At 48.5% G+C, this 144,179-nt stretch overlaps 1 long non-coding RNA gene across 1 annotated transcript; it reads left to right on the top strand.

Annotated features, from left to right (window-relative positions):
* The first annotated feature begins 29,540 nt into the window (after positions 1-29,540).
* Positions 29,541-121,403, top strand: LOC125119758 (uncharacterized). The gene is made up of 4 exons (XR_007133161.1): positions 29,541-29,737; positions 40,045-40,098; positions 94,814-94,951; positions 121,271-121,403. It is a non-coding gene; the product is annotated as an uncharacterized LOC125119758 (long non-coding RNA).
* Positions 121,404-144,179: the final 22,776 nt, after the last annotated feature.

The raw sequence follows: 144,179 nt of genomic DNA, 5'->3' as shown, positions 1-144,179 counted from the left end.
TAGTCCCATCTTAAGAACAATATTAATACCTATGCCCTTATCTCTGATTCCCATCACTTCCTTGGATGCCTCCCCCTCTCAGGTAAAAATTGTCTTGAATTTCTTTATGTGCAGAAATAGTTTAACCTGGAGTTGCCGCTGTGGCATGATGGATTAAGAATCTGACTGCAGTGGCTCAGGTCGTGTGGAGGCTTGAGGTTTGATCCCCAGCTCAGCTTAGGGGGTTAAAGATCCTAGGTTGCCACAGCTTTGGCTTGTATTCAATATCCCTGGCCCAGGAAATTCCATATGCCACGAGTGTGGTCACTGAAAAAAAATAGTAGTTTTACCACCTATGACATTCCTGAATAGTATGTTATTTAGATTTGCTTGAATATGGTCTTTATAAAAATGTTGTCATACTGTCACTATCTTCTAGGACACTGGATGGTCGGTTATGGTGTGTGTCTACAACAGGGTGTTATGCCCAGTGAGGTGAAAAATGAACACGTTCAGACCTCACATGGCCACTTGGATTAATCTGCATGAGGCAGGACTCCCACAGGCAGGCCAGTCCCGGCTTTCACCTTAGGTGGGATTTAGGGGCGGGTGGAATGAAAAGGACTCCCCTTCCTCCACTTGTCACACCCCTGTTACTTCTTACAGAGAAAAGAGTAGAGCTGCCTGAGGCTACTCTCCTTAGAGGGCCTCCTTTGGCTGGCACGTGGTAGCTTGGGTTTGGGAAGGGTCCCCCCCTTCCCTGGTAAGAGTGACTCACTCTGCCTAAACTGTCCAAACAGTGTGCTTCATGCTGACACCTGCTTTCCTCCTGGGAGTCAGAACTTTGGCACATGGCAGGCAGAGGTGCCCCCCTCACCTTCCCTGGGCACTGAGTCTCTGATGAGCTTCCCTGGGAGATGGCATTTCACGTGTTTTGTTACAATTCATTGTTGGGGAATGAAGTGCCTCCGGTGAGACTCCACTGTGCAGAGGTGCTTGGACGCTCTGCCTGCTTTCCTGGATGTTACCTCTTGCACCTTTGTCTTTGCTAATTTTTTGTTGTATCCTTTTGCAGTTATAAATCACTGCTTTGAAGATTACCGTGTGTTGAGTCCTGTGAATCTTCCTGGGGACTGGCCTTGCAGATCCCGACATTCCTCCAAACTTTCTTTTTGCTGGCACCACATTGAGACTCTGAATGGAGGGGCCTTGGCTCTGGGCCTTACACTTTGGAGGGCCCTGAATCTCCCCCCTGCCCCCCCCCACCTCTGGAGCTCAGAGCTGGTCTAGCACAATCTATAGCCTCAGAGACCAACTCTCATAAATATCATCATGTAGGTCCCAGAGACACCTTCTGTACACCTCTTGCCTTATGTGTTGGAAAACCGCATCAAACCCTGTGAAGGTGGTGTGCCGTACATGTCCAGCAATGTCAGAGTCAGTCACCACCTCAGAGAGCAGGAGGATCTGAGCCGGAGAAGTGCTTGGGTAAGAGAAAAGGCGAATTAATTAACTTGTCAAATCCTTCCTCTCAGCTTGAATGCAATAGATTCTTGTATAACAAATTATTGCTTCTCTTCTGTGCCAAACATTCATTTTCTAGCTTCTCTTCGTGTTCCAATTCCTGGTTCTGGAGATAAGAATTAAACTCTTGTAGGTGGATACAGAAGCATATTTTACTACAGTAAACAATTCATATTACTCTGAAATTTATACATATGCAGCTAAGAGCAAGTATGGGTGAAGTATGACATCAGTTCCTTAGGTTGGCAACTAGATGGACATCGAATCATAGAATTGCAAATTGTGTTATTTTTATACAAATATTTAATGTCCAAGAAATTTTAAAGTTTCAGCTTTAAGTATATTTGATTAAAGTAGTTTGTATTCATTAATTATGATTGTATTTTGCCTTTTAATTTTTAGCAATTTAAAATATTTTAGAAGAGAAATAACTTTTTTTTACTGAAATGATATTGAATTATAATTAAAAATTTTTCCAATTTCTACCTATATTTTTGGGTGTTTAAAAAGTGAAAGTACCTTCACAGTTATTCCCTTTGAATACAATTACATTTTATTTTTAATTATTAGATGATTGCTATCAATAGAATAAAATTTTGTGAAAATGAACATGGAGATTTTGCTGACATGAAGGCAAAAAAACACAAATGAACTAAATATAAAATAATACATGAATTAAGGTTCTTTTTATTTTAATAACTTATCCAGATATCAGCAGCCCATTAATGGAACACCATGACACACAATAATAATTAAATTCATTGGGCTTTAATGGAAGACTTTCAGTCTTATAAAAGCCACAATGTTATTAATTTTTTACATCTTGTTATTATGAAGATAATTTCATCAAGGCAGAGAGAGCAGAGAGCATCATATCTGATGTATCAGTTGGCTTGTGGTATAAATTTTGCTCAAGCAGACACGTGGTGTGTGGTTCGGGCAGGCCTGCTTCCCCTCTTTGCACACAGTTCTGGAAGGACCCGGGTCCTGGTGTGGCAGGAGCCCTTGCAGTGGAGGGTCAGGCATCCATGTGCACAGGGTCATAGCCGACTCAGTGTGAGTGTATCATCATCACCAAGACCACAGGAAAGAAGAGCCCTGGGAGCCTCCCCAGGCCCAGGAAAACATCCTTCATGCACACCCTCTGGCCTCTCTACACCCAGCTGGAAACGAGGGTGCTGGGAAAGTACTCAAGCTGTGGACTCGGCGAGGGGTTCCAGTTTTGGCTCTGCCATTTCTGGAGATGTAACTCTGGGCAAATTTCCTTAACCTCTTGGATCTTTTTTTGACCCAAGTGAAATGGGCACACTCATTCTCACTCTTCAGCCTTGTTGGGAAAACTGGAGATTTGTATTTAAAACTCATCCAACGGTCCCTGGAATGTGGCTTAATACATGTTAAGCCATGTTTCTGGACAGGGGAACTGAAGAAAGATGTGAATCAAGAGGCTGGAGACATCTTGATGTTTAGTAGAAGGAAGAACCCTGGTATTCTGATGTTTTTTCCATTTCCCGCTCCCTGGATACTGCAGTTCCTCTAAAACCTACCTGCTCTCCTGCCCACACCTGGGTTAGGAAGGATGCCTGTCACTGGTCTGAGTGCCAGTTCACCTTCCTTGGAATCTAGCTCTGAGGATTTATAGCCAGGGTGGGCACACAAAAGTTATTCCACCGGTGATTAGATTTCTTCCTATTGTGGGAAGCCAGTGTGTGTAAATTCACAGAGACCTGGGAACAGATGATATAAGGGTTACTAGAGCCTCTATGCTGCCTAAAATGCATCTTCCAGGAAAATGATTTCTCTGGGCACATAGCTTACTATGGTCCCAGCGTAGCAATAGCTCAGGCTCTGACCATTCCCTTAATGCTGTATTCAGTGATGGAGTGTTCATGGCCCCCATGACAGCCCACCCACCCACCTGACCCTACCCTCTGAGTGGAGGAGCCTCGCTGACACCTGCTGGGGCCGAGGCAGACGATACATGCAGGGGAGGGCGGGCAGAGGTGAGGGAAGACCACCCCCTTCCTGGCCCACTTTTCTTCCAGGCCAAACTGACTCAAGTTCAGAGACCCTTAGTCCTTTAGATGAGCCTCTTGGAGGTTAAAGACACTTTGAACCATAGCACAAACTGCTTGCCATTTGCAAGAGGATAATTAGTACTAATAAAAACAAAAACAAAAAACAAATAAAAAAACCAAACAACAACAACCACAGCAACAACACAAGTTAGAGTTCCCTTGTGGCACAGCAGGTTAAGGGGTTCCCTTGTCACTGCAGCAGCTCCGGTGGCTGCTGTGGAGTAGGTTTGATTCCTGGCCTGGGAACTTTAGCATGCCACGGGCATAGCCAAAAACAAACAAATAAACAAAAATTAGGTATCTGCTTCACACTGTGCACAGTAACAAATTCCAGATGGATTAAAGATTTGTGCATTAAATATAAAATATTAATGAATTAACAATGGAGGACTATATGTATGTAAGATTCTTTAGTTTTACATGTAATCTGAGCTGACATCCTTTTCCAATACAGTTTTATATATATTCTCTCAGATAGTCTTACAAGACCAGGTAAAGGGCATGTGTCATATATCTCAAGCTTGATCTTTATATCTCTATATTATAGCTTGGGGTAGGGAAGGTCTTTCTAAGTCTGGAACCAAACCCAGAAGCCAAAAATAAAAGTTTGGCAGAGTGGACCACCTGAAAAATTTAAAAAGCAAGACAAAACTGCATCATGAAAGGCACTATAAATAAACTAAAACGTAAATACATAAATGACAGCCTGGGAGAAAGCATTGCCAGAGATCTAGCATGGAAACCATAAATATTCATACTATAGCAAATATTCCTCCAAATCAATCAGAAACAACGCAAGTGAATGAAGAGTAATTCTTTCTCTCTCACACACACACACACACGTACACACACACTCTATAAATGGTCTGTTAAAAAGGAAAAAAATTAAAAATTACTTGACCTCTAAACTGAAAGAAAAATTGCACTAAAAACTAAAGAAATTTGAATGAAAACAACATTATAGAGTTGTTTTCATTTTTGCCTATTCAGTTAAAAGATTGATAACCTTCAGAATTGGTGAGAGCTAAGGAATGAGCTTGCACACACTGTTGGTAGGAATAAAAATCCCCGCAACATTTTGAGGGTAATTTGTCAATAGATATGTAAACTTAAAATGTGCTTACTGAGTAACCCAGCGATCTCTTCTCTAGGAATTTACCCTCCAAACTCATGGCATGAATGAGTAAAGATGTAAGTGTTGGGGCATTCATTGTACCATGGCTTACAAGAGCAAGCATTTATAAAAGTTTAAATTTCCATGGCAGAGTACGATATATCTGTCTAATGCAGTCCTCATCGATGCTTAACAAACAAGGTAGATCAGTGCAATAAGGGGTAACAATTTCTGAGCATTTGCCATGGGCTAGGCACTGTTCTGAGTTCTTCCCATACATGACCTTCTTTCACCTACTCAACAGTAAACAATGTTGTCTTCATCCACATGTTTCAGAAGAGGCACAGAGAGGTTATTAACTTTCACCAGGTCACACAGCTATGAGAAGTCAGAGCTGGTATTTGAAACAGGCAGTGAGTTTCCTGAGACCCCACCAAGGAAAGCAGGTCACTGATAAAAGTTTCTGGGGTTTTTTTAATGTACATTTTATAATATTTTAATTAATTAATTTTTTTTAACTGCAGCATGCAGCAACTTGATATGAGATCTCTGTTCCCAGACCAAGAACTGAACTTGGGCCACAACCACAAAAGCACAGAAACCTAACCACTAGACCACCAGGGAACTCCCAAAAGTTAAGTGATTTTTAAAAGAGCAAGTTGCAGAAAGATATAGCATAACTACATTTTGGTGAAGTACATGTGACCCTATATCTAATATGTACCATGTATGTTTGCACTGCAATAATTATAGAAAGATTAATTTGGTGGGAATGATGGAAGGGGCAGTGAGAGTAGGCTGATTTATTTTCTTCCAAAAAAGTGATGGGATTAAAACAATAAAACTAGCTGCTCAGTTCCCTTCTGTTTTTATTTTTATGTTATTACCCATGCCCACTTGACTTGAGTGAAATAAAAATTGCCCCATCTGGTAACAAAAATACATCTTGGAAAAATAACACATCCAGTTCAAACTAGAAAATTTTTTAAAAAAAATCCCAGTTTAGGAATTATAGCCTTTGATAGTTATTATTTAGCAGTAGATGTATTACTTTAAATAAAGGCTTTAAAAATGATTTAAAAGGTGGTATGTCATCACTGTAGAAAATGTGGAATTATAGAGCGGAGAGAGTGAACTGGTCACCTAATGGGTTCTGGAGAGCTGAGGCCTCCTGCACTGTGTGGTCCAGGTTACCTTTATTTCTCTCTTTGTTGTCTTCCCAGCATCCTGTTCCCATGACACCCTACTCCAATCCCCAAAGCCTGGTCAGGGGTGGGGCATCACCATGCAGTTAAAGAGTCCTGACCCAACCAAGTGACGTCACAGAGGCTAGTGCAGGACAGAGATCCGGGTGGCCAGAGTCACAGGCTCACAAGACCTCCAGCTGCTTGACTCAGAAGCGGGCCCTGGGCACCATGGCCACCTGGCTCTGTGGATTGTCCAGTGCAAGTGTGGAGTGGAGGCTTGTGCTGTGGATGGAGAGCAGTGGGTGGCTGGGCCATGGTGAAACTTGTGAAACACGGTGAGCAGCTTGGACAGCTCTTGACCAATGGTTCTCAGCTGGAGGCAATTTTGGCAATGTCTGGAGACTCTTTTCGTTCTTAGCACTGGGGAGTGGGCACTCCTGGCATCTGGGGAGGATGGACAAGGAGGGCTGCGAGGATCCTGCAGTGCACACCCCCAGTGGAAAACTCTCCAGCCCCAGGTCCCCATAGCGCTAAGATTTCCAAACCTGCCTGGAGTTAGAGCCCCTGGTCGGTGTTGCAGCAGGAGGGCTGGGGCCCCCAGGGTGCCAAATATGGAAATTCCTTGGTCACTATGCTCCTATTCTAGAGGAGAGGTAGATTTCTCCAAGGTCAGGTGGGGAGAAGCAGCCCAGTCCCCCCTGGAGTGGGGCACTGTGTTTACAAGGAGCTGGAGGAATTAAGTTACAGTATAATGGCTGACATTGATACAGTGCTTGACAGGTGACAAAGTGCTTCCTCTTTGCTGGGGTTCAGTACAGATTGGGGTCCTCTGCATATTGTTGGGATCACTGGCAGATTGAGAGGAGACGGGGAAGGCTACACCTGTTTCTCATTCTGTAAAATGAATTCTTTGTCATAAAACTCCCCATGTTCTCCCTTTGATCATAATGCCAACAGTTCAAATCCTGCATGTTATTCCGGGTCCCACCGATGGGTAGGAGGCCTTCCCCAGCAGATACAAAGGCAAACGTACTCTTTCTTCTAGCACCATGGTGTCCTGGGTAGGTAAGCTGGAGCCAGGATGCCAGGAAATCGGATGGGTTAAGTGTGGGATTCCTAGACTTGATAAATATAAGCTTGCAGGGAGGGTGAGTGGCAAGAGCTGGCCAGGGAGGCTGGACACTTGGGAGATGGCCTGCATTCTGTGTGTCAGACACTTTGAATATGTTATTTTATTTGCTTTTCATGACAACTCCTTAAAACGAGTTTTATCATCATATCTATTTTGCAGAAGAGGAGTTCAAGCCCAGAGTGGTTAAGTTGCTTGGCTAAACTCAAGTAACTAGAAAGTATAGCTCATAGAAAGGGTGTCAGGGGCTCTCTGGGGTATCATGGGTTCTGCAAGGGAAGATGAGAACTGGATGATGAGAGACTGACAGAGAACTGTGGACCTGGGATGGGCTTGTCCTAGGAGTGGGCACTATCACCATGCCATGGGGGCATGGCAGCTTCAGGTGGGGATGAAGGAGTAGGTCAAGAGTTGCTACTGGACAGGGCATCATTTTTCTGGGGATTGGAGGAGATAAGGTCAAGGGAAGTGGGGCTGAGCAAGAAGGGTAGAGGCCACCAGGATGGGGAATTAGAAGGGCATGCAGGTCAGAATAGGAGTGGACATAGCTCTGAGGGTCTGAGAGGTGCTTTTCACTGCATCACGTGTGTGCCCTGTGATGTCACACATTGAAGAGCATGTACTCCCTGGGGAGCATCTCCCCTCTGTTGATGTCTATGGTTTCACACGCTACCAGGGTGCCACTAGCTTCTTGGGTCCTGTGAGTGATTTAGAAAATGTGCCTCTCTGGGTGGGTGCATAGTTCAGAGCATGGGCTGGGTTTCTGCCCCCTTGGCCAGGTGCCAAGGTAGGACAGCTGAAAGAAGGCCCACAGCAGGCCTGGCAGGGTGTGCTTGACCAGAGAAGAGGAACCAAGGAGGGTGGGTTGCTGTGTGGAGGCTGGGGACTGATGTGTACCTGCATCTGCTTGTACAGCTCCTGGCCCTGGGCTGGTGCAGAGTGCGTCCAGGTTGTGCTTGCTGAAAGGATGAGTAGAAGAGGGTCACCTTCCTTTTGGTTCCTTGGCGTGAGTCTTTTCTTTGGAAGAAGATTTGGAAGTAAGGAAGAGAATGCTATGAGCCATGCAACGTGGAGGCGAAAAGTGGCAGAGCTTGACTCATTATGTCAACTCCACAGGAGATGCTTTAGAATCCTAAAAAATAACAGCAGAACTTTACTGAGTGATGAATTTCCAGGAGGCAGCCCTGGTGGTGACCCTTTTGTGATGGGGCAGTTTTATATGTCACTTTGCCTAGGCCTGAATTTTCAGCTCTTAATTAAGGTGTTGCTGTGAAGACAGATGTCCTTAAAGTCTCAAACCAGTGACGTTCGGTAAAGGGGATCCTAGGCAATCTGGGTGCGCCAGACTCAATCAGTTGGAAGGTCTTAAGAGCAGAGCTGAGGCTTCCCTGAAGGAGAGGAAACCCCACCTGGGGCTGGCAGCTTCAGCCTGTGTCTGAGTTCCAGCCTGCCTTTCCCAACAAGCTCCCCTGTGGATTTCAGATGCACCAGCCAGCCCCACCATCGCAAAAGCCAATTCCTTGCAACAAATCTCTTCGTATGTATATCCTGCCGGTTTTATTTCTTTGGCTGAAGCCGGACTGATACACCTTTATATGGATTAATTTATCTAATCCTCCCAAGAATACTGGTAGAGTTCCTGTTATTCTTTCCATTCTAAACCAGAGAGGGCAAGCAGTGCCCACAAGCAGTGAAGTCAGGACTCAAGCCTTCTCATTCCTGGGCCCAGGTTCTCCACTGCCACCCAGGAATCGCAGGGAGGGAGCCATGTCAATAGGAGCCAGCTCAGGGTAGCTGACCAGCTGTAAGATGGACCGGGCGGCTGTGGTTAGCTGGTCGGGACAATGTTGCAAGGGTTATGGTGGCACAGCTACCCAGAGCAAGTCACCATGGCCGTCAGACTAGGGGGACTCACCCATTTCAACATCACCTTCCAACAACAAACTGTTCTTTACTCTGAGTTCCCTGACATTCTGAGTGGACACAGAATGTTTCCTCAATTTTGCATTTGCTTTAGAGTCATCTCTGGTGGTTTGTTCTGTTTAAGTGTTTTCTCACAGGGTTGAGCTTATTAAAATTCACTGCAAGTTTCACTATCAATTTTTTAACTGAAACTCTTTCCTTTCATTCATTCATTCATTCATTCATTTATTCATTCAAAGTGGCATTGAGTTACCCTTCTTAACAAAGCAACACCTAGCTCATCCTGAAAGTTAGGTGGTGGATTAAAAGAAATTCAAATGGCGTGGCCATGCTCCCTGACTGTGTAAATACCACAGCTGGGTGGAGATCACCCCTCAAGTTAAAGTTAAAATAAGTTAAAGACAAATCTTTGCGGCCAGTGTTTGGGTGTCAATTTTGAAGAGTTTAAAATCATGGAGCAAACTTCTGTGGTATTTGATTTGTCTCCTTGTCACAGCTCAGACTCTGAATGCCGACCACCTCTGCTCCCGCCTGGTTCCCTGCCCGCAGCCCTGCTGTCTTGAGGAGGAATGAACACAAACAGACCAGGAGCTGGGGGATGGACTGTGCCCCTTCTAGCCAAGATTTTGGAAAATGCAGAGTGGAATGTGAGCAAAGTTAGTTGTGCATATGTATCTCCATGTCAGAGGAGGTGTGGGCAGCCAGAAATCTCAGTCTAGAGGAAGCAGGACAGACCAGTGCCCATGGCTTGATGACAGTTACAGGGATTAGAATATGTTCATTCTTTCTGTCTCTTTGTCTCTGTGTCACTAGCTTTGCGTCTCTCTTTATTGCTCTCTCTCTCATGTATGTGCCTGCAGGCTCTTTTTTCTTTTGAAGCAGAAAAGCTGTTGGGTGGCTCACAGAATTACCAGGAAGAGGAATATGCAGACCTTCCAAAGGCACAGGAACAAAAGGAAGAACCCCAGGCAAAATCACTCCCCAGAACCACTGCTGAGGCCCTGCTGGCTCCTGGGTGTTGCCCAATGGTACTGCGACCGTGCAGCTGCTGGACCCTGGCTGCTGCCCAGACCAGACCCAGGGAAGCTTTTCATAGACCTGGCAGGCCTCTGCTGGGAGACTTTGAGGTCACAGGAGTCCCCAAAGCACCCGCCAGCTGGCTAGGTGGGGCCAGCTAGAGATAGCCTTGGGATTCTGGTTTATTCTTGGAAATAAAAGAGACAATTATGGTTAATTCTTGTGCCAGTTGGGCACCCAATATAGGCAAAGAACTCTAATTTTGCCTTAGAACAGGAGCAGCCCCTTCTCTAAATTCCCATAGAGGTTTTAGGGGAATCTCTAACCCCTAGTGTGGTGGATGTGTTAGTGGGACATCTCCTTGGGTCTCTTGTTCCGTGGATGCAGAGTCCTCTGAAAAATGGGTCAGCCAAATGGTTCTGGAGTAGGAGAGAGAAGGAAAATCAAAGACTCAAGATAATGTGGAAAATGGAGATAGTGCAATCTTCCAGCTGTGGGTCCCTATTTGTTTCTTCGTTTTACTTCGGACCATGGGTTTTGGGGGTTTTAAAATTTTTTTTAATTTTAAATCTTTATTTTTATTTTTTGCTTTTTAGGGCCACACGCATGGCATATGTAAATTCCCAGGGTAGGGGTCAAATCACAGCAACAGCACTGTCAGATCCGAGCCCTGTCTGTGACCTACACCGCAGCTCACGGCAATGCTGGATCCTTACCCCAATGAGTGAGGCCAGGGATTGAACTTGCATCTTCATGGATACTAGTTGGGTTCATTTTCCACTAAGTCACAACAGGAACTCCTTGTTTTTTTTTTTTTGTTTTGTTTGTTTGTTTGTTTGTTTTTAAAGCTAAGACCTTGACTTAAAGGAGCAAGCTTTGATTCTAGAAAATTACCTGCCCATTCATCTGCTTCTCACATTCACAGCCTGGCTATGTCACTGTTATTTTTCACCTCCTGGCATTTCAGCCCTCAGCCTTTCTCTTCTGTCTCTCTCTGTCCAGGCTGCTCTGCACCTCTTTGTCTTTGCAGGGTCTGCATCCCTGTGTCTGCCTGCCCCTCCCTGCGCCTTGGCCGGCTTCTCTCTCATCTGTGGCTTTTCTCTTCTCTCCTACTGGCTAGCACTGAGCAAGTGGCTGTCGGCCGTCCCTCGCTAGAGCTGAATCCTAGAGAAAAGCAGTGTTGGAGCTGATGAGTGATTTTGGCTCCGTCTGATTTCCCTCCAACTTGGTTTGAAGCTCCCCTGCAGCCCTGGGACATCTGGAGGCTGGCTGGGCTGCACTGGGCTCATGGGCCCCCAGCCTCGGCATCACGCCCCCACCCCTTCTCCTGACTTGGAGTGATCTCTCCGTCCTGTCTTACAAATTGGGATGGCTCCCTGCATGTGGGCTTTGGTGACAGCCACCAGATGGCAGGGACTGGTTTTTATAGTAACTCATTAACCTCTTGCCATCCTACAATTAAGAAAGCATTTAATTGCTTTTTCCCGAGCCATCCTATGAGTGATTTGGGCAGCTTGTATTCATCACGGGAACCAATTTGCAGCTAGAGCCCAAGAGAGTGGGAACAGTGGGGTGTGGTGGGCTCAGATGTGGTGGTGAACATCCTGGGCAGCCCTGGATTGCCTTTTGGGGCCTTTGGAGGAAGGGAGCATGAGCCTCAGAAACTGCCCAACCCTGACTTGTTTCCTGATGGGTGGTGAGTCCTGTGGATTAGCTCTGAATGCACCCAAAAGACTAGCTAGGCTTTAACTTTTAACTCACTTAACTACAGAGGCAACTAAGACCAGAGAAGTCAAGGAACTTTTCCCAAGTCACACAACTAATCAGTGGCACAACCTGGGCTGTAGCCTGAGCATTCATTTGCCACCTGGGGTACTCTAGGTTACTCCTTGCTTTGCGGGCCTTCCCTGGGAGACGGTGAACAGGGGTCACTTGCATACCCTGAGTCTGCCTTTAGGTACCTAACTGCCCTCGAGGTCTTTACTCAGGGACAGCTCAGAGCTTCCCTGTATGGATTAACCTACTCCTCCCAGAGAGGCTGGACCCACTCGCCTGCCCCCTGACCCCCACCCCCCAACACTGCCAGCCAGCACACCAGCAGTCTCACTGCGTCACTAGGGGTCACTGAATGTACAACTGTGATGGGGAGCTCCAGCAGCACAACTCCCTTCAGCCTTCCTTAGGTGCCAACCTGCATCAGCTGACCAGGGTGAACACTGTGCCAGCTCACAGCAGAGGCCCCCTTGCCTCCCAGAGGTGGTTACAGCATGCCTCCCACCCCTTTGCCCTGGCACCACCTTCACAGGGCTGGTCTCCAGGCATCTGTCTTTGCCGTGTCCTTGTTGCCTTACTGTTCGTCCTTTCCCACCCTCATTCTTCTCCTACCTCCCAATCCCCCCACCCTCCTACTGGGTGGACCTTGGGTGCTTCTGCTCCATGCACAACAGATCCCTCCATACGCAGCAGGCTAGACAGGCAGACGTACCACCCAGACCCCCAATCAAGGAAGTCCTTGCCTCTGCTGCTGGGAGGGTGGTCAGCAGGCCACCCTTAGAGACTGTCCTAGCTTCAGAGTCTGCCTGGCCCACAGTCATGCCTTCCAGGGTCATGGCCCATCTGATGACTGACCCATGTGGGAGTATAAGGATGGGTTATTTTGGTCCCATGCAGGACAACTCTGGTGGATCATTTCAGCTCCAGAGCCCCCAGGGGCTTAGCATCCCAGCTTCACAACTTCCTCTGACTCTGCTTCTTCCCTATCACATCCCCGTGTCGATTATGAAGGAATGTTAATGTGATAACTCTGTATTTAACATTTTGAGGAAGCTCCAGACTATTCTCCTGTAGCGTAACATACCACTTTAAATTCCCACAAATAAGGCTTAAGCGTTCCAATTTCTCCACATCCTCATGTGCAGACTTCATCTTTTTGAATATGGCCATCCTTGTAGGTGTGAGGTAGTTTTAATTTACATTTCCCTAAGGACTAATGATATTGAGTGTCTTTTTCTGTGCTTACTAGTCATTTGTTTATCTTCTCTCGAGAAATGTCTATTCATATTCTTAACCCATTTTTAATTGGGTTGTCTCTTATTATTAAGTTATGAGGGCTCTTTGTATATTCTGGAGAGTAAACCTTATCAAGATATATGTAACAATAGATATAATTCGCAAATAATTCCTCCCATTCTGTGGATTGTCTTTTCACTTTTAATGTGTCTTTTTTTTTGTTTTTTTTTTCTTTTTTTTTTGATTTTTGTGGCCACACCCTTGGCAAATGGAAATTCCCAGGCTAGGGGTCTAATCGGAGCTACAGCTTCCAGCCACAGCCACAGCCACAGCAACTCGGGATCTGAGCCGTGTCTATGACCTACACCATAGCTCACGGCAATGCCGGATCCTTAACCCACTGAGTGAGGCCAGGGATGGAACCCACATCCTCATGGATCCTAGTCCACTGAACCACAAAGGGAACTCCATAATCGTGTCTTTTGACACACACACAGAAATGTTTTTAATTTGGAAGAAGTCCAATTTGTGTTTTTTATTTTGTTGTTTGTACTTCAGATAGCACATCTAAGAAACTGTCTCCTAATTCAAGATCACAAAGATGATACCTATGAATTTTATAGTGTTAGCTCTTGCACTTAGATCTTTGACTTAGTTTGAGTTAACTTTTCTATGGGGTATAAAGATCCAAACTCATTCCTGTACATGTGGGTACACAGCTCTTCCAGCACCCTGTGTGGAAATGACTTTTCTTTCTTCATTGAATCGTCTTGGAATCCTTGTTCAAATTAATGGACAGTAGATGACGTGTTATTTTTGGACTCTCAGTTCTGTTCCATTGATCTCTATGTTCATCCTTACGCTGGTACTCAGCTGTCCTTATTACTGTAGCTTTGTAATCAGTTTTTTAAAAATTAAAAAAGTTATTTCCAAGTTTATTGATATAGAGTTGACATATTGTGTAATTTAAAGGTGTGCAATGTAATGATTTGATACATGTATATATTGTGAAATGATTATCACAGCAGGTTAGTTAATACCTTCCTCACCTCACACCATTACCATTTGTGTGTGTGTGTCTGTGTGTGTCTGTGTGTGTCTGTGTGTGGTGAAAACATTTGAGATCTTTTAGCAACTTTCAAGTACACAATACAGTGCTGTTAACTATAGTCACCAGGTTGTAATTAGATCCCCAGAACTTGTTTATCTTATAACTAGAAGTTTGTCTTTGGCCATTATCTCCCTATTTTCCTCACCCTATGATAAGTTTTGAAACAAACTTCACTTTGTTTCTTCTTTTTTAAAATTGTCTTGCCTTTTCTGGGTCCCTTGCATTTGCATGTGAATTTTAGGAGCCAAGAGAACAGGACCAGCAGGAGGAGAGCTTTTAAAGTTGCTGGCACCTCCATATGTGCAGCAGCAGCCCTAGAAAAGGCAAAAAGACAAAGAAAATAAAAATAAGAAAATAAAGTTGCTGGCAGTCAGGCCTGTGATGTGGGACCCACCATGGTCTTCAGTGAATTCAGTCGTGCATGTGACTAATTGGACAAGTGTGTGTGCTTATGTATGTATTTATCTGCTTATGTGCTTATGTGTTTTGTGGAATGGGGAAAGGGGCCACTTCTGGTGTGCTTGTTGACTCAGTGTGAGGTAGCCACAGGGCCCTGGAGGCAGGTGGCCAAGGTAGAGAAGACCCTGAGGGCGAAGCTCTGAGACCTTCCCAAACCTGGGACAGCTCCTGGATGTTGGGCTGGGGGCTGGGGACTTGAGAAATCTGCCCCCAGTGTCCTTGGCATGGTGGCCCTGCAGGCCTGTCGGTACCACAGAGCTCACAGAAATGTGCAGGGGGATCAGGGAGGAGTGTGGCACTCTGGGGCACCCCAAAACGCCTCCTTGTGCCTCCCACCTCTGTGGAATAGTCTGGCCACAGGCCCCAGTGCGGCTTTAGAAGGGTTAGCTTTGTAACCCGTGCCTGGCTTGGGGAGGGTGGCTCTCCCCGACCCACCCAGGACAGATGGGGTTCACCAGCTCCCCAAGACTCCATCTGTTGCGTCTCTCAGCAGCACCCCGCCAACCCCCCCACCCCCATCTTCTCTGGAGCTGACAGCTGGCCTGGCTGCCTCTGCAGAGCGGCAGCCCCTCTGCTGCTAGAAGCCAAGTTCCTCTCAACACCATCTCTCTTTGAGCCACTCCTGTGGCTGCCGCTATGGGTGCTACGACCCCAGATGACTGTGTCCTCTGCACAGACTCCAGAGCCAGGCCCTGAGACCTGAGAGGCCAAGGTCCCAGCCAGAGGGTGCAGGTGCTGGCAGGTGAGTTTTGCAAGGGTCCCTCTTTCAGGAGTTCTCTTTACTTACCCTCTTCTTGGGGTCCTTCACAGAGAGAAAGAATATTCTGCCTTCTTTCCTGGGACTGGAATTCTCCTTCACTTGGGACTGCCCAGATCTTGTTCCCAGATGCCTCTTGGAATACTTAGTGGAGAAATGCTTGCTCACTGGTCCTCAGACCTGGAAGAATCCTGGAGCTTCAGAACCACAGGTGAAAGGCAGCCTGGTTTGGGAGAGAGGCATAGACCTCAGAAACATCTTGATGGAGATTCAGTCCAGCTCTAACACTCACTGGCTGCGGGTGGCAAGTCACTTACTTCCTCTCAGCTCCTGTTTCCTCCTCTGGGAAAGCCTCACAGGGCTGTTGTGATGATGAAATGCATGCACAATGGAATGCCCTGTGACTTGGTCCTGAAGTGCTGCATTTGGATCTGTTGAAGGTTGGGTTACCAGGGGAGCTCTAAGCCAGGGTTTAGCAGTCAGGATATTACTATGGAATGCCCTTGGGATAAGCAGCCTTGAAAGGAAGGGGGTAGAAAGAGCAGCAGGCAGAGGGAGTGTGTCCCTGGCCCTGGCATGGCTCCGAGGACAAATGGCCTTTTACACCCTGTGCTGGAGGCCCCCATGTTTGGTAACTCAGCATAGAGTGGTCCTCACAGTGATGACCTATTACAGAGAAAGGACGCAAAGCAAACGCAGCAGGGCAGGGCATGCAGAGCAAGGCCAGAGGAAACCAGGCACAGGCTTCCAAGAGCCTTCTCCTGCGGGAGTCACACGGGACATGCTAATTCCTCCAGCAACAGACTGTGACAACACGTGTGACATGGTGCCCACCAGGGAGGTGCATTAGAGACTCAGGGCCCAGGGCTTTTGTGGGAAGATGGCGGGAGGCCTGGCTATACAGGCCCCTCAGCCTGCCACCTACGTGCCACAGTGCCCCACTCCCAGGAGGAAAGCACATGTCGGTGTGAAGCATATTGTTTGGACAGTTGAGGCAAAGTGAGCCACTTTTACGGAGGAATGGCAGGGACCCTCCAAAACCCAAGTTCCCAGATGCCAGCCTTCCAAGCAGGACTTCGAAGGAGGGTGACCTCAGGTTTCATGATAACTCTTTGCTCCTTGTCTCTCCACCATTGGCCGGGGTCCTCAGGGGCAGAGGTGTGACCTTGGCACAGTTGCCCTCTGCAGCCAAGGCAGTCCCCGAAGGGGCTGACCTCCCCCAAAGTCTGCTTGCCACAGCCCCCACACACCCCAGCAAGACCTTCTTTAAGGGGGAATCTGTATCCAAGTGTCCACCATAGGCACAGAGGAGTAAGGCATGCTCTTGGCCCCTGTGGCTGTGGAACAATGAAGAGCTCAGTTGGAAGTCTGGCTACCTTGTCTCATGTGGACCCTGAAGACCTAAGCCTAGAGGGAGCCCCTGCATTGTCCATCCACGAATCATTTACAAAATGTGCACAGGTCAGACAGTGGGAGAAAGAGAGTGGAGCTTGGTGTTCAAGGAGGAAGTGAGATGGTTCTAGGGAGACGGCTTGTCTGTAAACACAGATAACCAGAGTAAAACATAATAGCCTGGCAGAAAAGACATGTTTGCTGAATTGAATTGATTGCACTGACCACCTTCCCCATGCTGAGAGCGGTGGACTTAGAGACATAATTAGGGCTTGGTGTCTGCCCTTGGGTGCTCACTGTCTAGTGGGGGAGACTTGTTATCAGAAAGATGTGGTAATTGAGAGAAGCAAGACAGGATGCAGAAAGTGGGGAGGGTCTGGGTGACCCCTGTGCCTAGAAGGACTGGAATCAGGAGGGAAGCCTTCTTGGCAGAGGTGTCATTCATGTCGGGCTCTGAAGAATGAATAAGAGTTAACCAAGTGGACAAGGAAAGAGAAAGGTGATTTCAGGAATGGTCAATGCAACAAACTTAGGGTAACTCAAAGGCTGTGGATTCTTGTGATCCCTGGTGTTGGATTTGAGTGATTTCTTCTAAGTCAGGAAATTTTCCCAGAGTCACAGAACATTGAGTTGGAGAGAACCATAACAACTCCGATGGCCAAGCATGCGTCTATACCAAGTTATTGGGAAATCTGCTTGCTTCCCTCTGGTGACAGACAGCTCACTACCTCTTGAGACCATGTGTTCATTTGGATGGCTCATCATCAGCAAAGTCTTGCTTCTTCTACTGAGCTACAGACTATGTCCTTGTTTCTTCCACTCATTGACCCTGATTTTGTCCTTTGGACTGATGACATCTTTAAATCTTTATGAAATCATGAGGGTCTGTGGGTTTTCCACTGTTACTCTCCAAATAGTCCCTCCATCCACTAACAAAGAAAGAGGCAGTAGCTGGAGTTGCAGGGAGCCAGTGTATTAAGTAATCAGGAGTGAGACTCTGGAGCCAGACGGCCAAGTGGGGAGTCTTGACTATGCCCCTTATTGCATAACCTCTGCAGGTAATGTAACCTCTCTGTGCCTCAGTTTCATCATCTGCACAGTGGAGACAAGCACAGTAACCTGTGCCATTGGGTGGTGGTGAGGATTAAGTGACTTGATACTTGAAGTGCTCAGAATAGTGCACCCAGGCCGTTGGCACCATTGATGTACAAACTTCAGCTGCTATTAAAAAGTGACTGTCACTGCTGCCAGGCCATGGGAATGCTGCCGCAGACCCACTGAATAAATTCAGATTAAAATTGCCAGCACAGCAGATGAGGGTAAGGCTTCTTCCCATGAAAGCCATCCACCTCCTTCATACACTTGGTTGCCACTATTCCCCCTGCTTTTGTGACCTATATGCCAGCCATTTGGCTCCCCAAACTCTCCCATGTATGTGGGCCCCTTTTGCTATTAAATAAAACTGTAACGTGTCCCCATTTCATGAATAATGGCAAACCTTCCACCACTGAACCCTACAGCAGCCCAACTTTAGACCTGTTCTGCCATGGTCATGAGTGGGTACTTGTGTCACAGCAAAGCAGTGAACTTCAAGTTGGATGTCACTCCTTCCCCAGGAAATTCTGCCCCTCTGCCCCTGGGTTTCTGTCTCCTCACTCCCTCAGGACTTCCCCACATCTCTGCCTCTCTGTGTCTTCTTCCCCTTCCACTCCTCTCCCTTGGGCTGCCCCCAGAAATTCAGGATTCCTTCCCTTTATTAAGAAGAGCAGTTTCTGGCCCTCTACCCTCTACTTGGGCTGGGACCTGTTTCTGCAAATCTAAAGCAGAGCAAAAACCAGCAGAGGCTCTCATGCGGCCGCTTTCCTTCACCATGATCAGTTTTTCCATGTGGCTCCCCCCGCATCAGTCTCTGTCAGTAAGGGGATCCAGGCCACCATGTAATCTTTCTCTGAGAGAAACTACTCTATACCCCAACCCTCTTTAAAGGGAGCTGGAGTTACTGTCTTTTACTTTTTAAACTGATTTGATTCTTTTTTTAAACTGATTCTGCCTGCTAAGGGCAGAATAGTCTTCCTTCCTTCTCCCTGGTTCTCCAGATTCTACCTGCTGGCCCTTTAGGAAGGAGCAGAGTCTGCCTCCTCTATGAAGCTTCCCCAAGCTTGGGGCTTTGAACCTTGCAACAAGGCCCCCAATTAGCCATTACTTACCTGCCACCTGGATATAGGTAATCCAAATCTCAAGCTTGTGTGACTTATTACCCCAGTTAGAACACTCTTTCCCAGAAGTCTCAGGACTCTCAAATCTACTGGAAACTCCCGGCCTGAGGACAGGAAGAGCAAGGAGTCAGAGAGGTATGGCTATAACCCTGGCTTCCCCATCTCTTGGCTGTGTGGCATTCCACAAATTACTTACTCCAATCTCTCATCTATAGAAGTGGGGAAGAATGCCTGTATCACATAGTTGCTCTGAGAATTAAAGGAGGTTGAGTGTGATCAAAAAGCCAGAAAGTGTTGGCAAGGATTTAGAGCAAAGGAAACCCTTTTACACTGTTGATAGAATTGTAAAATGGTACAGTCAGTGTGGAAAACAGTGTGGTGGTTCCTCAAAAAAAGTAAAAATAGAATTGCTGTATGATCCAGCAATTCTGCTTCTAGGTCTGTACCCAAAGGAGTTGAAAGCAGAGTCTTGAAGAGATACTCGTACACCCGTGTTCACAGTAGCATTATTCACATTTCACATTCCGCAAAAAATGGAAACAACCCCAGTGTCTATCAGTGGATGAGGGATAAACAAAATGCGATATATTCTCGCAATGGAATATTATTCAGTCTCAAAAAGGAAGATGCTTCTGCAAGAGGCTACGACATGGAAGAATGTTGAGGTTCATATGCTGCATGAATGAACACATGAATGAGGTTCATACACGTTGCGTGAAATAAGCAAGTCATAAAAGGACAAAAACCATATGATTCCATTTGCATGAGGTACCTGAAGTAGTTAAAATAAGAAAGACAGAAAGTGGAATGGTGGTTTCCAGGGGCTGAAGGGAGGAAAGAAAGGGGAGTTGTTCAGCAAGGAGTTACTCTTTAACATACGAGAGATTGCTCTGGGGAAGAGGCTACAAGGCTGATGCACACTGTGTGGACACCACTTTCTCTGATGGAACTCCCTATTAGAGTGGGGACTCCTGGGATGGTACCTCCCCCGAGTGTTAGGACTCCTCCCCATCATAGCAGAAACTGTCCTCCCCACCAGCCTGGAGGGTTCTCACCGGAAGTGCACTCTTCCTCCTTTCCTTCTGTCCCACACACGGGCTGGCCCTTCCCAAGGGTATGGTCCTTGTCTTCTCTACCCAACCAGGAGCTTCAGAGGTTCATATGTCTTCAATGAATTTGAGAGCTTCTCAAGGGTAGGGAAAGCTGTCTTCTCTGGGAGGTGTCAGCAAAGAGGGACAGTGTCTTCCAACCAAAGCAGGAGCTTCTTATTTTGTAACCTCTCATAGTAGGCAAGATGGAGCCTTGCCTATCTTGGATACGCAGAGCTTTTTATCCACTGCCTAGGCCCCAGCAGTGGTCCTGGGGATGATGGGGCTTACTCTGAGTTGGAGATGACGCTCGCCTTTTAGTCACCTGACTCAGGTGTTTTCCTCAGGTCAGCTTCCCCAGGTAACTTTGGCCTTCTGTCTTTTTTGGTTCTTCATAGAGGAAATGTTCTCTAAAAGGGCAGGGCTCACAGCTTGTCAAGGGCAACACACACATGGTTTTAATTCAATCTTCTTCAATGTGTGTTCAGGGAGCTTACCTTAGCCCTGGGAATTATTGTGCAGCCATTACAGAATTCATTAGCTTGCTAACAACCTTTCAAGAACTCCCCACCTGTGATGCTGTGCCTGATGCTATGACAAGTCACCCCAGAGTCTACTTAATTTGTTCTGAGAGGCTGTGAGTGTGTGTGCACACGTACGTGTGTGTGGTCTTGGAGGTAATGATGCAGGCAGTGGGAAGGAGGCAAGAATCGTTTACTGAGTGTCAGGCAGCAGGATTCTGCTCCAAAAGTTGTGTGACCTTGGACAAGTAACTTGACCTCTCTGGGCCCTGGTGAGTTTGTAGCCTGGAAACAAATCATCCTACCAATCAACCGACCTTTCTTGTAAACAGACTCCTCCCTCCCTCTTTCTCCATAATCAGAGAAAATGCAATAAAAAAGGATTAATTCTCTCCTAAAACTTTTTTTTTTTTTGAGATGGGATAGGAGAATCACATTTATACTCAAAATATCAGTTCTGAATTTCCCTCCAACAAAAAGCCAAGGGAAACAGATTTGAGAGAGCCCATGTGAGTCTCTAATGCTGGTCATCACCGTGGTGTTGACACTCAGTCCTGAATAAGGTTGACGATTTCATTTGGGCTGAGTGCCAGGCCCCGCTGCTGCATAGCCCAGTGTTGGCCACACACTGAATTTGAAAGACTTAGATGGCAAGTCCCAAGTATAAGACAGAAACATATTTCTACCCATTTAATCTCCTTACTTATTGAGCATCTTATATTAGACACATCAAGGTCATCTTCAACAACCCACAGGGAAGGCCAGATGTCCACTGGTTGAGAGAATGGGCAGACTTGGGTTTGAATCCCAGCCCTGCTTTTGGTGTTTGACCCTTTGCTGGCTATTCTTATTTTCTGAGCCTCTGAGCATCTTTACATACAAGGTGACCAGTGGGTGCTGCATGGAAACTCTTCTGAGCTAGAAGAATTACCATTTTAGAGACTCTAAGTATTTCTGTCTCCACAGCAGAGCCTGGGAGGGGCTGCTGAAACCCAAGGGCACAGGCGCTGCGTGTTTTCCTGGAAGCCCTGATTACAGGATGTTTTGAGCTGGTATTAAATATTATACTCTCCTTGGGTATAAGGGACCAAACTGCTTCCCCATGGAGTTAAAAATATTCCCTTTAAATTTGGAGGAGTTCCCGTCATGGCACAGTGGTTAACAAATCCGACTAGGAACCATGTGGTTGCAGGTTCGATCCCTGGCCTTGCTCAGTGGGTTAGAGATCCGGCGTTGCCATGAGCTGTAGTGTAGGTTGCAGACGCGGCTTGTATCCCTGCGTTGCTGTGGCTGTGGCGTAGGCCGGTGGCTACAGCTCTGATTGGACTCCTGGCCTGGGAACCTCCATGTGCCGTGGGAGTGGCCCAAGAAATGACAAAAATAAATAAATAAATAAATAAATAATAAATTTGGAGAAAGTGTGTTCCCCCCGGTCAGTTGGTTTATTATTATTATTATTATTATTTTAGGGCTGCAATCACAGCATATGGAGGTTCCCCAGCTAGGGGTTGAATTGGAGCTGCAGCTGCCAGCCTACACCACAGCCACAGCAATGCCAGATCTGAGCCGTATCTGAGCCAGCCTACACCACAGCTCATGGCAATGCTGGATCCTTAACCCACTGATCAAGGCCAGGGATCGAACCTGTGTCCTCATGGATGTTAGTCAGGTTTCTTTCTGCTTGAGCCAGGACGGGAACTCCCCCCACCTCCCCAGTCAATTATTATTTCTCCTAGGGATGTTTGGTGGTGGTGGTGGTGTGTGTATGTGTGTGTGTAGCGTGTGTGTGTCTGTCTGTTCTTATCTGAGCTTTTCCTCCCAGCAGACAGGAAGTAAAGACTGTGCCAAAGGGACACATGGGCCTGGCTTCAGCCCTTCACACTGGAGATGGTAAAGGGACAACCTGGTCTTAAAGCAGCTCAGCCTTGACTGGGTCGCTGGCCCCTTGTGAGGGATGTTATGTGGGCACGATTCGGGACACTGAACTGTGCACTCTTACGAATGTCTTATCTGGACATTCCTTGCCTGATGGTGTATATTTTGTTCTGCAGCAGATATAAGTAGCATTATCAGTTGTCTTGAGATGAAACTGATCCTGGGATAGGAGGTAGAGGCAGCCTAGAAGCCAGGCTAGGAACCACCCCAATGAAGGCCTTGGCTTGTGATTAGGTTTAAGAACCTCTTAAAAACTGTCCTTTTACATCTTAAGGGCTTAAGGTGTAGCCACTTCTAGTAACACTCATACATTTTCCTCTGGGTTGCTATTCCTTTTTCTTACCCCAAGACTTCAGACAAATAAACTGGCAGTGGGGGAACTGAGAGGCACAGGTTCCCCTTACAGCTGCTAAAGGGGAGATTCGGATGCATGGAGCACGTTTTGATAATCCCTGGTCTGAAGGAAGCAGGCCCAGTTCTTAGGCCTGATGTCACAGGACCTCTAGGACCTGGGCCTTCCGTCTTTTCCTTCACCACACTAATGCCTCCCCCTCCAGCCCAACCCACGCTGTGCACACAGCAGGTGCTCAGGAAATGTGTTTTTTGAATGGAACTGGGCAGGTATCTTGGCCCAAGCCCTGCAGGCCCACTTGGCTCACCCTCTCTTTCCACACCTTCCTACTCACCAGTGTCAGGCACTGCTCAACCCTTCCACTGTCAGGAGTTTTCATCTCTGTCTTCCCACTGTTAGCCTCAGGTGAAGGGACCTGTGTGGACTATTTACAGTAGTCTCAAAGGTTGAACCACACTCAGATTCTCCCATTTCCCCTCTGCTCAGCAGGTTGTTGCCAGGAGATTTTCTGTAGGTCGCTGCTTTGATCATAGCCCTCTCTGGATCCAAGCCCTTACTGGCTCCCTGGTGAGTATATATACCAGCCTGGCCTTCCACAATCTGATGTCAGCCTGCCTTCCCCATCCTGCCTGGTGGGACTTACGGTGTATCAGCCAAAGCAGCCCATTTGCACATTTCATGTGTGCCCCTGGGTCTGGAATTGCTCTTAGAGAGACCCACTCTCTCCTTCAAGGAGCAGCTGCAACTCCAGCTTCTCCCATGGACTTCCCTGCTCTTCTCCACACAAAGGGTCCCTCTCTTCTAAGCTCCGTGTGTACACTGGTCTCTTGGCACTTACTGTGCACTGTGTAGTGCAGTGTGCATGCTGTCCTATTCCTCAAGCTCATAAGCAGGGCTTGTGACTCAGTCACCTTGGTGTCCCCAGTGCCCAGAGCAGATATTTGCAAGACACAGGAGCTCAATAAATGTTTGTTTAATGAATAAATACATAATTCAAATCCAACACTCTTCTTTCTTCCAATGACTCTCAAATGACCTTAGGCAGAAAACATATTTACCTTTCTAACCTGACCTCCCACCATTGGTCAAAATTGGAATAAGCACTAGGTGAATTAAAAGCTGTCATATTATATTTGGCACCTTTAAGACCCAGGGTTGGGAGTGACTCAGAGTTTACCATGCAAAGGTCTAAGATGCTGGCAACAGTATCATCTTCCTGATAGAATGATGTCTGGGCTGGCAAGCATGCATTAACTTGTCCTTTGAGTACTCCCTCTGATTCATATGTCCTGAGCCCTGGACTGGTGTCTCCTTCTCTGATTTAACCCTTCCCCTGGACCGCTGGGCTTTGATCTTGGTATTTGTTCCTCTTTTGTTTTCATTTCCCAGTTCTTATCTGCCAGGGAGCATGGGGTTCAAGCAACAGAAAGCACTCTGTTTAAGATCAGCATAAAGAGTGTATTGGAAAGATGTGGCAGAGCTCATGGAATTGAAGGGAGGGCTAGAGAGCCAGCCCAGAGGTCCTGAAACCAGAACAATGTATGGGGTGGCTTACAGGTCTCAGAAACAGAAGGAACTGATAAAACGATAGTTCTTAAAACATGGCTGCTGCTACTGCCAGTGCAAATAAGTGCCAATTTTTGTTGCACTGTTCCAGTTGGACCTAGAAGGTGCTTCCATTTCACCATCCACTGCCTGCCTCCCAACTCTTTTCTGGTTACCAGCCTGCCACTCATTGTTCCACCCATCACTGTATCCCCACCCAGGCCAGCATCCTTACCCCACAAGGGGTTTCCGAGTTGCCCCCACCCCCGGGGTGCCAGATTTCTGCTTGGCCCGGGTGACACAGCCCTCTGAGCAGCAGCACAGCAGCAGCAGGACAATTAGACATCGATTGTCCTCCTGCTTAGAAAATAAAGTGTTTCCTTGTTTAGCCAAGAAGTCAGGTCATTAGTGGCCAATAACATAAAGCAAATTTAGATTCAGTGAGTCACTCTAAATTTCATAAACCCCTGTTTTCTTTCCTGTGGCATAAAATATGTAGGCCATTTCTGAAAACTCATAGGCGATTTGGTCTTACACTGTAAGTGCAAACCTGAGGACCATTTGCTAATTGGTTAATTGCTCCTCCTTCCTGGGCGTTAGCAAAGCGATCTTTAGGCACAACAGATAGATTCAAATGGCCAATCTCAGTTGTTCCAATACCACCATAAGCTTCCTGGGAAACAGGTTTGAGCAGACGTCATAAAGACAGTGTTCCTAATTTCTACCCATTGGACTTGTGGGTTTGCTTAATGCTAGCTTTCTCTCTAATGAAAGGCAAGGGAAATATCAGCTAGAAATTTCATAATCGGAGTGTTTGCCTAGTTTGCTATTTTTAAGTGCCACAGGCTTTGCTCAAAATGAAGGATGTGCATTAGGCTGGCCAATGAGGCTGGCGGATAGAGAGTGGGGCTCCTGTCTGCAAAGCTGTGCTGGAGAGGACAAAGAGCAGGCGTAAATAATGGATTAAGAGTGGCTCCAATGAGAGCCTATTCGTCCAGCAGCCTCAAAATGAAAACACGCCGCCGATGACTCATTGGATAATAGTAAATATGACGGGCTCATAAAACCACTGGTTCCCACAGGGGCTGTTCCGCAGCCTTTGTCTGGTCTTGAGCTTGTTATGTTCGGAAGCTACCAATTTAAACCTCCCTTCCCCCAGCAAGGACATGGTTCCTGGATCAAGAGAGTTATTTGGGTGATTTGCAAAGTCTGGATGGTGCAGGGGGAGGCATCTCACCCGCCACCTGAGATACTCCTCTGCTTCCTTGCCTGTGCCCTGGGCCTGAGGCCAGCTTTGCGCGGGACCCCATGGAGACCTGGATGCTATATGAACTTCATTAAGGGGAAGGCAGAGACCTTAGCCCCAGGGAACCCGAAACTGAAAAGAGACATGGCCTTGACATAAAGCGAGGGTTTTGAGCCCAACCTGGGAGACGAATAAAGAACATAAACATGTCTTCCCTCCACCATCCTAAACATTTCCAGCCCGAGTGCCCCTGGTAAGAACAGAAAGAACATGATATTCCGCAGGACTGTGGCTGCAGTGAAAGTGGTTGTCATCAAATGGGGGGTAGCCACGTGGGCAGAGGAACCACGTGGGTTCTCTGAGGTCGCAGAGGCTTCACCAGGACCCATGAGAGGAGGGGAGAAGCAGAACAAGGTGGAAAAGTGCCAACATCAGCATTATCTGAAAATGGAAGGGAATTTCCCACTGCTGGAAGTGTATGGGAATCTGCTCACGTGATCACTGATTTCCTTCAGCCACTGATGCCTTAGGCATCACGTGGATGGCTGCTTGTAATGACAACATAGAAGGCCTCTGTGCTGACTTCTATTTGCAGGTGGGGTGGATGCCTTAAGAGGCAAATTCTTCATTCAAATTCCTCAAGTGTAGGAATAAAAGTTAAAAAGGGAATCAGCCTCTATGCTGTTGCCAAACCCCACAGACCAGGGGCAGAGGTGGGGAGGTTAGAATGGGTTGACTTTATTCTGGTATTATTTTCGTTTGCAGACCATTATCTAAGTAATTGCAGATATCCATTCCACAAATACATTCCCATGACACCTTGATGTGTTAGGTGCTGGGGAAACAGAGACAGTTGGGACCAGGCCTGCCCTTGAGGGGCTTGTACCCTCATATGTGCACATACGATGATGTGGATGAGATGCTCACCGCAGTGCAATGAGTGAGGACTGGAGAATGTAGGGCCGGGAGTGGGGGCAGCGACAGGTGGAGATACATGGCCACTTTCCATGCCTGGGAGCAGCTGGAGAGGAGCATAAATACAAATGTATTAATACTGTCCTAAGCAAAGACTAGCAGAAGGCAGCAGACCCTGTCAGCAGGAGGCTGTGTCCTGACATCTGCATGAAGCTCAGAGTTATGAGTATCACCATAGCACAAGCTCTGGGCTTCCTTCCTGGGACATTTCCCAAAAGGAAGTAAACTCTCCATCATGTTCCAGGGGCCCTTGCACCTGAAGAGACAGGAACAAGGAACCGGAGCCAACAGGGGCCCCGAACCAGGCTCTTGTTCACACCCACTGAGTGGTCTCCCCCACCACTCCCAGGCCTTGAGGGGCCTGGGAGTTAAATGTGTGACTCAGCGAAACTGCCACTGATTGCAGACTTTGGGATTTAGGGGTTGCCAGCAAACAACCCAAACTGGCAAGAGTAAATCTGCAAATGACAAGGGTCAGTTATCTTAAGGATGCATCTGCTTGTGGGAGGCAGAGTGTTTGTGCTGAAAATTCCTTGAGGGTGGGGAGCAGAAGAGAGTTTTCTTTTTCATCTGGCTCCTGCCCTTTGCACCTCACACCCTGTGGATCCTTGGGAAATCCTGACAGTGTTTGCACTGAGCAATTGCTTTTTCTTTGCAGATACCTACCGGGATCACTTGATGGTCCATGGCACTATGGACTCTGGAGGGAGGCAGACCTTTGCAATAAATTCCAGCTCTGCAGCTGACTAGCTGTGCCACCTGGGGTAAGAAACATTATGTCTTCATGCCTTGGTTTGTTCATCTGTAGAAGGGGTGTAACAACAATGTTACCCTCATAGGTAAGGAATGAATGAGAAGTGCATGGATGCCACTTGGCAGACAGTTAAGTGCTCAATAGATGGGAAGCAGTAGCAGCAGCGACATCTTATTATTGTCTCCATCTGCATCTTTAGCACCACCATTATCATCACCATCATCATTCTTGACTCCTGAAGGCCAGGACCAGAAGGGAGGATGGCTGTCCCTTCCCGTAGGTCTCCTGAGTGCCTCCTGGACACCCCACCCCCAACCCCTCACAGACAAGGGCCAGTTAGAAGCATGCTTTTCTCTAATTCAGTGCTTCCCAAACTGGAGCATGCAGCAAAATCACCACCACACACCGCACACACTGCTGGGCTCCCCTCGCAGGCTTTCTGGTTCAGCAGGTCTGGGGCCGGGTCTGAGGATTCCATTTTGAAAACCACTGACCTAAGATAGCCCCCGTTGCCCTCTCCAGGTGTCTCCAACAATTAGCGCTCTGAAGGCCATTTGCCGTGGCGTTTAACTGGCTTTCAAAGACTGACTTGTGCTTAAGGACAGGCCAAGACCAATCAGCACCATGATTCAGTCACTTCTGATATTTTTCCTCTTTTCTACCTAAAATCATTCACCTAAATCTTGAGCTCCCCCCCCCCAAACAAACAAAAAAAACCCAACTGAGCACTGGGTTGTAAGCCCTATGAGGGAGGGTACTGGGGTGACTTGTTCCTCTCTCTTTCCAGAGCCCAGGACATTTTATCAGGGAAATGAATAAATCTGTGATGCCTGAGGAGGCCTAAAGCCCTTTGTGATGGGAATTACTATGCTTCCTTTACTTGGTCCCCTGTGGACAGTCTAGGACATGGAAGTGCTCTTCACGCCTAACAAAGTGGAAAATGCATCAGCAGCTATTTGGATCTGCAGCCTATGCGAGGTGCAGAGGATCCCACTGTGAGCCCTGCCGTAGACTTTATCCCAGCACTGCCTCCTTCAGGAAGCTTTCCTTGAAAGCCCCCCCCCCCCCAAGGGTTTGGTGCTCTTTCCTTGTGCCAGTGCACACCCCCTCCACTGTCTCACTTATCCCACCATTTTACACCATTTTATAAATATTACCCTTCCCTGCTTCAGAGTCTCCCTGCCCTTCTCTGTTGAGAGTTCTTGAGGATTAAAAACTGTGTTTTATTGACATTCAGGGACTTGTTGAATGAATGATTGAGTGTGGAATTATCTGAGGTCACATGCCCGATAAGCACGAATTGAGCAAACTCTGCTAAAATATCACCAGGGTCTGAGGCTTTCCTTCCTGCAGCTCTGGGGATCTTAGCGTCCTACCAGCCCATAGGTGGTTCCCATGAGTGGGTGAGCAGAGATCGAAGGAGGCTTAAGAGGGCACTGCATTGATAACTCACAAGACCTTCCCCCACACCCTCTGTCTCCACAAGGGAAGCCTGGCTCCACTCATTCCCCCCATGCCCCTGGTCCAGCACCTACCCTGTCCTTGGTCGGAAGGGTTGGGTAGGGTCTTGAAGGAACCCTGCATGGTAACTGGGGCTTGCCTTGACCTTGTGCCTGGGGCCTGGAGTGGGGAAAAGCAATGGCCCGGAATTCACACCTCACACCTCACTAGGTGGCTGTTCACTGCATTCTTCTTAGCCTCAGCTTCTCCTTTGTAAAATAGGAATAATTATAGTACCGGCCTCATAGGTGTGCTGTGATGAGTAAATAAGATATTTGTAAAGTGCCTGGCTTGGAATACTGCCTGGTACTGAAGCTGCACTTGGTAGTGTTAGCTACTCTGATAATGATATGATGATGGTAATGTTGATGATGAAAGAGAAGATGACAATGATGAAGGGCTCCATGTCACTCCCTGTGCCACCTGCTTGGTACCTGAGCTCCTCCGAGACCAGGGTCTGCCTGGCTCCTGGGAGCTCCCCTTGCAGAGACTGGCACTCTGCCTGGGGCCTCATCACCTGCTATTTCACTTCCTCTGTGTTGTCTCCTGGGATCTCAGCACCTACCTGCCCCTGGTGTTGCTGTCTGCTGGTGAAATGGAGTGGGGCCCATGGGCCTTCCCCCTAGTAAACAGTTTGGGTGCCCAACTGTGGGGCACTGGGTGGGGTGGGTGTGGTCTCGTGACACCTGGCACCCCTGGGTTTTCCTGAGTAGAGCCATCGGCCATGACAGAGTGCAGGGTGCTTGCAATGACCCAGCCGCTCGTGGCTGGTTGAACCCAAGAAGGAGATTTGGGGGCACATTCCTAGTAGCTACCAAAACTATTTGTTTCAGGGATCTTCCCTGTTTCTGCCTTGCTGCAACTTACAGTTTCCCTTGGTGGAGCAGAAAGATGCACCTGGAGGAGCTGATGAGCCCCGAGACCGAGTAAGTCCATCTGTGTGCACCTAAGCAAACTTCTCTTTTGAACATGAAGTGCTGTTTGGGCATTTTGCCACCTGGTTCTGCCGTGTGTCATTGTTGAGGACTGTTTATGTTGGGGAAGTGTTTGTTTGGGACTCTGTTTCTGTCGTCCTCTCAGAGGATTTGTGACAGTTCTGACTTCTGGTGTGTGAGTGTGTAATCAACTGGTGTGACTGGTGTTCTGTTGCCTTTTGTAAAATGCGAAATTAAAGTTCAATTCATTAGAAAAATTCCAGCTGTCGAACTATGACTGAAGAAAAAAAAGGTGATTTTTTTTCCCCCTTTTTAGGGCTGCACCCTCTGCATATGGAAGTTCCCGGGCTAGGGGTCAAATCAGAGCTATAGCTGCTGGCCTATGCCACAGCCACAGCAACACTAGATCCGAGCCGCTTCTGTGACCTACAGCTCACAGCAGCACAGGATCCTTAACCCACTGAGTGAGGCCAGGGATCAAACCCCATCCTCATAAATACTAGTCAGGTTTGCATCCATTAAATAGAACTCTGATTTTTTTTTTGTTTTAATACTGGCAAAAGTATTCTTTAGATGCTGGAAAAAATTGGTTAGGATGAAATTCTTTTGAAACTCCAGAACTGGTTCTTTTTGCATATGCAGTTAGAGAAATCTAGCTTGATAAAATACTTTATTCAGAATTCTGACTCTGAGAAAATAAAAATGTGCCTAAGAGAAAGCTGGAAGTTAATTCTTATCATGTCCTTGAAATACAGACACAGTCCACTTTGCCTGAAATTTGAGCCTTGGGTTAATTAGTAAAACTTCAAGGCAAGCAGGGGAAAGGAGGAAGGAGGGCTTGGGTTTATTTTGTACCACATTAAAGATAAATTATGCTATTAAAATGCATATTTTGTTCTTAAGTTTGGCAATCAGAAAATGCTGGTACAACAGTTCAGTTACTTGTTTCTTGGTCTTGTTAAGCTTTTCAAGGGTTAAAAATTATAATATGTAAAAATGATAAGGGAAGCATTTCAGTATGTAAAGCAAGTAGGATGCGTGTTATTGGTGGGAGAAAGTATAAAGAAAGTAGATATTTTTGCTGAGGAAAAAAATGATAATTTTGTCCTACAGTTGGTTGTTTCTGAATGGGAAAAATGGGACAAATTAATATAAGTACAGAAAATGAGAGATGGTTTGTAAAAAAAGAGCTTTGAGGAAAGAATTTGGGGGATTCCCTGGTAGCTCAGTGTGTTAAGGATCCAGCATTGTCATCAATGTGGCTCGGGTTTGATCCCTGGCCCAGGAACTTCTGCATGCTGCAGGTAAGGCCAAAAGAGAGAGAGAAAGAAAAGAATTTTGTATGTTGTCAGCACTAATTCAGATTAGATTGGATTTAATTAGGTAAATGAACTTTGTTATTAATAGTAAACTAATACAAGACTAAATTTTTTTTCTCTCTGTTAAGAGAACAAAGTTTTCCTGGAATATTGAGCTGCTTTTGATAACAGATTCTAAGTTTCTTTATCTAGCTAACTCTGAGTTTTCCAGAGGGCCCCTGAGGCATCTCAGAGAGAAATATTTGTAAGAAATTTAAAGAATTCTGATGGAAAGCTGTTGTTTTGCTTCTAACCATATATTTGCCTTTTGTCTGTGGAAAGACTTTAGTCAAAGAATAAGTTTAATCAGAGAAGTAAAAAAAATGCAAAAACAAACAAAAAAAGCAATGGAATAGGACAAAATAATAATAGTTTAGTCATTAAATAAAGTCAAGGACATTTAGTTCCTCCTCAAGGGCTATAGATAATATTCCGAGCCATATCCTTTGAGCTGTTTTGTAGTCACTGAAACCCCCACCAAATGGAAGAAGTTAACTACCTGATGGCTAGACTGTAGCCATGACCTAAGTGGCCACAGTTCTAAGAACTGGACTCCAAAAAAAAGGAAACAAATGGACCCTGGAGCTGAAGACTAATTGTACTTACAACAATCAAGATCAGATCACCCCATGGCCAATTTCAAGAGGACTGTCAGAACCGGTTGTGCTCTTTGCATATAGCCCCCTCCCTCTGCCTATAAAAACTCCTGCCTACTGATTATCAATCAGTGAAGGGAAATGGCCTTTGGACAGGAGTCTTTCCCGACCTCCCCCCACACCTCCGGTTGTCAGTCTTTGAAATAAAGCAAACTTTCCTTTCCACCACCCTTGCCTCTTTAACTGGCTTTAGAGCAGTGAAGCACCACTTTCAGTAACACTGGGACTCTGCTCTTGTGCCCCTCTGACACCACTGTATGTAAGGTCCAGCCTCTGCCTCCTGCCACCTCCCTGACCAAGGGCTCCAACTGCCGGTCCCACTGCCCTTGGTTACCGGCATGAGGCTCCAACCATAAACACCTGGTACTCCTGGTTGGCCTTTCCTCCATGCCCCTGCCTCTCCCTCCCAGGAAGAAAACACCTACCTAGTACACGCTGCTGCCTTGTACTTCTCAGACCATTCTGTCTAGGGAGAAACTGCCGGGAGACCATTCACGTCATCACTGCCCTTGCCTTCCCCCAGAAACCACCTTGCAGACTCCCTGACCATGTGATGCTGGAGGGCTGATTGCTTGGTTCTTGTTTCTTACATACATTTACACTGATATTCAGCAATGGAACCTGGATAAAAGATCATACTCAGGACTTTCTGGGTACGTCTGTGGTCGTTCTTCTTTCCATTATGTCAAGAGGAGAGTCCAGCTGAAAGTTGGACCCTTGAATTTAATCATTGGTTCTATAAAGCTCACCTTCACCCTCTCACGGTGCTCATTCAAAGACAGCTGGGGCAGCCAGATATACCATATGTTATGAGGCTGAGTTTGGGAGCAGAGAAGTAAATTGTTACTATTATGGATGAAGCAATTATCATAAATCTATTTTTAATCTCTTCTTCCTTTTAAAATAATTGAGGCTGTCTTTTCATAAGAGGAAGAATTCAAGCTTTGATATAAGGGAAGGTGCAAAAAGCTCTTCTTCTCCTAGCTGAAAATGCTAATTGAGCAGCACTTTTTTTTTTTAAAAACTTTCATTAACTGCATTAGCCTGCATTAACACCTTTTAAAACCTCTTTAAAATTGTGTTCAATTCACTTTCTTTAATCTCTTCTTTTCCAGGAGTGTGGAATCACTTTGATCCTCATCGTCATCTCTTCTTTGATGACAATTTTGGGTTTAACTTGTATTTGGGAATTGAAATGCAAATGTGCAATTACCCACAACCTTCTCCCACTCCCACTCTGCTGGGGTAGTGAGGACCCAGATGAAATTTTTTTTTTTTTTGGTCTTTTTGCTATTTCTTGGGCCGCTCCCGCGGCATATGGAGGTTCCCAGGCTAGGGGTCCAACCGGAGCTGTAGCCACCGGCCTACGCCAGAGCCACAGCAACGCAGGATCCGAGCCGCGTCTGCAACCTACAGCACAGCTCACGGCAATGCCAGATCGTTAACCCACTGAGCAAGGGCAGGGACCGAACCCGCAACCTCATGGTTCCTAGTCGGATTCGTTAACCACTGCGCCACGACGGGAACTCCCCAGATGAATTTTGATGCTGTGTGTTCCTGGCCAGAACACCCTCCCAGCCCCTCCCAGGTCCCAGGGTAGGGTGACACTGTTTTCTCTTCTCCTGTAGGTCCTGGGCACTTGAGAAATTTGCATAAAATGCTGAGTTGCGCCTGCCCGTGGTAAACCTTCGACCAGTTGTAGAAATGATTGTTTTTGAGAATTTTATAAGGAGTTTCTTTCTTGTCTCCGAACATTGCTTTTCTTTGTCCTTTGCGATGGTGTCTTGACGTTGGGAAGAAAGCTGTGGAAATTTTTAAGAGAAGAAAGACATAAAACTATATTGGTTTCTCATTAAGTTAAACATAGAATTGCCATGGGACCCAGCAATTCCACTCCTAGGATATACCCTAATGGAAAACAGATGTTCAAATAAAACCTATACATGAATTCAGAGAAGCATTATTCACAATAGCCAACAGGTGGAGACAGTCCAAATGTCCACCATCCAGTGAATAAATATACATGTGGTATATCTAGGCAATGAAATATTATTTAGCCATGGAAAGGAATGGAGTAATGAAATATGCCACAATGTGGATAAACCTCAAAAACATTATTCTTTGTGAAAGAGGCCAGATGCAAAAGGCCACATGTTGTATGATTCCATTTATATGAAAAGTCCAGAGTCAGCAATTCCATAGAGATGGCAAGTAGATGAGAGGTTACCAGGTTGCGGTCGGGGAAGGGGAAATGGAGAGTGACTGCTTAATGGGTACAGGGTTTCCTTTTGGGGTGATGAAAATATCCTGCAACTAGGTAGTGATGATGGTCGCACAACATTGTGAATGCGCTCCATACCAATAATGAGAAATTGTATGCGTATTTTACCCCCAAAATAATAATTAGAAAATGGTATTGGTTTCTTCAAAGGGAACTGGGTTTAACTTCAAGATAATATCATCTCAGGCCTGGGGTTATGCATGTGGGAGACACGGGGAAGAATGGAAGAATGGGAAGAGCCTTTGGAGTCAGACAAACCTGGTTGTCAACCCCACTCCTTCCTAGGCTGCACCTGGGCACGTTACGCCTGGCCTTGGGAGCTCAGCCTGTTTTTTCACCTGTAAAATAGGAATAATAATACCTACCCCACGTGCTCATTGGGAGGCTGAAGAGAGATGACATGGGAAATTTTCCTGACGCGCGTGGGTGCTCAATGAGAAAATTGCCCGCCTTCCCTTCTGTATCAACTGTGGTTATTTTTATTGCAAAGAACAGAAACCAATTTTAGTGGACTCAAGGAAAATGAGAAACTTCACTGGAAGACTGCTGGGGTATGCCAGAAGTCAAAGGCCAGTTGCTTTGAGGAGAGCAGGACCCAGGCTGCTCCTGTGCCCTGCAGCCTTCAGCTGGTCAGCCTTCCCTCTGTTCCTGACCATCCCCTGACCTCTTTGTATCTCCTTTTTAAATCTACTGGGGGTGGGGGGTAGAGCCTGATTGGCACAGCTTGGGGAAGCGGTGTCAACACTGGAGTACCCTTATGAGTCTGGGAGCCCTCTCCTGCATCTATCGACGACTGTTCCCAGGGAATGGGAGTTAAACGTAGAATTACCATACACCTCTGTCACACATCTCTACCTCTGCCATAAGGAAGAGGAAACAGTCACCTCTTCCTCAGTGGCTGGTGTCGGGCAGGAGGTGAGGAGAAGCAGGGCACACAGAGAAGTGGAACAGCAGCCCTGGGTGCCAGCCTGACCTCTCCTTGCCTGGCATCACCTTCTCTCCCCCTCCTCTAAGATGCAGCTTTTGGCATCTTCGTAACTCTGCACCTGGCTTGCCCTGTTACCCTTTGATTTTTCACTGCAATGTAAGACACGGAACTCCTCATGCTCAATTCTAATTTTGCCTCCTCCTGGTGGCCTTCCCTGATTAGCCTCCATCCTGAGTCTTCTGTCCCTCTTCTGTTTCTCTTTCCCTGTATCGTGCACATGGCTCTTAGCACAGAATGCCAATTGATACCCCTAGGGCTGATCAACTTCTCATAGTGTGTGTGCATGCATGCATGTGAGTGTGCATGTGCATGTGCGTGTGCGTGTGTGTGTGTGTGTGTTTCTCTGCAACCCTGCGGTGTAGGCTCTGTCACTTATCTGCAGTTTTTATAGCACCAGCTCAGTTTTCAGTGATGTAAAGGGGTTATTAGGAGTCCAGAATGATGGCAAGAGGACAGAGGAACCCCTACAGGGCACGGGCAAGAACTTACTCATGGGAAAGCACCCTGCTGCCCAGTGAGTCCCCATCCGTCCTGGGCCACGCCACAGAAAGAGGGTCAGCCTGCAGATTGGGGGTGTGTGGGGCGTCCAGGCCACTAGAAGTCTATTTGCATGAAGACCAGAGGTTCTCATGGCAAAAAACTGACCCTAAAGGAAAGGGGAGGGAGGTGCACACGTGTGACCCTTCTCAGAGCAGGAGTGCAGGGGGACTTTAGTGTACTTCACACTGCCCGCTGCCCAGAGCCCCAGGAGGTAAGGACCCACACCTCTGCACCTCAGGTGCAGGGTCCCCACTGGGGAGGGTCAGACTTCGTTTGAATCTCACTGCGTCCCTTACTGACTGTGCGGCTGAAAGCAAGGCTCTTCCCCTAAGTTTTCTACTAGCAAAATGGGCACAAGACCATGTATTTTGCAGGGTTGCTGAGATGAAAGGTAATGAATTCGAAGTACCTCACTTGGTGTAGCACATTACTGCAGTTCTGTAAATGGAAGTGACTTAAGGACTTAGGGCCGGAGGGTGTTGGGGGAACTCCTGGATTCTGGAGGGATTGGGGGCCAAATTATGCGTAACGGGGAAGACCCTGGGGGGGGGGTCCTGTGTCTGGGTCCCCTCACCCTGCCTAGCAGCTGGTTTTCATTGACTCCTTGGCGAACATCTCTCAGGAGTCAGGTGAAAACCCTGGTTGCTCTGAGGTGATGGAGGGAGATGCATTTAGAAAAGGCAGCCTCCCCTATCTGTCTGCTGGCTGGTGTGTCCAGGCAGTGGGCTGGGACTGATGAGACAAGAGAGGCAGATCTTTCAGGCAAGAGGCCCTCCCCTCTTCACTTCCATAAGTTGACTAAGACAGTTAGTTTTTCCTGTCTTGAATTGAGACTGTAAAGACCCATAGCTGCTGAGATGGTTGGGGAGGGGGACACTTATTCCTCCACTCCCCCCACCCCCATAAGAGGGAGAGTTCCAGGGCAGCAAACCACAGAACAAACAGAGCGTATTTTCCTGGAAGGTTAATTCTCCTGGAAGATTTTAATATAAAATCAAACATGCCAGAAAGCACGATTCCCAGGAATTTTTTAGATGAATATCGGGAAGGTTTTTACAGTTAGAAGGGCCCCTTCAGTTGAATTGCAGCCTGTGAAAGGAAGTGCTCGTTCCCACCCAAGACTCGTTTTCATGGAATAGTCTGGGTGACTCTGGGTTGATGTAGAGCCACTGGGGTTTAACTTCAGGTATAGACTTTTGGATTTCCAGTCTCTCTTCTAGATCTTGGAATTGCTCTCAGGTCAAAGCTGGGCTATCACTGTGCCTCTAAGCTTCCAAATTTCATCTGGAAAACTAAGAAGTAGGAGACACATTTACAGCCTGAAGCCAGGCATAATGCAATGACCCTCCAGCTACTGTATCCCAGGGGACATTCTAAAGTGACACAGGAAGTGTCAAGAAATCATAGGCTCTCCTGTCACTCAGGAAGAAGGTAGGGGTTATTTCAAGTTCTAATCAGCCTGCAGATTGTTCTTTTCTTTCCATAAAGCCCAGTCTAGCCACGATGTCTCTTGGCATCCCAGTGTAGGCATAGAGAGATCAAGATAAAGGTGTTTCTCTTCACCTCTCAGCTGGCTAATACCTAGTCCAGGCTTTCCCTACTAGTTGATGACTTTGGGGGAACTGTTTAAACTTTTAAAGTTTTCTCATCTTTACTAGTAATTAATAATCCTTTCCTTGGAGTTCCCGTTGTGGTGTAGCAGAAACGAATCTGACCAGGAAACATGAGGTGGCAGGTTCGATCCCTGGCCCCGCTCAGTGGGTTAAGGATCCGGCGTTGCCATGAACTGTGGTGTAGGTCGCAGATGCGGCTCAGATCCCAAGTTGCTGTGACTCTGGCATAGGCGATTCGACCCCTAGCCTGGGAACCTCCATTTGCCACAGGTGCGGCCCTAAAAAAAAGGCAAAATATAATAATGATAATAATAGTAGTAGTAGTAGTAGTAGTAGTAGTAGTAGTAGTAGTAGTAGTAGTAGTAATACTTTCCTTAAAGTACTATTGGGAGAATTTGGTGAGGCAGTGAATACCAAAGGGCTTGAACTAAGGTCTAGAACATGACAGACACTTAATGCGTGTTAATTATGATGATTATTATTAAAACTGAAAAAGCTACAAAAACCCTTAGAGGGATTGGGGAATATGTGAAATGGAAGCCAAACCTCAGAAGTTCCCTCCAGCAATGCTTAAAAAAATGAATTAAAAATTGTAAACTCCAGCAAGCAGGCAATCATTGACAGCAACCACAGGAGGAAAGGCATGCCCCAGTCCCGTGAATATTAACAGTGATGGCTAAGAAAAGAAAACAGGATTCTGGAGTGGGATGGAGAGAGACAGCACAGCAAGGCTCCTCTTTCAGTAGGTAAAAATCTAGGTTTGTTTTCAAAGAAGACCCCCCAACCTGGAGAGATGCAAAATGACTGAGTTTCCTTGTCTTTTTCCTCTTCCATCTTGTGAATAGTGGGAAGGCTTCAGGAGAGGTGAAACGGAGGATAGCAGAGAGGGAGCTGCCCCCCAGCAGAAATGAAGGCTTCAAGGGGAGACCCTCAGGTCAGGCTCTTCTCCACGGTGATGGAGTACATTTTTAAAGCAGGTGGAGAAAACCCTGGGCCAGGTCATGTAACAACTTTGGAAGAGAAAGCAGAATCCAATTGCTCTGAGTGTGTACTGCCTGAGTTCAACTCCTCCGCATCCCAATCCCTTCCCCATCTCTCAGGATGAAGAACAGGGCCCAGAAATGCTTTACCCAGGCCTCAGTCAGGAGACCAAACCAACTGTTTTCAGGCGTGGCAAAAAGTGCCGAGAAGCACCCTCACTACATTAGTGCAAACAAGAAGTCCAGAGCTATTCAAACAAAGGGAGATAAACAGAAGACACATGGCAACCACACAAACATGCTATAGCTGAGAGAGGAAAGTACCCAACCTAGAAGAAAAGATGTTCCTGAAATAGAAGGAGGCTCTCCACTGCTGCTGCATATATAGCTTCATAAATCCATACATTCTAAGTGACAAGAGAGAATAACAGAATGGAATAGAGATGCAAAGCTAAAAATGTAAACGGAGGACACAAATCTTCATGAACACTAAAGTTAGAAAGAGCCAGGAAGGAATCGACACAGCTGAACACAGATAAAACAGAAGTGACTGACACAGAGAACAGGCTTGGTGGGGGTAGAAGAAAAAGAGATTTCAGCAATTAGAGAGGAGTTACTAGATATCAGCTGAGATGGAGATGCTCCAATATGAGCATAACAGGTGTGGCCTGAATTCAAGAAGCCAACAAAGGATAAAGAGGATGTACCAGAGATGGACCAGACAATGTCCCAGAAATGAAGAAAGGAATGATCCTGTAGATCAAAAGACCATACGGTGTTCCAAGATGTGATTATAAATACTCATTTCTGAACACGGCTTGAGTAGGCTCTTGAACTTCCGGGATAAAGAGAACAGTATCTTTGGGTATCTGGAGAGCAAAATCAAATCACCTGTAAGGGTTGGCGAGGTGGTGAGGATGCGGGGGGGCCTTGGCAGAAGGATATAAGGCTGACCGTGGGCTTTCTCCATAGTAATTACCCATTCCCAGAAGACCAAAAAAATAATGTCTCCAAATCTCTGGGAGAGACTGTGTCACCTAAGGATATAATGCACAGGCATGCTCTTGTTTAAGTACAAAGACCAGGCAGACAGGCCTTCTCACATGTAAGAGAACGTCTGAGTACTTCCTCTGTGAGCCTTTAGTGAGGCTCCACTTGATAAGGAAATCCAGCCAATTAAGTTAAGAATAAAAGCAAAGAATTCAGGAATCAAGCGAGACTGATCGTTTAATAAAATGTATTTAAAAATAAAATTTCCAACAACTGTGGGAGTTATGGTTATCAAACACAAAATCATAAACCTTATGAAAATAACATAATAAAAATAGGAAAATACAAGGAGGTATGAAAGTACTAGTGTCTTTACACAGAGTGGGGGATCAGTTGATATTGTTTATAATACAAACATGAAATTTAAGAAAATATTTATTATAATATATAATGCTTTTTTTCCCTAATCTCTTTAGTTAACCTTACAGGAATCTTAAAAAAAAATTTTTTTGTGGTCAAGCACATTTGTTTGAAGTTCAACAATTCCTTCTGTTTCACTTCGGCTTCTTTTTCTGCTGATAAATTCATGTAAAATTAAATTTGGTACTTTTTATGAAAATAGCATGTGTGGTATTATCCCATTTTTATTAAAGTATTTCTGACTTTCTTTCTACATATGTATCCAATTAGTTGGCTTTCTCTTCATATGAATATAGAGAAAGTTACCGGCAATGATGTTTACCTAAAGTTAATAATGGTTATTTCTGGGTGATAGTTAACTTTGATTTTGAACCTTTCTGCCTTGCTTAAGTTCTTTAGAGTGAACATATGTATATTTTTAAAAATAAAAACTATACAAGTTTTTTTTTTTTTTTTCTGTTTGTTGTTGTAGAAAACCCTGAAAATAATTATGGCAAGGAGTTAAGAGTGATGTTTTTCTCTTCTGGTGAGTATTTAGTTTCCGTAATTTTCAAATTTTTAAAAATGAACAATTCTGAATTGAATAAAGCGATGTAAGTAAAGAGGAAGAAGCAGACATTTTGCCAAAGGTACACTTTGAAAGAAAGCAAATCATCCTAGTTCAGGGTGTTAGCTAAAGTCTGTGGAGGTGACAGGAAAAGAGCAGATGAGTGCTGTAGGAATCGGCAGGGTGAGACCTAGAATTTAAAGACTAACCCCTGAGCAAACGCACACCAGACTTGGGAATTCTTTAAGGCAAAACATGGCCATTTCAGCAAAGGCTGACCTGAGGTAATAGGTAAGTAAGTAGTTAGGTAGCTAGATAGATAGATAGACAGATAGGTGATAGATAAATAGATAGATAGATAGATAGATAGATAGATAGATAGATAGATAATAGATAGAATGGAATCCACAGGAGAATCTTGGATTGAAAGGAGCCAGATGATGATGAACAAAAGAATTTGCTCCCTCCCTACATTTGATGAAGGGCTTCTCTATTCTCCATGTATTTTGTGGGATACCTGGTAGAGCTTGGATATTAAAATAAAGTTGGAGCTGGAAAATTCCTCTGGGGGCCTGTAAGCGTTTGAAGCCATCAGGGTGGAGATGAGAATTCGTCCTCTTAGGCAGTTCTGGGAGTCACCTCTTTATTGGGGCCTTTCAGTCAGGGCAACAGGACCTGTCCATTTTTCTTGGGGAATCTATGAAACACAGATGAAGTGCACCAGAAGCAGAGTCTGCAGCCTGAGATGTTCAGGATTTTGTTTAAAATGTATCTGGTATGTTAGGAGAGTCTAGGACCATGGAGTTAGGATCCTAATCTATACCCCACTGCCCCGCCCAATACCTGGATTTACAATATTCTTGCACAAACAGTGTTGTTTGTATCCTTTTATCTTACATTTTTCTCCCAAGATATATGGAGCCAAACAAGGGGTGGAAGCTGCATTCCCCCTTCTCTGCAGATCAGGTTCAGGGAACTGGGCGTGAGCTGCTGCTATATGTTCCTCACCAAACAGGACACTAAAATCGGGAATCGTTTCGATTGTCACATCTGGGCCCTGCTGTTTAGACCATATCCGTGGGACATGGGATCTCCCCAGAAGGAAAGGGATGTCCTGGGGTGGAAAAGGACATGGGCCTTGCACTGAGGATCTTCCCCTCTCCCTGAGGCCGCAAGGAGTGGACTGCAAGGTGTACAGATTCCTGGAGATTTCCAGGGCTCCAGGAGACAGGGCTGTTCCCCTCCACGTGGAGTCCTGCTAGGAGCTGGGCAGTCAGTGTAGGTTTTTGACTGTGAGCTTTAAGACTAGCAACTTCTGGTAGCAGGCGTCATTAATCTCCATGTTGTACATATCTTACTCCTAAGCCTTCAGTAAAATTGTGTTAAAATACCAGCTCAGTCTTAGCTGAAATAAGGGGTGGAGACAGTGGCTTGTGTCCAGAACTGAGATGACACAGTGAGGGGGTGGTGGGTGCACTGGCCTGGAGAAACAAATCATCAGATGGTAGGCAGTGACCCTGTAGTGGAGCTGTGCCTGGAGCAGGGCGGTGGGGAAGTCAAGGCAGGAGCAACCATAGCGTCTTAGGAACATATTTGCATTAAATGCATGGAGAGGCTCAGAAATCCTTGGAGGGGGATCCCAGGAAACACTGTCCTCCCTCCATCAGCCACAGCAGATGGAAGCATGGGGTTATTTAAGGAAAGGGGACCCCAGAAATCTGGAGAATGGAGGTGTTTGGGTTAGTTGTCAGAATGCTTAGGCAGGGTTGCGTCTGTCTGTCCTCATTTCAGGAAACACTCAGTCTTTCTCACCTGAGCATTTGGGGGTTTCTCTAAAACCTTGAGTTTAAAGGCACTTGATGACATCACTAAAGGGAAGGCCCTGAGCCAGCTGCAGCCAAGTGACAAAGCCAGCCACTTGTCACTGGGGTGGTTGGCTGCCCACCCTGAGAGCAGGGGGCTGGATGAAGTATGTTCTTGTCTGAGATCCTCTCTGCTCACACACAGGCCCACCAGGCTGCTATCCCTCCATGGCTTGAAGTTCCCCTTCCCAGCTGGACTTTCTTCTGTCAACCCAGTTTTTAGACAAAGCCTAAATTTGTCTAAATTTCCCTGGTCTTCACTTCACTTAATCCCTGCAATGCAGCTTGTGGAAAACAGACCTTTTCTTCTTTTTCCACCCTAATTTTCCCCGCCCTCCATCCTTATTATGGTTTTCTTTAAAAAAAAAATCATTTATTTTGTTTCTTAATAGTTTCTAACATAACTGACATATGGTAATGGTAGAAACTTGATTTCTTTTAATTTTGGGGGGGGACTATACGCTTGAGGAGCTGAGAGATGTTGCAGTTGGGCTGCTGTGTCTTTCTGTGTCCAAAGGGCCACCTGCTGCTATGCAGGCAGTCTTCAGAGAGTTGTGGGTACTAGGCTGGGGTGCCAGGAGAGGAGAGGTGCAGGCACTAGAGGGTGCTCAAGTCTCTGGGCTGCGTGGCCCCGGTAGTGACCTCACTCGGCAGGAAGAGGGAGCTGTGGAGCCAAACACCTAGCAATGCAACTTTGGGCCCAGCCAGCCAGTAACACCTCAAAGGATTCATCTTGGTTTGCTGCAAAACCTCCACTTGGTCCAAGGGCACCCCACCAGCAAATTCTACCATCTGTTGAACCCTTGTGTTCAGGGCCTTAAGGCAGCTGGGTAGGGTACTTTAAAAACCTAGTTATATTTCATCTTCCCAATAACCCTAGAAGGGAGATATTATTCCCATTTTACGGGGGCGGGGGGGAGCAAATGGAGATTTAGAAAAGGTACAGAAGTCGTTAAAGGTCAAAATCATCCGGCTACCAAGGAATGGAGCTGAGAATCTCAACTCACACCACTGACCCCAAAGCCCAAGCCACAAGCCACTGCTTCTCCGTGTTGCCCCACCAGCTGAGCTGAAAAAGCATCAGACTTCTCATGGGGGAGGGGCGGGCTTTGTCCCAGCAGCAGGAGGCCCACTAGCCCTGTCCAGGTGTCAGCTGTCGGGGACTTACCATTTCATAGGCTTTGCTTTGGTTTTTGCAGAGGTTCTCACACTTGACTAGGGGATGGAGACTTATCTTTAGGTTCCATCTGACTGGGGATGCTGGTGTGCAGGGGGTAGGGTGGAGTGTGGGGCACAGCTGCTCATCCTGGGGGTTGCCGTGTCTGAGCCAGTGATACCAGGATGGTGAAGGGGTCACTCTAGACATGGGGGCTGCTGGCTTGTCTGCAGGGTGGAAGTGGGAGTTGTGCTAAGCCTGGTCTCCATTGAGGAGGAAGGTGTAGCATCGCTCTAGGAAGGCCCCATGAGAGTGTTTTGAAATAAGGGTGTGGGGTAGAGATGTGGGGGCCCTCTGGGGAAAGGGGAAGCCCTGGGCAAGTCTTGTCAATCTAAGCTTCCTGTGACGCCCCATGGTCAACAGAACAAGAAGTACAGACCAAATCAGCCACAAGAGGAACTCGTAGATCACTTTGTCTGAAATCCTCATTTTGCGGATGAGGAAACTGAGGCTTGAGGGGGGCTCTGACTCATCTAATGTGACAAAACCTGTGTGGGGCAGAGGTGAACAGGCTCCTGACACCTCACCACACTTTGGGACCTCTTCTGCCCTCCCACCCACTCCTGGGGTCTTTTGCTGTCTTAATGTAGACTAAATCCACGCCCAACCCCTCCCCACTCCCGGCACCAGATCCTCCTAGGCTAAATCAGACATCCTCTTCTGTTCATTCCTATCTTCAGGCTTTGCCCACACTGTCCCTTTGCCTGGCCCTGTGGTGGCTGCTTGGGTATCCCACTGGCTTGCCTAAAAAACTCCTCATTTACAGCCTGAATCAAATGTTACCTCCTCCAGTCTCCCCAGCTGGAAGCGGTCCCTTCTTCCTCTTTATTCCTGAATCCATTGTTTGGGCTTTTCTGTAGGATGAGTGATCTATCTGCTTTCTCTCTCTTTATTGCAACAGTTTACAGAGCGCACATCTTCCTCTGAACACTGGGAGATGAGAGGAGTGAGTACTGTAACCGCTTGTTTGGACATGAGAAATCTAAAGCTTGAGAATGTTAGATGACTAATGAGTGGCAGAGAAGAAGCCAGGCATCCTGACTCCCACACTCTGGATAGGAGCCAGCCTGCTTCCTCTGCAGAACCACTTCTGTTGTCTCTGGAGCTGTGCAGTGCACAGCCTGGGCGACTGTATCCCGCAGCCCCACCTTTGTGCCTGGTTCAGGGTCCCACTTGAGGCAGATGCTCAGTAAATATGGGTGGACTCAGTGGAACCACAACTCAGAGGTTGCTCTCTTTTCTTTTCCTTTCCTCCCTCTTCCCTTTCTGAACCTGTTTCCCTGTTAACACTCTGCATTTTCCACTGAATATTTCATTGGGAAGAAGCACATTTAGAGATGTGAAGCACACATTTTGCTGGGCCTCAGCTTTGATGAATCTTTGATGCTGAAGCTGGGAGGCAGAGGCTGCAGCAAATTGCGGGGGAGGTGAGGGAGGGGTTGGGGAGGGGGTCTCGAAGGGCCTGATTCCCCCTCCCTTGCCTCTGGGGGTGGGGGGCGGATGGAATTCAAACCTGCCAAGCGCCTTGCTATGTTCTGCACCCTGAAGTCATGTGGGGTGGGAGGGGTGAGACTATGTGCGAGCTCTGGGTGGGAGGGGTCAGCACAAGGCTGGGGGCGGGGCAAGCTGGAAGTCACTCTACCAGGCACCACCCACTCTAACCTCAGCTCTCCCTCCCTTCTCCAAGAGCTCTGAGGTCAAACCAATTTCTAGCTGTGTGGCTTTGGTGCGTCCTTTAACCTTTCTGAACCTTACTTCTTCAGTAGTAAATTGGAGATGCTAATACCTTCCTCCTCAGGCCATTGTGAGTAAATGAGATACCTGTTTACTGTGCCTGACTCATGCTCAGTAAATACCAGTCCTCCTGCCCCTCTGTTCACATCCACCTCCTAGAGCCTGCAGAGGCAGTTTTCTCAACGTGTGTATGCTGTGCCTGCGCCATGGGCGGGCCCTGCCTAGAGGCCTGACACTCAGCTTTGCTCTGTCTGCCCAAACAGCAGTGGATAACCTACCTCCAGAGCTCTGTCCTTGGCATCCCAAGGCAGTTAGAGTTCTGAACAGACTCAGGTTGTACATGTGGCTCCAACAGCCCCTTCTTGGGGAGAGACCCTGCCTGGGTCAGAGCTGGGGGCCCTGTGGGGCTTTGGGGGAGAATCTGGGAGCTGGAAAGTGAAGGGGCTGACATTTTACTAGGAATGGGATTGTTCTGCAGCCAGGTAGCAGAGAGCTTGAATTTGGTTCCCAAATCTGAGCCTTCCTAATGGAGACATGTTAATCCAGGAACTCCCAGAGTGGTGTTGCCTGTCTTTTCAGGCGGCTGTCCGGTGAGAACGCTGAACCCTAACCACTTGATGTAGGTCCCTAGCACTTTGTCCCTTTGGAGAAAGAATTCTGCAAAGAGACTAGGGTCGCGAGGCAATGAAGTGTTTGTTTAAAGAGAGAAGAGAGAGAAGACAGGTGTGGAGAAAACACAGGCACCGGCAGCAGTGGGAGGGAGGGGGAGAGAAACAGCAAGAGAGGAAAGGAGCAACAAGTCCTTTGGAGGTCCTTTAAATCGCTTTATGGGGCGGTCCTTCCGGGCTTCCTCTGACCAATCATCTTGCTTCGTCTGGCTTTGGCCTGACTCAGGGCGCTGCCCTCAGGATGGGTTTTAGCCCAAGAGTTTCTGGGAAGTTGACCGGAAATGCTATGGTCTGATGCCCCTCCCTTCTCTGACCCCGAGGAACCTTTCTGCACAGGGTAGTTCCAGAGGTCTCCTTGACCTCAGGAATGAGAAATAGATGGCTGCTATCTTTTATCCAAGCAAGATAAAGCTTTTACCTTGAAGTTATCTATCCACAGGGAACAGATTAGTTGCTCAGCCTGGGACCCACTATCTCCTGCTTTGCCAGGTCAAGTTCTCCACCCCAGCCCTCAGACGTCCCCATAGATGAACCCTGCCGGGCAGCTCACTTCTGCCACAGTCACAAGACCCACCACCGTGACCTGGGGAACAGCTGCTGAGTGCCTTATGTGCAGTTAAGAGTGGGGGCGCCTGGGGCTGACTCTTATCCACCCCCTCCACCAGGAGGTGCTGTCTGCAGAGAGGGGCAGATGAGAGGAGCCCTGAGAATGTTCTGGCATCTTAGCTCTGCTGTTTCTACCACCCAGGGCAGCCCCCACCCCACTAAGTTTCAAATGCTGGCATCTGAGGAGCTGCTCCCCTCCCCAAGTCCTCCTTCCCTTCCTGGTCTGCTGGAGCCGCTGCCTCCCCAGCGTCAGGTGCTGTTTGGGCCCAGACCTTTCTCAGGACTAGGCTGAGTGGGCAGCTGAATGAAGGTTTCTGAATGAATGGCTTCCTGTCCTGCCAGCTCCCTTCATTGCTGCAGGAAACTCCCCCTTACAGAGCCTGGATTTGGCTTTCAGAGCATTTCTCTCCATTGACACGCCAGGGAAAGAAGGAACATGGGAGCCACCGTCACTGACACCAGGATCGTTGGAAAAGATGGGGCTTCTAGGACACGGGGCATTTATGGGAGCAAGAGGGGCTGGGGCCGGGGAAGGGGAGGACAGCTCAAAGACAGCGTTCTCCTGGCTAACATCTGACCTTGCGGCCTAGAGCTTCACTGAGCCTAAGTTCTTGTGTAAACCTCATTCAGGGTTCTTGGGGGTGAGGGTGGGGGAAGGGAGGTGGGGCATAACTTCTGTCCTGAGTCATAGATAGGGACCCCCCGCCCCCCTTGACACCGATTACCGCTGAGGCTCACAGTGACTTGCCCAAAGTCCCAGAGCCAAGGTTCAGCACAGCCAGGCTTTGTGGCTGTAAGACACAGCTGGGCCTGGCAGCCCCAAGTGGGCTTGGGGTGATTTAGGGGAAAATCATAGGTTTCTGTAACCACATGGCCACTTCAGGGTCAGCCCCGGCAGGGATTCAGGGCTCCTGGGGGCCGGGGCTTTTGGTCTGAGGGAGGAAGTCCTGAGAGCTGCTGCTGGGCCTAGTCATAGGGTTTTGGAAACAGAAGCGACCTTGAACTTTGGTGAGGTGAATCCCACCCTCTTGGGCTACAGTAGAAACAGCTGAGGTCAGGGGGGTCAGGACCCTGAGCAAGGTTGTCAGCAAGTGGAAATTGACTCTGGTCGCCTGACTGTTCTTTCCATGTGGCCCCAGGCTTGTCTCTTTCCAGTAAACTGCTAGAGATACGGGCTGCCGCTTGGCTGGTTTCCCCCACCCACATATGTGGGGGGACTTTCTCTCTTACCCTTTGCCCCGGTTTCTGTGTTTGCACTACCCTCTCTCAGTTCTCTGACCTCCCACCTTACTGCCCGCTTATCTATCATCCACCCGTCCATCCATCCGTGCACTTGTCCACTGAGCAAAGTGTTTACGGGCATCTCTGTGTCCAGGAGGCCCTGGGCCCTGCACACTCTAGAAAAGGGACAGAGACTTCAAACAGAGAACCCCACTGACACCTCACGAGGCCTGTGATTCAGGCCATGAAGGGAAGGCATGAGGGACAAGGAGAGTGTGTAACTGTGTCCTAGCCTGGGCTAGGAGAGTCCGGGAACTTTCCTGCAGGAGGTGACATTGTTCTGATTTAGGAGAGACAGTAGTGAGTGATGGCTTGGAGCGAGAGCTAAATTTTCTCCTTAGGAATTGAACCTGGGCAGCCTGGTTGAAAACCAGGAGTCCTAGCCACTAGACTAACTAGAGGCTAAGAGTAGAATTGCCCTGGTTCTTGTCCCTTGTTGAAAGCAAGAATGTATCAAGGAGGCAAAGACTGTGAAAGCAGGTATAAAGTTTATTGTTGGAAGCACAGTACACCATGTGGGAGAGCACACAGAGAAGCAGTCTATCTAAGACAGAAGCAAAGAAGTAATACACACTCTAAAGAGGAGCGTGGGTGCGGGCATCCTCCTCAGTGAGGAGCCACCAGAGAGGTGATTTATGGCACTTATTTAGCACAGTTCTTCCTGGTCTTTGTTTTCCTTTGGCCAATTGTCTTGTTGTATTTCTCACACCTGAATGGCACAGGACCCTCCCCAATACGCATGCGCATATTTGGCAAAGATGGATTCCAGAGCAAAGGATGCTGGGATGGTATCAGGACTTATTAGGGCCTGGCACCCCCTCCCTTTCTGACCCCTAGGAGTCTTACTGCGCATGTGTAACTGGGGAGCTCTCCTTGACCCCAGGCGTGATTGAAGTGGTCATCTTTCTACTCCCGCAGAGCTCAGCACCTGCCATTAACTTTTCCCTTGACATATCAAAGAGAAACAAGGCCCAATTTACTCGGCTTAACAAGTCCCAGCTGTTCTCAGCCCAGGGGCCCATCTACCTCCTACTTCAGTCTACCCTCCCTCCTCAACGCTGCTGGCTCCTCAAGGTCTGTCCCTCTGGTGTCTTCTCAGCAAAGAGCACAGCAGCCGGGTCCCCGGCCATGCTGTGTGAAGCCCGGCGAGATGGGTAGGGAGGCGAATGAGTGTGTCTTCTGGATGCAGACAAGGCTGCTGTGATGAAACTTGGGGCAAATTCCTTAGCCTCTTTGAGCCTCATGCTCCTCACCTGTAAACTGAGGATGGAAGTAGCCCCACCCTGAAGGACAGAAAGTGCAGACAAATAAGTGGTCTCTTTTCTCCTTTGACTTGACACTGTGAGGATCGCTGTCTCAAGCCTTCCAGTTTGTTCCTTGCTCTGACTTTTTGTTCCTGGTTCATCTTGTGGTGCAAGCAAATGATGACTGATAGGACATGAATGATATGACATAAGCAGTTGTTATTGTTGGAAAGAGCCCTGGTTTTGGAATCGTGGGCTCAAGGACTGCTTCTTCCTCAAGTGGCTGTGTGGACTTGGGTAAGCTGCTTTCTCTGAACCTTATTTCCTCATCTGTAAAATGGGTCTGCCTGTCTCCCAGATGGTGGAGGTGGCCAATGCCAGCACCTGGCACTATTGAGCATTGAACCCTCTCCAGAAAGTTCTTCTGCCGAGAGAAAACCACTGGTTGAAGTTGGTAGTAGGCTGAGGGTCTGGGAGGAGCATAGGTAGATGGAGGCCAGGCCAGGTGCCTGTAGGAACCCACTGTGGTGCTAGCTCCGGACGTTAGCCATGTGAGACCTGGAGCTCTTATGATCTGGGCTTTGATTGGAATAGACAAGTGGCACTTGGATGGAAAGGGTGGTGTTGAGGCGGGAAGGCACAGCTGGTTCCCAGATGTAGGCATGGCTACTGCGTGAGAGGACCCAGGGGGTTTATTATTGCCTCTGCCTCCACCAGGAAGCTCTGTCCTTCCTGTGGGGCCATCAAATACTCAGAGCAGAGGAGCTCCCTGGTGGCCTAGTGGTTAAGGATCTGGCATTATCACTGCTGTGGTGCTGCTTCAGTTCCTGGACAGGGAACTTCTGCATGCCACAGGCATGGCAAAAAAAAAAAAAAAAAAATTGCAGCAAAAGATGGTGGGGCTGCAGGGCTCCAGGTTAGCCAGGCCTTCATGAGGCTGATGTGCAGGCAGCAAAGGGGGGGCCCTAGAAGCCTGTTTACCCCCTCCTTTGTCTTCTTTCCTGTTCTAGACCCACCCCTTTTTGCTTGCCAGTTCTTTCTCCTTTGACCTGCCCTTCCATCAGGCTTGCCCATCATATCTCTGAGGCCCTCTCGTTCCTTCATTCATTCAGCAGCTTAACTGGCCGCCTCCTCCTTACTCCACCCAGGGTCTAGGCAGATGCCCAGGATGGTTCATTTGTAAGACCGGTTTGCAAGAGTTGGTTTTTCTCAATTGAAACTGCCTGCAAACCCCCAATATATAAAACAGAGCACAGAAACCTGCACCATCTCAGCCTTGCCCTTCTGGGCCCATGAAGGGTGTGGACGTGTCCCCAGACTGTGCAGATGGAAGTTCACAGCTCTGGTCTAACCCCTTGTTTCATGCGAAGGGAGAACCAGGCCCAGAGGGGAGAGGGTTTTGCTTGGGGACACTTGGTGTGTTGTTGGTGGAGTTGGGACTGGATCCCTGACTTCTAAGGTCCCTCCTTCCCACATCCTGAGTCTCTTCCAGTTTAGCTGTAGTTTCTCCCAAAGCTGCCCATGGTCTCTGCACAGAGACCTGAGCTCCCCTCCTGCACCCCCCAGCTATTGCCAGGACATTTCACAAGCTCTCTGAAAGTGAGCTGAGGCTGAGGGATGACAGAGAATGCAGGTGGTATCTAGGCCGAGTGATTATTGAGGGTGGGACCCCTGGATGAGGCAGGAGACCCTGGAGGGGACACTGACCATAGCTGTGGATCTTGGGGAAGAAGTGGATGGGCAGCCCAAGGGAGTTTTATTGTCCTCAGTAGAAGGAAACTGAGGCTTAGAAAGATTAAGTGACTTGCTTGAGGTCACACAGCCCATGGCAGAGCTGGGATGTAAACCAGTCTGGCTCCATTAGGAGGGGTTGGGGTGACTCTGGGTTTCTGTGGGGGGGAAGCATCGAACTCTTAAAGTACCAGCAGGTGATAGGACTCCTTCTTGCCCACTTGCCCACATCCCCACCCCTAAAGTCACCTGGTCACCATGATGACTCTAATGGCTGGTCCAGGGGAGGGCTGGGGTTTTGGCAAAGAGGGCCTGAAATGCAGGACCTGGGCAGCCTCTCTGCTGGAGGCATCAAGTGCCTCTATTCATCTGCTGCCTCCAGACAAGGAACTGTTTTTTTGCAAGTTTTGTAAAAGGCAATTTGTTTGCTCTTGGAAACCCCTAGTCTACAGAGGCAGAGCCTGTGAGGTTCAAGACTCTGATGCACGTTGTCAAGACATTTGGCCAGCTGAATGGTCATAGGGATGTTTAAAGCATGCTGCCGGTGCTTCTGATTTTCAGGGAATCTCCAAGCATTTATACACATGCTCTTAGGGCCTCTGCCTTGAATTGCTGATACCTCTTCTTCTGATAGAATTGCTCTCTATATTTGGCATTTTAAACCCTGGGTGTTCCTAGAACCTAGAAGTATATTAACATGTGAGCCACTTTATAAGAAAATTCACAGTATTTTCACCTGTGACCTCTGGCATCATGGAGGAAAGGGGATGCTGCTTTTCTTCTCTGTGAGGCCTGGGGCAGGCAGACACCAGGGACTAGCTGCCTTTCCTGCCCATGTGCCCACCTGAGAGTAGCAGCCAATGTTTTCCTTCTGACTGGTCTCATTAAGCCCAGGAACTTGGAAGTGGGAGAGAGAAATTTCCTCATTTCATAAAAATTTCAACTACCGTGCAGAGGCAGCCAGGTCCTTCCTAGTTATTTTCTCTCTCCTGCCTGGAGATATTTAGTTATCTCTCTTCCTGGTGGGAGATAAGGTACTGGAAGAAAACAGAAACAGCTGACGGGGGAGCTGATTCATTCTGTTGAGGACGTGTTAGCTTGGGAGGAACGCATGTGAATAACCAGCTCTAACTGAGCCCTACCTGTGTGCCAGATACTTTGTGGAGTCTTTATTTGATTTAATTTGTACAACACCCCTCTGAACGGAAGATTCTTTTCCCAGTTTCACAAGTGGAGAAACTGATGCTCAGAGAGGCAAAGTAGCTTGCTTAAAGTCACGCAGCTGGAGGCCAAAGGGGGTAGGACTCAAACCTGAGTCCGCTTGCCACTAAGGCTGTGGCTGTGAGTACCATGTTACATGGCTTCCAGCCTGAGTGGCAATGGCTCACAGCCTTGGCTGACAGGGCCAGGTTTGGAAAGTGCAGTCTCCTGGCCTGCTAGCTTGGGGATTTTCCTCACTTGGATCTGGGTGGGACCCCCTCGGGGGAGGATGGGATGGAGCTTGTCTGGGAAGAGGCTGGATGACTACATTTCAACCCAAGAGAGCTGACACCCTTCGCTTGTACTTTGGGGAAGAAGGCTCTGAAATCAAAGTTGATGGGGCTTGGATCTTGGAAGTTTGCTAACTTATTCTGTGCCAGGTTCAAGCCACTTATGTTCTCTCAGTGTCTTTATTTGCAAAACAAGTCTGCCCTTGAGGATCAGCAGGAGAGTCAAGAAGACACTAGTGTCTGTGACCAGCCTTAGCCCCGTGCCTGGAACAGGGGAGGGACTTAGAACGTATTAGTTCCTCGCTACACATTCTCTCCAGATCGCTCCTCCTCTGCATTCAGTGCATCTCACTTTGCTGAATTATCTGCAATGCCTGCCACAGCTATGTGGAGGGAAGGGGATCATCTGTCCTTGCTGGTGCAGGACACGGCCTCCCTTTGTCTGGGAGGACCACGCCACTCATTAAATATGTGTGAGTCAGGAGTACAAGGTGCCTCCACACCCAGGGTGCTTGTTGGGAGCTCCCTAGCTTAAAGGCTCTGGCTGCTCCCTAGAAATACTAAGAAGAGGACACCCTTCTCCCGATGCCCATCAGGAGGGGATGAGACCAGGTTACAGGGGTGTCACTGAGCCAAGGGCCTGCTCTTCCAGCTCGGGGCCTCTCGGGGAATGGTGTTCTTTGCTGCCCACAACTTAGAAAAGAGCCTTCCCTTGAGGAAAGGATGATTCATCTCTGTAAGAACATGGACAGAAAATCTCTACCTTAACCAGGGCCTGGCAGGGGGAGGTTGGCCTCATCCAGGAAGACCCTGCCGGAAGAGGACATTTAGGCAGGCAGTTGGGACAAGAGGTGGGACTTGGTCTCGGTGGGGCAGGGGAGGAGGAGTCCCAGGCCCTTTGGAGTTGCTTCACCATTTATTTCTCCCTGCAGCCTTGTAAGGCATTAGTGTAGTTAGTTCCATCTTGCAGGAGTGAGCAGTGAGGCTCAGAGAGGCAGGTTATACATCCCAGGTCACTGTGCTAATAGCAAGACCCTAGAGGGGAACCCAGATCTAGCTGGTTTCAAGGCCTGTGTCATTGTCGCTGTTCCTCTGAGTTCTGGGCATAGTTGGCGGTGGGCATGCTTGCTAATTAAACCACCAGTCAGCATCATCTCTCAGTCCTAAGTGTGGAAACACCAGGGATGTGTGGGACAATATCAGTTAATAAGAATCTTTTCCCTCAAGGACCTCACAGTCTAGGGTGGGTATGAGACAAATAACCAGGCAGTCACAGTGGGACATGTCTGTGATTGGAGAAGTGAGGATGCATTGAACTCAGCTTGAGGAACCAGAGAGCTTCCCCCAGGGAAGAGGGGTTTAAATTGAGTTTGAAAGAGGAATCGCTGGAATTAGGAGCCTCGGTGCCTCTGTGGGCAGCGGTAGGACCACAACTCCCATTGCACCCCCTTCCCTGCACAACCAGACCTTCAGCTCATCACTGAGCTGTCTGCATTGCTGATGGCTAGAGTGGCAATGTGGGAATTTCTACAGCACAGTGGCTGCTGACGCCTTTGCATTAGAAATGTCTTGTCAAAGCTGGGCAGTGCAGAGCTTTGTCCTGGTCCTATAGAATCAGAATCTGGAGGGTGAGAAGAATCAGGGAATTTGTGTTTTAAACCAGTGGATTGTTCACAAAGCCCACCCTGATTATACTGCATGGGGAGGGGGTGTCCCTCGGACCCAGCCCAGGCTGGATGAAATGGAAGCACTCAATAAATAAGAAGCAAAAACAGGGAAGAAAACAAAAAGAAAAGGGAAGATGTATACATTATCTTCTAGCATGAGTTTACAATCTCTCTGGGGAGATAAATCTCCCACATTGAAAAGATTGCCCAACCTGGACTAGGCCACAGTGGAAACTCCCCAGTAGGCTCTGCTCAGCATTCGCTTCCCAGATCAGACATGCAGGGCTGAGGCAAGTCCTGGGAGGAAGATTGGGACAAACTTGAGGCAGGGGACGGGGCAAGTAGGCTCTCCCCACTCTATCAGATCCAGGTCAACCAGCATGTATTGAGTGTCTCCTGTGTGCTGGGCCCTGGGTTAGCTGCCAAGGATATGGGAGAGAGAAATGGCCTCTATCATTTAGGAAGGAACTATCAAGAAAGGAAGACAGACATGTGAATAAAAAATTACCCCTTGGTGTGATATAGTGAGAGAGGCAATAGCCAGGTCACAGTGTGATGACTAAAATCTGGGCTCTGCACCTGACTAAGCTGGGTTGAGATCTCATGGCCCAGCTGGGGGACCTAGGGAACGTTTCTATTTTTCTTTCTTTCTTTTTTTTTGTCTTTTTGCCTTTTCTAGGGCTGCTCCCGTGGCATATGGAGATTCCCAGGCTAGGGGTCTAATCAGAGCTATAGCTGCTGGCCCACGCCACAGCCACAGCCAACGCAGGATCTGAGCCACGTCTGCAACCCACACCACAGCTCATGGCAACGCCGGATCCTTAACCCACTGAGCAAGGGCAGGGATCGAACCCACAACCTCATGGTTCCTAGTCGGATTTGTTAACCCCTGCACCACGACAGGAACTCCCTAGGGAACGTTTCTAACATCATTCAGTGTCAGGTCCTCATCTGTAAAACAGGATGGTTTTAGAACATAGTGCATAGTGTCTGAAGAGTTGTGAGGATGATACATGGAGTGAATTTGGTCCCATGCTGGGCCCAGGAGTCACTCAGGAACATTAGCTCTGTTGATTTTGATGTTCAGAAGAGAAAGTGATGAACTCCATCAAGGTAGGGATTGTGGCAGTGATGCCAGGACAGAGTTATGAAGGATGAAAATGAGTTCACCAGGCAGGTGAGGACGGAGGCAGTGGGAACATGTACAAAGCCTGCCTAAAGCATATGATAACCCATTATTTTCAAGCATAGGGTAAGAGAACCTTAGCCACTTGGGAGTGGATAGAGGTGAGAAGCATAGGAGAGGAGTGGAAGATGAAGCTGTTGGGGAAGGTTCTGAGTGCCATGTGATGGAGCTAACAGGGATGGTTAATAAGCTGCCATCATGCTGCCACTCTCTGATGCTGCACCCATAGCAGCCATTGCTAATCAATCAGAGAACTCTTCCTGGCTGAGTCACTTTGGCATCCTAGGTGGATTGGCACTGACCTGTAAATTGAAGACTATTTGCCATCCCTGAGAGAGAACTAGATACAGCTCCTTCCAGAACCCACTCATATACCCTTGCCCTCAGCACAGAGTCTTATCAAGCCTTTCCTGTTTTCGCCACATTGTGGTTTGGGCTGCAGTGAGCTGGCAAGCCATAGTCTTTCCTTCTCTTAGACCAGCCCTCTCTGGGTCCACCTCCTAACCGCGGGCCTAGGAGGCAGCTGGAGCAGGCTGCCATTTGAGGTTTGGCTGACGCTGGGCTGTTCCACCCACCCTCTCCACAGCAAGGACGGCAGCACCACCCACCCCTGGCCAGGTTTGGCTCTGTGGGTGGGCAGATCCCTCTGCTGGATCTGGCTTGCTCTCCACCTGTAGCAGCTGCATCCCAGGGACACCACATCAGGCCCAGTGACAACCTTCAAAGCTTGCCCGATATGCTTCTAATTTGGCCAAGACCTCATGGTGCATGTGAGTGAGGGCTGTGGGCAGGGCAGGGCTCACTCTGAGACTGGCCACTGCGGCAGAGACCAGGAATAGCCCAGACAGCACCACGTAGCACAGGCACTCTCCATGTAAGCAAACCCTGTGTTTGGAAAGGCAAGAGTGAAGAGCACAGACTTGGTTTCCAGATGGCCTGAAGTCAAATCCTGGCTCTGCCACTTACCAGCATTACCACTTAACTTCTGTCTGCCTTGCCTTGGTTTTTTTATCTTTAAAATGGGGATTTTTTGTGTTTTTTTTTTTTTTTTTTTTTTTTTTTTTAGGGCTGCACCCACGGCATATGGACATTCCTAGGCTAAGGGTCAAATCAGAGCTGTAGTTGCCAGGCTACACTACAGTCACAGCAATGCGGGATCCAAACTGCGTCTGCAACCTATACCACAGCTCATGGCAATGCCAGATCTTTAACTGACTGAGCAAGGCCCGGGATCAAACCCACAACCTCATGGATACTAGTCAGATTCATTTCCACGGAGTAGCCCCTAAAATAGGGATATTAACAGTGACTCCTCTTGGGCTTTTTGCAAGGATAAATAGAAGGATTCTAAGGAAAGTGCTGGCACTTAGCTAACTATTTTACAAAGATTAATTATTGTAAGGAAGGAAGGACAGAATGTGTACACAGAGGGCCTGTGATAGGATGGAATGAACCGGAACATAACTTTGTAGGATCAGAAAGGTACATAGAGGAGTGATGGCTGTAGAGGCATCTGAAAGGTCAGAGCTTTATTCCCAGGTGTCAAGGGCCTGGGACCACACAGCCCATCCTGCTTCACCCCATAACCCCCAAGACAAACCTCGCCTCTTCTCCACTGAAACCGACCTCCCTGCTCCCCAGAGGCGGGGAGCTCCTGTGAATTCCCTCCAGGCTACTCTGCCCAGCCTGGTGAGATGGGAAATTAATCTCCCTTTAATCCTCTACTTAATGTACAAGATTCCACTCCCCAGTGAGACAATGAAATTAATCTGCCACTGATTTTCTGTTTGCCAACCCTGGGTTTCAGCATTTTTCAACCCTGCTTTTCCGACTACCTTTCTTCCCGGGGAACAAAGATCTAATCTCTTCTCTGGCTTGTTTATTCTGTGTCTTCAAAAAGTGAATCACACTGGCAGTTTGCTCTACTGGTTTGGGAAGGAGGGTGGAATGAGGATCCCCTGTCTCTCCCTCAGGGCACAGATTCCAGGCCCATCACCCCAACCTCTCCCCAGCTTTCTGGGTGTGAGGGATTAGGGCCCCATGATGTGTCTCCTTACTCAGAGTCTAAGTGTATCGGTCATAGATGGGATGACTAAGGGCTGCCTTCTTGGGAACTGCAGGAGTGGGGGAAGCCCCAAAGCTCAAACACGAAGTTCTAGTGTGAGGTGCAGACCTGGGTCCCCTCTTGCCCGTGTGTGTGTGTTGGGGAGGGGGCTCAGGACTTGGCCTCACCTACCCTGTCATACCATCTGGCCCATTCCCACACTTATGCATGAGAAAACTGAGGACTGGAGAGGTTGTCCAGCAGGCCTGAGGACACACAACAAATCAGAGGCTGCCCCTGGATTGGATTCAGTCTCTTTCCTCCCACTGGAGGGCTCTTTATGACACTGTGCCACCTGTCATCACTTCACCAAAACCACCATGGTGGTTTTGGAGCAAGGACACTAGTATTCATTGGCATCTGCCATGTGCCGGGTACTATGTAGGCTTTTGTGCATGTTAGCTCGGTTACTCCTCCTGACACACCTGGGAGAGGTGGTACTATGCTCTCCACTTTATAGGTGGGAAAACAGGCTGAGAAAGATGAGGCCACTGATCAAGTCACAGTAAGGCTACAATGAAGCTGGAATCCAAACTCAGATCTGTCCACTTTCAAAACCTCTGATCTTTCTGTTCTTTTGACAACCCCCCATGGAGAAATGGGCCCAGCTGAGCCCCAGCCCTGGGTGGTTAGGCAGGGGGATGCCAGCCTGGCATCTCCATTCCTCCCTCTGCTGTGGGAGGCATGGAGGACGCTTGGGCAAGCAAATTACAGATGGTGGCCGGGGACTCATGAGCAGCCAGGGCTAGATTATTCTGGTGGGACTTCCAACTGCCTCCGTGACCCAGCCTACAGCCCCTCCACCTGGACAGGTAGATTTCTGCCCCTGCCTGTTGGTGGGAGGGTGGGTTTGCAGTTAGCTGGGACCAGTGGAGTAGCAGAGACCGGGGCTGTGCAGCTGCCACGAGCCTCAGGCCAGCGGTGCCAGGAACTGGGCAGGAAGTGGTTTGTGGGGAGCGGTGACGAGGCTGAGGCTGTTCGATGTGGCTCTGCCTGAGGTTTCTGCCCTAGAAACCCGACCTGTGGATGAAGCCCAGGCTCCCTCCCCTAGGGCAGTGGAGGGGTGGCAGTTAGTGCAATTACAGGCCTTGGCCCTGCAGGGAAGGGAGGGTATGCTCCCAGGGGGAGCCCAAGGCTGCCCCAGGGGTTAGCGGTTTCACCACTGGTGGGCGGAGGGTGTGTGGGAATGAGTCCACGCAGGCTGAGATGCGGGGGAAACTGGTGGCATGCACTCTGCCTGCGGCGGGGGGGCTCCCCTGAGGAGGTTGGAGTCCTTGTCCGAGCCCCAGCATGGTTCTGACTCATCGCCTGAACTGGGGCAAGGCCTTTTCGTTCTCTGGGCCTCACTTTCTGTCTTTATCTCTAAAACGAGGTTTCCCCCAGCTCTAAGAATTAGATGAGTTTCCCCTGCCCCCACCCAATCAAAGGAGCGTAGAAACCACAAGGGAGCAAAATAACAACACGGAAAACCACAGCGGCAAGTAGTAACTGCTGGAGATGTGCTCGGCCCTGCTCTGAGCCCTTTGCGTGCCTTCTGTCATCTTCCTAACAACCCTGATGTGCCCATTTCTCAGATTAGGAAGCAGACCAAAATATTCATGGGGATCTACAGCTGGAATGCCCAAGTACTGCAGAGAAGGGGAATCTTCTGCAGTACTTGGGCAGTGAGCAGTTTTAGCTATTAAAACTCACGCCAAATGGATAAGCCCCTGACTGGTCAGGAGCCTATGTTCAGACACAGTCCCACCACTCCTGTCTCTCCCTCTCCCCCATCCCCATCAATCCCAGGATGACAGAACCTAAGGGGACCTTATCGGCCAAGCAGAGTGAAGCTTCAGGGAGTTCTGGGGAGCGTCCTCAGGGGGTGAATGGATGGGAGAGGGGCATGGGTCCAGCTCAGAGAGCCCTGCCGCTGCTTTTGGCAGATCTGTGATCATCTGTGGGTCCCACAGGCAGTTTGTTGCAAAGAAAGGTTTGTCTTGCACAAAGCAAATTTGAACGTCCTGGATGGAGTTCACCCTTCCCATTTCATGGATGGTGACACTGAGCCCCAGGGAAGGAGAATGACTTGCCCCTCAGGCACTGGAAGGCAGTACTGGGACTTGAACTCAGGTGTCCTGACTCTCAGTGCCATGTTCTGTCCTTCCAGCACTCTGGCCGGGCAGGGCTGGACTTGGAGTCGGACCAGGAGTTGCCTGCCCTGAGTATGGATTGAAGCTCTCTGCTGGTCAGACAGAAATTCCAAACCAGGACCTTTGGGATTTGTTAAGTGGGGCATGGCCACGAAAGCGGGGTGAACCCAGCTTGCGTTTGCCCCCCAGCTTTACTGAGATATAATATTGTCTAAGTTTTAAGGGCACCATATGATGATTTGCTCTATGTATAAGGTGTTTACCAAAATAAGGTTAGCTACATTCTTCACTTCGCATAACTACCATTTTGCTGTTGTTAAGATCTTTCTTAGCAACTTTCAGGTGTACAGGATTGTTAACTGCAGTCACCAGACTGTGCACTATGTCCCTGGAACTTACTCATCTTATAACTGAAAGTCTGTACCTGTTGACCAACTCTTCCTGTTTATCCCCACCTCTGCCCCCACCCCAGGCCCTGGGAACCATCAGTCTACTCTCTCTTTATATGAGTTTGATGTTTGTAGATTCTGCATATAAGTGAGATCATACAGAGTTTGTCTTTCTCCATCTAACTTAGCTCATTTAGAATAATGTCCTCAAGGTCTATTCATATTATTGCAAATGGCTGGATGTCCTTTATTTTATGGCTGGGTAGTATTCCATTGCACACAGAAACCACATTTTCTTTACCCATTCATTCAATGACGGACACCAGCTTGCATTTTTCTCTTGGGGAAAGGGGAGCAGTTGTGGCCAGAAACTGCTCACCTTCCAGCTGAGGATGCCAGCAAAGTATTAGCAAGAGTGTCTGCATACAGCAGGTGCTCAAAACTGCTACCTGAGGCTGAAATAATTGTATTTTTCCAACTCAGAATCACCTTCCCACTGTCTGACTCTTGGAAAAGAATCCAAGGGGGAAGACTTGGCACAAGGACCAGAAGGACGGCCAGAATCTCCTGCCAGGGGCGGGTACCAGGGTGGGCCTTCTGCCCATGTCACAACCCAAGCCTGAAGATTGTGGGATGCCCTGGTTTGGGGGGTGCAAAGACTTCTGGGTCCTAGTCCCAAGGTGTTACCAGCTCCTCCCTCTGGGCCTCAGTTTCCCGCTCCGTGGAAGGGAAAGTTTGGACTAGCTGGTGATTCTCAGCCCTGGCTGTCCAGAAGAAGTCACCTGGGCAGCTTTCAAACAGTCCCAAGGGCCATGGCTCACCCTGGGTCCTCTGAACTTTTGCGGGTACCATCTGAGCATCTGTGGTTTTGGTTCTGATGCCAGTGAAAGGTGGGACTTGTAGACTGGATAGTTCTGGGGGAGGGGGCAGTCCCTGGTGGTTGAAGCCCAGGACAGCTGTGTGGGTTCTCAATAGGCTGCTGTGAGTAAGGCTTTACATCCCCTCTTGGCATTGACTGGGCATCACTCTCAGCCAGAAGCTGTCACCCAGCACGTATCTCCTGCCCTGTAACAGGTGATAGGCAGTAGGTCCCTGGGTGCTTCAGGGAGGAGGCCACCTGGGGATTGGTCTCCAGAGTCAGGACCCCAGGAACTTCATTATTCTCCCCACAGGCCAGTCTGGGCTTCTTGATAGAGTATGGCCCCCAGGGAGCTCCCAGCTCTGCAATGAACTCTTCCAGTGGGAGTTCAGCCATCCAAAGATTTGGGACCCTTGTGTCCTGGATGGGGATCCTGGCAGGCAACTGGGGTTGGGGCCACAGTGTGAGCCCACAGTGTGAGGGCCAGCATCCTAAGTCAGACTCTCGGAGTTGTGCTGTGGCTCTGCAGCTAATGAACCTGACTAGTATCCATGACCACACAGGTTTGATCCTTGGCCTCGCTCAGTGGGTTAAGGATCTGGCGTTGCCGTGAGCTGTGGTGTAGGTCGCAGATGTGCCTCAGATCTGGTGTTTCTGTGGCTGTGGTGTAGGCTGGCAGCTGCAGTTCTGATTCGACCCCTAGCCTGGGAACTTCTGTATGTTGCAGGTGTGACCCTCAAAAGACAAAGATACATACATATATACATATATATACACATACATACATGTCAGATTCTCACATCCAGGTCAGGTTCTGCTATCTCCGGGCCTCAGTGGCCCCATCTGTAAAATGGGTCATGTAATCCACAGCCAAGGTGGTGTTAGGGGGCTGCTGTGGGGATTCTGATACGGAGACCTTCAGAGAGAGGGTCAGGCAGTACGAGGACTTAAAGTCTCAGGGAGAATGACAGGAGGGGGACAAAACCTCCTGAGGGAGCAGGGGTCAGACCCTGTGATGCCAGGAAAGCTAAACCCAGGGAGTCTATACAGGAGAACAAAGCCTCACCACATGGCCGTGTCCATGGGTCTCAAATGCATGTCAGTGAATATTTTCAGCAGGGGCTCCCCTAAAAAAGAATTTTACCAGGAGCCACAGTTCACAAAATATACATACATGGAGCTGGTGTGGCTGAAGTAGGGGAACAGGTTCTAGTTGCCCCAGGCCTCCCCTCCCTGTCCCCACAGTGGCCTAATTTGGGAATAAGTTTGAAAACCACTGACCTAGCACTGGAAGATGAGCTTTGCTATTTCCTTTTGAGGTTCATTTCAGGGGACAAGGTGTGCAGTGCAGCTGGGGTTGGATACCCAGGAGCATATTCCGGCAGTGGGCTTGGTAGGCACTGTACAGGCGGCCTGGGGTGCTGGTTTTTCGTTCCTCCTGAGGCATGAGGGGTGAACAACAGCCTCTTCATGGCCTGTGGGCCTCCTGCATCCAGAAAGTGGGGGGACTGGGAGGAGGCCTTTCCTGCTTTGGTTCTTGGTTCTGTTCAGAAGGACAGGCTTCTCCCAGGAAAGCTGGACATTGGCCACTTGGCTAAGTCCTCCGGGGGCAGTGGGGGCATGAAGGCCTTGAGGTGGGAAAGGAAAACAGAAAAGTGACTTCCATCCCTCTGCCCTCTGTGGCCCTGGCTGCCGAAGAGGAGCAGGGACAACCCAGTCAGTTGGCAGTTGGGGGAGGAGGACACAGAGAGGGGAGGAAAACAGCAGAAGTCAGGACTGAGAATGGAAAGCCAGGGAGGCATGGTGGAGGGGGCAGGACTGGGAAGAGCTAAGATGCCAAGAAACCAGATTCAAAGGGAGCAGAGTCTGAGGGTGGAATTCCAGCCAGCTCCATCCTCAGAATGTGTCCAGGATCTGCCACTTCCTGCCACCTTTGCCATGCAACCCTGTGTGAATCTACCTTTTTAGCATAAATATATCCCAAATAAGGCATTCATTATTTATGTGAAGTTAAAATGTGCCTGAGCTTCTATATTTTTATTTGCTAAAGCTGGCAAGCCTAGTCCTGTCTACCCCCTCTGGACCTGATGCTTATCAGATCAACTGTCCTAATGCTTATGGGCTATTAGCAGAAGGGAGAAGAAAGCTATCCTGCAGGTATTTATTTTACATAAATATATTTACGTACACTTATTTAAGGTAAATTCTTTTATTTCAAACAGATGAACTTATTTTTGAGACATTTATTTATTTATTTATTTGTTTATTTTGCTTCTTAGGGCCACACCCATGGCAAATGGAGGTTCCCAGGCTAGGGGTCTAATCAGAGCTACAGCTGCCGGCCTACACCACAGCCACAGCAATGCCAGATCTGAGCTGCATCTGCAACCTACACCACAGCTCATGGCAATGCTGGACCCTTAATCCACTGAGTGAGGCCAGGGATCGAACCCACAACCTCATGGTTCCTAGTCGGATTCATTTCTGCTGCGCCACAACGGGAACTCCCATTTATTTTATTTTAAAATAAATCTATTTGGTGTATGTGGGGGGTCCTAGAGGCCATGTTCCCTCACCTCTTTCCTGCCTTGAGTGACCCAGATGGTGGAAATTTTAGGAAAATTGGAGGGGGTGGCCTTTTAAATCAGAGAATTTGAGTTCAAGTGTAAGATCTGTTATTGGCCCCCTGACTGCAGTTAGGGAGTTTCTTCCACTGCTGTGGCCTCAGTTTATCCATCCATAGAAAGGAACTAAGACTACCTGCCTTCCAGCTTACTGTAAGATTCATGACTCATGAGCACACCTTGTGGCCACATGAGAGGTTTAGTTATTAAGGCCCTGCTGCCTGGGGTCCAGGGTCCCTGGATTGGAGAGCTGGGAGGTATGGCCAGAACCACAAGCACTCTGCTGCTTAGCAATTGGATGGTCTCATGCCAAGCCTCTTGACCTCTTGGGGCTGCTTGGCTGGCCATGCAGTTCAAGGTTATGTCCACCAGGGGTCAATCTTGTATGGTGCATGGGGCCCTCCAGCCTGAAAGGTACAGGCAACGAGGATGGGGCCGTGGCACTTATGTCACGGGGCACTTGTTTCACATGGCTCCTGGCGCTGCAGGTCTGGGACTTGCAGATCTGAATGGTGAACCAACCGTTCTTTCTTGTATTTACTTTCTCCTTGGCACTTCCTAGAGGGCTCCTCATCTCTTTGGCCCTCATCAGGAGACACCATGGAGGAACTGGGTTAGGTGGTTGGGGTCTGGAGAGAATTCTGGGCAGGGAGTTTGAAGACAGTTTGGGTTCCCCCATGTCATCTCTTGCTAATATCCTTGTGGGTTTTATCGCCCTCTGAGCCCTGGTTTCTTCTCCAATAGAGGAGGATAATAAGGCCTCTCTTGCAGGGGAGGTGTCAAGATCTAGGGCGTTGAGCTGCTGCTTTCCAGCAGGGCTGGCGTCTCTAGATGGAATGATTGGAATGGCTTGTGTTGAAGGTGGAGACATGATACAAATACAGGAAAAGGACCCAAAACGAGGGCTGTCACAGGACACTCTATGATCCCATGCCAAGTCCTGGAAGCAAGCATAAAGCTGTGAGGAGGTCTGGGTGCTGTAGCCCAGAGAGGGGAGGTCACTGGCTTGATCCATGATAGCCAGGGAGACAACCTCAGGGCTCACTGGCAGGTGTCTGATCCGGGCATTGTGGTCCCCGGAAATGGGCAGCAGATCAGGCACCCAAAGCAGGCGTGTGGAGGAGCCGGGTCATAGCGTGCGGGCGGTCAGGGCTCTGGGACTTCAGATTCAGTTCAGTATGTTTCCTGGGCACCTGCTCTGGCTGTGGGAGCTCATTCATTCGAGGAGACAGATGTTTCCAGAGCAGGGTGGTGAGCAGCAGGTGGTTCCGATTTTTGGTTCAGGCACCAGACCCAGGACTCAGAGACAGGCTTTTCCTATCACAGTCGCCTGGCCTCCTCCAGGAACCTCATACGTTCACCTTTTATTGTGCAGGGAGAAAGGCGGGTCATCCCAGGGTGCCCTGAAAGAGTTGGTGTCTTTGAACTGGGCCCAGTGGCCCTCCCTTCCCCCGCAGCCTCAGCCCCGCTGTGTCTCAGTAAGTGGGCAGCCATGTACCAACCGGGGTTCTGTTCTTTGGCCCCTAGCTGTGGTGTGGCTGGGGTGCTCTGGGGAGCCTGAGGGCTGTCCCATGGCTGTTCCCTTTCTGGGGGTGGGTCCCAGCGGCCCTGATGGATTGCCCTTTCACCCCCACTGGGTTGCTGTGGTTTCCTCATCAGCAGAAATGACTCCTTACCCACAATTGCATCAGACTTTCCACAGATGGAGTGAATCACGTTGCAAGATGTGGTTTCAGACTGTGCCCTGTATTCTGCTCAGGGCTGGCTGGGCCAACGGGGTGGGGGCTGGGGCTGACAGTGCTTTGACTTGGACTTGGGAGAAGGAAGCAAAAGCCAGGAGGGCGTTGCCGGGGTGGAGAGGGGTAGGCGTGAGAGGATGCGGAACTCATTCTCACAGGCTGGGGAGGGGGCTGAAGCAAGTGTCCAGCGATCTTGACCGCAACCACATGGGGAACCATATACCTTGCTCCCCCCCCAGTCCCACCACTACCTCTAAGAGGGAAAGAAATGAAGAGCATGAGCTGATTCATCCTCTAATGCACTGCAGCGGTGTGGGGGGAGCCAGGGAGCTGAGTTGGTTTCATTTCCTCCTCTTTCTCTATTTTGAACTCCATGGCTTGCTTCCCCCTCAGCTGACATGTCATGGCCATGGGCTGAGGGCTCACAACCTCAAGACCAGTTTCTTTCCTCTCTCTGCTTCATATCCTATAGCTATGGAGGTTTCGTTATTAAGGCCCTGTTGCCTGGGGTTCCAGAGTCCCTGGACTGGAGAGCTGGGAGGTACGGCCAGAACCACAAGCACTCTGCTGCTTAGCACTTGGATGGTCTCATGCCAAGCCTCTTGACCTCTTGGGGCTGCTTGGCTGGCCATGCAGTTCAAGGTTATGGCCAGTCTTGACCTTGTAGGTGTGTGGTACTTTACCAGAAATATGCACAGGGTTCAGGGTTCATGACCTGGGAAGAACCCTTGAACTGAAACTTAAGAGGTGTCCCCAGGAGGACAAGGTTGGGAGTGGGTGGAGAGTGGGGTGGGATGGACAATGCATCATGTGCAAGAGGAAAGAGGGATAAGATAACTTGGTCTGTTTAGGGAATGCTCACTAACTCAATATGACTGCAGTAGAAAATGAGCTTATAAGGCAGATTTCTGGGAGGTAAGGTAGGAACAACAGATAGACCTGCATTGTGACATTTGAGGACATTTAGAGGCCTAAAGGTAGCAAGAACATTTCATCTTGAAATCTAATTGTGATGAATTGGTGGTGGCTGCTTGGAGTACTGTGTTAAGAAGGATTCTGAGGCTGCATCTGGTTTATTAGGGAAGAGTGCTGGGTTTAGTTGGTGATGTCATCCATAGGCTGGGGAGCTGGGAGTGACAACCCACATGTCACATATTTTCCAGCTTCACTTAGGAGCTGTGGAACAATGGGAAGAGTCTGAGGAGGAAAGTGGTGGGACCAGGAGAGCAGGTGAGGTAGAGACATCGTTCATTGTTGTCTAACACCATAGAGGAAATAAACGAAAGAGATGAGATTGAACCCAGGTCTGGGTAACAATAAAGTCTTATCCTTAAAAATTCCCTGTCTTTTAAGAGAACGATTCCTTTCTCGACCAGAGAAAGCATATTTCAGTGTGAAAGCTCCCTGTTAGTTTGGTCAACAATCTTTCTTCTTGCTGCCTCTTGTTTTCATCTTGCTTCCTGTCTCTTATCCTCCCCCACCCTTGAGCACATCCTGGTCACCTTATGCCTAGTCCTGCTCCAGCAGGACTTCCCAATTCAAGGGCTGTGGCTTGCTGGGTGCCCTGAACTCTTCTTGGCTCTGAGGTCAAATCTCAATCAATGGGGAAAGCTTATTTATTTATTTTTCATACAACTGGTTGGGGAATATCAGCAGACGAGATTGAGCAGAATACAAGCCACCATAGCAGAGGATCCAGGTAATGCCAAGGGAAGATGGCAGGGAGGGTGCGCTCATCATGACACCACCTTGGGGCTCCAACTGAGAGAGCAGCCACCATCTTGAATCCTGCCAGTCTCACAGCAGAATGAAGAGAAAGCCCTGGAACATCTCCTACCTGCTCAGCCTGGAAGTGACTTCCATTCATTCTGCTCACAACCCCAATGTCCAGAACTAGTTCACATGGCTTCACCCACTAGCAGGAATCTATCATGTCCCTAGCAACTGGGGAGCCAGAAAGACGTGGTGAGCATCTCTACTGGGTGCCACCATGTACTGGTGTCTAGCGCAGAGCCTGGTAGGGAGTAGATGGTGAGCACATTTTTCTTGAAGCAGTTTCCAGCCCAACCAGTCTTCCCCGAATAGCTCTTACTAAGGCACCAATGATCTCCACGTTGCTATGGAGATCAGTCCTCATCTCCTTTGACCTTGCATGCGGCACTGCCCTTTCCTTCTTAATACGTGTCTCTTGGACACAATACTTACCTGATTTTCTTCCAGCCCCTGGGGTCACTGCTTCCCTGCTCTCTTGCAACCTTCGCCTCCCTTACCTGGCCTTACATTTTGGGTTTCTCAGGGCGTGGACCACTTTCTCCTCACTGAACTCTTTTCTCAGCACATCCCACCCACCTGCTTGGCTTGAATTACTTTGCAACTTTTGTCAGATTCCCCTTTCGAGTGCCACACTCATGTATCAATATTAGTCTACCGGACATCTTCTCAAGAGTATTCCAATGTCATTGCACCTTTAATATGTTGAATATCAAAACCATGACCCTCCTTCCTCCACTGCTGGTCCCTAAAACTGGTCCTATTTCTGGGGTTCCTCATCTCACAAAATGGCAACCCTGTCCACCTTCTTGTACAATCTAGAAACCCAAGAGTCATCCTTGGCTCTTTTCTCTCTCACCCTCACACTTTCATTTTAAATCCTTTACCAGGCCCCACCAATTTTACTTCTTCAACATCTTCTTCAACTTCCCCATCCACCCCTCTCCCATCTCCATCACTAGTCCATGTGGCCTCCATGTCCCATCTCAAGCTGTAAGGTCAGCTGTGTCCCATCTGATTGCCGTAAGGTCCCCCAGTGGCCTCCATGTCCATTCTAGCTCCACCTGTATGCTTGTCAGGCGGCATCCAGAGAGATTCTTTCAAAATGCAAATCTGATCACACATCCTTCTCCCCTAAAAACACTTTGGTCACCCACTCTTAGGATAAAGAGAAACCTCTTGTGCAAGACCTACAAGGTGTGCATGGTCAGGTGTCTGCTAGCTTCTCATCCTGTCTTACTCCCATGACAATGACCAGCACATAGTAGGTACTTCCTAAGTATTTTTTGAGTGGACAAACACATGGCATAAGGGAAATGGGCAATCAGTTTTGTAGCATTAGTCAGATTATTATTTTTTTTAACTACTAAAAGCAGCCTGGGATGGCTTTCCTGGATACCGAGGCTGGTTCAGTGGCCGTTGGCAGGGCTGATGGGTGCTAATGTGCCCACTGTTGAGTTCTGAGCCAGTGGTGTCTTCAGGCCCTAGGGAACAGTGTTGTGGGGCCTGGTGAGAACTGGATCCTGAAGGAGGTGCTGTGGTCATGGCAGATGCAGGGACTCCAATGACACACCCTGTCTCCTCCTCATCTCTGCATCTCCTCATGGCTGAACCCTGCCCCCCTGCACCACCAACAGAAACCAGTTGGAAAAGAGCCTGGAGAGGCCAGCCTGGGGATGGAGAGCAGTAGGGGAGGGGCACATAGAGACCCCAGGGGAGGTGGTGAGGTGTGGCAGGGGTCCACACGGGGCTCCCACTCAGGGAGGGGAGTGAGTTGGTGTGCACAGTGTCTCCTTTCATTCCTGCCCATCCCAAACAGGAGGGGCAGTCAGCTGGCCTGCCTCCTCCCCCAGGCATCAGCAGCGCCCTCCACCCATCACCTCATTCAAGTTTTTTCCGTCTATTCCTGGGCCCCCAGGTCAGGGTACAGATCCTGCAGCCCACTGGGCGAGCAGGGCCTCCCTGGGGACCAAATTCATACCTATTCTCACTCCCTCCTTCCCTCCCCCTTGCCCTCCCCAGCTCCCCTCAGACTGGGGTTCACAGCGTCTCCCCACCCTGGTTTCCTCTGGCCCCTCCCTCTCTCCTCCTCCAGGCCCCCTTCCCTCTGACCAGGGTTGTCTGGGAGTGCTGACGAAGGGGCCTGGAGGCAGCCATCCTGAGCGCAGCTCCTGGGTCAGAGACAGTGCCTGGGGTTCAGCCAGATGGGCAGGGCATCCTCTGCCAACAGCCAGGAAGTGAAAACACTGGCTCAGCACTTGGGCTGGGGTAGGGGTGGGGGTGGGAGGGGGGTTTCCGAGGAGCAGGGAGGAGGGGAAGCCTCTTGACCCGGATGAGAAACTGGCCTTCTTGTCCTGGAGGCAATTAACCACCTCGCAGGAACCCTGGCTGCCCCGTGGTGGGGGCATTAAATATTTATGAATTAGTGGCATTCACGATGTTTTCTGAGCAATAAGTTTTAATGATGTGTGTTTGGTGAGCGAGGCAGCTGCCCTGCCAGGGCCCACTGGTGCATTCATCCCACTTGTCATCCCTCCCATCATGCTCTTATAAATAAGTGTGCCCTGATGCTGGGAGGCAGAGGGAGGCCTGCTCGAGTGGCAGTGGGTTGCTGGGGTGGAGGGACACTGGAGGAGGGGTGACAGCGGGGAAGGGGACCAGGGGCAGTCCTGCCTGGAGCTGATAGGAAAGATTCCGAAAACTCTGCTGAGGAGAACTAATTCTAGTCACACATTTTCCATGCTGCTGCTCTCAGGGGTATTAGGGCCTAAGGACTCTGGGCAGTGGGGTGTGGCCCACCACTGGGGCTTGGCAGCGGATCTCTGTGGGACCTCAGTCCCCAGACTCTTGCCCCATGCTGGCTGTTAGGATGTGGTTCCATGCTTCTGCAGGGCTGGTGTGTGCTGAGTCCTGGGGGTGTTACCACAGGCTGGCTGATGGGGACAGAGCCCCTTAGAGGTCCTCTCTCCCTCCTCCCCACCCAGCCAGGAAGCATGTAAGGAACAGTCTTGGCTTCATCCACAGATTCCCACATAGTGGCAAATGAGTTACTTAGGCCCTCGGAACCTCCACTCTGTCATCTGTAAAATGGGTGTTCGAAGTTGTAGTGAGATCATGGTGCTCTGAGGATGATGTTAGGTCAAGATGCTGCCCTCCCGTCAAGGGCCCTGAGGGCTCTTCATGGCAGAGGGGCACAGCAGTCAAAGGGATATGTTACAGAGCTGACACCTTGGTGCCCTGGCACCGTACACTGGGAATCCCCGCCCTTTAACCTACACCAAGGGGAGATCTGAGTCTTGCTCGGTCCTATAAGGGGGGTGGGAACAGTCGAGGGAGGGCCAGACTGAGGCAGGAGAGGACACCTGCCCCCATACCTAGTGCCCCAGGCAGCCCGATGAGGGACTGGCCCAGCTGCCATGGGAGGGGCAGAGGGAGCAGCTCTTTTCTTGCCCTTGACCTCTGCCCCCACCCCCTGTCTTTAGGAAGGAGGGAGGGGTGGCCAAGTCAGGGAGGGGGCAGGAGTTTGGAATGGATTCCCGAGCTCTGCTCAACACTGGGTCCCCACAACAAATTGGGGAGGGGGGCACTCCTCAGGGAGGCACAATCTTTCTTCAGGTCTGGGTTGTGACATGTGCTGAGGAGAAGGCCCGCCCTGGTTCCCACCCCTGGCAGGAGATTCTGGCCGTCCCTCCTGTCCTTGTGCCAAGTCTTCCCCCTTGGATTTGTCTGCAGGAGTCACACAGTGGGGAGCTGACTCTGAGTTGGCAAAACACAGTTGTTTCAGCCTCAGGTAGCAGTTTTGAGCACCTGCTGTATGCAGACACTCTTGCTAATACTTTGCTGGCATCCTCAGCTAGAAGGTGAACAGTTTCTGGCCATAACTGCTCCCCTTTCCCCAAGAGAAAAATGCAAGCTGGTGTCCATCGTTGGATGAATCAGTGAAGAAACTGTGGTTTCTGTGTGCAATGGAATACTACTCAGCCAGGGTAAAGCAGGGGGCCATGAATGATGTCACTTTTTCAATATTGATGAAAACCAGTTTAAGCAGGTTTCAAAGCTGATTGAAGGGGACAAAAGGGACTGCTCAAAAGAACGACTTAGAGCAGTGTGAAGAGAGGAGGGGGAAGAGGAAAGGGGTGCAGCTTTGCAGTCAGTCAAGCCCTGGCTTCAGCTGGAGCTGACTTTTCCCAGGCCAGATAGGTGCTGGTGACAGGGAAGAGCACAGGAGTGAGAGAACCAAGGCCACCCCTTTGCTGCCAGGTGGAGGGCTGGTCACTCTGCCCCTTTGAGCACTACCTCCACATCTATAAATTTACTCCCCCATCATGAGACTACTCTGACTACATGATGGAGCCTTAGGAGCATATTTGAGGCTTGGCGAGGTGGAGTGAGAAGGACTCCGTGGCCCGTACCCTTGGCTAGACTCTAAACTGTGAACCACCAGCATCTCTAGTCTCTGTAACTCTTCCCCCACCCACTCCTGCCCCTCTGCTCTATTGATTATAAAGCAACCAAGGGTGGAGTTCCCATCATGGCTCAGTGGAAGCAAATCTGATTAGCATCCATGAGGATGCAGGTTCGATCCCTGGCCTTGCTCAGTTGGTTAAGAACCTGGTGTTGCCATGAGCTGTGGTGTAGGTCGAAGATGCAGCTCAGATCCCGTGTTGCTGTGGCTGTGGTGTAGGCTGGCAGCTACAGCTCTGATTTGCCTGCTAGCCTGGGAACCTCCATATGCCGCTAGTGTGGCCCTAAAAAGACCAAAAAAAAAAAAAAAAGGCAACCAAGGGGATCCTTTAAAAAACTCATACCTCTATATGCCACTGCTTAAAACCCATCAATGGCTGCCCCTTGCTGTTAGGATAAAGCCCTCCACTGTTCCCTTGGCCTTTGAGGCCCCTGCCAAGTTCTCTACCCTTAAGGTCTGCTCACTCCATGTGCTCCAGGCTCCCTGGGCATCCGTCAGCACCCAGCACACCATCTTCTTGGCCTCAGGGCCTTTGGTCCTGCCATTCCCTCTGCCTGGAATGCTTTGCCCACTTAATTCCTACTCATCCCTCAGGCCTCCCAGGCCAGGCCAGGCAGGGCCCTCCATCCCATGCTATAACAGCCTGTACTTCTCCTTGAGGTGTTAACCACAATGGCAGAGAAACCATCAATTGTCTAATTTAGCCTTGACTGTGTGCCTCCCCAGCTTAAATGTCAGCCTGGTGGGGGCCAAGGACCATGTCATCCTATAAACAAGCCCATGGACCTCACTCCAAATGTTTAGTCTTCATAGAACGGTGAGTCCAGGAAGGAGAAGTGCACTGGAATCTGACAAATCTGGGTTCAAACCCCAACTCGGCCACTTACTAAGCGTGGGCCCAGAGCATGAATGTTACACGGAGAAGCTTTTATTTCTTTGCTATCTTCCTCATAAATCTGTTGAGAGGATAAAGCCAGCCATACCTGGGTGGGTTCTGGGCCACAAGCTGAGGTCACCCCACATCAGCCCCCTCCCTGCACAGGGCCTGGGTTCCAGCCTGGTGTATGGAAGCAGGAACACTGCTAGGGGTGATGTTAATGCCCTGCCCCCCCATCTCCAGCCACCGTGGGAATGGAGCGGCTCGCAGAGGGGAGGTGTGCGGTTTCACTTTCATAGTTTTCAAACAAGAAGACAAAAAGAGGAAAAATGAAACCACCCGGGAAAGCAGCAGGGGCCCATTTTGTCTGCAGCCTGACGTGTTTAGCTCGGCAGGCACAGCCGGCCCCAAGTATTTATTTATTTTTTAAGTAACTGATGCATGAGTCAGTCGGTTGGCTTGGTGGTAAAACGCAACCCACGATCAAGGAAATAACTGATGAACGGCATGGAGTGGATGCCGTGCCAACACACCACTCTTGACTTCTGCAAATCCCTTGTTCTCAGGGCCAGCATGGGCCAACTGGAGCTGCGGTTCCTCGCGCTGCTCTCCAGGACCCGCCGCCAGCGCATCTGAGATCCTTCAACAGTTGCCTCATGCTCGCTGCTCACCGCCAATGCATGTTTGCTGTAATTATACCGTGTCTAAAGGAGAAGCACAAAAGACTTGTTGATTTTGGATGGGGGCTGACCTGGGCTGCTGGCAGAGTCTGGGCCGCCCTGGTGAGGACGTGACCAGCTGAGGCGAGCGTTGAACTCAGGCCATCGCAGCCCTGCTGCTGCCTCCTCCTGGCTCCGCTGCCAGCTGACTCGAGCCGGCTTTCTTTGGAGAATCACCCGAGGGGAACGAAACGAGGAACTGGAGTTCCTATAAAAAGCAGCTCGCTCCTTCCTCCCGCCAAGTCCCCGAATGATAATCATCTCTGAAGTGGGCTGCCCCTCCCTCCCCACCGCTAACCATGCTCATTGTCTGTCTCTTGTTTCTGCGAGGAAACGTCTTGGCTTCCCAGAGAGGCCCGTCCATGGTGGCTGGGGAGATGTGGCCACCCCGTCTGAGCTGGGCTTCCTGCTTGCCCCACACAGACTGCACTGGACAGTCAAGGGGTTGGCTAGAAAGTGCTGGAAAGGTGAGAGCACTGGCTTGGTGCTGGGGGCCCTGGCCACAATTCAGGTGCCGTGGCTCATGTTCTCTGTGACAGGGACAAACGACTTATCCTTGAGGGGGTTCAGTTTCTCCATCAGTTATTTGAGGGGGGTGGGCCAAAGGGTGGTTTCCCAACCCCTTTTTAATTTCTTCCCAGGGAGCAATTACATGGAACCTCAGTGCAGAAAGCGGAACGGCTTGATGAAGTGAGGGCATGTTCCACAGCCCCATCCACCCAGTCTTTCCAGTCCAGCCCCTCCAGTGAACCCCTGGGGGAACCCTAGAGTACCGGGGAACACAATTTGAAAATCATGGCTCTGATCGCAAAGGCGCCTGGTAGCCTTTGGGTTAGAAGGATCTAGGCCTATGGAGGTAAATCCCAGGAGTTGCCTGTGACTGTGTCTCGTGAACCTGACTCTGTCCTGGGATGGGGAGGGGGCATAAATTCAGCAGGAAGACGACACCCCGTAGTAATAACAACAACAACAAAAACGATTTTGCTCCCGCTGAAGTTTCTTGAGCAACTGGCAGGCTGCCACGAATGTACTTAGGCGGAAAATCACCAGAAAAAAATGATATAATCTGACAGATTTTTCACAGGCTTAAATATTCATGAATTAAAGGAATTGGCAGAATTTTCTACATTATTAGCTTTCATCATGGCTGCAGGAGCAGTTGGTATACTGGCTGCTCTTCAAGATCCATTAATCTCGTCCATCATAAGAGCAGCCATTTTAAAATTAGCTATTTTTACTGAGTGATGGTGTACGGGGGAGACGGGGAAGTGGAAATGCGATTCCAGTTGAAAGGTCCTCCCACTTCTCACTTTAAAATCAGCAGGACAAGCCAAACAGCATCTCCACAGGAAGGGGGTCAGCAGGACTCCAGGCTGTGAAAATCCAGGCATGCAGTGCGGTGCAGGGCCCTCTAGTTCTTTTGCACAGCACAGCAAGCCTTCTGCCTGCTGAACCCAACCTCGGGGCCAGGGGTTGGGCAGGGGGGTCAGGACACCTTTCTGGGAGGCTGAGGCCAAGAGACACCCAATAGGGTCTTCTGGGTGAAGAAGACATTTAGCTCACAGTCTTTCTACCAGATGGCACTCGGGGTGCAGGACTGCAGAATAGCCAAGGAATGATATTCCTTATTTACGGAATGCATGCTCTGAGCTGGGTACTGCACTACGCATGCATCAACTCATACCAGTACCGGAAGCTACCTATCTTCCAAGTTCTTTGATGCTAGAGTGAGATGATGCATATTATAATATTTATATCTTTTATGTACATGTAATAGTTGAGGAAATGAGTCAAGAGTGGTTAAGCCAGTTATCTGAGGTCTCACAGCCAGTGAAAGGAAGGGTCATACTTCAAACCCAAGCCTGTGTGTCCCCAAAGGTAGAGTGTCAACTGCTGGCCGGCACTGTGAAGGGGACATTCTCTGCAAAGCATCCAGAACCTGCCAGGAGGTTTCAAAGCATAGAGCAGAGTTGTGGGTCAGATCATTCCTACAGAAACTTGAGGCCCAGCTTACTTCTGCCCTTCTATCTTTCCTTCTGTCCTTCCTTCTATCCTTCCCCATCTCTGTTTTAAAATGTAGGTTTTTATTATTATTCAGATATAGTAAGGCCCACAGACCAGAAGATGACTTCCATTGAAGAGACAGTGTATTACTCACAGTTTCCTGGAGGAGGGGCTTGTGGTGCCTTTGTGGGGAAGGACCAGTGTTGGTCAGGAGGCAGGAGAGAGGGAAAAGGTGAGCGAGTCTTTGTTGTGGTTTCCAAGGGAAGGAACAGATGAGGCCAGGAAAGCAGGTTTGGGATCGGCTAGTTTGAATGATTTTCACAGCCCTCTGGGGCATAGAGGCTGTTCCTCATAATCTGGTACCTGGCCCTGGGGTGAGGAGGGAAGGTAGATAGTGGCCCAGAATGTGAGGGCCTGATAAAGGGTAGTTGGGGGTGGGGGGCAGGGTAAGGAAGGGGTGGGTGGGATAAGGGCTCTGAATTGGCTAGTTTGCATGTTTACCATCTCTAAGAACTGACTAGGGTGGGAGTTGTCGACTCTCCTGGGTGAGCAAAGCCTCAGATGTCAAAGCATCAGAAAGAAAGAAAACAAAAAGACATGATTAATATCCTGCCTCCCACCATCCATCCATCCATCCAGCATCCAGCCAGCCATGTATTTATTGAATTCCCGCTCTGCCAGGTGCTGACTTAGGCCCCGGGTACCTCTGAGGGCCATACTCTGATTCATTTTTCAGGGGGGTGGTGAGATTTGCACGCTCAGGTGAGCCTGCTCCTTGCTTACCTTCCTCATCCTGGGAACTGGACCAGGATTTCCTTGGGTCACTTTCTGCGTGCTGGTCTGCCTTGTTGCACAGGAGCGGGGACTCAAGGAATCACAAAGGGGTGCTCTGTTTGGTTGATATTCAAAATATTTAACAACTCAGAGGCAGAGGAGCTAAGTAGATGCAGAGCATAAGCAACCTGAACTGCCAGATGGGGATGAACGTTTGGATGAACATCACCTGCCTGGGTGAGACCAGCCCCTGTGGCGCTGCTCAGGAGCTTGGGGGGGAGGGTGGGGGTGGGGGTCGCTGCTCCCTATCTGCCTGCTTGGGACTGGCTCTGGGTCCCAGAGCATTTCTTTTCTGTCAAGGCGTAAAAACCCTTTGCAAACAGATTGAGTGAGGGAGCTGGCATTTGGGTAGCAGTTCTCACGTTTATCATCAACAATAATGATGATTAGTCATCATAATAATTAATAATTATTTACACTTGTATGGTGCTTATTTGTGGAGTATTTACTCCATGCCAAGTGCTTTATAACAGCTTATGACTGTAGCCAAAGTTTACTGAGCTCCACTGGGGGCCAGTCACCACTGTGCTTAGGACTGTTCGAACATGACTGTGCTTCATCCACACATCCTCCCTCTGAAAGCAAGGAAGGATGTCATCTCCCTTTCACAGGTGAGGAAAGAGGTTAAGGCTCAGAGAGGTTAAGTAACCCATCCATGGCCACATGGTGAGTAAATAGAAGGGATGGGTCTCAAAATTCAGTCTACCTGACTCCTACCTCTGGTCTCTCCTATGCCCAGCCTGATCCTTGGCCTGTAGATGCCAGTTCCTAGAAATCAGAGAGAAAGGTTAGGGTCTGGGGTAGTAGGCCCAGGTGTTCAGGCATGGGAGGGTTCCTGGACCAGCTCCTAGGTCCTGGCTAAGGAGTAGAAGCCATGTCTTGAACCTGATACTGGCTGAGTCTGTGTCCCAGGCCAGGTGGAAACATTGAAGGGTCGAGATTTCTGACTGCAAGCTTGTGGGAAATCTTGCATGAGGTCCTGGGGTCTAGTCTGACATGGGCCTGAAAGCCCTGCACCAGCTCAGTGGCCCCTAACAAAGCCACCATGATGAAAAACCATCCCCTCAAGCTTGGTTCTTATGTACTTGAACTTCTACCCTGGACTCACAGCTGGAGTCGAGATTCCCCAGCCTGTCCCCTCCATCCTCACCACATTCACTGCTGGCACTTAGGTCATCCCTCTAGGAGACCCTGGGGTTTGCTCTGTGGGTGCTGGGGAAACCCACTGGGTCAGTTTTTATTGGGCATTTCATTACTGTTGAAGCATCAGTCGGTAGGGATGCCAAGGATTTTCCTGTAGCCACAGAATGTTTGATTTCTATAGGAAGCATCCCTAGAAGTAAAAGCTCTGCCTGTGATGTCATTTCCTAACTTGGCTAAACCCAAAAGGGTGGCAGGTGGTGTGGGACGATGTCCATGGGAGTGAGGGCTGGGTCTTCCCTTTTCCAGCCAGCTCAGGGGCAGGGAGGATGGCTAGGCAGGAGCCCATGGGTCAACAGGGGCTGGCTGAGCACCTGCCCAGGAACAGAGCTCTGAGCTTGTGCTAGGGGAAAGTGCTGGCCCCTCTGCCTCTGCTCAGGCCGTCTAGGAATGAGCACAGACTTTGTGGGGGTGGGGTGGAGGATGGGGCCAGATAGTTCATAAACTTGCCCCAGGTCTTCGCTGGCCCTGTCCCTAGGACTGGGTCTAGGTGGGCCCCTGGCGCCCTGCAGCCCACCTACATATGCATCCTGTACTCTAGCACTAACTCAGACCACCCGTTCCTCTCCCCTTTGTGCCCCACACCCAGCTGGAATGTTCTTCCTCTCTCTGTCCTCCAGAGCCCGGTTCTTCCCCAGCCCCTCCCGACAGCCACATGAGCAGGAGCCTCTCCCATCCTCCCCTGGCGACGTCCACACGCCTCTCTCAGCACTGACCACGTGTATTGGGTGAACTGTTACCCGTGCTTGTCCCCCTGTTGGCTGGCGAGCCATGAGGGCAGGGCCACTGCTGAGTCACTTGTGAATAGATGACCAGGGACCAAGTCTGATGCAGAGGAGTGCCTGGCCCCCCTCCCACAATGGCCCAAGCCCTCAGCCCTGATCTGTGGGGAGGAGGCAGGGCCTGTGGGGGGCTGGGGTGAGAGCCCAGTGGACCCCCGGGAATACTGTCGGTTCACGGAGAGTGACTGCCATTGAAAATGATCTGATGCCTGGACTCTGGTGGCTCATTTTTTCTGAACTCTGGGCTGGGCTGCCAGAGGCAGGTGGGAAAGACATCTATACCCTGGGGCCTCCGACCCTTGACTCACCTCCAAGAGCCAACAGCTCCCCTGCCCATGTGAGGGAACCCCCCTGGGAACCCCTCCAGTCTCCATGAGGCACCAACTTGCAGTTGATCAAGTTGGGGACAGTCCCCGAGATGAGTCTGCATGTCCCCTGACCAGAACAGCCTTTCTGCTCCTCTCCTAGGACCAGTGGGGCTGAGGCTCCCCCAGTCCACCCCCTTGCCTTCCAGTAACATTGTCAGGGGTTTCTCCCATCATCGCTGGTTTTCTCTCTTCCCTCTCACTGTCTCTCTGCTTTGGTTTCTCTCTCTCTCTCTCTCTCTCTGTTTTTTTCTCTCTCTCTAATTCTTTTTGCCTGTCTGCCTGTATCTCTCTGTCTCTCCCTCCTTCTCCAACCCTTCTATTCTTTTTTTTCTCCTCTTTTTTTTTTTTTAAGGATTGCACCAGCGGCATATGGAGGTTCCCAGGCAAGGGGTCTAATCAGAGCTGTTGCTGCCGGCCTACGCCAGAGCCACAGCAACGCCAGATCCGAGCCATGTTTGGGACCTATGCGACAGCTCACAGCAACACTGGATCGTTAACCCACTGAGCGAGGCCAGGGATTGAACCCGGAACCTCATGGTTCCTAGTCGGATTCATTTCTGCTGCGCCACAAAGGGAACTCCCAACCCTTCTATTCTTAACTGTCCATGTCAGATTTATTCTCCCCCTCACCTATTCATTCCCCATTCATGGCTAAACCAGTCCTTCCCCCTTCTTCTAGGATTTTTCCCAGCTGTGCTGTGCACCTCTGAAACCACCCATTCTAGCTTTCTGGGGTTAAGTGACTATGCTGCTGGAGAGGAACCCTTTCCAGGAAGGTAGCACAGGCAGGCCCAGGGGCCACTTTCTTCTGGAGAAACATGTTCTCTGTTCCCCAGGACCCGGGTCCTCATGACAGTTCTGGGACACGAGAGCAAAGACGGTGAGGCTCCTGGCACTAGATGATAGTTACAGATCTCTGCTCTGTTTCGTCACCTGTACAATGAGGATAATAATACCTACCGAGGAGTTTTTAGTAAGGTTTAAAGCCAATACGTTGCCCAGAACACAGCATACACTCCATAGGCATTGACTCCTGTTGTCACATTGGTGTTATCCTTACCATTGTCACTGCTTTGCACTCCAGCTGTGTGAAATTGGGTTTACCTTTCTGAGTCCACTTCTGCCTTTTTAAAATAGGGCTATGCTGGAGTTCCCACTGTGGCTCAGTGGGTTAAGAACCTGACTAGTATCCACGAGGCTATGTGTGCAATCCCTGGCCTCGCTCAGTGGGTTAAGGACCTGGCATTCTCACAAGTTGAGGCATAGGTCACAAATGTGGCTTGGGTCTGCTGTTGCTGTGGGTGTGGCATAGGCTGGCAGCAGCAGCTCTGATTAGATCCTTGGCCTAGGAATTTCCACATGCTGCAGGTGTGGCCCCCCCCAAAAAAAGGATAAAATAGGGCTATACTCTTTGCCACCTGGGAGCTTGGCAGGCATTTGACCTAAAGCACCTGGCATTATCCTACCTCTCTGCCGGTGCAAAGGTGACTACCATTCTCTCTCTTCTCCCCCCCACCCCTCCCTTGCAGTCATCATCATCACCGAGGCCCAAGGAGGTGGCTCCTGTGGCTGGCAGAGTGAGCCAGCGGCATGTCTAGAAATAAAGCCTCTTGGATGAGACCCGTCCCTTAGCCAACAGTGCTTAACTTTGCTGCTCAGTCTGAATTTGGTCTGCAGATTCTAAATCTGTTTGTCCCCAAAGGTCTTGGCTCTCTTGATCCCTCCCTGATCTGTGTAGACCCTGCCAATTACTTGGAGGAGAAGAGCCTGTCATCTTTTGCAAGCATGGGGACTTTCACGGCTTCGTGGATTTCCTCCGGCTGGATTATGGAGCAGTCATTAAAGTCTTTAGCAAGCTAGAAAAGGAAGGTAGTACGGAAGTAGGGAATACTCTTTCTGAGCACAATTAATTCTTGTCTTTAGGCAGGACTGAGCCAGGAGGCCGACTCCCAAATGCTAAGGCTTCTCTGGGCTCACCTCCCACCACTGTGGATGCCTCCCTGGAGAGGCCACCACTTCTTTTTTTTTTCCTTGTGGGGTCTAGATTGTCATTGCAGAAGGGCCCAGATGCAGAAATCTCCAGAACAAAACCTCCCAGTCCTGTGTCATCACTTAGCTACGTGGTAGAGCACAGCTGGTGCTGGGTCCCCAGGCTACCCTTCTACCCCAGGATCCTATTAGAGCTCAGGTGTCTTTGCACATAAGGCCTATAGGTGGCAGCAGCTCCCGGCTCCAGGAAGCTCAGTGTTGGGGAGAGTGGGTAGCAGTGGGGTAACCAAGTCTGGGAGCAGTCATGGCTTGGAAGCCCCTGGGGGTTAAAGGTGAGGTCAAGAATCAGGCATCAGGTGAGCTGTCTGGAAGGCTGACCACGACAGTTTAGCTACCAGAGAGGGCTAGAGTGGGAGGAAAGTGTAAGAGGGTGGTTCTAAAGCCAGCTGACCTATGTCAAATCCTTGTTCTGTTGCTTACTCATTGTGTGATCAAGGGAAGTCGCTACCCCTCCCTGTGCCTCAGTTGCTCCATCTGTAAAATGGTAATCATGTGGTAAGCAACTCAAATGATGATCCGAAGATTGGATTAGAAATTACATGCTAAAGTAAGGACTTAATAAAGATTAAATCTATGCTGAAAGTCCCCTTTGTCAAACAATGAATGCTGCAGAAAAAAAAAAAAAAAAAGGAGTTCCTGTTGTGGCACAGCGAAAACAAGTCCTACTGGTAAATACGAGGTTGCAGGTTTGATCTCTGGTCTCGTTCAGTGGGTTAAGGATCTGGTGTTGCCATGAGCTAAGGTGTAGGTCATAGACTTGGCTCGGAGTCTGTGTTGCTGTGGCTGTAGCGTAGCTCCAATTGGACCCCTAGCTTGGGAGCCTCCATATGCTGTAGGTGTGGGCCTAAAAAGCAAAAAAAGCAAAAAAAAAATCACCAATGAATGATGCTTTTGAAAAACACTGTGGCTAGGAGTTCCCTGGTGGCTCAGGGGGTTAAGGATCTGGCATTGTCACTGCTGTGGCTCTGGTTACTGCTGTGGTGAGGGTTCGACCCCTGGCTCTATAAGTTCTGGATGCCACAGGTGCAGCCAAAAAGAAAGAAAGAAAGAGAAAGAAAAGAAAAGAAAAATACCATGACTGCATTGTCTTCTTCAAGCATGGGCTGTCAGTCAGTATGAGAGTGTGGGGGTGGCACATGAACAGGGACTATAGGCCCAGAACCCTGGGTCACAGGCTGGGTAAGGAGACAGACTTCAGGCAACAAGCAGAGCCTGCAGGAAGCTGGCCTGTGCACCTGGCCCTGCAGTTCCTTCCTTCCCACCCCTGCAGGGGTTAATCCTCAGGCCCTGGGCCCTGCAGTGCTGGCTCTTGAGTAGGAGGGGAGGGCGAGGACAGAGAGAAAAGCAGCTGAGGACAGGCCGCCCTGTTCACGGTTAGCTCTTGACAGCACCTTTTCATTAAACCATCTCTTTTCAAAAGCTTCTGTCCCCAGCGTAATTGAGGCTTTGGTTCCCTTCACTGCTGTCTGCTTGTTTTCCAAAGAGCTGCCTCGGTGCCCCTCCAAGCCTCTGACAGATTTTTCAGAGCAACAATTATGGAATCCAAAGAGTGAGAGTGATCTAGCCCTCTGCCCTGTGCCTGGTGTGCCTCGCGCCTCTCTCAGGAGGGGGCTGGAGGTGATCAGAGCCCAGCCTGCTCGGGAGGGAGGCTGGGTTTCAGGGATCCCAGGAAGTGAGGAGGCTCTTTTGGTGGAAAGGTCTGCTGAGCTCAGGGGGTCCCCAGCTCGCACCCTGTCTCCCCATTCTTTTCTGCCTTCTGCCTGCCAGTATTGTGGTTGGCTTTGAACTTGAATGCCCTAGAAATACATTCATTAGGTAGATAGCACTTTTCATTAAGGAAGCTCTGGGCTCTGCCTATAAAATAGCCACGAAGTCCAACAACACAGAATCAGAGGCTCTGGCTGGTCCTCAAGGGTTTCAAAGGCTGCAGAGTCTGGCTCCTATTCACTGACTGAATCCCCTTGGCAACCTCCTCTCCCAGTGGTGCTGGCCTCTCTAACCACTGGTGGGGCAGAACCCAATGCCTTTAGAGGCAGTCAGTGATTTTGTGTCCGGAGAGCTCAGACTGTTCATTGGTTCCAGGGATGTGGGGACAGGGCCAGTGGCTGCACCTGTCCAGGGATGTTTGAGTTGCACTATTACTCTCCATCAGGTGTGGGCCAGCAGGCAGTGCTAGGGAGAGGGGTGGGGACACGCTAAATGGGAAAAGGCAGAGTTCTGCCTCCAGGAACCTTGGTCTGAGAAGTTCAGTATAAACTCACTTTGAGTCCAGCTCTCTGAGCAGGAGCATCAGGGGTGCAGTGGGGAATAGGGGGTCATGAGCCCTGTACTGGGGAAGGGCGCTCGCACTGCCTCCCACCCAGTCAGCTAACCTCAGTCCTTGGAACTGCCCTGGGAGCTGCGTCTGATCACCTGTACTTCATGACTGGATAAACAGGTGTATCTTCCCCCAGGCTCCAGAGGCCCGGCCCACTCTGAGGCTGGGTGTGGGCTGCCTGAGAAAGGATGCTCCACCCAAAGGGGCTTCTGTCCCTTTGATGTTGGGCTGGACTGTGATGCTTTGGTACCACTATTCATGGGTGGGGGCTACTTGTGCATCTGTGCTTCTGTCCGTATTGGGCAACAGGACTTCCTGTTTATCTGTTGTCAGGGGCTCTTTCACCACCACTGGAGGCTGAGCTCTCTTTCCGACTCCTTTCTGCATAATCATTGGCTGGTCTTCAGGGATAGGGAGGCTCCTATCATCCAGAGCCGATACCCTGCCTGGCTTCCCTTCAGGCTGCGGGGGTGCTGAGAAGCCCTGAGCCCCTCCTATGGGACCTCGTCCATGATCTCGTGAGAGGACAGTCCCCTTCCTAAGGACAGTCACACACTCTGGCAGCTACCTTTGCTGTGACCTTGCCCTGGGGCTCAAGGACACCCAAGTTTCTCTTTCTGTCTCAACTCTTGTGGACTCAGAATCTTCAAATGGGGGTTAATGGCATCAGATAGACTTGGAGGTGAACCCCAGCATTTGTCATTCTCTAGCTGTGTGAACTTGGGCAGATCACTGCTCCTCTCTGAGCCTTAATTTCCTGAACAGTAAAATAAGGATAATGCTTTTATTTAAAAAAAAAAACTATTTTACTTTCTATGTATTAGGCATTATTCTAAACCTTTGTATATATTATCTCAATGAATCACACTAACAACCATGTTAAATGATTCATATTTGTTAACCCCTATGTTTAAGGTGAGTAAACTGAGATCACACAGGCAGTTAGTGGCAGAGCTGGGATCCAGGGGAAGCTAGCTCCACAGTCTTTAATGCTTATTCTATGCTCTGTCTCAGGGATGCATGTGTATAGTCTAATAAATCATGTCTGTTTCACTGGGGAAGGAATAAACATGACGATGTTTGTACATGCCTGGTGCTGAGCCTGGCATCTAATAGATACCTGTTAAATCTCATCTTCCTTGTCCTCTCCTGGCTCTGCTCATCCCTTTTCTTCTAGTCCCCCTTGTGAGCACATGTTGTGGCTACGGCAGAGGAGCCAGCAGGCTATGTTTGAGGAAGGCTGGCGGGATAAGCCTGGGCTGGTGTCTCTCACTTCCTGCTCTCTCTCTGCCTCTGGGACAGCTGGCAGTTCAGCACACAAGCAGGTGTGGGTCCAGGGTCCCTGGAGCTGACATACCTCCCTGTTTCCCAAGGCAGGCGAGTAGGAGGGTGTTGTAACCGTCCATTGGAGGCTGTCAGTAGGCCTGGGGTCACAGGGCTCCTCTCACCTGCTCTGGGGAGGTTGTCTGCCTGTGTTTACACACATTTCCTCATGGACACACCAGGGGGTTAGAGATGATGTGGCATGGCCTCTGGCTGAGGGGGAGCTGACAAGAAACAGACCTACCCACTGGGATCCAGTGGGGGACTTCCATTATGTCTCACAACTATTTAGATAACCAAGGCTCTAGGTAGAGTTCACACTTTCCTCTTTCTCTTGGCTTCTCAAGCCCTCAACCAGCTCAACCCCAAGGGGCAGCCATTTATGGTTCCCCACAGACACTCAACCCTGCTGGAACTCTGGGGTAGCGTCAAGAACCAGTTTGACCGCAAAACACAGAAGCAGGTCTGTGAGGCCCTATCTGGGCAGAGTGGTCATGGTAGCTGTCAGATGAGGATCCAAATTAGTCATGGGAGGAACAGGAGCCAGGCTGGGGGGTGGAAGCAAGCCCTGATGGGCTTGGCTCCAGGGCCTGGGATCTAGCCGGGGCAGGAGCAGAAGCTGTGTTGCAATTTCACTGCAAATCAACTGGGCCATCTCTCGTGGGTGGCACTGTGCAGAGCTGCCAACCCTCAGGTTTGGTTCCTAGATATGGAGATGGTATCATACCTCCCAACTGCCTCTGGCGTCGTGCTGAGAGATGAGGCTGGAAGGAAGTTGTAAGATAGACACTCTTGGCCGGACTGGTGGCTCTGGAGGTGTGGGATGGAGGGGGTCCATGGGGAGTCAATGTTTGGGCAGGTTGGGAACCATTTTTGGAGGAGCCTTGGGCCAGAGGTCCTGCTCCGGGTCAGAAGGGGCCCCTGGATCTGTTTGCAAGAGCGGAGAGGAATATTTCCCACCACACCCTAATTCCAACCATCTCTGGCCATGACACACAGTAGCTAGTTCCTTTGCCTGAGGCTATCCCCTCATGTCTGGGATACACAGTGCCTGGAAAGGCAGTGAGGTGTGGTAGAAAGAACATCAGCTTTGGAATCCAACCAACTTGAAACAAAATCTCAGCTCTGCCCGGAACACTGGCTGACCTTGGGTAAATTACTTCACCTCTCTGGACCCCGTTTTCCTCATCTCTTAAAAAAAAAAAAAGTAACAACTTCTAGGCAGGGTGGTTTTGAGAAGTTATAATCATAATGCAGGAAGAGGGATGGTATACAATGGGAATGCCATAAAGGTTACACACCTTTCTTCCTCCTCTTACAAAACACACAGTCCTTCAGCCACTTCCAGGTTTATCCTCGTAGTCTTGGCAATTGGCTGAAAGGCCTCGCTGGCTGGCTGCCCTGCCTAGATCAGGGATTGACAACCATTTTCTGTTAAGCGCCAGAGAGTAAATATTTTAGCTCTTGCAGGCCATAGGGTATGGACTCTACTCTTCTCTGCTGTTGTGCAAAACCAGCCATAGATGATATGGAAATGAATGGGTGTGCTTATGTTCCAATAAAACTTTATTTACAAAAACAGGCAGTGGGCCAGACTTGGCCTCCAGGCTGTAGTTTACCAAACCCTGGCCTATGATCTCAAGTCTAAACACACCTGCTTATCTCTCAAGGGTCTTCTTCAGGCTGTTTTCACTTTGTCCATCCAATCAGTTTTGTAATTGTTCCCTTAAATATTTCCCAATCCATCAAACAGGACTCCTGTTGGTCTTTTGCTCATGAGGTATTTAGTCTTGTTTCTATGCCTTTGCTTGTGTACTTTCCCCTGCTTAGAGCCTCATCCCATTTCCTCTCTGCCCTTTTCACATTCGCCTCCAGTTAATCTCCTAGGTTGTTCTGTAAAATAAAGGGCTCAGATCAAGGTCTCTTGATGCAACACTGTATGAACATCCTTCAAGGCCAAGCTCAGGTCCCTGTCCACAGGATTGTCCACATGGATTAGTCCCTTTGCAAGACTCCCATGTCCGTGCCATTGATGCCACCATAGCCCTCCTGTGGACCCCTGGTTTGAGTTGGTGCACCGATTTCAATGATGAACCTTTGAGGCTCAATTCTTAGCTTTTCTACATCCAACTCACCACAACTTGTGCATTCACACAGCTTGGTATCTTTGGGACTTCCTGTATATATGGATCCAGAAGAGTGTCAAGCATTTTTTCTGCAAATACTGCCTGTCTCTCATTCTCTTTATTCTTTCCTTCTAGAGCTCCAGTTAGTTATAGTTTAAACTCTGAACTATATTTTCCTTGTCTTTTATCCTATCACCTCCCCCACCCCCCCTTTTTTATTTTGCTCTTCTAATGCAGTTGGGGTAATTTTTTAAAATCTGTCTTCTAATTCATTAATTATTATTATTTTTTGTCTTTTTAGGGCTGTACCTGCAGCATATGGAGGCTAGGGGGCAAATCAGAGCTGTAGCTGTTTGTGTATGCTAAATCAAAGCCTGCAGCATATGGAGGCTAGGGGGCAAATCAGAGCTGTAGCTGTTTGTGTATGCTAAATCAAAGCCGCATCTGCGACCTACACAATAGCTCATGGCAACACTGGATCCTTAACCCACTAAGCGAGGCCTGGGATTGAACCTGCATCCTCATGGATGCTAGTCAGATTCATTTCTGCTGAGATACAACAAGAGCTCCCTAATTCATTAATTATCTGTGTCTGATACATCCATTGAATTTTTAAGTTCAAAGTTATATTTTTTTTATTCCCAGAAATTCTATTTGAGCCTTTATAAACATCTTTTGAGTCTTTAAGTAGTTCATATACAGTTCTTTTATGGCCTATCTTATTATTCTAATATTTTAAGTCTTTGAGGATCCAAATCAGACATGCTACTAAACGTTTAACACACAGAGCAACCCCCATGGAAAAGAGTTATCTGGTACAAAATGTCAGTAGCTCTGAGGTTGAGAAACCCTGGTTGAAATCTGTTGCTTGTCTCTGCTGACTCTTGCTCATGGTGATTCATTGCTTTGAATGTGGGGTGTTTTGGTTTTTTGTAGTTTGGCGAATCAGAATGAGAACCCTTTACTCCTGGAGGATTTGTATTTGCTTCCTTCATCCACCAGGGGGCAGCACCAACCTGAGACCGGTTCACTTTTCCCTCTCGGGGGTTCCACATCCCATGGGTAGCAGAGATTCAAGCCCCAGACTCCCATGAGAACAGGTAGTACTGAAATTCTATGTGTTATACCCAGATGAGCTGGAGCTGACATTCATGTGCAGACTTTGGATTTCCCCACATCCATTAAAGAATGAAGATCTCAGCCTAGACTTGAAAGAGTGTGGTTTCAGCAATGCTTTCATTCAGCCCACCCTGCATCATGCGTATGTGTTATGTGACTATGTATTTTGTCCTATATCATTTCGTAAAAGTAAGTAGAAAATGAACAGTTGCAAAAGCTAGTGTAGGAACAGTAGGTCTCCTAATCTCAATACACTTGGGCCAAACTGGGTAATTTTTTGGCCTGACTAAAGCCAGCTTCAGGGGCACTAACACTCCCTTAATGCGATGGCATCCATGTGTGCTCATACACAAGAGGGCAAATGATGCTATAATACAGGCATGTCATGCTGACGTTATGTTATCAGAAGTCACTTTTATTATTTATTTAGTCTTTTTAGGGCCACACCCATGGCACATGGAGGTTCCCAGGCTAGGGGTCAAATCAGAGCTATAGTTGCCGGCCTACACCACAGCCACAGCAACTTTGGATCTGAGCCATGTCTGTGACCTACACCACAGCTCAGGGCAATGCTGGATCCTTAACCCACTGAGTGAGGCCAGGGATCAAACCCCCGTCCCCATGGATACCAGTTGGGTTTGTTAACTGCTGAGCCGTGGCAGGACCTCCATGTTATCAGAAGTCACTTTTAAAAGTTAAGACTTAGTTAGAGATCACCTTCTGGTATAGCCCCTTACCCCCAATTCCAAAGTCCAGACAGATTTCAAATGCCAAAAGTTGATTTTTTCAGGTTGGCATGAGCTCATTTCACAGCAGAACCTGACTTGGGCTAACCTATGGCTACCTAGTCTTCATCTTCAGCATGAACATTCATGCATTTTGCTGCAGAAATATGTGTTTGACCATAAGGTGCTGCTCCAAACTCTGCTAGCACAACTATACAACAGGCAGACTGTCACTGATGAAAATTATAACATTTCTGATCTTCAAAACACACCTGGCTGCCAGGGTCCTTGGTAAGGGCTTGGTAACACATGTGATTATGTTTCCAGGAAAGGATTCACCCACCCTTACCCTCACACCCACCGCACATGTAAGCATACATTTGAACACTCATACTCTTCAGTTGTCAGATGTTTTCCAGTGCATGTCAGGTGACAGTAGGGACTGCAATTACATGATTAGCATCTCATGGTCATCAGGAAGGTGAATGCACATGGATCTGAATGGGACATGTTTCTGTGGGATCCTTTCATTCCTCACATGATGTTGGATATCTATAGAGTTCTAAGTGCATGTTTCCAGTGATTCCTTCATTCATCCTTATTTAGCATCCAAGAGTTTGTCAAAGATCTTTTATATTTGCTTCTGCAATGACACTAGGAGTACAGGAATACAATCTCATTATAAAAATAATAATATCCAGGACCCAAGCATCCCTGTCTTCCACCTGCCAGCCCCCATCCCCCCGCCCTTCCCTCCTCCTCCCACCAGGCTGCCCTGCTGCACTTTGACCTCTGGACACCTCTAGAGCCCAACGTGATCAAGATGGCAGAGGAGTAAGACGTGGCAGTCACCTTCACCCACAAACACATAACAAAAACATCTACATATACAACGATTCACACAAACATCTACTGAATGCTAGTAGAAGACCTTGAACATCCAAAAAAGGGCAAGAAACCCTCCACATAACTGGGTTGAACAAAAGGAAAAAAAAAGAGAAAAAGGAATCAGGATGGGACTAAAACTCATGAGAGGGAGCTGTGAAAGGGGAAAGGAAAAAACCACACACTGGAAATCCACATAACTGATGAGGATTTCAGCTGAGATGGAGGGACCTCAAACCTTCTGAGAAAAGTGCAGAAGTTGGAATGATGAGGGCAAAGCAGAGAGAGAGCCACACAGACCATCAGTACCACTGCCCTGGGCACCATAGCCTGAGACTCATGGGCAGGGGCTGGGCTGGGTGCTGAGACTCAGGCTCTGGGGGTCAGTTCTGGGGAGAGGACTAGGGTTTATTTGTGTGGAGACAGCTTGAAGGGCTAGAGAGCGGTGCTCTAAGGGCTGGGAAGTGAGCGCCACAGCCTAGGGAACCCCAGAGGAGCCCTGGGCCCACTGGAGAAGCAATTGCCATTGATGCAGAAGGCGAGAGGAGAAGGGGTAGACCGCCATAGGAATATCTTTCTCTGTGCAGGTGTGGACTCTTGGAGGGTGGGGCTATGGCTGTGAGGCACTTCTTGTGCAGGCTACAGGAAAAGGGCCCCTTATGGGTGGCAGTACCTCTTACATGGGCTAAGTGCATGGGGGTGGGCTTGCATGGTCTACAGGTAGCAGGGGCAAACTTTCAGTCATCTCAGACTCCAGAGGTGGTCATGGCCCACCACCACTAGGGGTCCCTGAAAAAGCAGCCCCTGAAGCCCCAGTCACCTCAGATGTCAGCCTAGAGGAGGTCACTGCAACCAAGAACCACCTGCTGTTGCTCTCACTCCCCAGGAAAGCACATGACCTGTTGCTGCCACTGACAAACACTCCAAGTGCCGTCTAAAGCTGCCTGAGAATCACTGCCACTTCCTAGGGCCCTGCAACTAGAAGCAGCCTGAGCCATCTTTGCATAGTTCCTTTCCACTGTCAAGGGCCCAGCAACCAGGCACCGGGTACTAGCCCTGCCCATTGCCTCCATCTCCCTGGAAGCATGTGTAAGCACCCTAAAAATAAATAGTAAGCCCTCACAAAATACCCAGGGGAGCTTGTGCATATGAATAGCCCTTTAAGACTACAGTAGTTGTTTTCCCTAAACTCACAGAATAATAAAAATATAAACAAAATGAAGAAGCCCAGGAACCATTCCCAGTTGAAAGAACAGGAGAATTCACCTGAAAGAGCAAACAGTGAAACAGACCTCTGTGGTCTAACAGATACTGAGTTCAAGAAGGAAATAGTGAAATTTCTGAAGGAATTAAGAGTGAATATGAAGGAATTAAGAGCGGATATGAACAGTAATGCAGATTTCTTTGGAAAGGAATTAGAAAATATCAGGAGGAGCCAAGAAAAGTTAGAAAATTCATTTGCAGAGATGCAAGCTAAGTTAAAGTCACTGAAGAGAAGAATGAATAATGCAGAGGAACGAATTAGTGACTTGGAAGATAGAATTATGGAAATCACCATTCAGGACAGCAGACAGAAAACCAAATGAAAAAAACATGAAAGCAATAAAAGAGACCTATGGGATAATATAAAGCGGGACACTCTCTACATAATAGGGATTACAGGAGAAGAAGAAGAAAAGGGGATTGAAAATGTATTTGAAGAAATTATGGCTGAAAACTTTCCAAATATAAAGGAAACAGATATCAAAATACAGGAAGCACATAGGCCCCAAACAATTTGAACCCAAACAGGCCCACACCAGGACATGTTATAATAAAAAAGGCAAAAGTTAAAGATAGAGAGGGTTCTAAAGGCAGCAAGAGAAAAACAACAAGTTAATAACAAGGGAACCCCCATAAGGCTATCAGCTGATTTCTCTACAGAAACACTACAGGCCAGAAGAGAGTGGCAAAATATATTCAAAGTTCTTAAAGGGAAAAATTTGCAGCTAGAATACTCTATCCAGCAAGAATATCATTTAAAATAGAAAGAGACATAAAGAATTTTTCCAACAAACAAAAACTAAATGAGTACAGCAATCCTAAGCCCATTCTAAAAAAAAAAAATAATAATAATGGAAGGGCTCCTCTAAATAAAGAAGAAGAAATAGGATGGAGGAAATCGCAATTGGAAGGTAATCACTTAAATAAGCCCTATACCACAGATCTTGAAGGGGGGAAAAAAAAAACCCTATTGTAAAAGTGACAGTCAACACAAGGAACAGCAAAAGATAAACATAAGATATTTAAAAAGGATATGAAAATCATAAATGTGGGGAAGGAAAGTAAGAAAATCCAGACTGGTTTTTTGTTTTTGTTTTTGTTTTAGAATGTGTTTGAGCCTATGTGACTGTGAGGCTAAAGCAAGCAGATATAGGGAGGAGTTAACATATTTGAAAAACAGGGCAACCACAAGTCAAAACCAAATAATACATTCACAAAAACTGAAAAGAAGAGGACACAAGCATAAAATAAAAGGAAATCATCTAAGCAAAAATAAAATAAAATGACAAAGGAGAAACATAGAAACAATTGGAAAACAAAGTTTAAAATGGCAATAAATATGTGTTGATCAGTAATTACCTTAAATGTCAATGCACTGAATGCTCCAATCAAAAGACATAGAGTGGCAGACTGGATAAAAAGACAAGACCCTACAATATGCTACCTGTAAGAAACTCATCTCAGGGAAAAGGACACATATGAATTAGAAGTGAGGAGATGGAAAAGATATTTCATGCGAATGGAAAAGACAGGAAAGCAGGAGTTGCAATATTCATATTAGACAGATAGACTTTAAAATGAAGGCCATAAAGAAAGATGAAGAAGGACACTACTTAATGATAAAAGGAACAATTCAAGAAGAGGATATTACACTCATCTATGTGTGTATATATATATATATATATATACATACCCCCCTAATATAGGAGCACCCAAATACATACAACAAATACAAACAGACATAAAGGGAGAAATTGACAGGAATACAATAACAGTAGGAGATTTTAACATGCCACTCACATCAATGGACAGATCCTCTAGACAGAAAATCAATAAAGCAGGAGAGATCCTAAAATGAAAAAATAGAAAAGTTAGACTTAATTGATATTTTCAGGTCATTACATCAAAAAAAATCTGAATATACATTCTTTTCAAGTGCACGTGAAACATTCTCAAGGATTGACCACATATTGGGGCACAAAACCAATAAATTTGAGGGTAAGAATCATTTCAAGTATCTTCTCTGAGCACAATGGCATTAAACTAGAAATCAACCACAGGAAAAGAAATTAGAAAAAACTGACTACATGGAGACTAAACAACATGCTACTAAAAAACAATGGGTCAATGAGGAAATCAAAAGGAAAATTAAAAAATAACTCGAGGCAATTGATAATGAAAACGTACTCAAAATCAATGGGATGCCACAAAAGCAGTTCTTAAAGGGAAGTTCATAGCAATACAGGCTTTCCTCAAAAAAGAAGAAAAATCTCAAATCAACCACTTAACCTACCACCTAAAAGAATTAGAAGAACAAATAAAACCTAAAGTCAGCAGAAGGAAAGAAAACATAAAGATCAGAGAGGAAAGACAAATACCATATGATGTTACTTATATCTGGAATCTAATACATGGTACAAATGAACCTATCTACAGGAAAGAAACAAACTCATGGATGTGGAAAACAGATTTGTGGTGTCCAAGCGGGGAGGGAGTGGGATGGACTGGGAGTTTGGGATTGGTAGATGCAAACTCTTGCGTTTGGTGTGGATAAGCAATGAGATCCTGCTGTATAGCACAGGGAACTGTATGTAATCACTTGTGATGGAACATGATGGAGAATACTGTGAGAAAAACTATATACATACATACATACATATATATATATATGTCTACACACACACATATATATATACATACATACATATATATATACACACACATGTATATATATACATATATATATATATATAAATAACTGGGTCACTTTGCTGTACAGCAGAAATTGACAGAACATTGTAAATTAAGTATAATAAAATTTTTTAAAATGCTTTTTTAAAAAATACTAAAAACATGCAGTACAATATAGGGAACTTCTTTACCAAACACCCCTGATTCCTACTCCACTTCCCCAGAAATAACCCTGTCAGCACTTAAAGCAAATTTTTCCTATCTCCTCTCTGGATATTTGCTTTGTGCGCGTGTAATTACACACTTAGGTTTTTTTTTTTTTTTAATAAAAATGCGACTGCTCTACTATATGTTGTTCTGCATTTTGCTTTTGTCCACCTAGTTATGTGAACTTTCATATTGATACACTTAGAACTACTTCACTGCATGATACAGAAATATTATTATTTAAAATATTTCCTCATTGGGATAGATTTTGAGAGGTCAAAGTCATGTATGTTCTAAACTTTTATGGGTGAGCCCAAATAGTCTTTTAATAACTTCCATCAATGTATAGTTCATAAGAGTGATTGTTTCCCTGATTTCTTTTCTTGCCAACACTTGAGATTATTGACTTTTTAACTTTGCCAACCTGATGGGCAGAAGTTAAAATCTTGTTGTAATTTGTTTCCTACTTTCCTTGAGAGGCTGGGTATCTCTTCTTTCCTCATTAATTGGATGAATTTGAATATTTCTTTAGTAATGAACTGTTTGTTTATAGTGTTTGCCCATTTTTTTCTATGATACTTAAACTTCTCTTAGTGATTTTTAGGAGCTCTTTATATATCTTGTATTTAATCTAGTCTTTTTTTTTTTTTTTGTGCCACGATTGTGGCATGTGGAAATTCCCAGGCCAGGGATCAGACGTGCACCACAGCAATGACCCAAGCCACAGCAGTGACAATCTTGGACCCTTAACCTTCTGAGCAACCAGGCAATTCCAATCCACTGTCTTTTTAACTGAGGTGTATTTTACACACAGTTAAATCTGTAGATCCTAAGAGTGAAGTTTGAAGAGTTCTGACAAAGGTACACATTCATGTAATCATTACCCAAATCATGATACAGAACATTCCCATACTCCTACAATTTCCTCAGGCCCCCTTTCTTTTCAACACCCCCAAAGGCAACAGTTGTTCTGATTTTTATCAAATTAATTTGGTCTCTTCCTGAACTTCTTATAATAGGATCATACAAATAGATGTCTGGCTTGCTTCTTTTGCTTAGCATGCTGTTTTTTAGATTCAACCATGTTGTTGAAAGTATCTAGTTGGTTCTTGTTCATTACTGAGTGGTGTCCCATTGGCCACCCATTGTCTTAGTGATAGACACAAGGGTGGTTTCCAGTTTGGGGCAATTGCAAATAAGGATGCTGTGAACATTTTTACATAGGTCTCTGTGTGGACATAAGTTCTTACTTCTGTTGGGTAAATACCTACAAGTGGAAAAACTGGGTCACAGGGTGAGTGTATGTTTAAGCTCTATTAGAAACTGCCAAGCAGTTTCTCAAAGTGATTGCACCTGATGTGTTTTAAATATATTACAAACTCTCGCACCTTGTCTGTTACTTGGACTTTCCCATTGGCTAGGATGTCCTTTGTTTTTAATGCATCTTTGTAAAGCAAACTCAGTCTTGTGTCTTGCACAGGAAAGTGTAATATTTAAAAATATGTATTTTAAAAGAGTTTTTAAGTTTGCTTTTTACATTTTACATCTTTCTATTTCGAATTTAATTTCATAATGTGATATGAGAAAGATCTTAATCCTAGTCCAAACCATACAAGATAGGAGTTATTATCCCATTTCACAGATAAGGAGACAGACTCAGACAGGTTATAAAAGTAGCTCAAGCTGCCCAGCTAGCACGGAGTGGATCTAAGACTCAAAAGCAAATTTGTCTCCTTTAAAATTGTTTTCTATCCCAGAACTCTGGACTCCCATCTGCACCCTAACATAAATCTCACAGGAAAGAAGGGGAAATAACAATATATATGTATGAACAAATATGCATACACATATATTAAAAAACCAATAATAAACCAGAAACTAATAGGGGGGTGTTAGAGTGTTGACCTGGGAGTAAAACTGTTCCCAAGTATGGTTTTTACTATAGTTTCGTGTTTTTAACCATGTACATGATTTATATGTTCAAAAAATTAAATAAAAAAAATTAAAAGAAAACTCCCAAGTGGTTCACAAACATAAACAAATAAACCTGACTAAACTAATTTGAGAGCCTAACCATACAACAACCAAAAATATTTCAAGTAACTCGAAAAAAGTACCCTGACCATACATCTGTGGTGTGATGTATTCCAAGGACAAATAAAACTACAAAGAGGTTTTAAGTTTACTTAGTATGTTTATTGTTATTAATAATGATGATATGGTAATTTGAAAAATACAATATGTGTCTCATAAAATAAAGCAAACATGCATATGTTAATGCTATTAGAAATGAAGATTCTCTGTGTCAGAGAAGAGACACTCAAATATTAAATTAACAGCAACAAAAAGAATTAAGGGGAAAAAAAACACAGAATGTTTAAGTTGAACCGATGATACTATGAAGTGATTTCAGTTTTCCCATCTCTGTCCATTGAAAGAGTGTAGAAGCAAGACCCTCAGGAGCAATGAGACCACCCGATGTCTAGTTTTGATTTCTAAGACCACCGCCCACCAAAAGGAACGAAACCTTTCTGGAGAAATGGCTGATTCCAGGTCTGGGGAAAGCAAAGTACATGGTAAGTCAGGGACATCTTACTGTCCCAAGAAAGAGTGATGTGCTGAAAAATGAGTGAGATCATATCAAAAAGATTCAGAAGTGGATTTGAAGGGATCCTGCTGGCTGAATTTGGGACGACTGAGCATCAAAAAGAATAAGTAAACAAGTAAAAAATTGCTTAAAATTTCACATGAAACAAAGAGAAAATCCATGAATTCAGTGTGTGTGGCGGGGGGGTGGGCTGGAGAGAGGGAAGTCTTTACAAAAGACTGACAGCAGAAGACTGTGGAAGGAACGAGAAGTCTAGAAAGTCGCCGTTTCGCAGCCTCCAGGGTAATTCTTGATTTGGGCAGGGGTCGTTAATGGATGCCAAAAAACCTGTGGGTTAAGGCTTGTTGGGGAATGGGACATTTGTGCAGCTGCAAAGAGTCCTCCCAGCTTACTTGCTAATTAAAAAGGGGAAATATACCCTTACAACAGAGAGTGATGCTGTCTACATGGGAATCCAATCAATCAAACTTAGCATCATCCATTGTTAGGAGGACAACCTGACGTCCCAGACCTCCTGATGTGAGCTGACATATAGAACACACCTCGTTTAAGGAATGTCCTTGCTGAAATGCTTAACATTTAGCCCCAGCTTGCAGGATTTCCAGGGGACAGAGGAACATGTTAAATGATCACAAGAGAAACCAGCTCACAATGTTGGCCATCCTAAAAGGCTATAAGGTTTAGACTCCTCAAAAGGCCTATGTTATGGGATGGAGGGGGAAACCCAGGCCATTTTAGCATGAAAGAGACCCAGTATCCACATGTGATGTGGGAAACTTCATCAGATCCTGCTAAAAACAAATGGAACAACAAACCAAACAAAAAGTCAGTGAAAGATGTACTTGGGGCCCTTGGGAAATGTGACTATGGATGGGAGATGGAGGCTTTGTGGCATCACAGTGTGGGAATGGATATTACCATGCAGAACATCCTTAGGGGCTGATGTGAGCTGAGCAGCTGAGCAGCCAGGTGTCTGTGGTCCATAACCCATCTTCAAACTTTTCAGCAAAACCCACTGTTTCTAGCCTGGGATAAAGCAAGTCTGGCCACAGATTAGAATGGTCCAACAGGGCCAGGTTGAGACTGAGGCTGCCAAAGTGCCTAGGGGTATCCTTAAGGGAAATAACCCTCTTAGGGTCCACCCTGCACCTGCGGACCCCAGAAGCATGGCCAGCCTTCAATGTGGCACCCAAGCACCTCACTGGCCTTGCTCTAGTCCAAACTGGTTGCTGAGTCAGGGGAGTGGGAAAATGAGTGCTGATCACGTTATTCTTGCAACATTTCTGTATGTTTAGGAATGAGGAAACCATCCAAATGCCCATCAATGGATGAATATTATATCTATAGAGTGGAGAATATGATTCGGGAAGGAAGGTGGAGGAACCTGGGAAGATGAACCTGGGATACATAGTAAGTGCCAGAAGTCAGATACCACAGGCCATATTCCTTTTGTAGGATGTATCCAGAATAGCAGATCCATAGTGACAGAAAGCAGATTCGAGGTTACCAGGGGATCAGAGGAGGGGGCGGGAGTGGGGAGTTTGATGGGGACAGGGTGTTTTTATGGGGTGATGAAAAGTTTTGAAAACAGAGAGCTGGTGGTTGCACAGCATTGCAAATGCACTTGACGTCACTGAACTGGACCCTTCAAATTGGTTCACGGTATGTTATATGACTTTCACCTCAAAAGAGTTGACCACAGCCAGAAGGGGAAAAACAAAAGGGTCACAAGTTGAGGATAAAAATGATGCCTTTCAAAAGTGATCACAATTGTGCGGGGTATGTGTATGAAGGAAGACTTGGAGTCCTGGCCCGTGGGAAAGTGGCAGAAGCAGTGACAAGAGTCTGATGATATGAGCCAGCCCCAGGTGTGCTCACTTCCCCTCTTGAACCTGGGCTCCTCTGCTGTGAAAGAGTGTCTGGGTTTCCCCCGCCCCGCTGCTGCCGCTCCAAGCCCTTGCTTTCCCACCAGGTACCTTGGCCACAGGCTGGTGACACAGAGCGGACTTGCCTCTCCACACACCTGCCAGTGAGCTTGCAGGGAAATATGTTCTGCTTTCTGGGAACTCACTGGCACCTTTCATGACCTGACCCCAGGAGCAGGGCTCCTTGTGGGTGACACAGTGGTGCTGAGTGTCCCACAGGTGATGTTGATTCAGTGGGGAGATGTGGTTGATGAGCAGCTTCTGAAGCCTCCGGCTGGGGCAGCACCTCCATCCGGCTCTTCCTGGGCCCCAGGGGCCACGGTGTCTGTGATGCTAGCATTAGGGAGGAGAGCTGTGTGCTTCTGTTTGGGTGTGTGGGATGAAAACAACCACAGAGCCACCAACATTCGCTGAGCCCTTACCAGACGCTAAACCCTGCACCAAGCGCTCGGCTTGGGTCCTGTCATGCAGCCCCTCTGATGTGGCAGCCATCACGGGGTCCATGTCACTGAAAGGAGAGGGCAGGTCACACAGGCTGGGTTAGTTCCCAAGGCGCACCCAGCTGGGATTCAGACCCACTGGGGTGGCTCCCAGGGCCTGAGCGCTCCGGATGGGGACCCTAAACCCACTTGGGCAGTGAAAGGGCAGGAAGGGGATGGTTGTCTCTTTACCACCCACTATGTGCCTTGCCTGCTACACTCAGAATCCGAATCTCACCAAACGCTTCCAGGTGACCTGGTGCACAGCATCCTGGGCTCATGACCATCTTACAGAGGAGGGACCTGAGGCTTGGAGAAGGGATTTGTCCCAACGAGGCACAGCTGGCACACAAGGGGTCAGGACTCAGGTGAAGTTTGCTGTGGTCCCCATGCTGGGCCCTTTCTTCCCAGAGCTGAGAGTCCCTGTAAGTGTCTTCAGCTGGGGTTTCCCCTTTCATCTGCTGTTCTGAGGAGCAAGCATTTCATTTTCACGGGGTGAGAGGAATAGGAAAGACCTGTTTTTGTCTAGAGCAATTAGCAGTGAGCCAAGCAGAGGGCTGGCTGCACGAGCCTCCGAAGGCAAAGCAGACAGGCCTTCAGACCCCAGGCCACCACGGGCGGCTCCTCCACGGAGGCGTGGCAGCCTGGCTTTGATGCTCCATGGAGGTTGGGAAAACGGGAGTTTCCAGGAGGGAAGACACCCACAGCAGGCCACGCTGCCCACAAGCCAGGAGCGTGAAGAGTGCTCCAAGGGACTCAGGAGAAAGGACCCCAAGGTGGACAGAGTTCTCTGGGAACCATTGCTTGTCTCTAGAGCTCTCTGCAGGTCCCCCTCCAGGCGGGTTGGGCTGGGTCTGGGCTGAGGAGACAGGAAGTCATAGCCCCATCATCTGTCTGTCTGGGAGTATCTTGCTAGCCTGTGTTGGGTCCTGTCCCATGAGGAGCCTCAGGGCGGGGTGGTGTCTCCTGGGTGCACAGCAATGGATCCAGCTGTAGAAAACGCTTCTTGATACCCCTGGCCGCTCCAGTTCACCAGGTGTGAAATACTCACTTCCTCTACCGTCCAGACAGAGCCAAACCAGCAAAGTTTGGTTGAAGCCATTTTGGTCGGCCTTTGCTCCCACCTCCTTGCCCTGCCCATTTGCTCTGGGCATGACTGGGGTTGGTACTGAGAGGCTGGTGCCAGTGCCCCTGGGGGTGAAACCTCTTCCTGGGTCTGGACACTGAGGTCACCCCAAGGCATGGGAAGGGTCCCGAGGGTTTCATACCTGAGCGGGAGGACTCTAAGTGGGCGTGGGAGTCAGTGGTGCGTAGCCAGGTCTGGGTGGGGAGTGGGTAATGATGCTGACCTGCAGCTCATCATCAACCCTCCCGTCTTCCTGCTCTGTGCAGAGCAGCCTGAGGTTTGCCGAGGGGATGCATTACCCTCCTCTGGGGGCTGTCTAAGGGGAAAGCTGGGTTCCCAAGACCCCCTTGAGGCTTTGGGGTCCAAGCCACTTTGCAGGGATCAAGCGCTTATTTGGGATCCAAGGTTGAAAGTGTGAGGGTGGAGGAGGAGAGAGCCTAGGCAGGGCCTCTGACATGAGAGGTGATGCAGAGGGCCTTCTACAGATGGTAGGACCCCAGGCCCCCAGCCCAGGAGGAAGCACCAGTCCTAGGATCACCCTCCATTGGAGGTGGTGGGCTGTGAAGTACTGCCCAACAAGGTTCACCTTCCTTCCTTCCCATCCAAGTATACATCCATCCATCCATCCACACTGAGGGTATGCTACATGCCAGACTCTGACCTAGACTTTGGGAGTGATAGATAAATGAAGACATGGTCCCTCTCCTCACAGACTAGAAGAGAGACTGACAAGGAAAGAAGTGGTTTTGATGGAGGGGGTGCAAAGTGGTTGGGCCCAGGCAAACTTGGTGGGAAGCCTGGGTGAGCCCTTCCCTGGGGGCCAAGGGAAGACTTCACAGCAGAGAGGTTATTTGAGCAGGTTCCTGAAGGATCAGCCAGGCAGGAAGGAGAGGGAGGAACATTACAGGCAAAGGAACTGGCTTGTGCAAAGGCACTGGGGCATCTGCGAGCTGGATATGTGGTGTGTCTGGCAAACCGTCGAGGGGGATATCCATGTCAGTGGGGCAAGGAGGAGGAGATGGTGCTGGAAAGGTAGTCTGGTCCAGAAGGAGGCAGCCTTGAACGCCGTGCTAAGGAATGAGGACATGTCCCGTGGCCGTGGAGCATCGGTGCGTGCCTGCCTCCATGGCTGACTGTCCTTTGAGGGTGTCTGAACCACCTGGCCTTGCCCCTTGCTGGGGTCTCCATCCCTGTGCTGTCCCCCTGTCCTGCTACTGCCCAGGCTAGGGTGATGGCCACGCTGAGATGACAAGCATGTGAGGAGACCTATATGGCCGGGGGGCCTGAAGCCCTGAGACTTGGGTGGACTCCCAGCTTCTCAGGAAGGGCCGGCCTGAGCTCATCTCTACTCCGGTTGCACCTCCACCCCAGCTGAGAACAAGGGAGCTCTTCCAAGTGGATTCCTTGTCTCTGCTTCCAAGCAACACAACTGGCACTTCCTTTGCCAGAGGGGAGCAGGTTTCAGGCCCGCCCTCCATCGTCACTGCTGCCCAACTTCTTGGCATGGTGCTGTGGCGCCTTGTTATCTCCTGCTTTGTGCTGTCACCTTTTATTACAAAACCTTCAGAAGTTCTTCGAATCGGCTTGCCGGTTATCGCGCTCCCCACAACCGCTTGCATGAGCCTCTGAGCCTCAACCGCAAGGCGACCACAGCACATCAGTGACTTCTGCTCTGAGCTGAGCCTGGGGCCCCTTCCCCTTGGCACCCCCAGCCCTGAGCTGGGCTCCCCATGCTTCCCTTTCTGTCTTTTTCTTCTGCTAAATCTTAGAAACTGAAGAGAAGCAGAGCAAGGCTTGAGTGAACCACTGAGGTCAGTCCAGCAGGGAGATAAGCCCTGAGCAGGCCCCAGGGGCTTGGCTTAGAGGAAGGCCAGATGGGGGAGGGGAGGAAAGGGGGGCAGGGGGAGGGGCAGGATGTTCTGTCTGCTGAATCCACTTATTCTTCCCACAGAGCTCTCTCTGGCTTCCAGAAAGCAGCCTCAGCCAAGGAGCCTCTCAGGAGAGCAGGGAGTGAGGGTGTGTGTGTGTGTGTGTGTGTGTGTGTGTGTGTGTGTGTGTGTGTATGTATGTCTGTCTGTCTGTGGAGAGAATGCGTGTGTGTCGGGGAGAGACAGAAACCCAGTATGACACAGAGGAGAATTTATGTGAGAGAGAAAATGAGACCATTACTCTATATTTTCCTTCTCTTCCTCCTCTCACCCCTCTATTCCCAGTGACTGTCATAGGAGCTGCTTTATAGTAACTGCTTAGGACATGTTTTATTGAACAAATAGATAAATCAGGGCTGACATTCTACTACTTAGAGTAGGCCTGGCAAGGAGCATGTTAGGGGTTGAGGAACCCCTTGCCCCCTCTTTCCTCCAGGGTTTGCCCTATGAGGCTTATACACCTGGGCCATGGTTCTAAGCAGGCCCAGTCTCAGCCCCTTGTGGGCCGGGTGAGCACCTGTTTCCCCCCACCACCACCACCTCTGAGCCACAGGAGTGAAGGACAGGGAGTTACACGGGGTAGCTCTGCCCCTGTTCCCCGGAGACCAAGCCCAGGACTGGTGGGCTCACCCTCAGATCATTAACTCCTCAGCTTGCTTCTCAGCTCCTTTCTAAGTGGGGAAGGAGGGGAAGCCTCCAGGAGCAGGTGGGGGAGGGGCAGGAGGGGAGACCTTCCTTCTCACGTAACTTTGTCTTTTGAACCCCAAGTATTCCTCCTTCCATGTGGACCTCTGCTATTTTAGGAGAAATGAGTCCAATTAGATGAGTGTCTGTGATCCCCTCGTGGAGATAGAACAATGATGCTAACTGACAGCACTTTACAGTTGGCAAATCACTGTCATGGCCAGGATCCTGTGGGGGTGTCCCATCCAACTTGTGGAGTAGGTATCTCTTTCCTGTCCTACAGATGAGCAAAGGAGGGGACTTGCTTAGGGCACCCCTATGCAAGCTGGGGAGCTGGGGACGAGGGAGCCGGGGAGCTGCGCCCAGATTCCCAACCCAACCATGAACCGAGCCCTTGGGCCAAGAGGAGGAGGGGCCAGGAGGTTGAGGGCAGGACCAGGACCCGGGACTTTGGGGTTGAGCACAGCCACAGCCAGTTCCAGCAGGAGTCTGGTTTTTGTTATTTTATATGTGCGCAGAAAAAGACATATGATGGTTCACATACAATGTCAGGGGGCTCAGAGGTGCTCACCTGGGGTCAGAGAGGGAACCCAGAAAGGAAGAGGGGATAGTACTGAAGCCAGTGGGTAGCTCAGCCCTTCCCGGCCTCCAAGTAGAATTCTTGACTCGCTGGGGGTGAAAACAATTTCTAAAAAAAAGGGATTCCCCACCCTATCCCAAGCCCAGCACATAACGCGTGGCGTTCAGGAATGCCTGCTCTTTTAACAATTTGTTCTTAGCAACTGGAATGTGTCGTGCAGTTTCTGACGATGAAGTCCCCAACAAATGTCTCAATGACGACTAGATCAAAGCAGCCACCAACAGTGTGTGTGAGAGAGGTAATAGCTATAAACTTCTAGTGTGCTATAAAATATAAAACTATACTTCAAGTCCTATAAAATGGACATAAATGTTGACTTCATACTATGATTACAAGAGGAGACGCTGTTCGCTAGGAAAATCTAAAGATAATGTCCGCTTCTGCTGTATCATAAATGCAACCTAAAGTAATACACTGCCTTTAATAAGCATTCATTCCATTTTTATTTAAGAATTTTTTTTTTGCTGTGTTGCTATTTGAAAGTGTTTTCAAAGGCAGTTAGGAAAGCTAATATCTGAGAAACAAAATCTACTAAAAAAAAGTTGGAGCCAGCATCTCCTTTGTTAAAGACAGAGTCTCCCAGCAAACAGGACCCCCTGTGGTGCCTTCAAGGCTGCTTCCAAGGCAGTGGTGGAAAAAGCAGAGATGCCTTGGCAGTAAGTCATAGCCCTGACCCACACCCGGCCATAACCTTGGGTGGGGAGCCCTACCATCTGCCTCACCCAGCAGGAACCTGGCATGTCCAGAGGTGCAGTAACCTGCCCAAGGCCCCCTGGGGTTCGAACACAGGCCCGTGTCGTGCTACAGCCATGAGTCTTTCAAGTAAGCCATGTCCTTTTTGACACCGGTAGGAATAGTAAAATTTTTTTAGCTGTGTTTTTCAGCCCTTGCTAGGCAGAGAGGTCCAAGGCCGGGCTGAGGCAGATGCCCAGGTCTGGGACAGGCTCCAGACTGTGAGCCAGTACTGGTTCCATGGAGGGTGGGGGGCGGAGGATTCTTTGCTCAGCCACCCCTCTCGGCCTTTTCATTTCCATCCTCCAGGCCCAGTGTGGGCCTGGGAAGCCATGTGGCCTGGGAAAGAAATATGTCCATTGAGCGCCCACTCTGTGCTAGGGTGCTCTGGTCCCTTTTGGCCTGAACACCAGCTCTACTCGTTCAGGGTCATCAGGTCTGTTCGATGGGTGGGGAAGGGGAGTTTGCTAAGTGGGAGGCAGTGGGACTCATAGTTAGAGGCTTGGCCTCTGGCCTGAGCTGCTGGAATCCTGACTTTCTACTCACTAGACTAGAGGAAAGGGAACTTAGCTTATGGTGCTCTTCCTATGCTTGGGAATGACAGGAGTGCCTCCATGATGGGGCTTTTGTGAAGATGTGCAGGTGATGCTTGCCAAGCGTTTGGCACAGTGCCTGGCATACAGGAAGGGCTTCCCCCCATGCCAGCAATGGCCACTGCTAAGAGGGAGGGCTGGGATTTAGCCCCGGCTCAGCCCCACCCTCCACGCTATCGGATCACATGTGCTAAACCCCTGCTCTGCAGTTTGCTTAAAAGCCGGGTGATCTTAGACAAGTCACTTTCCTTGGGCCTCAGTTTCCTTCACTCTAAAGCGGGGATGTTATTTGACAAGGTGGTCGACAAGGCTCAAGTGAATTAGAAGTGAAAACATTGACTCAACTACTAAGGGTCCTGTGTAAAGTGTTAGCTGGTGTTTTAGTAAGTGCTGGTTGGTGTGTTAGGATTAGTCCTTGTTCTCTCAAGGGTTTAAAGGACAGAACCCTAACCTCTGACTCTCCTGGAGACAAGATAAAGGAAAAGATCAACGCCTAGTCAATGCACAAGGCAGGAACGAAGGGGAGTGGGAAGGGAGCTGACTTGTCCTGGCACCTACTCCATACCTGGCCTGGTGGCAGGCATTTCAGAGATGTACTTCCAGGTCCCAGCCCCCAGCCCCCAGCCTGTAGCTAGGAAATCTTGGCCCATGTGCTTTCATTGGCCCCCACCTCTAGATAAGAGTGTTCCCTGGGTATTTGGTGGCCTTGTCACTCGTGGCAACCATGCCACCTCTCCTCTCCTGCTTGAATCCTCATGTCTGTGCCCACTGCCCCTACCCAGCAGGGGCACTGCTGCATGAGGGGTCCGTGCTCCTTAGCCAGGGCCCTGAATGCCGGCACACAGAACATTCCAGGCCGAGGAGGGGAGGGTGCCCCTCTCCACCCCCATGGGCCCCAGGGCAGCTCTGCTTCTGCCCACAGTCTGACAGAACTTTCGGACTCTCAAGCTTCTAGATCTCAAGAGTTCAACCAAGTCCCAGGGGCCAAATGAGAAGAGGCCCCATATCATCTCTTTCTCAGACCAAGCCCCCAATCCAACATCTTTAATCTTTCTTCTATGAAACGAAAGTATCTGGGCATTACCAAGGGATATCAAGAATATTGGAGAACATGGGTGGGAGTATCACTTGCCCCAGTAGTGTCTGGATCTGGGGTTTGACAATCCCCACATGCCATGCTGCATCCTTACAAAGATGCTGTGAGACAGACACTATTAACCCATTTTGCAGATGAAGACACTGAGGCTCAGAGAGGAGAAATTGGGCCAAGGATATTCAACTAAGAAGTGGACAAGCTGGGATTCAGATGCAGAGCTGTTTGACACCACCCTCACCCTGCTTCTGGAAGCCGAAGGGCTGAAGCTCTGACAGTGTCAGGATGGGCTGTGGGCAGGTGGTGGGGGTCTCTGGGTCCCTTCGCCCAAGCCATGTAGGCATTAGCTGATGCTTCCCAGCCGGCCGTTCAGGTTCATCTGACGCGCTCACCCCAACCTCAGTTTTCAGGATGCCTGCCCTTGAGAAAGCCAAGAAATTCATCCTTCCCCAGAACCCAGGCTCCCTCAGAGTCTCTCAGTGCATATGTACACACAGAAGCCTGAGGAAAGGTGGCCTCTGTGTTCCTGCTTCTCATCAATACGTCGCCTTCATCTGGGTCTGCAGGAGAGCTTCCTTTCACCCCTTCCTTCCCTTCATTCCTCCTTATTATTTTTCCAGGGTCATAAATGCAAAATGCCCAAGATAACATGGCTCCCATCATTTTCCTCCCTGCCCTTTGTGTCTCTGAATCTTCAAATCACATGCCATGCCAGCCAGTTTAGCATAAGAAATTAAATTAATTTTCATGCTTCAGATGTAAATGCCTTTATTAATAATTTAAAGCACATTTATTTATGCAGTTTGATATTTTTTCAGGTTCAGGGAAGCAATTAAGTTTTACCCAAGTTGCTGATCACCAGACAGTATCTTCCGTGCCTCCTGCCCCTCAGAGCGGCTGCAGGAGAGAGAATCGTGTGGGCAGAGCCGTGCCCCTCCGGCCTGCCCCTGGCCTCTGTGAGACTTGGGCTTTTGACATGAAGAGAGCACATTCATTTTCTGGGGCCCATCTCAAGAAAGGCTGATTTCTTTCTCAGAATCGCCCCGGGTTATTAAACTAGAAGACCTTCAGAAGTCCTGGCCACTAAAAGTTCTTCCCCTCCACTGGCTTCTGGGGCAGCTGTCACCCTCTAAAAGCCACTTTTAACTTCTACCCAGGAAGCAATTTCTCAGCTATTAGGGGCTTGGTGGCTTGGCAGTGAGAAGAGCTGTCCTGGCTACTTAGGAACTGGTGAGTATGGAGAACTTGCCCTGCGTGTTCACCTGTCTCCTTATCTGAAAAATGGGGAAATGATATTTACCTTCGCAGGGATGCTGGGAAGATTGAGCCGCAAGATGTCGTGCCTGAAAGCACTCTGCTGGTCTAGTCACCTCCCCCTTTGATCGCCTAGTCCCATCCCCTCCCCAGGCCTGTGCTTGGGCTGTGCCCCTGCCTGTGAGGCCCTTCCTTCTCCTCTTCATATCTCAACCCCACCCCAAGCTTTGTCATAAGAATATTTTCCATTCACTTATGCTTGCTTCTATCCAAAGAGCTTCTGCATGCCTGCTATCATTTCATCGCCAGTAAGAATGTTTTAAACAGAGATGGAAAGCAAGTTCCCAGGATCTGTAATCCCAGAGACGGATTAGAATTCAGATGTGTTCTTGGGATCCCTGGCTGACCATCCAAGCCCTGTGTACCATGGACTGTGGGAGGTGCTCTGGGATGGGAGTGGGGCATGCAGTGATGACTGATCTATCTCTAGGCTCTCATGGTCTAGGGTAACCAGGAGAAAGCAGCTCCCCTACCCCATCCCAGGACTTGGCTCTGCTCAGCCTGAGCTGCCTGCTGAGAAACTGACCAGGAGTCTGGGGTCAAGGCTGGCTGGGAGGTGCTGGGTACATCTGCTCTGTCTTATTAGTCAGATTCCAAGATCAGATCTTCTCTATCCATGTTCATCCATGGAGTGGCACCCAGAACCACCCTCGACTTCCCTCTCCCTCATCCCCACCTGTAATGCAATGCCCAGCCCTGGTGATTTCCTATCTCGGGAGCACACCCATCTCTTGTCCTCATGCTGTTATCACCTACCTCCAAAGCATTATCATCTCTCCTGTGGACACACTGAAGCCTCCAGTGGGTCCCCCACCACCACCTCTGCCCCATCCAGCCTCACCTACCAGCTCCCTCCTCACCATAGAGACACATTTGAAAGCTCCAAGGCTCTTCATGGCCTTGAATCGAGGCCAAATGCTTTTTCACATCCCATAACTCATGGCATGTGGTGGCCCTGCCAGCAATCCTGGCACACCCGCTGTTTCTGCTTCAAAGCCATACTGGCCAGTCTCTAGGGCTCACCATGCATGCTCCTCTGGGCTGTTCCTTCCATGATGTTTCCTCCCACACCCCAAGCCCTCCCCTCCACCCCTTGTCTGTCTAAGGCCAATTCATTGCTCCTTCCTCAGGGATCTGCTGGAATAAATCATTCTCCTCCCTTACCAGGTGCTCTCACGGTGCTTTCTTGCCATTCGCGGCCCTTATCACAGCTGTGATTCTGCAATGACGTCTGTGATCGTGGATCTCTGCCCGAGTCCTCTGCTAGCGTGCGAACTTCACGAGGTCAGGTGTCTCCTCTGTCTCACTCTCCATCATATGTGCAGCGCCTCGCTTGGTAAACGGCACAAATCAGCACTTGGTGCATTTCTGTGAATAGAGAGAGAGCAAGGAGTAGAGAGATGCCTGAGTCAAATGAGGCAGCTGGATTAGCTGCATTCTACGGCCACTTCCGGCTATACGGCTCTCCTCTGAAATCAGTTCGGCAACCAATCTGCGTCATAAATGAATGGAAACTCTTGGACACCTTCCGGTGGGATTGCTCTCTTGGTTGGTATTGTCTCTGGAACTTTTGGATCCCTGCTTTCAGCAGGGGCTAAGGGGGGGGGTGGTGGAGGGGAGGTGGTGCCAGGTTAGGGAGATGTAATGAGGAGGGCAATGAGGGGAAAGCAGCTGTCTCATACTTGGCTTGGGAGGCAGCGTGATTTGGGAAGACTGCTGGGCTGGAGGGCAAGAGAACTGGGTTCTAGCACAGGTCTCCAGGGCTCCTATGTCTTTGAGCAGCCTCTTGGAGCCTCAGTTTTGTCATCTGTGCCTGGAGGTAACCTCGACCTTCCATGGCGAGTGAGAAAGCCTAAAATGATGTCACACTCGAAGGAGCCTGCCTTGCTCTTTTCCTGTAGGTCTTCCTGCCCCCTGACTGCTCCCCAAGTCAAGTGAGGGGACCAGTTAGGGCAGATGCAGTGCAGGACCATGGAGGCGAGCACCATGGAGGTGGCCGGCTGAGCCTGCTTTGCTTCTGTACCCTTCTTAGCACTGATCACTTATCAGGGATTCATCTCCTTGCCTCCCCCAAGAGGAATGTCAGCTCTGAGGACAGGGAGTGGGAGCTCTCACCTTGTCCTGCGTACTCACCTCTAACTCTCCAGCACCAAGCAGGTTGTCATAGACTCTCAATAAATACGTGCTGGAAATGGAAATGGAGGGAGAGGCAGCCAGGAGCACTGGGAAAGAAGCGGGGGGATAAGGAGAGGAGGATGTGACTGAGGGCTGCTCCTGGGTTGAGGGAGCTCCTAGGCTTGTGCCCCAGACAGGTGCTAACTATGGAAAAGGATGGGGTCACTGGAGGCTGGGAGAGGAGATGACCCATGGAGATACACCAGGGGTCTGTCCGGACAGGAGCAGCAGGAGTGCAGGATCTTGTGCCAACAACAGCTTAGGTGCTGACCTGGCTCCTGCAATTCCACCCCACCCCCCGCCCCAGGTGCCTTTGGGTGAATCAACCAGCTTCTTTGAGTTCCTGTTTCTGCGGATGAGGTATAAGAAAACTGAAACTGTGTTAGTTCATTTGTGGTCCCTGTTCCCTTCCCTTCTAGAAAAGTCCTCTGAGGGAAGGGCCATGTGCAGGGTCGGTGGGCGGAGCATCTAGGCTCTGGTTTCTTAGGATGCAAAGCATGTCTTTGCTGATACTGTGGCTACAGTTTATCATGCCCTTATAGCCATTTCTTATGGACCTTTGGATCTTAATGGGGGGAAAGGAGATTAGAGCCTTTGTCTGTAGGAGAGTTAAAGCGGGTGAGAGCGGGGACCTGGAGAGAGACCAGCGGAGGGATGTGGAGACCATGCAGAGGGGGGAGAGTCAGAAAGCCCCAGCTCGTCCCTTAGGCTGGCTTCCTAGTGGGGCTGTGGCCCCCAGAAATGCTGGCTTAAGCCTGGGTCCCTGTGGGCTTTTCCCCGGGGGTAGTCACGTCATCCTTCCCCCAACCCCACATCCTCGTCCTCCCATGTGGAAACCCCCCCATGCCCCTTCAAGGCTCCCTGGACTACAGTGCTCAGCTGCGCCAAGTGGACCACTCCCTGCACGATGCTCTAGACACGGGCCAGCCAGGGAACACCAGGCCCCAGTGCACCCATGTTGGGGTCAGAGGAGTGGCCGTCACTGTTCACATGTGAAAATCAGGGTGGTGAGCAAGTGCCCAAGGGGTTATCTCCTTCCTAGGTTTGTTCAAGGCATGGTGCTCGATCCCATTCAACTGTCATCCAAAAAGGTCTCAGCCTCAGAGGCCAGAGTGACCTTGGGCAAGACAAACCACCTCACTGAGTTTCATCTGAAAAATGGGGGTAAGAGCATTTGACCTGTGGAGTTCTGATAAGGAGGAAAGGAGGCAAATGATGAAGCATGGGGATGGCAGGAAATACAAGAAAAAAAGATTTCTCTGTCTCCCCTTCTCCCCCATCCCCTGAAGGCCGTGGGTGGGGTGCAGACCAGCTTGCGCCCCTTTCATGATTCAACTCGCATCCACTGGAGGCTGGCTTTGTGGGGTCCAGGTTCCCCTGAGCCTTCTTCCTGCTTTGTCCACCTGGAATAGCAGCCTCTGAGGGGCTGACGTGCCTCTGACATCCTTCCACTCAGGGAAGCCTAGGGATGGTGGTGTGGGAGGTGTGCTGAGCTTCCCTCTCATCTCGTGGCTGTCACTCTGTCACTCCCAGCCAGCTCCAGGTGCCAGAAACTGGTTTGCACAGGGGCTGAGACAGGGTGGGGTGAGGGGGGGAAGGGGTGAAGACCTGGGTCTCTGTCTGGACAGTTAGCCCCCTGTGCACCCAGGTTTTCCTGAACTCAAGGCTGGCTCAAACCTAGAAGCAGAAGGTGACAAAGTTGGTGAGGTGGGAGGGACATCGTGGAGCCCAGGAAATGCAGGCACCTCATTATCATTGTGGGGAAACAGGTTGCACAGTGCAAAGAACTAGAATTCAAGTTTATTTCTCAACAAACATGATTCAGAATGACCTGCAGACTGGACACTGTGATGGGGAACAGAGGGGATGGGGATCCAGCCCCTGCCTCTTGTCCCAGATCTCCTCTAGTTGGGGCCTCAGGGGCACAGGCAGGTGTGAGTCCAGGTGAGTGTACAGTCTTGCGGTGTGAGTGGCTTGGTCTCACAGCTGAGCCTGTCAGTTCTCTGGGGACCCCCACCCACCCCGGGCATGCTTGGGTCACAGCGGCACTCCTGGGAGTATAGGGATCCCTGGGAGCATCACCCAGGCCTGCCTCTTGCTTTCCTCTCTGTCACTTGCAATCTCCCTTGAAAAGCACAGACAACGCTTTAGGAAACTGGAGCAACCCCTCTGACCCCACTAGTAAACTGACAAACGATGCTACTTGGGCCGGTTTAACCATCCACCATTTTCCAAGACCTGAACTGCCTGGCTCATCTCCTGAGTCACTTAAGCCTCTCCGTTGTGTAAGATCTGGGGATCTGGGGAGGCCTGGGGCAATTTGACATCACCAGTTCCGTGAAGCCCTGCCTGTTCTTTCTGAGCAGGTGGGGCCAGATTTGTCCAGGAAGAATGCAGGAACCTGCATGGCACAGCCCACAGCCTGGGCGGGCCAAGGGCAGGCTGCGCCCACAGTGATTCCTGGATGGCCTTTCCGCTTACACGGCATTTTCAGAAGCTGATCATCTAGGAGCGAGCTCCTGCCCTGAGCAAAGCACCATGCTCAGTACTTGGGGGAGGGAGTAAGACTGACATCAGTGCATTGATTTAGGGCGTGGAAGGGAAGGTTACCTATCAAGCTGGGGTATGTGGGTGAGTGCTTAACAACCAGCTTTCCACAGGGAAAAATGCAACCCCTGCATTTGTCATACAGCATTAGCCAGTTCCCATGGTATGAATATTCCCACCATGGTGGATTTCAAGGTACCAATGTGACATCTCGGGAAGCATGCAGAGAATCAGGTCCTGAAAGCAAGTGGAAGCCGCTTCCAGCACACCACTGTTCCAAATGAAGCACTGGGCAAGGCAGTTTGTACAATGTACCAACATAGGATAAATACAATTTTTTGGCCCCTGGACCAGGGAGCAACACCTTCTGATGGAGCTCCCTGGGATTTTTTTTAACTTTAGGTGGATGTCTTTCCAACATGTCTCTATACATATATACAGATAAAAGGCTAGACAGATGTAGTAGAAACAACATAAAATAAGTGAGAAAAAGAAAAGGAAAAAGAGAGAACATAGGAATTAACGGGTCAGAGGAACCAGTGCTTCCACTGCATGTTGTCAAGACTGTGTATAATGTTTGGAGCTGTGGCAGCTATCTTGTGACCATGAGGAAATCTAGCCCACCCAGTCCACTGAAGGTGACAGAGTGGGAAGATGGAGAGAACAGGGGTTTTGATGATGATGTAGGGTAGCTACTGTCTTTTACATATAGATCATCGTGAGACAACTCTAGTTTTCTTATATTTATGGTTTTCCTATGTACTTAGATTCTGAGTTCTCAAGGCTCAAAACTGGATCATCATGAGGTATATCAGGGCAATGCAGTGTCAAAGACTTGGGCCTTGCAGTCAAGCAAGCCTGTTTTTGAAATTTAGCTCCTTATAGAGAAATTACCTAATCTCTCAATGCCTCAGTTTTCTCATCTCTGAAATTGGAATGGTAAACTTTCTTACAGAAATGTTGTGATCATGGTATTAGTTAACACATATAAAGTTTCTACCACAATGCCCTAGAGAGAAGGCACTCAGAAATTGCTTGTGAAATGTGAAAATAGATATGAGAAAATATTTAGATGCCACTGCATGGGAGAAAACATTGTATCTTGATTTCTTCAGTACTTACAGCAAAGATTTGGCCAACTATGAGTTGTGGAGTAACAGCTCTGACAAAGGCAGAGTGATTTTGAGTAAGTTTCTTTACTTCTCCGAGTATTAGTTTCCTTAGCTGTAAAATGGGTACATTAAAGGGAGATTAAATAGTTAATGCCCAAAGCACTTGGAACATGGCAGACTTTTAATTAATACTGCTTTCCTTCTTTCTTGCTCCTCTAACACACAGACAAGGGCTCACATATACATACGTACAGATGTACCTAGACACGCATGCATGCATGTGTGCCCACGTGCGTGCACACACACACTCACACACACACCTTTCTTAGCTCCAGAATCTTTCAGGAGATTTTTCTGAGCATGTGGCTTTAAGGAAGCTGTCCCCTTGTCTGTCTGCAAGGCCAACCCACTCCGAGTCATGGATTCTTTATGTTTCTCTCCATCTATTTTCCAAGTGTAGGATCTTCAAACAATGGGCATTAGTGCCTAAAGAAAAACTATTTTCTGGGAAGAAGATACTTTATTTATTTATTTTTTAATAGTTTCAGAAAAAATGTAATAGTGTCAAGCTACTGCATTCATTCATTTAATGTATTAATTAATTCAATCAATAAATGACTGTGCTCCTGGCATTGCTCTAGGTATAGTGTTACAGCATATTTACAACATGGTTTCTGTGCTCCTGGAGCTTATATTCTATGTATTTCCTAGTAGTAATCTTTTTTTAATTTTTATTTATTTTTATTTTTTTCCCCACTGTACAGCAAGGGGATCAAGTTATCCTTACATGTATACATTTTTTTTTTTCCTGGGGAGAAGATACTTTAAAATGTAATTATATATTAAGATGCATATCTAGTAAATAATCTAGTAAACAATTAGACATGTAATGCTTTGAAGATAAAACACATATTTGCAGATGAGACAGATTTGGCAGTCAGAGGGAATCAAGAGAGAGAAATGAAAGAAGAAACTCAGTACAACCTTTCCCTTTACTGAGTGGAACTCGGTCTGGCCCTGGGGTGTGTGGCGGGGTGGGAACTGTGGGATGGGCTGTGTCTGAGATCACCCATCATATCCAAGCTTTAACCATCACAGCGGAGATCTCTGGGGAGTCTTCCTTGGAAGGTTGCTTGAGCTTTTTGCTCATGTCTCAATTCCATTCTTTCTTCCTCTGCCCTGTTCTATGTAACATTTGTCCCTTGAAATGTCACTTTTTTCTTAAATCGCCCTCCTGCCGTGAGACCTCCCCCGGCTTGCCCTTTCCTGCCTTACCCTGCCTGCTTTGCTTCCCAAGGGAATGAGACACCCTTTTGGGCAGTACTCCGAGGCACGCATTTGGCAGCACCATCTCCATCCTTGCCAGAGTTGCTGCATCCTAGAAACCATCAGGTTCAGCCCTAAGCCACAGAGATGGAGTCACATCTTTCTAAAGGCCGAGTCTGTTCATGACCTCGGTCCTAAGCCACTCTCTCTGACCCACCTTGTACTCTTCTTCCCCACCTGTCCCTTCTCTTCCTCATTTTTCTTTCTCTTCCACTTTTCTTGGCTTCTTGGGCTGCCTCCTGAGCCTTACCTGTTCATCTTTGACCTTGACTTTCCTCTAGCAGGTGGCTTGGACTTTCTCTCTGGCCAGGCACTCATTCCTTTCTTTACCAAACCTGTCTGGTGCACTCACCAGGGGCATGTGCCAGGCTGTGCTCCTGGAGGTGTGCCTGGGACCCGAAGTGTTGCAGGGAAGGGAGGTGGGGGTGGTCAGACAATCACTGAGAACTCACTCTCTGTGTGTGTTGGGGCGGGAAGTGTTGAGTGGATGGGGAGAGCAAAGTTGCCCCGAAGAGTAAAATGCTGTCCTTGAACTCTGGCAACTCACCAGAGCCTGGTCAATAGAATTTTGCCTTAATTGATTTATCAGATTAGCTTTAATGGAACCCAGAGGAAGCTGGAGCAAGCTGGGAAGTGATGACAATAGAGGAGATTGGACTCGAGGATTCCCTTTGATCTTCAAACAACCCTGAGAGGGAGGGGGTCGTCCCCACTTTCGAGCCTGGGAAGTAGGCGCTCAGAGAGGCTGACTGAGTTTGCAGAGGTTGAGCGGTGGAGAAGCCACAGACATGAGTTCTGGCAGGCCTGCTGGGTGTGGGTGTTGGTTGATCCCCCCGCATCTGCCATCAACACGCTTCCTGAGCCTTCTGGGGACTGATGCTCCGGTCCCTTCCATGGGGGAGGTTGGAGGTGCACTTTTGCTCCGGCACTGCTTCCTCCCCTCCCTGTATCATCTTCTTGGCTCCTTTGCCTTGTCCCTGGGCAGAAGGGGAGCCTACTGAGCTGTCATCCAGAGGCACATATGACCCAAAAAGGCAAAGGGTTATGCCAGGGAAGAAGCAGAGTAGTGGGGCTGGGTGGGTGTTAGGGATAGAACCAAAGAGAATAAAAAGCCTTACAGGAGAGCCTGCCTTATGATTCCTGGGTAGGCGTGGGTGGAGAAGCTTCTGTGTAAAACTGAAATGGAATCACAGATGAAGAGAAATCATCTTGGGTCCTGGGTGTGTCTTACAGGGCTGAATTAAATTAAAAACCTATTGATTTTCCCTGCTGATTAACAGGCCTGGCATGCGAGGAAGGGCGGCAGCTCCATAAGCAGCTCAAAACACGGCCCCCACTCTCAAGCGTCCCTCAGCCGCACTCCGCGCCACCTCTGAGTCTCGGCAATTTTATAATTGGCCCGATGGGTTATGATTTGAAAGCAGAAGCGCCAATTAGCAGGAGGCTCCTTTGACCTCCGTTTGGGGTGGTAGGCGACGAGGTAATGACTTAAGACAGAGGGAAGAAAAAAAAAAAAAAAACCTAAAAATAAAAATAGAAAATATCAAGAGCAAAGACTTAAATCTTTTTGGCTCTCTGATTAATAACCCTGTCATGCCGATCACAAGCTCTAAACAGCAATGCTGGTTGCAGCTGAATTTTTTATACTTTCTATTAATCTTTAATGATAGCTTGGTCACCTAGTCTCTTTTATCTTGTCAGATAAATGTATGGTTAACAGGATAATGAGATTTCTGAAGCCCCATTCCAGCTCCCAGCTATCTAGTGCATGTGGTGACCTCTGACCCCCGGCAGACAGCGGCACCAGGGTGCTCGTAATTGGTAGGTGTGCTGGGAATGTATTGGAAGCTGACGGATGGTTTAAACTTTGATTTGAGGTCGGCGAGGTCACAGAGCTCTGGAAGACCAGCCCGGTTTTATTACCAACTGCCTCTGATGGGGATATAATTAGATTTAGCTATTGCTTTATTAATAAGTAATCGCTTCCCCCATCGCTGTGGGTGGGCAAATGTATTCCTTGGATAATCTGAGGACACTAGTCTGGCTTTATTAATAAGAATATATCATGCGTATTTGACCAGGCGCAGACACCCATCTGGTTGGCTGGACTCTGGGGGAACTCTATCATTTTTAGTCATTTGCAGTATTGAATAAATCGGCTGTGCCTTGTGAAATCTATCCTCACCTCAGTGACCTCGAACTCTCTGTTGTTGTAGGGAATTTCTGTTTTGGCCTGTTTCTCAATGACTTAAGAATAAAAAATATGTAAATAATTGTATTCAGTTGTCCGTCCGTCCATCCATCCATTCATCCACCCATCCCCTCATCTATTCATTCACATGAGTACTTGCTCAACGTGAGTTCCAGGCCTAGGTGAGGCGGAAAGGGTTCACAATGAGTTAAAAACTTAATCCCCATCTTAAGAGATTTACAAGCATGCAAACAACTAAATTTCAAAGAAGGGCAAGATAAAAGCCATAAGAAGATATTAACAAAATGCAAGACAGTGTGTGGAAAGTGTTGAGGGTCGGGCCTGACACACTACAGATGTTCATACTTTTTAGTAACAGTTATTAACATTACTTGCATTTTGTAGAGAAAGGCTGGGGCATAGGAAGGAGGCAGATGTGAAGGAAGAACTGAGGAGTTTCTGTAAATATTTAAAAATTTTGAGAATTTCTTCCATGCCTTTGTATAACAGAAAATAGAAAGGAATGGGGAAGCAAGGGAGAAAAACAAAATATAAGAGAAAGAGAATTCAAGAAAGATCACTCCTTAGTTCTAGACTCTAGTTAATTCAACAACTGTTTTTGGAGTGTCTCCTGTGTGAAAGCCCTGTCACATAGCCTGGCTAGGACAGGTTTCCTCTTTGCCCAAGATGACCCCCGTAAAAACACTGCAGTTTTAATGTTTAGTACTTCAGTATTGCATATGTCCTTCTATTCTGAAATCCTGTAATCTTGGTATTTTTTTGTTGGTTAAATACCATCCTGTAGGTATTTTTTAAAAAATCTGATATTTGCTATGCTGGGCACTTCTTCTTCAACTGGTGACTCAGGGATTTATCTCCTGCTATCTTAACACATACCTAGAGACTTAAATGCTGCACTAAAATTTCTAGTGGAACAAAGGAGTGTGCTTTTAGTGAGTGATCTGACTACATCTCTAGGACATTTTGTCTAATCTAAGACACACCATTATGTACCATAAAAAAGGAAAAGTACTGTTCATATATGTTCCTAATTACACTGTGATAGGCGATGGGCTGTAAGATGCATTCTGATTTCCAAAATATTAAAATGTGAAATGAAACGTTTTATAATTGACAAAAGATAGGAGTTTAAACCTTCCCCCAATATATTGTTGTTCTAATTCTCATTTCTCAGGTTTCTTGGGAGGGTGGACACATTTATCCAAAGGAGGGAGAGTCTGCAGAAGGGGACAAAGGATTCATCTGGAAACCAAGGTCACGGGTTCAAGTGCCACTTTCACCCTTGTTAGCTTATGATTTTAAACAAATTATTTCCCTTCTCTGAATTTCAGGATGTTCCTCAGTGGTGAAACTACATAAAGAGCGATAAGAGTTTTCTGATCTTAAATTAGGACACTGATAAATTCTGGTATATTTGTGGAGTCCACAGGACAGCGGTTTTGAAATCAGCATCAAACTAGGAGACTAAATAGAACTGAATAGGACTAAACTAGTTTCCTGTTGCTGCTGTAACAAAATGCCATTACTTTGGTGGTTTAAAACAACACACATGCATTCTCTTGCAGTTCAGGAGGTCAGAACTCCAAAAGGAGTCTCGGGAAGCTAAAATAAAAATGTCAGCCTGTCCAGTTCCTTCTGAGGCTCCCTTGCCTCTTCCAGCATCTAAGGCTGCCACATTCCTTGGCTCACCTCTTCTCCATGTATTCTTCCCACCTTTTAGAACTTTCTTAGGCTGCAAACAAATCTTGGCATGGTAGCTAAGAGTATGGGCTCTGGAGTCTGCTTGCATTTAATTCCACTTGACACCATTTAATACTGGCTCTGTGACCTGGGAAAGCTGCTGAGATTCTCTGTGCCTCACTTTCCCCACCTGTGAATTGGAGATAATACTGGCAGCCACCTAAGGGGGTGCTGTGAGGACTCAGTGAGTTGACACTGTCAATAGAAAGGACATTTCAGGGCCCTGAGCTTCCCCAGACCACTGGCTCCATGCACCCTGTTATCCCCCTACCCACGCCAACCTCAGTGGAGACAATCAAGTCCAATGTGAGCCACCGCCTCAATGAACCAACTTCCAGATCAGTTTATTATCAAAACACAGTATAAATGTTGTTTTTATGCTCAATAAACAGTTCCTCAGCTCTGCAAAATGAAATATTCCTTTCATTATGAAACTGAGAAGCCATTTATCCTGTGTCTTAAGTGGTATAAATAGACTGTGTGGCAGTCAGCAGAGGGATAATGACACTGTTTATTTTCACTAGCTCGGGATGGGCTGACACAGCGTGTACCGGGGGAGTGAGTGCAGCTCCTGGAAGGGGACCCACAAATCTGTCATTCTCGCCAAGAACAAGGTGCCGGGCATCTGTTCCTGGGCTCCACTTGCCAGGCCCAGGCAGGCAGGGGAAATGTTGGGATTCCACCTGGCACCTTGAGGAGCCAGCTTGGAGCTTCAGCTGAAGGGTCCCCCCAGGTGGAGGGAGCCGATGGCCCCAGGAGGCCCTATGATACTGCTGTGCGATCGAATGAGATAGCACGTGTGTAGGTGTTTGGCTTTGCACAAACATATGCCCTGATTTTTCTGGAGAGGAAGAAGAATTCTGTAGAGAGTGGGTCAGAGGCTTGTGGGCGATTCTGGCTCAGATCCAGGTCTCCTGACTCTTGGTCTTTCTACCAGTGTGTTCCTCGGATTAAACACTGTCTCTGCAAAGGCACAACCATTGTCTACATGTGCATCCCACAACTCCAGGAGGAGGCAGCTGTTCACATGGATGCCACCTGCTAGGGTGCTGAGCACACACCTACCACAGTTGGAGGTGATCGTCTCTACAGTCTGAAGGCTTCAGATTAGAACAAACGTGTTTCTAAGGTATAGAGGACACCTCGGCCCACTGACCCTTTTTTAATTCTCTTCCTGGAAGAAAAGGGCAGTCAACAGAGAGCGAGCCCAAGGCATTGTATTGGAGGTCACAGGATTGGAAAGTCCAGGACTTGGGACTCAGCCTGAGTTGAAGGCTCTGTGTAATAGGGGTGGAGGTAGGGTGTTGACCCCATGAGCACCTAAGATGAGGAAGGGGAGATGGAATCTATAGGAAGGTTTGACTGTGGATGTCAGACAGGGGCCTTTCCCAGAAAACCATGAGTTACTGCATCTCTTTGAGACACATTGTTTTCATCTGTACAATGGGCATAACAATATCTTGCTATTCAGAAGAGCAGAGGCTAGACTGGAAGAAGCTGACAGGGCTGCTCCAGGCTCAGGGTCATCTCTGAGCTGTGCTGGCAGCAGAAACCATCCCCTTCTCTGCTTCGTCCAAGGGCCGGGAGGGAAGCTGTATGCATTTTAGGATTCTATCCTACTGGGGTGGCTGGGAACCTCTGGCAGGGGTGGGGAGTGAGTGAGCTGAGGACTGCTGGGGCCAAGGAAGGGCCTAGGGGAAGTAAATAGAAAAGAGGGACTGGGTCCCTCCACAGAGCGAAGAACCAAGGTTTCAAGTCTGGGTCTGATCTGAGGCTCAGGCTGTGTGTGTGTGTGTGTGTGTGTGTGTGTGTGTGTGAGTGTGTGTGTGTGTGTTGAGAGGAGTGCTTAGGTGGTCTTAGCAGCCCAAAGGGCCTGGGCTAGGGTCCAGTGAAAGATGTGCAGAGTAAGTCAGAAGCACTCCAGATGGGCGCCACCTGCCATCCACAGCATTCTTCAGTACCCAGGCAAGAGCCTGGAGATGCTGTAAATATTTTAAGTAGATATAATGCAAGGAATTAGTTACAAGGGGGCTAAAAAGTCAGAAGGCAAAAGGAAATTAAGCTTCTTACACTTACCCCAGGGAGCTGGTTCTCTCCTGGGACCTGTGGTCCACAGCCCTCGTGCAGCCCAGCTGCCATGTTTGGGTGCTGCCATCCAACAGCAACCTGGGGGTCTGCTCTTTTGCAGATGCTGCTAGAACCGCCTGTGATGCTGCCTTAGACCCCAGGGCCACAGCTGCCCTCAGGATATAGATTCTGCCTCTGCTGGAGGCACTGCCAGGAGAAGACAAATGCTGTGTCCCTCTTTCCAGCCTTCCATTCTCCCACTGGTGTTTCTATTTGGATGAACCTAATGGGAAGCCAACAGGCAAGAGAGCCTAGGAAATGTAGTTTGCAGGGATGGGGCTGGGAGCCAACATGTAGTACTGGGCACATGAACCCCCTATGTTCTGGAACAACTGGAGATGATCAGGTACATTATCTAATTTAAAAGTTTACTCTGGGAGTTCCTGTTGTGGTGCAGCATAAACGAATCCGACTAGGATCCACAAGGATGCAGATTTGATCCCTGGCCTTGTTCAGTGGGTTAAGGATCTGGTGTTGCCGTGAGCTGTGCAGGTGCAGATCGCAGCTGCAGCTCAGATCCTGTGTTGCTGTGGCTGTGGTGTAGGCCAGCAGCTGTAGCTCTGATTCAACCCCTAGCCTGGGAACTTCCATGTGCTGTGGGTTCAGCTCTGAAAAAGAAAAAAAAAAAAAAAAAGAAAGAAAAGAAAAATTTACTCTGGATCCTTCCGACCATTGTTGGTAGGGGTTTTATCAAGTCTATTTTAGATATGAGGCTCAGAGAGGCTAACGAAAATGGTCAGAATCACACAGCCAGCAAGTAGCAGGGCCAAGATTTGAGCCCTGAGCATCTGCTCCCTTATTCTTGGGGCACTGCTGGTCACTGGATTCATCTGAGCCAAGGTTTTGAATAGGTGACCAGTCCCAGCAGGAACCAGGGATTTGGGCAGAAGCCAGATGAGGCTCGCCAAGTTGGGGGGAGGGGAGGGCCAGCTAAAGCCCATGCGGTCCCTGGGGGCTGAAGTCACCAGCAGGTTTCTGGGCACAGGAGCAGCAGATGTGCCCACTCCCCATCTGGCTATGGGAAGGTGGTGCCACTGCACTCTTCGGCTAGTATTTTGTTGGCCAGAGTAGGGCTGGAGGAGATGGGAACTGACCATATCCCACCTTTGGGAGGGGAGCTGTGTGACCATGGGAGCATGCCAGAGCAATCATGGGTCAGTGAAGCTGGGGTGTCCACAAGCTCTTTGCTCCTCTTATGTGGAGGGGGTATAGAGATCCAGGGACCAATCCCAGCTGGATGGAGAGAATGGCCTGGTATGTGACACCCTGGAGCTGGGCCACAGGGTCCCACACCCATTGTCACTCTAGCTTACAAGGTGGCAGGTCAGTCAGTGTGGTAGGGAGGGCAGTTGGCCAAAATCCAGAGAGCTCGGCTGGAATTCCAGCTGTTACCTCCTCCTGAGTGAGCTTAGGCAGATCAGAATCACTTTTTGTCTTGGCCCTTTGTGATTCTGCCTGGGAAGGCCAAGGAGTGGTTGTAAGCATCACCATTAAAGAATATGGAAGACCCCCAGAGGAAGGCCATGGCCACTTGGAGGCAGCACTGAGCCCCCTTTTCCTTCTCCTTTGATCACTGCAGCTTTTCCAACAATCTCCCATGTCTCAGTCCCAGCCTATTCTTCTTTGCTTCCTCATTAGTTAACTTTGGCCTTATCGTAACCACTGAAGGGGTCTTGAGGCGTAAGTCCATATCATTGCTGGCACCAGGGGAGTCTGGGGACAGGAGAGGCGGTAGGACTTGCTCCTGGCCACACAGTTGCTATGGGCAGTCGAGTTTTGGAGCCTGAGACTCCCTCTTCCAGTGCTCTTCCAACTGAAGCACCTGGGAAGATCTTCAGCTCCCAAGAAGATTTATTTTAGACTAAACAAGCATCACTGGGATTATTTGGGGGAAACAGGCCTGGCTTCAGCCTCCCGAGAATTCTCTCCACTCAGCCCCCCACACTTCCAGTGTGTCTTCACCTGCAGCCTTTCCACCTGTATCAGGTATCTATTGCTGAAGAAGATTAAGAAACCACACCAAAACTAATGACTCAACACAATGACTGAGTCAGCTCACACGTGTGTTGGTTAGTTCTGCCAGTCTGTGCTCGTGCACATATCTGTACTCTGTTGGCTGTTAGGCTGGGGCTGGCTGGCCTTGCCTGCATGTCGGCTGGTTATCTAGCCGTCGGCAGGAGTGCCTGGGTTTTTCTTCTTGTGGTTTCTCATCCTCCAACCAGCTGGCCAGGCTTGTCTGTGTGGCCGCAATATTGGAAAAGCAGGAAGAGCTGAGGCTGCAAGGGCCTTTGAGGGCTAGGCTTAGAATGGGCTCACTGTCCCTTCTACTACCTTCTATTGGTCCAAGTAGTCACAGGCCAGTCCAGGTGCAAGGGGAGGGGAAACAGACTCCACCTCCTGATGGGAGGAGCCTCAAGGTATCACGGCCTCCTTTGCACTCTGCCACACCTCTAGAAGTTGAATGCCTTCCCTGCCCCACAGTAGACACTATGATAGCTTACCCCAATATCCACTCTATTCTTTTTGTTTAATAGTGGAAACTTGACATTCATCTGGGCTCAGAATCATGACTGCATATCCCAGACTTCCCCAAAGCCGGGAGAGACTCTATAACCAGCTTCTGGCCCATGAGATGGTAAGAGAACCTGGCATACATCCTTTGTCCCTTTCCCTTTTTCTTCTTTCTTCCTGCTGCGTGGATTCTGTATGCAGTAGCTGGAGCATGAGCAGCCGTGTTCAACCATCAGGTAATACACTAAAGATGGCGGAGGGAGTTCCCGTCGTGGTGCAGTGGTTAACGAATCCGACTAGGAACCATGAGGTTGCAGGTTCGGTCCCTGCCCTTGCTCAGTGGGTTAACGATCCGGCATTGCCGAGAGCTGTGGTGTAGGTTGCAGACGCGGCTCAGATCCCACGTTGCTGTGGCTCTGGCGTAGGCCAGTGGCTACAGCTCCGATTCGACCCCTAGCCTGGGAACCTCCATATGCCCTGGGAGCGGCCCAAGAAATGGCAAAAAGACCAAAAAAAAAAAAAAAAAGATGGCAGAGAAGCAAGACAAAAGCGCCAATATCCCTGGTGATTTAATGTCTTTTATGTGAGAGTAAAATGATCGTATGTCTTCAAGTCATTGTTATTTTTACATTTTTGTAAAAATGGTCCCAACCCTAATTAATAGACTTTCATCCTGATTGTTTTTCACCTTCTTTCTATTTCTTATAATTGTCCCCAGCTTACAAAGTCTTCCCTGATCCCACTCATCTCCTCTTCTCTGGATTGTCGGAACTGCCTGTTTGTATGAGTCCCTGACACCGCCCCCCCGCCCACCAATCTGGCCTCGGTCTCTTAGTCCTCTGTTTGTTTGTCTTGGTATCATCTATATAGTATTTCTTTCATTTTATTGTAGAGCTGAGGTCTGTAGTCAACTTTGTTGTAGAGCTAGGAACTGTAATCTCCTTTGTATTTCCCTCAAATTAATTAATTAACTCAAAAATATTTCTGGAGTACTTATCATATGCCAGGTATTGCGGTAGGCCCTGGGGACATAAAAATGAACAAAACAAAATCATAGTCCTTGCCATCATGGCACTAAGGGTTTAGTGAGTGTAAAGAGGCTTTGAACAAATAAATGACGATATAATTATAAAATGTGATAAGTGCCCACATGAAAAATATCAGGGGCATCTATTTTAGATCAGGTACTCAGGAAAGGCCTCTTTGAAGAGACAGTGCTTATTGTGAGATTGAAAGAGGAGGAGAAACCAGGCAGGTGTTGTAAAGAGTGCTCCTGCCAAAGGGCTAGCATGTGCAAAGGCCCTGAGGCAAACAAACAAACAAACAAACAAACAAACAAACAAACAAACCTCTGAATATTTGAGAAGAAAGAAGGTGCCTGTGAATGGAAAGCCAGGGAGGCAGTGGAAGAAGAACTTGGAAAGGAAGCCAAATTGCACAGGGCTATGGAGGCCATGGCCAAGAATCTGCTTTTAATCCATATGTACCATATGGAAACCAAGAGGTTTCAGGCACCAACATGGTCTAATTGTTAGAATTGGGTTCTCTTGCCTGTAACTGAAGATCCAAGTATCAGTATCAGGGAGAAAGGCAGTCTAGGGCTCACATGAGGCTCCAGCATGTCATTAGGGATTCAGGCTCTGTTAGCTTTCTGGCCCACATTCCTCATCGTGTGGCACTATTCTCAAGTCTCTTCATGGCCCTAGACGGCTGCTGGAGTGCTGGTTACATCCACATACCAGGCCCAGGTAGGAGGGAGGCAGAGGAGGCCTCAGGGCTGATTTGGTCCCCAGGAGAGCTCCTTAGAAGCCCTGTGGAGTGGCTTCCACTGACATCTCATTGGCTCCCCTTGGCTGCAGGGAAGCCTGGGAAATGTAGTCTCATAGCTGTGCATGTTATCACCCTATATAATTTGGAGTTCTGCTAGTAAGAAAGAAGAGTAAACTGGATGTATCATAGGTAAGAAGAAGTCTTTGCCATAATTGGGTTCATAGGAGCCTACTCAGGAAATGCCTATTTGTTCCAATAGCTATAGACCAACGTGGAGGAGTCTTGCAGACATAATAAGGTTTTGTGAATGAAGCCAGAACTGTAAGATTTCTCTATGATTCTGGACAAAACTATTCTATAGGGATTACATTTTTTTTAAAAAAATAAGGTTACTCCTGGGGCATCGTTGACTGGGAAGAGGCATTAGGGAGGTTTCTAAGGAGCTGGAAATATTCTAGTTTTTAATCCAAGTGGCAGTTGTAAGGTGCGCACTAATATAAGAATTCAGGGAGGCATCTGCTTAACATATATGCTTTGTACTGAATACACACTATACTTCAATACTTTTTTAAAAAGCATTTTCATTCCAGGATTTGTCTGGTGTTAACCAGAATATTTAGGTATTTTTTAAAAAATATTTTTTGCTTTCTGAAAGGCTCTAGCATCAGAAAGCTTTGCTCTATCCCTTTCCCAAGTCCCAGCTCTGGGCCTCTCCCCTACAAACCCTTCTCTAGTCTCCTGAGCTGGAAAAGCTACACCACCCTCAGAGCTTCCCCACTTTCACATCTCACAAGAGCACATCAGATTTTCCCACACTATTAACTCGGCACCGTGCCTGGCACCCATTTGCTGAATGAATGGACAACTTTATGCTCCACCCACCTAAGCCTTGCACAACCCTTGTAACAAACTTCTATCTAGCCCTTTATTTATAACAGGCTCTATGTGCGGGGGTAGAGAGATAAAGACACCATGAACCCTGTCCACAATACCTTATCCTGGAAACAATAGAGTGTTGAGGGAACAAAGACAGCAGGGAGGAAGAGGAGACCAACCTTATGGGAGCAAACCTGGAAGGTTTCCTGGAGGAGTTGACACTCTGAACAGAATGTTGAAAATGAATGGGAATTTGCCACTGGTTGAAAGAGGTTGGAGACGAAGGAGCTAGTAGAAGAGAGGATGGTGGTGTGTGCACGGGGGTGGGAAGGCCGAGTGACTGGCCAGGAGCCGGGCAGAGGGAACAGCAAGTCCAAGGCCATAGTGTGGTCCTCCTGTATCACTGGGCTTTATCTGTCTGGGGAGAGTGGACCTCAGGGGGCTGTGGGGCTGGTGGCCTATGTCACAAGACTGGGCAGCCTGGCCACTGGGAAGCCCTCTTCCTTGCTTCCTTCCCTCCCACTCCCCTCCTCTCTGCTTCTCACAACGTGGTCCTGAAATGACACCAAGAGCAGCTGCTTAAGCAATTTTGCCAATTAATGGGTCTCTGAAATTAAACCGCCTACACAGTCTGGATGAGCCTTCTCCAGGAGGGATTTAGCAATTGTCTTCATGATAATCAGGCTTGACTTGCCTTCACACACATTAATAAAAAAAGCGAAGGTGTCGGGAGAGATGCCCTTTCGAGGGGAATATCGACAATATCGTAATGAGGCTCTGGGAGAAGGATGCGGAGGCATGGGGCTGCATGCACAAAACCGTCCCTCTCTGCAGCAAGGGCAGCTCTGGCAGGAGGGATGTGGGCTTACAGTAAAGAATACCAATGCCTGGGAGCCAGTCAGGCTGGATTGGTCCCAGGAAAGGAAAGCAAAGGTCAGGAAATGCTTAGGAAGAGCAGTCAGGAGAACCTGCAGGAGGAATGATCTGGGTGGTGGTGGAGGGAAGAACAAGCCAGCGAGTGCTAAGCACCCATGATCAGAAGCACCCAGACTACTGTCAGCCCTCTTCCCCTACACCTCACAAGACCCAAGCATTTCCACGTGCTCATTCTGAGATATCGCCTGTTGACCTGGTCTGCCTTCCCCAAGTCAAAGTGACCACATAATCCTCCTCAACACAACAGGCAGGACAACAACTCCCAGTAGCCTCTACCAACTGGTTGGATTAGAACTAGGATTAGGATCTCCTTGCCATCCAACCTAAGAATCGATGTCTATATGTGTGCTTATAGCATCTTCTGGTCTTCTGTACTCTGCACTCTTTCTACCAGGCACAGTGGGCATTGTAGTTTTCTAAGGGTCAGAGGCTTAAGAGATGAAGTTCTAATGGTGGCAGTTCATGGGTAGAGCACAGAAGTGAGGCTGGATGGCTACCCAGGTCCTTGAGAAATGACAACACATGAGAAAAGGAAACTGACCTCTCTTTAATATCTACCACATCCTCTGATTTAACTCTTGCATCATTTCTCCTGGTAGGTGTGTCCTCTGTTTTGTACATGGGATGTGAGGCTTGGGCAGTTTGCATGATATGCCCCAAGTTACACTGAGTAAGTGGCAGAGCTGGGATTGGAACCCAGATCATGGCAACTCCCAAGTCTGTGTTCTTTCCACTCAGTCAGGCCAAGGAGAGGACACACCATTAGGCTCCTGTGGAGTTAGTGCCCTCGGATTAGTGCAGGATCATGTTCTTTGCATGTTGAGTGTCTCAGCTGCCTGGGTAGAGGGAGGGTGGGGAGAAGAGGCAAAGGAGGGGGGCAGCAGCATCCTCAGTTGCATTCAATGACCTTATTAAGTACCTTACCATGTGCCCAGCAGAGTCTGTAGAACACGTGGCTGCCCCTGAGAGCTTAACAGAGCATGCTGTTCCCTTTGCATTAAGTGCTGGCTTCATAGAGTTTGTGTTGGGCTGGCCACGTGGGAGACCCTTGGGTGTACCATCTATACAACTCACCTTTTCTTTTTTTTAGGGCCATGCCAGCAGCATATGGAGAGTCCTAGGCTGGGGGTCAAATTGAAGCTACGCCACAGCCACAGCAACACAGGATCCTAGCTGAGTCTATGACGTACACCACAGCTCACAGCAACGCCGGATCCTTAACCCACTGAGCGAGGCCAGGGATTGAACTCACAACCTCATGGTTCCTAGTTGGATTCATTTCCGCTGCGCCACGACAGGAGCTCCTCACTTCTGATTCTTAGAACTGTCGAGGTCATACAGATTTCAGGGGGCTCAGTGAGGGTGGGAAAGCCAGCCTGTCTCAGGGGAAGCCAGGCTCATTTCACATGCCCACCAATGCACCCCCCATGCCCATCACCCAGCAAAGAGGCCACTGAGGAAAGGTCATCTTTGTGACCTAGTAGGAGACCCAGAACAGTGCCCCCTGCCCTCCCCTGAAGCTGTCTCCAGTTGTGGTGCCCATATTTATTATAGCACCATGTAATAGGACTTCTGATTTAAATGGTCCATACCAGGCTGTCCTTTCCCACATCCCCACTGTCACCTGTAGTTGGAGAGCTGAACATCACACTTCCTATTTCTCTCTCTCTCTCTCTCTCAACTCCTAGCAGGGTGATTATTTTGGAAGTGGTGTACTTAAACTTTCAAATAATGTAAGGCAGCATGAGATTATGCCAAACCTGCACTAAATATAGCACAGAGACTCTATAGCTACAACTGCATATTTTTTTCTGGAAAAAAAAAATGTTTCTGTTTCCTTCGCTCTGTGTGATTGTGTGTACACAGTCATTGTCTGAGGGAAGATGTTTGGTGTCAGTTTGTTTTTGCTTGAGTGCTTTTAAACCAAGAACACATTCGGTTCTAACTCAGAAGGCCATGGCCGGGCTCAGATATAAGGAGCACGGACTTGGATTTGGGATGTTTCTTAGGACAGAGGGAAGAGCAGACTGTCTCCTTTGCACACCCACATCAACTGCCTCTTTTCAGCTTCACTGGCTCTAAGGGAGACCCCTCCCCCCTGACATTCACAGTGTAGGTACCATGGGCTGGGGGTGTGCACGTGTATCACCTCATTTACTCCTCACTCAACCTGGGAAGTAGGTACTCTGAGAAACTCCATTTTCCTTGGAGCAGCAGAGACAGCCCAGAGCATCTGTGTGGAGTCACTCTTCATTCTCCTTCCCTTGGCGCTCCCTGGTGACAAAAAGCCTTCTGGTTGGGACAGATGCCAGGACTTAGAGCAGACAGATTCAGCCCTGTAAGATGGAGGCCTGAGACCTTGGCTTCTTTGCTCATCCCTCCAATAGGCTGAGCTGCATGGCCCGTGGCAGAGATGACCAGCTGCCTGCCAGACATCCATATCCTCCAGCTCATACTGAGGCCATTGCTCAGTTAGGAACTACATCTCCCAGGTGCCCTTGCAACACCAGGGGCAATGTGACTAGTTCTCACCAATGGGGTATGAGTCTGCCTTCTCTCAGGGAATGCAGAGGTCCTGGAGGATGGGTGGAGCCTGGGTCCCAGGATCACCCTCTGGAGGAGAGCTACCTGTCAACCAGAAACACCTTCTTGGAGCAAGAAATAAATTTAAGTCCCTGATGATTTCAAGTGTATTTGACACAGCAACTAGCACATTTGGCCTGACCAAAATATGACTCATGACCAGAAAAGAGCCCAAGATTCCTGAAGGACCTGTCCTTACACTTACCTAGGGCACACCTGGCCAAGGAAACCCTGTCCTCGGGGCACAGCTTAGAACCTGCTCATGGACTAATAGAATGTCAGCACTGCAAGGGCCTACCTGTAATCTCTATGGAGGCCCAGAGAGAGCTGAAACTTGCCTGTCACTACGATTCTCTGTCAGGTGCTCATAGTGTAAAGGGCCTTCAACATACACACACACACACACACACACACACACTCTCTCTCTCTCTCTCTCTCTCTCTCTCTCTCTCTATATATATATATATATATATATATATATTTATCACACTAGGACAGAAAGGAAATGATAGAATTTCTTTGCACTTCTCAAGGCCTGTGCATGTTTCCTCCATACAAACCTTCCTTCTTGGCCAAGTCCCTGTGCTGTGCCTCCCTCTCCTGACACCTCCTGAAAGAACCAGGCGGGTTTCGAATGATGGAGGAAGGGGCTACTCTGGACCCCAGCTGCCAGCCCCTGCTCGTGTCACTGAGGGCCACACCGGCTCCAAGCAGCCCATGGCAAAGGGAAAAACCTGGGCTCTGAGACATAAAGACAGAAAACACAATGTTTTATTAGTGCTCGAGACGTTTATTTCCTGAGTTAACAACGATAATAAACTCGTTTACGGCTGTGAGTTTCATGGCCTCCCCCAGTGGGGCTCCCACCTGCTGCCTCTGTTCGCATGGTGTATGGCTCCTGAGCCCAGGGAGGCCAGCCTGGCAGCTGGCACGGGTGGGCACTGCCTCCTGGCAGCTGGGAGGGCCCAGGTGGGGGTCCCTGCGATGCTGTACTGTCAGCATGGATCCCGCCTCGGTGCAGGGAGACAGGCTCACTCCCCATGCAGGACCATCACAAGCAGGTGTTGGCTGAGGTCCTTGGGCCCTCCCGGACTTCTATGCAGGTAGCTCTTGCCAATCAAAGAGTAAAATGACGTCACCTGACTCAGATGACTTCTCGGGGGGGGGGGGACCAGCATTTTAATGTCAAGGTTTATCTTTAGGCAGGGCAGGAAGCAAGGGAGAGATGAATGAAGCTCCCAGGGTGTGAACTTGAGGTGTACTTGCAAGGTTGGTCAAGTGTCACCTTACTTTTTAATTTTATTTTTTGGTCTTTTTGCCATTTCTAGGGCTGCTTCTGTGGCACATGGAGGTTCCCAGGCTAGGGGTCTAATCGGAGCTGTAGCCACCGGTCTACACTGGAGCCACAGCATCATGGGATCCGAACTGCATCTGCGACCTACACCACAGCTCACGGCAAGGCCGGATCCTTAACCCACTGAGTGAGGCCAGGGATTGAATCTGCAACCCCATGGTTCCTTGTCGGATTCGTTAGCCACTGAGACACGACAGGAACTCCCAAGTGTCTCCTTAAATTTGGTTTCCTAAGCACCCGGCTTACCTGCCCAAGTCCTGCCCTGGCCTTCAGGCTCCCTCCAATGACAAGCACATGGGGTCTCCTGGGCTTTTTCTTCCAGTGCCCCTTGGAAAACAAGCCAGTCTTTCTTTTCCCTTTTCTAGATCTCACTGTGGCAACTGTTGACCCCTGGTCACCCCCCTTTCTCAAGAAGCCAGGTTGCACTTGGGGGAGAACTTCACAGTGGTTGAAGTTCACATACCGTGGACATGCCTGTCACCCTTCCCAGGACCAGAAACCAAGAGGCCGTGCATGGGAAGAGGAGGGAAGAGGAGGCGAGGGAGAGGGAGAGCGATTTTATGGGTTTCTGAAGACATGACTCACCTTACATTGCTGTTGTTTTTTTGTTTGTTTTGTTTTTTTTGTCTTTTTGCCTTTTCTAGGGTCACTTCCGCAGCATATGGAGGTTCTCAGGCTAGGGGTCTAATCGGAGCTATAGCCGCCGCCCTACACCACAGCCACAGCAATGTGGGATCCAAGCCAAGTCTACACCCTACACCACAGATCATGGCAACGCCAGATCCTTAACCTACTGAGCAAGGCCAGGGATTGAACCGCAACCTCAAGGTTTCTAGTTGGATTCGTTAACCACTGTGCCACGATGGGAACTCCTGTTGTTATTGTTTTTTAAAAATTCACTCAAAATAACCACTCTCCGGGTGGTGCTAACTTCCTCTCTGGTTCTAATTGTTCTTCTGCATCTCATTCTCTTGGCTCTTATAGATTTGCTTTGCCTGATGCTTCTTCGCATGGGCTTTGGAAAATTCTGAAATTTTATCTGCATGAGCGGCGGGCAGGGGCAATAGGCAAGGTGAGGGAATGTTAGGCTGTAGTTCCCTGCACCAAGGCTTCTCAGACTTGAGCAATGATAGGATCGCTGAAGGGCAGGTTGATTGTGGCCCCGCCCCCAGAGTTTCCGACCTAGTAGGTAAGGGGGTGGGGCTGGAGAATTTGCATTTCCAGGGATGCTGATCCTGCTGATTGCTGGTCAGAGAAAGGAAGGGGGTGGACCACATGTTGGAAGGACCCACAACCCTAGGTGAGTACAAATCCAGCTCTGCTGTTATCAGCTGTGTGACCTTGGGCAAGTTATTCATAATTCTCTGTGCTCATAATAATAGCTCACATCATAATGTGCAAATGTGTTGATCTAGTGCCAGGAATAGTGCCACATTTTTATTTGGCATCATCTCATCTAATCTTCACAGGAACACGAAAGGAGGGAGTTCCCGTTGTGGTTCAGTGGGTTAAGAACCTGACCAGTATCCATGATGATGCGGGTTTGATCCTTGCTCAGTGGGTTAAGGATCCAGTATTGCCATGAGCTGTGGCACATGTCACAGATGTGGCTCGGATCTGGCATTGCTGTGGCTGTGGCATAGGTCGGCAACTGCAGCTCCAATTCCATCCCTAGCTTGGGTACTTCCATATGCAGTGGATGAGACCCTAAAACAGACAACACAAAACAAATCAAAAACTTAAAAAGAGGTCAGTCTTTTTAATAGCTCTCTTTTATGGATGCAGAGATGGGGGCTCAGGAGTTAGGAAATGTTTCCAAGTTCACACCACTCAAAAGGGGTAGAGGTGAGGATTTACCTGAAGTCTGACTGCAGAGGTGACAGAGAGGAGGCAGGGATTGTAGATTATGAGAGTGGAGGAATAAATAAGACAGGCAGAGCATCCAGCTTGAGGTCTGTCAGAGTCTCTGCTCACGAAGGGTAAGCCCCATCTCCCTAAGAGAGGACCCTTGCTGAGGTCGGAGGAGGACAGAAGAGGACACAAGAAATGGTGGAGGGAGTGCCTAGAGGCTAAGTGGGAAGAAGCAGACAGCTCCGTTTGTCTCTTAAGGGCGGGGGTGGAGAGATCGGGTCTGTCTCTGACACCTGGAGGAAAGAACAGCCCATCTTCTCAGCAGGCCCTGTATCTCCTGGTCAGGAAGCCCTTGACAAGGCAAGGGTTCTGCAGGTCGGAGGCCTTGCTGCTGCATCTCGGGGTGCCCTTTGAGAACCCCCATGGGAGACACATGGCCTTTGGAAGCCTGTCATCAAGTCCTCCCCCTCTGGGCTCTGTCCCGTGCAGCTGCCTCTAAAGCGTTTTCCAGAGCCATCATCGACCCTGGTGCAGAGTCAGAGTCCCATTGCCTTTGCATCCTGTTTTCTCAACCCACTTTGTAAAAACGCAGTCATCATCTTGTCTGCCCCATACCTTTATTATAGCGATTGTCCTGCAAAGTAAGCACCTCACATATACACAGCTGGCACCTGGCAGGCTAGTGTAAAACAGGGCATCCTGGAGTACAACTTCTAAGCAGAGAAGCACAGGGCCCTCCCAGCCCAGCAGCCTGGTTTATCCTTCACACAGCACATTCAGGTCAGGCTCCCAGGACTGAGAGCACTGGGGCAAGACTCCTGTCTCCATACTGCTCCACCTTGTTATGGGAAAGGGGTTCTGAGAACGGCTCATTGGCTGGGTGAAGATGAGGCTTGTCTGTTGAGGAGCTGAGTCTGTCTGCCTGTTCACCGTCTTGGCAATGAGCCTTCAAGGGCCACACAGATACGCTCTCCTAGACCATCTCCCCTACCCCTGAGATGCCACCACCCTTGTCCCAATAACCCCCTGCTTTCTACCTGTAAAGCCTTCTCCATTCACCTCTTTGTAAGGCCTGATGGGCTGATGGGCTGGATTCTGCACACACGGAAACCATCAGAATATGAGCTTTTGGGTGGCAGGCCATGTTTTCTGCTTCTTCACCAAGCCCACCAGAACCCGGAGCATGTAGGTGTCCACCTGTTGGAGGAAGGAAATGGGCAGACAGTCCCTTTGGGCGGACAGTCCCTTTAATCCAGGGCGTTGCTGCCCAACCTCCCTGAATTGGCTGCTTCTCCCACCATTGCCTTCCTCCTCCTAACAGTCTCCCTGACATACTTACCAGGGGGCATTTTTAATCAGAAAAAATTAAAATGAGTTGGTCTGAAAAGTTCCCCCCCTTCAGATGCTATGAGAGTCACGCATGATGTCACTGACAGCGTAGCAAATCCTGGCTTCCATTCAAAAAAGAAAAGACCTCGGGGATGGATGGAGAGTGGTGGAAAAGGGTCATTTCTCAGAAGCACACAGAACCCTCTCTCCCAGTGATGGTGTGACTTTGGGTGGGTCACTTATGTTTCTGTCTTCCAGTTGGTGAAATGGGGATGAGAATATAGGGTCTGCCTGGTGGATAGTAAAGCCGCTGGCTTGGAGGGGATGCTTGAGCAGTGTTTGTGGGGAAAACAAGCTCCTGTAGTAATTATTTCCCATATTTGAACAGGGCTTTACAGCTTTCCATGCAGTTTCTAAAACATCCTAGGGCTGAGTGGCAATGCTCACCAGAAGCAGAAACAGAGAGGGAGCCCCCGGCCCACCCATCATGGGGCACAGGTGCTATGGATCTCCACGGAACAGGCCAGGCTGTGCATGTCCGATTCTGGCACAATAGGATTCAGACTGCTGCTTTTTAGTTCTTCTGGTTATATCAGGAATGGAGATCTAATTAAATGCTGATTTGTCTTGAACAACTTTGAAACGCCCTTTTTCACTACGAGAGCTCAAAACAACTTGCCAGGAAAGAGGAAGTTGCTTATCAGGGAACCGGGAAAATATTCCAAAGCACAATTCTGGTTTTCTGTATTAAATCCTTGTGTCTCTTCCTCTCCAAGCTCTGTGACACACACACACACACACACACACACACACCCCTACAAATATCAAGCGATAAACACATAACTATGAGAAACACCCAAACAGAGTCAAGTTTGAGAACATGATGCACTCCTCAAGAACTATATTCTGCACACCAGCAAAAGCAGAGATGATTTTTTCTAACCACCAGACACCCCTCCCACCATGAGTCTCAGGACCCTAAGCAGCCCCCAGGCCCCTTGTCAGAGGTGCTGACTCAGGAAGTCAGAGTGGGGCCAAACCTCTCCAGTGATGCTAATGCTGGGGGGAGGAGGACCACACTTTTGGAGAGAGCATTCTAGCCTTTGCCATCCAGGTATTGAATAATGGATGCACCAAGCCAGCCCTGGGGAAATCACTTTCCCCTCCCCCACAATTGAATCCCTCAGGATTCACACCTTGGAGGAAGCAGAGCGTTTCCTTGACAACAGATGACTAATTTAGAAGTCCCTGCGAACAGGTGGGAGACAGGAAGGGACAGGAGAAGCAACATGGGCAGGCGCCAAGTTGAAACAACAGGCTCTTGGCAGTCCTGGGAGCCCAGCCTGGAGGGGCTCAGGCAGAGAGATGCTGGCCCAGGGAGCCCAGGGCTCCATCTGGAAGGAAGGTGGCCCTAGTGAACTTTCATGGGCAGGTCCTTGAAAGTCTGTCCCAAAAGCTAATTGGGGAATTAAACTTTATTGAAAGAAGTTGTGGTCAGAAGGAAAAATTTGGTTTTGAATGGTTCATTGGAATAGGAAGCTCAAGTGGAGGGGGCAGTACCCAAGGCCAGCAGCTGCTAGATGTGGGAGTCCCAAAAGGAGGACTTGGCAGGCAGAGAAATCTGGAGAGCACTCACACCTGGCCCCAGGTTCATCGCCTTGGTCCTTAGCAAGTTCTTTTTGGGCCACTCGGGCCTGTACCAGGCCCCCTCTGGTTTCCTCTTCCACATTCCCTCTGGGGCTCTGGCCAGCCTCCAGCTGCTGAACCACATCTCGTGACACCCTACCTTGCCTTAAGCACGTTAGTCCATCTATCCACATCCAGCCTGTCAACCCCAGGCCCAGCTCAGATCCCTCTCTGCAGGATCTGACAACACCAGCAGACTGTGTCTCCTGTCACAAACCTCATGTCTACAGCTGAGCTTCCAGCATGTCCAGGACAAGGACTAGAGCTTTCAGAAGGCCTTCTGGGAACAGGAACTTCATGGTGGGGCCTAAATCTAGGCTCCATGTTGCTGCCTTCATTGGGCTTACAGTGGGCACAAATATGCTCGCTTTGGCTGCACCTCAGAACCACCTGGGGAGCTTTAGACCATGCTGACAGCTGACCCCACCCAGGATCAACTGAAACCAAATCTCTCCGGGGCAACCAAGTCATTTTAAAAGCCACTGGGTTATTCTGATGCCCAGAGAAGGTTGAGAACTATTGCAATAGGCTGTTCCTCAACCTTAGCCATGGAAGAGCCATTAGAGAAAATGCCAGTTCCTTTGCCTTTCAACACAATAAGAGTTCAGTGTATGGTAGTTACTGTTGCTCTTTTTCTGCTTTCTACTTCTTTAGGAATGGGGAAAAATAATCCAAGACTCCATGAAGGTTTAAACTAGCCAAAGACCCAGGGATAATTGCCAAGGATGGCAAATCCCTATGTATCTACTCCTCAGCACCATATCCTTGACAGGCATTGGCTGTCAATTGTGGCACCCTTTCCCTCTTAACCAGAAATGTCCTCAGAATGTTTCACCACCCTGCACCCCAGAAAGCTCCAGTGAATTGGAGCTGCCATCTTAGTTGGAACCTATTTTTTATCCTTGATTTAAAGAGGCAATACCATAGGGTTAAGGAGAAGCAGGGTTAGTAGATATGCCTGATCTTTTAAAGTTACATTAGGGATGTCAACCACAATCTTCTCCTAAATGAACTTTGAGGTCCTCAGGGCCTAACCTGAAATGAAAAAGGCAATTCAGAGTTCCTCTGAAGTTAGTTAATTTATTTATCATTCTTATAAATTGGGTATGGTCTTTCATGGGCCCTCTGGAGTTAGGGCAAGGACGGCTGAGTAGAGAGAGTAGGGTTTTAGATAAGGATGGTCTAAATGTGCTTTTAGACAAAGTTGACAATGTTGTCAATTTTCCTACCACTTGAGCATGTTCTGGAAATACTCAAGCCAAATTTTCTTCTCTGGATGTATTAGATCCCTTATGGACTGTCTCCTCCAAAGGCCTGACTGCCAACTTGCTAAGTTTAGTGTCAATTCTCAAACTGTATTCCAAATGCCTTTTTGTACACTGCTCACCCTGGCAGCCAAGGGTCCATACCACCTGGCTCCAGCCTAACCTTCCAGGCTAATCGCCTTCCCCACCCTTTCCCAGGCTCTGACTCTCCCCTGAATGTGTCTGGTCCACCATGTGTTTATCTGCACCAGAGATGTCCTGGCTTCCATTTTTGTCTGCTGAGATCTTCCTGCACATTAAAACACATTCAAATTACACTTCCTGCGTGAGGCTCTCATCTCACTGATTTTCCTGCCTCACTTCTTCAATTCTCCCATCTTGCTCCTTGTCCTTCCATTTCAGCCAAGGGAATGGTGTGACTATTTCTGAGGCATCTACCACATGCCAGGCACTATCCCAGACAGCAGTTTTAGGACTCTGATTTTACTAATCTTTTTTTGGCCATGCCTGCAGCATGCAGAACTCCCCAGGAAAAGGACTAAACCCATGCCACAGCAGTGATCTGAGCCACAGCAGTGACAATGCCAGATCCTTAACTGCTAGGACATCAGGGAACTCCTGATTTTCTTTAATATTATCAGCATTTCTAGTTCTTAGATCTCACTGTCTACATTTTATTTATGAGAAGATTGGTAATCTTTGTAGTTCAGTGATTTGGCTAAGGTAGCAAAATTAATAAGTGACAGAGCTGGGAGCAGACCCCCCATTTCCTGGGCCTTCCCAGGCTCTGATTTTTATCCTTCTCTATTTTCTTTGTCTCTGGGGCAGAATCTCCCCTTGTCTGCCTTGTACATAGGCTTTGGAGTCAGATACTATAGGCCCATACTACCTATTTAGTTACTATGTTGTCTTAACCTCTTTGGTTTCGTGTTTCCACCAGTCAAGGAGGATTAAACTAATACCCACCCTGCCTTGCTCACAGAAGAAGCTTCTCTCTTTGTAGACAATGAGCCTCTTGGGCAAGGCCTCCTGATACTCATTTTGGTGCCTCCATGGCACTTGGTGGGCACTGGGCCCAACACACCAACATGTAATAAATCCTTGTTATTCAATTACATGAGAGTAAATTAAACGAGTCAATAGATTAGGGAAAAACCCCAAGCACTTCACTTCGAGGTCCAAAATCGATCCAGCATCACTGAAGTGGGTTTTGATCACATTCACTTGTCACTTGTTTGCTCTTTGCTTTGTTTAGCAAATTCCTTCACAGAGAGACAGGGAAGGAGCCTGGGTAGGCAGGATAAGGGTGTGGGAAGATGCTGGAATCTGAGAGGGAGCTCAGATTGTTGGTTGAACATATTGCTGTCTGTGTGGAAAATGTTCACAGCAGTTACAACTTTGGATGAATATGCATTAGCGGCGGTGCTGCAATTTGCCGGCGTGTGCCACGCTACACTCGGAGACTTGGCAAGATGGGTAATTATCTCCACATTATGTGCCTTGTCTCTTTCTCTTCTTAATTAAGTAACTAATCTGGTGGAGGAGAGCTCTGTTTGTGTTTGTTTGGCAGGTGCAGCCTCGTGACAGTTGTCTGGAGAAGTTTCTTGGAAATTTATGAGACTTTTCAAAAAACAAACTGCTCGGAGCTGAGCCGACCTGCTGGAGCCTGGGAGGATCAGAGTCAGGCCTCTGGTGGAGCACAAGGCAGTGTGTAGCAGTTGCTGCTCCTCCTAGACAGTGGGGTTCCTGCTGTGAGGCCCATCAGGGGCTCTGAGCTTCCACGGTGGCAGGGAGCAGGGTGCTCCAAAGGGGGAGTGCTCCCTGTAGAAAAGAGGGAGGTCAGAGGCTAGAATTAGAACATCAGTGTGTTCGGCCTTCTACCTTGTTTCCCTATAGATTTCTCTGTTTGAGCAGATTTTCTCCTCTCAGCTCTTCCAAGCTCTCTGTAAAGATTAAACGAGCTAAATGCCTACCACTTATTGAAGATCTACCACATGGCTCATGGGCAAGCCAGCTGACATAAAGGTGCTTGGCTGGGCTGGATGGGACCCAGGAGTTTCACCCTGGCAGGTGACTGAGGCCCGTGACCCGGGAGGTGTTGGGTCCCACAATGCTGCAGCATTGTCACCAGCCAGGTTCCCAGACCACTACTCCGATGACTCTTCCAGGCTATCCAGAAAACAGAGCACGCTGTCCCAGGAGGTGAGAGATGGTGCAGCTTCTTTTGAGATCCATGAGTTAGTTGCAAGAGAGGGGCGGAAAGTACCAGGCCAGAAATGGTGATATGTCATAGATTCAGGAATGACAGATAAAGGAGCTCTCAAGGTATTTCTAGTGGCTGCACTGAATTTTATAGGCACACTCGAGTGGGTCACAGTGTTCAGTTGTGAGGAGAGTCCATTGCACAACACAAATGCACAAGCCAGATGCAGGGTGTGCTGCTCTGCTCATATGGCTGCGCTGTCTCAGGGGCCCTTTCTTTGACCCTTAGATCATGAGCTTGCCTGGGTGATGGGCTTGCCTTCTGTGTATTTGCACCCTTCCCAACACACACACACACACACCAATTCAGTGAAATAGGCTGTCAGCCTCCCTTGAAGAGTGGTCCCTCCCAGGGGCACTGTGGTCCTTTGGGAGGTAGAATTCTGCGATGACCCCTAGATTACTGCACCCTAGTGTACACATAACTTCTCGATCAACTTCTAATCTTAATGCTGCAATGAAGGGATTTCACAGATGTAATTAAGATCCCTAATCAGTTGACCTTAAAGTAGAGATAATTGGGTGGGGCTGATCATATGGGCCCTTTAAAACCAGAGTTTTCTCCAGCTTATTGCAGAATATAAAGTCAGAGATTTGAAGCATGAAAAGGACTCAATACACCATTTACAGCTTGAAGATGGAAGGGCCACAGAGTAAGAAATTAGGGTGACTTTTAGAAGCTGACAGCAGTTCCCCCAGTGAACAGCCCAAAAGCAGAGTCCTCAGTCCTACAGTCACAAAGAATTCTGCCAACAACAAGCAAGAATGAGCTTGAAAGTGGACTTTTGCTGAGTACCTCCAGAGAAGAATTTAGCCTGGCCAATACCTGATTCTAGGGGTATCATACCTTGAGCAGAGAAGCCAGCCATGCTCTGCCAGACTTCTGACCTATAGAACCCTGAGCTAATATATGGGTGCTGTTGGAAGTCCCTATGTTTATGCTAATTTGTTATGCAACAATGGAAAACTGAAAAGGGCATTAAGCCTTCTGCCTGGCCTTTGAGAAAAGTTGCATCAAGAGACTCTACCTTTGCTTTTACAATCTAGGCATGTGAAAACTCAGATCCTAGTCCAGTTTTGCCACTAGTTTGCTTAGCAATGATCTCAAGAAAATCACATGCCTCTCTCTGGAACTCAATTTCCTCTTCTTTAAAGTTGTTAAAACTGTTCCTTAAGGTCTACTGTGGCTGTAGACAGTGACATAAAGAAATGCTTGGGAATGACCCCCTGGGAGCTGTAGCTTTTTTTGCATGAGATCTCTGGCTTCAAAGTCAGCGCAGTCCTCCTGTGAGACTGTTTCTGTATTGCCATTTTTCTGCTCAAACGCCATTCATGGGTCTCCTCTTTTGGCTATTCAGGGTCTGGATAATTTGGGCCAATCAAACCTCTGGCATTAGGTCTCACTGCTCTGCTCTGCACTCCTACACTGTTGGTACCTGCATTCATTTTTCACTCGTCCAATTTCTATGTTCTCCATCTCTGTTAACAAAAAAATTAAGCAAATAAACTTCACATCTTCCAAGGGTTAGCTCTGGACTTACCTGCTCCAGGCAACCTTCCTGGCATTTCTATATGAATCTGTTTCTCCTTTGACGGTAATAAGAAACTCAACTAGCTTGAAAAGAAATAATGGAAACTAGTGATTCATAGAACTGTGAAATCTAAGGTTAACTTTAGGTGCAGATGGATACAGGGGAGCAAATTATGTATTTGGAACTTTGTCTCTTGCTATTCATCTTATTTGTTTCCCTCTGTAAGTCAGGGCCCTTCCTCATATGGGTTAAATGTATATATAAATATAAATATATAACCAGTAGCCCTCAGCTTGGTTCTTTATGGCTTGAAATGTAAAAGCAAGATGTAGCCTTTCTTCCTTCAACATCTTTATACTAAAGATCAGGGAAGACTGACTGGGCCTGGTGGATCCTGAACCAATTATTCTGTTGACAGTGAAAGACACTTCTTTGATTGGTCAAAGGGGTATCCATCCTGAACCAATCCATGCATACAAGTTGATAGACACTTCTCTGATTGGTCAGAGGAGTATTTGCCTAACACTTGGTTGGAGAAGGGGGGCTGTGACGGATAACCTCACCCTGACAATGTGGGCTGGGAGAGTTGTAGTCCTTCTAGGGAAAGCAGGAAGACTGTAAAAAGCAAGAAAGTGGAGTTGGTCAGAGAGAAACAAGAAATGCTTATCCTATCCTCCCCTTTACTGCTCTGGACTTCCATTAGGTTCCTATCTTTCCATTCATTTGGCCGTAATCATACCCTACCCTGCCTAGGGGTTGTGTATATGGCTGATCTGATTCCTCACATAGCAATTTATATATGCAGAGAGAATATAACAGGTTGGTTTTTTCCATGCCTAACCAGATTTTCCTCCCGATCTTGATGAGCAGGGGAAAAAAAGTAACTAATTATCTAATATGATTGAATATAGTTGGCTCTGATCATTTTAAACAGTTCCATTAGGAAAATTTTTACTCATTTGAGTAAAAATACTCAGCTGCTGCACTTGCTAAGATGGGGTCCAGGTGTATATAGAGAGAGGGGCTTAAAAAATCTTTAAAAATCTATGCAGGGGTGGGGGATGAGTCTGAGTCCCAGGGCAGAATTTCTCCCCCACTTCACCCTCCAGCCTTGTCTTCATGGGGACATTCACTGCCAGAGCCTGTGACAGGGGAAGACCTTGGCTTGGCCAGGGTCCATGGGCACCCTTGGCTGACACAGTCTGTCTTTAACTCTCACGAGATGGAGTCCTGTCAGGGGAGGGGGAAGGGCAGTCCAATCTCTGTGGAGCCTGCAGTCCACTCCTTGCCTTGATGAGTGACTCACCTCTCCCTGTCACAGTAGGCCCTACAGTTTATGTGGGGGGTGGGGGGAGGAGAGGGGGCCTCCACTCACCACATCTCCCCCTTTCTATCTCCAAATCTTTGCTGAGCCTTAGTGACACACAGGGCCCATGATTTCCTTCACTGATTAGGAGAACTCTCTGAACTGAGGCAGTTGGTATGCAAATGGAGGAGATAAAGGAATTTAGAAATCCTCTTTGAGACAATAGCTGGGCTTACAAAACTATTGCCCCAACGCATAAACCTATTTTGTGTGTCAGTAACTTGAGTATTGCCTCAGTCTTTCTTTCCGCATCCCTTTTGAAACAAAGACTAATCTCTTTCCAGGCAGATGGCTCCCTGGGATGGACAAGGAAGGTCACCCTCCAATTAGGCAAAAGAGGAAGTATATTAAACATTAAAAACACCGGCCACACCACGTGTGTGCAGCTTGTTTCCTCTGCCAAATCACCTGCTCTTGAAGGCAGGAGTCTGGTGGCACCCTTCAGCACCCAGGGCCATGCCCCTTGCCTTGCTATCACTCAGTAAGCACTCCCTGGCTAGGCAGAGCTTTGTTTGGTGAGCAAAACATGGCTCACTTTCTTTTGTAAAGGGCCTCATGCCATTAACCCTATTCATTAAGGCGATTGCTGGGTACCTGCTGTGTGCCAGGCATTGTGCTGGGCGCTAGAGGAAATCAAAGGTGGGCTAAAGCTGGGAGGTGTGCTGTTTGCTGAAACAACCATCACCTCAAATTGGAGAGACTACTGGGTAACCAAGCAGATGTCAAAAGTCCCCTGGGAGTTTCTGTCTCCCTCCCATGTTGCCCTCCAGGTCTTTGAAATGTTCTGCAGATGTCCAGTGCTCTACTTCCTTCATCCTCCCCTGTTGATGTTGCCCACGTGAAGACTTCTGTTTCTTAGAACATCCTTCATGTGTCATTGCTTGACCTGCTCTATAAATATTTGTGCCCGCAGTGCCAGCTCCCTGACGCTTGGTGGGGAGCTTCCCTGGAAATGTGGTTCAGTTGAACACCTGATTTATTTCTTGGGTTACAGACCAGTGAGAATTGTTAATGGAAACAGCTTCTCTAGTGACCCAGGAAATGTGGAGGGGGCAGAAGCTCGCTAAATCCTTCCCTCCTTGATTTTTTTGGCCGTAACTGGTCTGCACTCCATGGCCTCCACTCAAAGACAGGCAGGCCCAGGGATTGATTCTGGCTTTGAGAAGCTCACCCAAGCTGGGTGTAAATTTCAGACCCATGTTAGGTAAAATAAGCAAATCAGACTGCAGTCATTTTAGGACAGCAAATGGATGATTGCAAAGTGGACTCAAAGTATGCTGTGTTTTGAAGACAAAGGAGGGTGACAGTTTGCCAAAGGGCTTTGCTAGAGATGACAGAACAACTGAGTGATTTTGTACAGGAAATGCTCTCCAGCATCATGGGCTGGGAGAAACACCAAACCTGGAGAATCAAGTTTCTTTGTTTGTTTATTTATTTATTTATTTTTCTTTTTAGGGCCACACCCATGGCATATGGAGGTTCCCAGACCAGGGGTCGAATCAGAGCTGTAGCTGCCGGCCTACACCACAGCCATAGCAACGCAGGACCTGAGCCACATCTGTGACCTACACCACACCTCATGGCAAGGCTGGATCCTTAACCCACAGAACGAGGTCAGGGATCGAACCCAAGACCTCATGGATGCTAGTCAGATTCATTTCCGCTGATCCATGATGGGAACTCCCATGGAGAATCAAGTTTAAACTCTAGGCCTGGATCTGCCACTGACTAGCTGTGTGACCTGAAGAAAGTCCCTGTCCATCTCTGGGTTTTCCTTCCTTGGTAAAACAAGGCAATTGGACTTAACGATCTCCAACATTCTTTCCAGATCCAGAAGGACATGGTTTTTTGTCCTGATAAGGATTCCTTGTCTGGCCATATTTGTGGAGCTTCATGGCTTCAGATTGCCTCATTGTAATGGCCACTTGAAATACATGTCATCAATTAGATGCCTACAGAGAAGAAAGGGCTGTAGCTCAGGAGTGGTGGGGCAAGCCTAGGGTTCTCCCTGGTCCTGTGTCCGATGAGCCTTTTTAAAGGCAATTTTTAGAGATGTGATTGGGTTAGACATTATGTTGGGGGGCAGGTGTCCGACCAATCCAAAAGGAAGAGTGGACAGGATTTTGGAACTGAATCTTGTCCTTGCCCTGCTGTTCACTAGCCGTGTAATCCTGGACAACGTTTTCTGAACTCGTCATCCTCATTCAGTGAGGATGCTCTCCAGAATCTCTTCTGGTAATCACATGCTCCCGTGCCATGGTGGTGCTAGGCAGTGCCTCCCTCTTTAACACAAAGCGTAAAGCCTTGATCTCTCCAGGGCATTTGTGGAGCAAAGACTTCTTCAGGAGACTCGACATCTCTGTGGGCAGCAGAAATCAAAGTGCACCTGCAGGGAGGCAAAGCAAAGGGAGCACAGTTGAGAGGCTGTCAGCATAGCCACCCCTTCCCAAGGGGAGAATTCCCTGGGGTGAGGGGGCTTTCACTTTGCTTTAATGAGAGCTTTTGCTCCTTCCAGAAACCCACTGGTCAGTCACACCTGAGGTGTGAGAATGGAATGGGCTTTGGAACAGTGTAGAGAAAGTCAGAACAACTTCATCATGCACCATGATCTGCTACTTACTGAGCATCCACCAAGTATTGGCTCCTACACTGGGCACATTTCACGTGTGGCAGGTAGTGGTTGTTTTTCACTCTTTGGGCTGTCCAATCCCAGATTCCTGTGGGTGAGTTTTGATGGGACGTAAAGCCCTACCTTCCACCTAGGAAAGCAAATAGGGCGAGATGCTTCATCTTGGAACATTTAAGAATTGGCCATGTGGCCCAGGTGCCATCATTCTGATGCTCCTGTCTAGACTCTGAATCATGAAGAAAAAGTCAGAGACATAGGGACCATTTGAATGGACAGAGTCCGGCGTCTGTGGCTGTGGAGCAAGAACCCTAGGCAGTCTGTTTTTGCAAAAAGCTGGTTGTGCCCTCTGCTCCTTGGTTATTTGCAGCTACCTTGGTTTTTTTCCCCCTTTCCAAGCCTTATTCTTCAGATTCATGGTGACTCTGAGAGTCCTTTCTTTTTGTGGTAACCAGAGCTGGTTTCTGTTACTTGCAGCTCAGATTCTGAACAGAAACTCTGCTTGTATCCTGTAATTCCTGTCATGACCTTCTGTGGAACTCTATCCATCTATACTTTGTGGTGTCATTGAAAATCTTTGTTTCTGTCTTGCTGCAATCACTGTGATGTTTAGTTCTGAGCGGGTTTTACCAGCTTGGCTCTTGAACTCTCACTTCCTACCCTGGGGAAGATTTTGGTGATGCCAAAAGTGAGTGGTGACAGTGTGCAGAATGGAAGCCTCAGAGCCACCCTTGACCAGTGAGGAATAGAAACCAGTGGAGGAATGTTCTCTCTGTTCCTCCCCCAGAGCGACAGTCACATGATGTATTTCATAGACTTCTCAGAAGGTCATCCAGGAGTGCCCAACCATAATACAGGATTATATGGGATTCCACCTTGCATGTTCCACTGGTTGGTCCTTTGCTCAAGTTCCTTGTATTCCTTCCAAGGTAAATGACCTGCAGGCCAGCCTTTTTCCTAGGCTCTGCATCTGGGGTGACTGAGGCTCAGATGGGAACTGAGACATGGTGATGTCAGGGAGCTTATTCTCAGCCCACCAGGAGCATAGGACAAAGGCTTGAACATGAGACCATCTGCCTCTGAAGTCATTTCCTTTCTGGGTGTTTAGTATTAATAACAGGTGGGGAGCATGTCGGATTGATCCCTTTGAGTCGGTATCCTGGGATGGGGTAGGAAGGAGGACGCTGGATGGCCTGGGGAAGGGGGCAGATCTGGAGTCCTTACCGTGTCAGCTTCTGGATATTTCTGGATATGTTTTCCTGCCTAGGAAGGTTTATCTTTTGTTTTTCTCTTGGATTTTTTTTTTTTAACTCTGTCTTTCTTTCTGGCCCTGCTTTGGGAGCATACTTTTGGAACATGAGTCAGCAGAACCAGCATCCTCAGGTGCCCATCAACGTGCTGTTTGATCACAGACCAAGGCACCCGCTCTGACACTGTAGGTCCCCATTTGGCCACTTGGGTAGTTCCCATGTGCTTATCTGGGTTGGCCATGCCCA

The sequence above is a fragment of the Phacochoerus africanus genome, chromosome 2 (genome assembly GCF_016906955.1).
Source record: "Phacochoerus africanus isolate WHEZ1 chromosome 2, ROS_Pafr_v1, whole genome shotgun sequence".
NCBI lineage: Eukaryota > Metazoa > Chordata > Mammalia > Artiodactyla > Suidae > Phacochoerus > Phacochoerus africanus.
Note: the sequence above shows the minus strand (reverse complement) of the source record. Positions and strands in the feature narration are given on the sequence as shown.